At 44.2% G+C, this 141,919-nt stretch overlaps 4 protein-coding genes and 1 long non-coding RNA gene across 11 annotated transcripts; 3 read left to right on the top strand and 2 right to left on the bottom strand.

The window, feature by feature from the left end:
• Positions 1-38,913: 38,913 nt before the first annotated feature.
• LOC142361352 (uncharacterized) lies at positions 38,914-42,446 on the bottom strand. The gene is made up of 3 exons (XR_012763940.1): positions 42,305-42,446; positions 40,616-40,856; positions 38,914-39,137 (listed from the first exon to the last, which is right to left on the bottom strand). It is a non-coding gene; the product is annotated as an uncharacterized LOC142361352 (long non-coding RNA).
• A 202-nt stretch (positions 42,447-42,648) lies between these two features.
• Positions 42,649-81,836, top strand: ACSL1 (acyl-CoA synthetase long chain family member 1). Its single transcript, XM_075421844.1, has 21 exons — positions 42,649-42,754; positions 51,700-51,927; positions 58,396-58,510; positions 58,902-58,966; positions 60,278-60,379; positions 64,187-64,286; positions 64,445-64,623; positions 67,154-67,186; positions 67,366-67,417; positions 68,200-68,273; positions 69,330-69,407; positions 71,752-71,886; positions 73,333-73,467; positions 74,382-74,477; positions 76,038-76,110; positions 76,795-76,883; positions 78,409-78,525; positions 79,066-79,209; positions 79,733-79,834; positions 79,913-79,984; positions 80,183-81,836. The coding sequence occupies exons 2-21, from the start codon at positions 51,733-51,735 to the stop codon at positions 80,321-80,323; spliced, it is 2,097 nt and encodes a 698-aa protein (XP_075277959.1). The 5' UTR covers positions 42,649-42,754; positions 51,700-51,732; the 3' UTR covers positions 80,324-81,836.
• A 2,274-nt stretch (positions 81,837-84,110) lies between these two features.
• Positions 84,111-98,069, top strand: CENPU (centromere protein U). The gene is made up of 11 exons (XM_009933964.2): positions 84,111-84,518; positions 85,462-85,579; positions 87,037-87,139; positions 90,715-90,805; positions 91,907-91,982; positions 93,047-93,164; positions 93,568-93,646; positions 94,104-94,151; positions 95,451-95,512; positions 96,754-96,910; positions 97,614-98,069. Exons 1-11 carry the CDS (start codon positions 84,468-84,470, stop codon positions 97,749-97,751), a joined length of 1,041 nt encoding a protein of 346 aa, XP_009932266.2. The 5' UTR covers positions 84,111-84,467; the 3' UTR covers positions 97,752-98,069.
• An 18-nt stretch (positions 98,070-98,087) lies between these two features.
• Positions 98,088-117,093, bottom strand: PRIMPOL (primase and DNA directed polymerase). Of its 5 annotated transcripts, none has more exons than XM_075421834.1 (13): positions 116,668-117,093; positions 113,563-113,747; positions 112,411-112,502; positions 111,276-111,417; positions 109,666-109,813; positions 104,712-105,002; positions 102,885-103,047; positions 101,794-101,891; positions 101,362-101,448; positions 101,168-101,276; positions 99,930-100,012; positions 99,800-99,846; positions 98,088-98,772 (listed from the first exon to the last, which is right to left on the bottom strand). In XM_075421834.1, exons 2-13 carry the CDS (start codon positions 113,740-113,742, stop codon positions 98,470-98,472), a joined length of 1,743 nt encoding a protein of 580 aa, XP_075277949.1. In that variant the 5' UTR covers positions 113,743-113,747; positions 116,668-117,093; the 3' UTR covers positions 98,088-98,469. The 5 variants fall into 5 exon arrangements, with proteins under 5 accessions (XP_075277949.1, XP_075277950.1, XP_075277952.1 ...); XM_075421835.1 differs by lacking the exon at positions 116,668-117,093 and adding an exon at positions 116,559-116,631; XM_075421837.1 differs by lacking the exons at positions 112,411-112,502; positions 116,668-117,093 and having other exon boundaries at positions 98,115-98,772; positions 113,563-113,639.
• Positions 117,094-117,102: 9 nt separating this feature from the next.
• Positions 117,103-133,382, top strand: CASP3 (caspase 3). 3 transcript variants are annotated; one of them, XM_075421841.1, is made up of 8 exons: positions 117,103-117,220; positions 121,950-122,102; positions 124,002-124,094; positions 127,497-127,621; positions 128,131-128,259; positions 130,201-130,376; positions 130,932-131,049; positions 131,951-133,382. In XM_075421841.1, the coding sequence occupies exons 3-8, from the start codon at positions 124,021-124,023 to the stop codon at positions 132,175-132,177; spliced, it is 849 nt and encodes a 282-aa protein (XP_075277956.1). In that variant the 5' UTR covers positions 117,103-117,220; positions 121,950-122,102; positions 124,002-124,020; the 3' UTR covers positions 132,178-133,382. The 3 variants fall into 3 exon arrangements, with proteins under 3 accessions (XP_075277956.1, XP_075277957.1, XP_075277958.1); XM_075421842.1 differs by having other exon boundaries at positions 117,116-117,192; XM_075421843.1 differs by lacking the exon at positions 117,103-117,220 and adding an exon at positions 117,752-117,810.
• The last annotated feature ends 8,537 nt before the right edge of the window (positions 133,383-141,919 follow it).

Genomic DNA, 141,919 nt, shown 5'->3' with positions numbered 1-141,919 from the left:
CATTCAAAATGTGAAAATTCCGGTCACCTTGGACAAATAGCTGCTCCAGATGCATCAGTCAGCCTGCAGCATGCATGAGAGTTCTGAGAGCAACCAGAAAGTCTGTAGGAGAACTATCCCAAACCCTTGGAAACCTAATAAATGGCAGCTCAATGAACCAACAGGCTCTGCTGCTGCCGGAGCACATCCCACGCTGTCGTTTCTGTGGAGGCACTTGCAGATGTTTGGCATACAAGTCAAAGGTACAGGGCCAGCTTACTGCGCTTCAGCAGAGCTTGCGCTGCCACCTAAAACCACCCAGTGGAAGGAGAGCAGGAGTCCGTCTCAGGGAACGGTGTCTTAGCAGCTGTCTCCAGAGTTATAACCAGCCCCTTCCTCTCTTTGGGGACTGTGGTCTGCAGAGCCCCACGTTTCTTCAGGTTGTCTTCAGATGGTCTTCTCCCTGCTCTGTTGCTGGTTGCCAAAGTGCACCACCTGCGATGAGTGAACCTTATAAAAATGAACAACTGATAAGAATTAGGTGAGTTTAATCACTGCACCCAAATTGTCCCAAGCTACCCCTTCTGCCTAGTTTGACGACTGGCAATCCCACGTGAAGAAACTGGGCGAGGACGGAGCCCTGTCGCAGCAGATCTGCCTTACGGGGCTGGGCTGGGTTGCACAAGCTCCCACTCCAGCGGGGAGCCCCACGGGAGCCGCCGGCAGCTCACCCCACTGCTCCGGCGAGCGGGCTCCTCCGCTCGGCTCGTTGAGTAACAGGGGAGAAGGGTGCCAAGAGAGAAAAATTAAAGCTGGGAGAGTAACTGGTGCTTAAACAGTGCAAGCTTTTCTCTCACCTGCCTGCTGCGCACAGGGCTGTGCCACAGCTGTTTGTGTCTAAATCACGGACTCGGTAGGTGCTAGCTGCTCGCTAGCTTCTCGCAGCACAGAGTCCCAGAAGCTACCAAAACACTGCAGATCAGCAGAGGGGAAACATCGCATTTTGCGAGCATAGCAACAAGGCATCCAGGGAAATTTTAATAACCATTTAATACTGATGGAGTAAATCACATTTAGCACCATTCACAGGTAGATAGGATACCCAGTGGCAGATGTAAAAGGATAAAAGGTAGACTGGGAAGGGAAGATGCTCACGTTTTCCGAGCTGGGAAAATATGGTGGGTCAAATATCTCTTTGTGTGGTGGGTCAAATATCTGTCTGTATCAAGCCACAAGGTTGCCCTAGGATAAATTAAAGGACATTTTAGTTTTGAGGAAAAAGAAAAAAAGACCAATCCTATATCTCCGTCATAAAACACTGGCCTTTAGCGGCTGATCTCTGGGAATTCATCCCCTGGAATGGCACTAACGTAGCACACGTGGGAAGTTACGAGGACCTAACAAAGCCACATTTAAGTAAAGAACAGCCAAGGTAGAGTAGGAAACACTGGGAAAAACTGAACCGAGTCCAGGCGTACTAGGGAAGAGGGCCTGTGCAGGCTTCCCGTGTGTGTGGTGCCCACTGGTACACGCACGGCACCCAGAGCCCGTGGTACGCAGGGCACACACAGCTCCCGAGGAGGAGAATGGAGGTGCGGAAGCCGTAGTCCCCACTCCGCCCTGGCATGGAGAAAGTACGCACACCCTGTCACTGTGTGGCCCTCATCTTCATGGGCTTGGGGAGGAGTGGCTGGAAAGCTGCCCAGCAGAAAAGGACCTTGGGGTGCTGGCTGGCAGCTGGCTGAACATGAGCCAGCAGTGTGCCCAGGTGGCCAAGAAGGCCAACGGCATCCTGGCTTGGATCAGGAATGGTGGGGCCAGCAGCAGCAGGGAGGGGATCGTGCCCCTGGACTCGGCACTGGTGAGGCTGTACCTGGAGTGCTGTGTTCAGTTTTGGGCCCCTCACTACAAGCAGGACATCGAGTTGCTGGAGAGTGTCCAGAGAAGGGCAACGAGGCTGGTGAAGGGTCTGGAGAACAAGTCTTCTGAGGAGCAGCTGAAGGAGCTGGTGCTGTTTAGTCTGGAGAGGAGGCGGCTGAAGGGGGATCTTATTGCTCTCTACAACTACCTGAAAGGAGGTTGTACTGAGGCAGGTGTTGGTCTCTTCTCCCAGGTAACTAGCGATAGGATGAGGCAATGGCCTTGAATTGCATCATGGTAGGTTTAGATTAGACATTAGGAAAAATTTCTTTGCTGAAAGAGTGGTTGGGCATTGGAACAGGCTGCCCAGGTACATGGTTGAGTCCCCATCCCTGGAGGTGTTCAAACAACGTGTAGATGTGGCACTTCAGGATTTGTTTTAGTAGGAATGGTGGTGTTGGATGGTTGGATTCGATGATATTAGAGGTCTTTTCCAACCTCTGATTCTATCATTCTATGAACACTGCTTTCCCAGCATCTTATTGCCATTTTCTGTTCCCTTTCTGTCCTCTCTTTCTTGCTTTGAAATGCCTCCCTCCACTTCGTCATCCTCTTTACCCGTGGTCGGGATGTACACCAGCAGCCTTCTGCATTTTGCTATTTGCTCTCACCAGTTTTCATGGAGGTTGGAGCTGATGTGTTCACCACCTCCCCTATTTGTGTTGGACCCGTGGTCGAAAACCTATAGCAAACACGTATTCGCTTGACGATTAGGGCTGCAGGCTGTTCAAAGACGATATCGTAGAAACAGGTTATTAATTCAGCATGCACCTTTACAGATAGATTTTACTTAAAGTGTGTTAACCTCTTCTGTCTGAGAAGAATTTGGCTTGAGATAACAATGGGAAAACGTGTGGGGCCGTCTGCTGTGATGGTACCCAAGCACAAATGTGCAGCGCAGAGCCCCAGCAAGCGGCACAGGCAGTGCTGAGAGATGCACTTCAGTGCATTCGCTGTGCAAAACAAGAGCACTGCTTCTGGGTTCAGTTCTGATCTTCACCCCCATGCATTAGTATAAAGTCATCTGCAAAATAAACAGAATTTGACATAAAATCAGAAGGGGCACGTGAAGTGATGTTGACATGTTTTTCCTTTGTGAGATATTTCTGCAGCGTGCATTGGCTGATTTTTATTTTAACGCTTCCATCTGACTGAAAGCTAAAAGCATTAATGAAACTACAAGGGAAATTAGGAGAGTGCAAGGCTTTATTTCTTTTTTCCTTTTGGTACCTCCATCTGTAGTAAAAGTATCTTTATTTAAAACGTTATGTTATCCAGGTGACACCGCTCTGCAGGATGGGAAGGAGGCTGTCGGGAAACAGGTTGATGAACCAATAGATGGATGAACATTAAGGGGCTATGAAGGAGGTTTAAATACCTAGGATATTAATCTTGTATTACCATCAAGGAAAAAATCTGTGCTATCCTTTGGACCATTGTGAAAGGGATGGGGGACAGAAGAAGTAAGTCCAGGATGCACACGAGAGGCTGGATGGATACGATTGTGCCTGATGGCACTGGAATGGGGTTATTTTTATTAAGCAGTAATTTTAATCTGCAGTTTTGCAAGCCCTTGCATTGTAGGTTCTGTTACTTGGATCCTCACCCGACCTTGGCCTATGGGTATTTCCCTTTACATACCGTAAACACAAATTCCAGATTTTTCGTTCCACTGGATGTGTAGACTAAAGACACTGACCAAGTCATTCTGCTACTGATGTCGGCGCTGGAGCCTTTAGGTCTATTTTGATCATGGTCTAGAGAAGCCCTTTACTGTGATCAGCCATTTAAAAGATACGTGCTGGGTACCTTTCCAGAAGTACAGACGGACTCAATTCACATTATTTGCTGGTTTTCATTGGCGTTGTCTTTCCAGGCAGGGTTTCTGGTTCTGTGTTTATGGTCTTTATTACTCGTTCTGCGTGAGCTGGCACTGCTGCTGCTCGCGTCTCTTTGGGTGCTGCTCGAACTATTCCCAGCCTGTTGCAGAGGGGGTCTTACAGATCACCCTAGTCATGACATTCGCTTTCATGATGTAAATGTGTGGGGCAGTTATTATTATTATTTTAGACCTTCTCTGTGTGGGGATGTTGCCTGGGTGCCCCTCTCCTCTCTACAGGGGAGGACTCAGGCTTGGTGGCTGAGGTGGCAGGCGCTGGCACAGGGTGTAGGGCAATGAGCAGGAGAGGGAGAGGGGCCGTGGCTACTGTCAGTCTCGGTTCGGGGTGTTCTCTTTCAGAGCAAAACTAATTTTATTTCGCAATCACTATGTCTTTTAACTCAAAACCAGTCTATGTGAACCTATTTGAGTTGTTCCATTAGCACCAGAGGGCATTAAATTACGTCTCTGCTGGCACTGAAAGCCCCAGCTTTCACATGTTGGCAGTTTCAGCCTATTCAACATTTATCTTTACACTTGCACATTCATCTTGATTTTCTAAGCACAGAGCTAAAACACTGAAGTGTCAGTTCAAACTTTCTCTGTTAATGGTGATACTGGTTTTTGCATTGAACACATACTTCTTTCTATGAAAAATGCAACTCTGTTTTCTAAGGCAGCTAACGCCTGAAGAAGGCTGTGCTTTTTCAGAAAGGTGCGGAATCAACAGGTTAAATTCACCCCTGCTGTGTTGCTTCTGAACTTGGTGAATTTACATTCGGGATAAATTTGAACATTTCCGGGCAGCTGTGGATCTGCTCTGGTCTCCAACCACCATGTAACAAAAGCTCTAAAATAGGTCTTGGGGATCTGTTTGGTAACAGAGAAAGAGATTTCTTCTTTGTTCACAGCTGTTGGGTACATAACAGACTCCCTGAGCTGCAAAAATATCTCGTCATGCTGATGTTCAGCGCTAGCAGTTGCCAGAGAGGTGCCGGAAGGAGGAAGATCCGTGAGGGATCCGAAAGCCCGGGAAGGTGTGCCACGCAGCAGGGCATGGTGCGGGGAGCCCAGAGCTCTCTCCAGCTGGGCCGCGTGCTCCGCAGGGCTGTATGGAGGTACCAGCTGGAGTCTGGGAAGCAGCACAGCCTGTTAGCCAGCCCGGGCATCTCGGCACTGAGCGGTACGGCACATCTGGGACACAGCTGGGAACTTTTTGACGTGGTACCGCTAAGGGGACTGCAATGCAGAAGACCAGGTCCTGGTCTTCTGGAAGTGTTATTGCAAATGTTCAACTTCTTTTTTTCACTTTTTGCAAAGCTGTGGGAGTCCAGAAAAGAAAAAGAGGCAGATTTTGCTCATGACTTTTATACAGACATTCTTCACTGGAAGTTGTCTTGTTTACCAAACTACAGTACATACCTGCTCTGTCATTCAAAGCACTTCTTTATTTGCCACTGTTGTGTTATCAGGCAGTTGGAGAGGGAGATAAAGCGCGGCCTCAGGCAAATCAGGTAAAGGGAGAAGGAGGAATATATTAAAAGAAAGTTTAGAAAGAAAACCAGACTGATTTTCTTGCTTAAATCTATTATACTAAGGCATAATCTTTCAAAGAAGCTGAGTTAACAGAGTCATCTTTAAACACCCTGGACAAAAAGCTCAAGGGAGCACTGTAGGGAATTGTCCAACCCTGATAAAAGGGAGAAGTAAATTGCTTAATAAGCAATTCTTCATTTGTAATCCTTATTAGATTTCACACTAATCACTGAGCATTAGCAGCAGCGGCTGTGATAGCAGAAGTCATACTATTTTTCAGGTCAGACAGTTCTCCCTCTTTTTCTGAGAACTTAATTTTCCAGTGCTATTTTGGGAGTTCGTGTGCCTTTATTTAGCAGTGTAAATTTTAGTCTCCAGACACGCAGAAGTGTAATAAGCTTGCTGAAGGCAAATTGCCAGTATTCAGCATCCATGAGCTGTATTGTCAGAAAGTTTAAGATTTTTAGAAATTTAAAGCCAGCTAAGCTCACGCGCTTGTTTAAGTATTTTGCTAAAAAAGACTGCATTTAGGACTGTTTCTTTTCCAGTGGAATTTGTACTTTTAAATCCGTGCGAAAGGTTTCTCAGTGAAGTGCTTATCTCCACAAGCAAATAGCCGAACAGCTAAATAAGCTGTTACTGAGGTTTTTTGTTTTCCTGTGGTTCTTGGAAAAGAACGTGCATGAAAGGTGATACAATCTGACCTCTAAACATGCTGTGAAGATGGGTAAACAATCCAGAGTATCTCCCACAGAATGAGGAGAACTCTTCCAACAGATACAGGCTTGTTGCAGCAATACTAGGTTTAGAGTAAACAGTGGATTTGAGTTTTTCCACTGTATTTGACCTATTTTTTACTGTCTTTTTGGTAGAAAATTGTGTTTTCTCTATCTGATCTTTTTGGTATTTGTGGGCTGCATTTGAAAAGCAGCTTTGGGCCTCACCCCAGGTGTCCCACTGGAGAAGCAGAGCCCTGACCGTTCAGTTAGTCACAGGGATGCCCTGCACAGTCCTTGCGGTAACCCGCATCCCTCAAAACAGGATCCAGAGCTGGGACGCTTTTGTGCCGCAGCCCGCTTGTCACTCACCAGGCACACAGGAGACAGTGGCTACCTTCCTTCTGACACCGCCGCGCCGGTGCCTGCTTTCCTTTGGGCAGTTTTCCTGCCTGTTTCTTTGGTTTTCTTCGTTGGGTACCTCTGCTTCTACAGCTGCATCAGCGTGGCTTTCCAGCTGAGGCATTTCACTGAGGTTTTTCAAGCTCTGCACGGTTGCCATTCATCTTTACTAACGCATCATGCTAGGAATTAGCCTCCTGGTGCCTTCAGATGAAATCTGGTTTAAATCTGAGACTTCTTCTTTAGATCCATAACAAGGCCCCCAGAAATGCCGGCCAGACCGTCCCGTGCTCGGAGATTTGGTGGCTTTCTTCGAGGTTTGGTCCAGAGTAGTTCAGCTGGCAGCTGCAGTTCGCAGTCTGTGAGAGACCGAGCAGCGTGTATTTGACTCAGATTGACATGTCAGCTCGGCTCTGGGCTTTGCCCCTCCCCAGTCTTTCGTTCTGCGTGTTACAGAATTTTGTGGTCTAAATCACAAATCACCTATTTGGTGATTTAAAAAGTCAACGTTTTCCAATGGAGCAGAGGCAGAGGGAGGCCCTTTCAGCAGCGGCTTGGCATGCTCAGAGCACAATGATGCTGACACGTGAAGTACAGAAAAAAACTTGGCATAGGCCATCTTTCCAGAGCGTTCTCTGATTGCTGGTGGACTTTGGCACTGCTGTCCTTCATGTCTCTCTGATTCGGATCTGCTTTCGTCTGCTACTTTGGATTCTCCTCTGTGCTCATGGCATCAGAGTACTGCCGTACGCTGTACAGTTGCTCTGTGTCAGTCTAACGGGGGTACCTTTCCTCGGCTGGCAAATTTTCTTCGTTAAGAAAATTCTGGATCTCCCTGTAGCATCTTCCTAGACGTATTCTTGTCCCAGATCTGAATTGTGTCTCTTGTTAGAGGTTCACTGAACCTCTCAAAGGTAGCTCTTTACCTCCTGCCAGTCCCAGATCCTGTTGCTGTTTCCCCTTTCTTTTTGTGCTCAAAACCATACTGCTTATGGGTCTCAATTTTATGAGCCACATTACTCTTCATTCTTATGTATAATGTTTCACAGTTGGCTCTGTCTGCCTCGCTTAACTGGAAGCTCCTACAAAGTGCTTTTGAGCTGCCTGTTACCAGAAAGTAGTCTGATTTCTGACGGCTTTTTGCTGGGACTCAGGGCTTGTAGGTAAAATATAGGTTGTCTTCTCCAAGATGGTTCTCCTGGTTTCTTTTCCTCGGTTCAGTAAAGGCTAAGAGCCAGGACTCTGACAGAGATCTGCATCTTCCGGTGTCTGAGCTCTACCTGCGCAGCACCAGGACTAGTTATACAGCAGCCTAATAAAGATCTGTTTCCCTACAAGAGTGACTTGCTTTTGCCCTCTCGCTCTGCAGGTGGATGTGATGGGCAGTCCCGTGAGGACCGGAGAAAAGAAAGGAGGTGTGATGGCTCGAGAGGAATTGAGCTGTGGAGAAGGTGTGGCTGGGCTGATGTATTGGGGTTGGTAACACGGTGAGCTTGCCAACCCCTGGAAGACATTGTGAAGATCAGAATAATCCAGCAAGCCTAGATTATTCTGGCATTTCAGCACTGAAAAATAATGTTGATCCACCTACAATCATACCTTCTTACTCTCTCTCGTGCTTCAGGTAGTTCTTTTCCCTTTTGCAGGTGTGAAAGGAAAGAAAATACTGACCCAAAATGTAGTGTAAACGTAATGTCTGGGCAATTATTTGAGGTGGGATGCCTAGAAGTATCGCCATTTCTGAATTTTCTGCCAGGTGATTCTTTTGATCTGTGCCTTGCAACTAGAGACTCTCCTTGTAAGGAAGGTGTGGTGATCTTTAGATCCGTTTGTTTACTTGCTTTGAAAGCAGCTTTTAAGCTGAGTACTTAGCCTTCTGTTGTTGCTCAAGAAACTCTGTCATTAAAATCAGGAGTTTTACCTGAATACGTATTACTATGATTGAATCAGTCTGTACTTTGCATTTTTAGATAAAATAGAAGCATTTTAACCTGAAATTTTCACTGAAAAGTCTCTGAATGTAATAAGATATTTTAAGAACAAGTGGGTATTTTTAAACCTTACATGTATTTAAGGAAAAAATTGTTTAAAAATACCATTGTGATCTGGTGTTAAAACAGCTTCGCCACACCTCTGCCTGCACACGCTCCTGCAAGCGTGTGAATCTGTTTTATCTGGAATCATAGCATCATTTACAGATAATATAATACAAATAAGCTTTACAGGCAGTAGACATGTGTGATGTACTTCGAAAGGATAACTGAGTTAAAATCATATAAACTGGCGTGACGTGCATGGTTTTCCTCAGCGACACGTTGAGAACATCCTGTGGCTTGGGATTAAGGCTGCCAGAAGGATTTCGGTGGGAGCAAAGAGCCGCTGTGGCTGCCAGACAGCTGCGCAGGGGCTCCTCCAGTCTTTGACCGGATTGTGTAAACCCGGTCTGATCTGGTTAGCGTTTAGATATATGGGCCCACCTATAAAATATGATATGTATAATTATATTTATGTGGGCCCCGGGCCAACAGTGAGAAGCGTGGGTGAGTTAGCACATTGAAATGTGCAGATGTCAATATTAATGTGCAAGAACATGGGTGTTTCTGTGTGGTTTTCATTAAAAATGGTGCTTGCCCTAGTCCTGGGACACCTGAGGTTTTTGCTTGGTTTTTTTTGAACGTAGAATCTTGTGCAGGTTGTACCATTATTGTGAAAATGAGAGTTGGCTCTTGTAACCTCCTCCCTTCTTTATTAGGTTATCTCTTGCCTCAGTGATCCTCTCCCGAATAACCTCTAATTATCTGTACCAATGGGAGCAGAGCAATCCTATTTTGTCCCCTCGGGGCACCTCAGCGTTTGTGAATGGTTAACTCTGATCTCAGATAGCTTTCGGGAAGCCCAAGCCAATGAGATGATTTTCACCTTTTACCCACATAACTTTTCCCATAGCAGCTCTGGCTCCCTCTGCGCCGAGCGAAAGCTTGGGGTGTATTCCCAGCAAACACCTCGCACGCGTTACGTGCAAAGACCACGCACTCGGTACCTGCAAAGCACTGCCTTCCCCGACACCTTATTCTGCCGTCTTTGCTGCTGAAGAAACTGCAGGGACGACCACCTTGGCTAGCTTTGCAGTTTGTGGACGGGCACGTGCTCCAAGACGCAGTGTCACAACGGGGCTGGCAAAGGCGACCTGGCGGAGAGCATGCACAGGCCCGAATTGCCACAGCAGTCTGACGAAACGCCGTGGAAAAAGCGGTGTCGCAAGTCAGGCAGAGGCGAGCCGCAGGCACGGTGCCGGGAGTGCGGAGGGGACGAGTCCCGGCCCCGGGGAAACTCGATCTGCTGGAGCCTCCGAAGGCATGAAGGTCACCCCGTCTGCCTCAGCAGCAGGAAGCTGAGCCCTGGCCCTCTTGCCCGTGGTGCTGGTGACCCAGAGCAAGGAGCCCAGCTCAGCCTACCTATGCAGATCTAATGTAGTCTGCAAGGTCAGGATGCTCCTTAGATATCTTTTGCTGGTCGCCGTGTTCAATATACGGCTTGTGTCCATGCCAGGCTTCATGGACATGACCTCCTCAGCTCACAGAAACTGAACAGGGGCTGATGAGAGGCTGTAGGAAGGGCACCTGGGATATCTTGGCTGCTGCACCCACAGGCCATAGGGATGTGGCCGTGGGATTTGCAGGGATGTCTCTCAGGCAGCCTGCCTGCGCAGATTCGTGCAGGGCTGGCTCCTGGGCACGTAGCCCGAGGCTGTGCTTTGGCGGAGGACCGTGTCACCAAGGGGTGCTGGGACAGGTGTACGGCATGAAGAGGTGGAAGGTCACCAGATGGCACTCGGGAATCTGCAGTGGGGTTCCTGTGGCAATGGCACTGGGACTGTTGGTGGAAAACTAATGTTAAAATCTGCCCATTATTTTGCAGCACTGGAAACCAAGAGAAGATGATGTACCACTCAGGCTAAGGCAGTAGCTTGCAGACTTGAGGTGGGTCAGCTATCCCCTTCCATTGGCCCACCTGGTGATCTACATTGTGTTCTTGCTTTTAGTGCAAGAGCAGTGAGCTGGGACGACCTGGCACTTCTCTTCGCACAAGAGCCGTGAGCTGGGCCAATCAGGCACCCCCTGACCACAACGGGGACTCTGGCTGCTGGCATCGTACCTGCCTGGGAAATGTCAGAACTGTACGGTCTGGCAAGTGCCGGAGTTGTATGGTTGCTGCCAAGATACCAGAATTAGCTCACATGCATTGTGGCCAGGACTGGAATTTACTGATGCCTAAAGTCAATCATCTCACGACCCCATGAACCGTGGTACCATGAATTTCGAACAGGTACCTTTATCTCTGCATACCGTCTGCGTGCGCACGTGTGTGTGGATCAATTCAAAACATAATGTCCCATTATATCCTATTATTGTGATTGCAGTGAATTCTTTTTAACCACTTTCTAAAAGTTAAGTTAACAAATGATTAATTACTGCTAAATTCCCATGATTTGCTCTCTCCCTCTAACTGCGAATAAACCTTAAATCGCTGTGATACGTATCCTTGAGACGTAAACCGCTGTGGTCTGAGGCTGGGTCTGGATCCAGCCACACCCAGGCTCCTCTCTGAGAAGGAGTTTAGAAACCGAGGGTTCCGTTCCGAACCTTGTGGCCCAGCGGGAGGGTCTCCCTTACCCCTTATGTCCTTACAAATCCTGCTACCTCAATCCTGCTTTCATTTTGTATTCCGTTCATTTGAGAAGTAATAGAGTGAACCTTGTCAAGGAACTTTGCTAAACCACATTTTATAAATTGTTATTAAAATAATTTCTTGCAAATACCTTTGATGGTGATTCTTTAGGTGAACTAACCACTCATTCACGACAAGTCTGCAGTTGTGCTAGTAATATTTTTTTGGTTTGGTAAGTATAGGGACAAATAGGAGAGATGGGAGTAATCTTGGCTTCGTTTTTTTTGCTGAAACAGAGATCCCACAAATCTGCACTGGCCTGAATAAAACACTCCTTTCTGCTTTCAGTCTATTTTAAAATTAAATTTAGTTTGGAAGTATAGTTTGAAATGATAGACTGAAATCTTGTATTGAAAAAGTCAAAAGAAAAAAAGAAAATGTAGTGGTGAGTAAATGGTGAGGTGGAGGCCTGAAACTGTTGAAACTGATGCAGATTTATGACTAGTTATAGTGAGCTGCAGGAAAAAACACAATGACCCACAGATCACGGGCTGGAAATCTCTGTGTACTGAGGCAGGAATTAAAACAGTAATTATTCAGACGAGATTATTTTCAACATGAAGGCTGTTGCCTTCAAGGAATACTGCCATCCTGCTTATCCATCTTAAGATTTCTGTGCAGTCCTCCTTTCCTCCAACTTAGCCTGAGCACCAGGAAGACGGCTGAGTAAAACAGATACTTAAAAGCAAAATAGTAAGGAAATACCTCCTTACCTAAAGCTGTCAAGTTGTGAAATGTTCTGCCATAGGTGACTGAGTTGTCATTAATCACTGTAGCATCTGGAAGGTTGCTCTTGGACCAGCAGCTAATAGGTTCTGGGCAAACAAATACTCCCCCCTCAAGGACCTCAGCCCGGGTCAAAAGCTAAAGGCATTTTGGGCAGGCAGAAGGAAACCGACAAGCTGTAGTACAGCTTGACAGATGGTGGTCCCAGCAGACCTTTTCTGAAGGTCTTTCTGAAGGCCTTCGTAGTGTAGTAGTGGGTGAAGAAAGTATTAAGATGGAAGGAAGGAGAAAAACCTGGAAGCATCTCAGAAAGGCAGTGACTAAGTATGGATTTCAGTAGTTGGGAGAGCCAAAAAGGTCTGCAATGGGAGGGGACAATGGCAGGTTTAGGATCAGGGTGAGGGGAGCAGCTGTGAGCTACATCCATCACTCAGATGGGATGGTGTCACCAGTGCAAGTGAGGAGTTAAGGAGCAGTGTAACAGGGAGCAAAGGCATTTAAGGACGTAGGGGAGCAGCTGGTCTCATTTAACCAAACGGCATGGAGGTGCCGAGAGAGGGCCCAGGAGCACGATAGCCAGCTGATATACTGGGCCCCAGCACAGAAGGAGCAGGTAGGGTATGATGTTCCTCTCAGGGTTGCCTGCTTGCTCAGGGAAGGACCTGCAGATGAAGTGTCTTCATAGCTGGTGGTTCCCCTCTGGTTTTTTTTGAGGAAAGTGTTGATGCTTGCTCTGAAAGGATGCTGAGAAGTTTTGTTCAGGGTTCTGAATGCTCTTTTTCTTCTCTTGCTTATGGAATAAGCTCTGGCTGACAGAGTTTGTTTGTTTACTTTGGGGGGGTGAGATTGTTGGGATTGTTTTGTTTTGTTGTTGAGAATTGGTGGCATTTGTTGTCCTAGGCTGGATGCAAGGTCAGCCTTTGTGAAGATGATAAATTTCTGATCTCGTGATATGGGAGGATGAAAGGAGAGTTTGGGGATAATTAATATGGTTACATTTTCTTGGCTGACATCAGCAAGATCTTGTGCAAAGAGAACTGGTGGAAAGACATAATGCTAGAGGCAGGGGCCAAACTGGGTGAGATGGTGTCTCTGGAAGAGGAGAGAACACTGTTGTGATGAGGCAGACCATCTTTGCTACAGGATTTCTCTTGGAAATGACCTGTAGTATCAATCCAGGTGACAGGTGTTGATAAACTAGTAGGACTGGGTTAGCTGGAGAGAAGTTGAAATGGGAAGGAAGGGAAAAGGAATCAAAAGTAGAGGAGGATATGAAACAGTGAGGAATAGGACCATGGTAGTGGATAAGAGAAGGTGAAGCAAAAAAGAAAGGGCCAAAGTGCAATCATTGCTTGCAAACTGGATTTCAGACGGTGAAGGAATGTTTCAGGAAAAAGCTCAAGGAGCTGGGGGCCAAAGAGCAGCTATACACTGCGTGAGGAATGGGAGAGGACATCTTAATTCAACACCCTTCTTTTGAAAGGAAGAAAAGAGGGCTGTGAATGAAGTTGTGACGGTGATAAAACATACAGCTGAGGTACAGGGGGGTTCCTCAAGCAGAAAATGTAATTGATGTGGATGATTGTAACAAACTGGCAAGACAGAGGAAGAAAAGTCTTGAATCAGGAGGCTGGTGGGAAAAAGTTGGGTGAAGTTCAGGTAAACAGCACAGCAAAGAAGAGATCGTACAGGACGATATGAGGATGATGGAGATAGTGGGGATTACAAGCAGCAGCAATACCGCAGAGACTACCCCACCTCCTTAAGTCTGTTCTCCTCCCTTTCTTGGGTTTGATCTAGGATGAGAAGTGTGAGAAGAATTAGATACTGTACTGGATTTTCAGGTCAGGATATATTTGTCTTTGTAAGTCTAGCTGCAGTGCTTGAAGGCACAAGACTGGAGTGTGATTAAGCATCCCTTTTTGACTCGTTTTCAGATACAGTGATCCCCTTTCAGCCAGTGTGGGCTGGGTTTTGGCATAGTTTGGGATCACTTTGGACTTCAACTGCAAACAAAACAATGTCTGGTTTCTGTTTTGACCTCATGGTCTGTAGTATAGTTTTACTTGCTCTTAAGGTTTTCCTGCTCACTTGTGGCTCCTCAACAGAACAGATATTCTCTCTTTGTCTCTCTGAAACCATTCTCTTACGACTGTTTAGGGAATAACATAAATGTGTGGATGCTGGGTGTGAGATAAAATATACCTGTGGTGACATGTAAGAGAGCCCTAGTGTTGAGAATACATACACTGACATGTTACACTCAGCCTTCTCTGGAACCAAAGTAAACAAATAGGATTATGCAGTGAATTAGAATTAGTTTTGCAAGAATACCCATATAACCGTTCCATAAAGCAGCTTAGCAACACAAAAAAGATGCAGAGAATGATAACCCAGCACTCCCTTCCCCTTCTCTTTCCCAACCTCTCTTACGATGAAATCTGATTTAATAAAATAGTATCTGCTAATAGATAACAGCTCAGCAACTGAACTCCTTTGTGCGAATACTCTGCTATTGGTGTATGAGGTGATGCCAGCTCAAGTATTCTTCAACACTTTTGATAATATCCACACAGTTCTACAGATCTGTCAGACGAAACCAATTTGAAAGCTATTTTAGTCTAACTAGTTTGATTTCTTTGTGCACATGAACTTTCAGTTTTCATGCAGCGACACGTCTGTTTGCACCATACTACCTCAAAACGCTTTGAGAGTGATAAGTACAAACACCTGTAAGCATAAAACTAATGTCACGCCCAAGCAACTACAAAGCCAATCAATAAATTGGGAAAGGTAATCCCTTTCGAAGACCAGGGTAAGTAATGTGGTGTTTCTGTGGACTTGGACCCCAGTTTATCAGAGTACCTCATCACTGTTAGGTAGTACCAGCACAGTGGTCTGCAAAGGAGAACTTGGTTATTACTTGATTTTTACAGAAGGGGAAAACTGATGCTGAGCAACTTGGTCAGGAGTCCCGAGATAACGCTGGGTCTCAAGGTCATACCCAAATTTCTGCCTCTTTATCATATGCTAAACTACAGTAGTATCTAAATCTGGCATTAGATGCAAGCAAAGTTGGCAGTTGCTCAAGGGTAGACAGACAGGGGTGGAAAAATGATGTCCTGAAGAAGTTGTGGGGGCCACAAGACACGAAGCTGTTTTTCCCTTCTCTCTTCTCCCCAGGTCAGCAGCACCATATATATGTATTTTGCAGGTGATGAGGAGGGGAACAAGAATAGGCCGAATACTGTGGGCACTTAAGCACGCAAAGAGCTGGACTAGGCCATGGTCTCCTGTTCCTGGGATCGGGGAGCTCACTTAGCTTTAGACACTGAGGCAGCAGCGTCTGTCAGAGCCCTTCTGCCACTGCTGTTGAGTGAATTTTGACCTTCCCAAAGGGGAGAGCAAAACGTGCCATTCTGCTTCATCCTCCGAGCAAGCACAATTCAGCTTTGCCCAGACTGCTGAGAAATGCTGAGCACTCAGGACCAGCCATGTGTGATGGGTACAACGGGGCTGCCAGAGCAAAGTCAAGTCTCTGGCTACGCACAGGGAGGGAACGGAAACCCTTGGACTTGCAACACTGGACTTCAGCACTGTACCTAGGGGTAATAGTTAGACTACAGACTTAAGCAGGCGGAAAATCCATGACTCAGGCCATCTGAGTTAGCGGAGCTCAGAGGAAATGAACAACGCTTCGAGGAATTGCGTTTGTAACGGCTTGTCCTGCACGTTTCAAAAGACAGGCAAGGCACTTAAATGGAATATTTTGTTTTCACAGGACAAAAAAGAAGTCATGAAGCAGTAAAATAACTTCATAAACAAATACTCCTAGCAGGTATGCAGCCTGATATAAAAGCACGTCACCCCGTGTAACATAAAAGTCGTCAATAACCGGTCATGTTTAGACATTTAGCATTCTTTTTTCAACAGGAAGAATCCCTTTCAACACAAACAGATTTCAGGGCAACGCAAACAGGTTTCATGACAGCAGTACGTCAGGAATAGAGGCAATTTCCCCTAGTACTCTGAGAACATTACAATAACTCAGCCAAACTGATAAGGTTCACGTCTGTGGAAGCGGTGCATGCCTCATTTTATCTACCATTAATTGATCCATGTCATCCATTGATAAATCTATGCCACCCTAATCTAGAGTGGATTGGGAGAGCCAGGTATCCCATGCTAGCTGAGCTCTGCTAGACTAGAGAGTGGTGTGGCCACCCAATATTTTTCACTCACTGTCCTGGAGCTGGTGGTAGAAGAATTTGAAAAATCTACATGATGGATTCGATGACCTGGATGAACTATATTATATTATAGGATGTATATGTGTAAAATCCATGGATTCTGATGATTCTGTAACAAGAGAGGGTGGCTTGAAAATAGAACATATAGCCAAATGAAAGTATGCTGGAGGGGTTCTATCAAGCCTGTAAGGTGTTCTCCATGAGATCAGGGCTGTCCGTAGGTGAGACAACCTGCCTGGGCAGCAGGTTAAGGAGCGCTGAGGGGGTTCAGATCATGGAGGTGTAACCTGTTCTGGTTTAACTCTGTAAGCCTCTTTCAGAGCCACAGGAGCTGTCTTGTCCTTTCCGCAGACTCTTCCTCCTGCTGGCTGAAGGGACGAGGTGAGATCAAGAGGCTGATGGCTGTAAACAGCTTCTCTGAGCCAAGGTGGGCAGACTTTGCGTCCCACAGCTTGCCAAGGAGATGCTCACTAGCTGTGAATTAACTGTGTTTGGGGTCGTAATGAACTCTCTTCAGTTCTCAAAGCCGTGAGGGGTTACTCAGTACTTCTGCAGTAGCCAACGTGATCCTAGAGACGGCTGGGTAAAAATATGAAATTGCCTATGGGTTGCTAAGTATAGACGTAGGACAGACAAAAGTCTTCAAAGCAATGCCTAAATGTCTCTCAGTCATGCTTAACCCTTGGTGACTAGAATCCCTGCCTCATTCCCTGCCATGCATGTGTATGACAATTTTCATGCTCTCCCAAACTTGGAACAAAAATAACCTGGAGGCAAACAGTCTCTACATGTTAATTTGAAATTATTTCCTTTACACCTGTTGGTCTAAAATCTGTATTTCAATCATGTAAGTTACACCAATAAATCTTTTACTGAAGTTAATTTTCTAGAACAAGTGGCTGTTACAACACTTGTGGGGAGGTGGGGAAAGAGTGGCTTACTTGAAATTCAGAGTGAAGATCCAGTTTAAATTGTTGCTGGTTCTGTGGGAGGAAGAAAGGGGGAGGAAGGCAAGCCTGGGTGTGAGACAGGCTCGATCAAGTTTGGATTCAAATCAGATAGCAGTGTTGGAGCCCTTGTGGCAGTGCCCTGTGTCCGTGACCACGGCTTTCCACCGATATCGGGTAGGCACGCACACCGGTTCAGCGCGGCTCAGGCCGTACCAGTAACAGCAGAGCGCAGAGCAGCCGAGGACATGCAACTGCCTTTCCATCCAGTGCGCCCGAGCAGCTGACATGGAGCTCCTGGCATCCACGTGCTCCGATGGCAGCGTGAAAGAGGAGGGGACAGCACCTGAGCTAGCCCAAAGCCTGCCACTGCAGCGGTCGCTTGCCCCAGCTTCTTACAGAAGTTTGACTTTGCAACCTTAGGCTGCCGCCGTCCGATGAAAGGTAATTTTGATTCAATAGCAGGGTTGTGAAACTAGATTTGTTGTTGTGAAACCACAACAATATCTATATAGCCTAATATCTAGGGTGTGGCAAGCTGGTGTTGTGAAAACCTTTTGAACACTTTGTACAGAAACAAAGATGGGATGAGTGCAGAGCAAGTGTTCTTGCAGCTGCTGGGGCTGCTTCTCCACGGCATCCAGTCGTTGCTGGGTGCAAAGGGCGGATGCCCAGCTGCGTGCAGGCCTGGGTAGGGACGGAGGGCACTCCTTGGGTGTCCCAGGTGAAGCAAAGCTGGCCAGATGCTCTGCTTCAGGGAGTGTTCCACGGGTGTGCAGGCTCTGCTTTTTAATTGCCTGTGATTTCCAGGATTAGACCCTGGACTGTGTTCTTGCTGCCTTCAGTGCGAGCGTGACTGCACGAATCCAGCAGCAACAGCAGCCATGGAGAGCTCACTGTATTATGGCCACAAGAGCAGGACAGTTCTATACGTCATCTGCATTTTAAATACATATCTGTGCTGCACTGCCTGCTCAGAAACCAGAGTGTCAGATAAGAACACGTGATGTCTGAAACGCAACAGCAGATCAAGGCTGCAGTGCAGGCAGGCAGAGGAAAAAGCAGGTAGAGCCTGTCGTGAATGAGTGGTTAGGTCGCCTAAAGAATCACCATCAAAGGTATTTGCAAGAAATTGTTTTAATAAGAATTTATAAAACGTGGTTTAGCAAAGTTCCTTGGCAAGGTTCACTCTATTACTTCTCAAATGAATGGAATACAAAATCAAAGTAGGATTGAGGTAGAAGGATTTGTAAAGACGTAAGGGGTAAGGGAGACCCTCCCGCTGGGTCACAAGGTTCGGAACGGACCCCTCGGTTTCTAAACTCCTTCTCAGAGAGGAGCCTGGGTGTGGCTGGATCCAGACCCAGCCTCAGACCACAGCGGTTTACGTCTCAAGGATACGTATCGCAGCAATTTAAGGTTTATTCACAGTTAGAGGGAGAGTGCAAATCATGGGAATTTAGCAGTAATTAATCATTTGTTAACTTAACTTTTAGAAAGTGGTTAAAAAGAATTCACTGCAATCACAATAATAGGATATAATGGGACATTATGTTTTGAATTGATCCACACACACGTGCGCACGCAGACGGTATGCAGAGATAAAGGTACCTGTTCGAAATTCCCCTGGAGTACAGTGAAATACTCACTTCAAGCGATTTTCCACAACAGGCCAGATTCGAGCCTCGTGGAGTGAGGGACCCCCGTAGCTCAGCCCAGGTAACCTGAGGGCTCTGCGAGGCGTCCCCCTCTGCGGGAGATGCTGGGCACAGCCTGCTGCGGTCCAGGAGAGCTCAAAGGGCATCCTTGGTACCACTGTTTTTAGGATCGCGACATGATTGACTTTAGGCATCAGTAAATTCCTGTCCTCACCACAATGCGTGTGGGGTAATTCTGGTATCTTAGGAGCAACCGTACAACTCCGGCACTTGCCAGACCGAACAGTTCTGACATCTCCCAGGCAGGTACGATGCCGGCAGCCGGAGTCCCCGGTGCGGTCAGGGAGTGCCTGATTGGCCCAGCTCACAGCTCTGGTACCAGGACAAGGAAAGTGCCAGGTTGTCCTACCTCACTGCTCTTGCAGTACAGGCAAAAATGCAATGTTGGGTGGTTCTGAGATCTCCAGCTGGCCCGATGAGGCAGGAGGGAGCTATACCACCACAGAGCCTCTTTGTACCACTGAACTTACTTTGTCTTTAGGAGCCAGGAAGTTTGAAGTAGATATAATATATAATAAATAATATACACAATACTGGCAAAGAAATTACTTTAAAGGACAGTGACCTCTATGACCTGTATTATGTGAATGCAGCATAGCTCACTCTAATGGCAAGTCAGCAATATAATTTTGAATTAAATATTGAGTGGATGATTGAAAACAACTTCCAAAAGTGTGTAAGAGGCGCAGAGCATGTGTGGGGTGTGCTTGTATGCACGGGCATGCCTGTGCCGGGGATGGAGAGGGGAGCAAGGAGCAGGGAGGGGCGGGCTTGATGGGATGTGAATAATGGGCTTGATTTCCAAGCTTTTCATCACGCAGCCTCTTCCAGACTGAAAACTTTCCTGTTCTTCCTGTCTAAAAGCAGATTTCATGGCAAAGCAATTCCAAGACTTTGGCTGTCATCCAAACATATTTGGAGCTGTAGTATTTCAGCTGATCGGCAGGCTCCTTTAATTTTTCTGTCATGCAGCCAAGAGCTTGCTGTATAAAGATAATCCCCAGTTTGGCTTTACCAGCTGAGATGACTTTTCCTTAGGAAGGAGCGCTGTAAGAAAAAAACCACTCAGCCTTAGTGAATCTGGGATTTCTGTAACGCATATCGCAGAAACATCAGTCTGATTTTTATATATGTGTATATATACAACATATAGATAACATGTATATACAGATATATATATCTGTATATATTCAGATATATATCTCAGATGTAGATCTCAGATATATATGTATGTATATATATACATGACTCCTAATATGAGTTTAACAAACTAAGTTCTGCCCCAGAATAGCAGGTGATTGAGATTTGCATAAATTTCTGTAGGCAGCGGATAGGGAGACTATTCCTTCTAGAAGGCCAAATAATTTTTAGATATTCTTGTTTATTAAACCATAGACTATTACACACCTTCGTTATAAGCAATAATAATGTTGGCTTGTGGGAAGAAAAGCCATGTGATGGCAAGATCTGTGAAATGAAGTTGCAAGCTGTGGGGTAACTACTTCACTTTTTGGTCTAGTCTGCATGTCTTGAAACATTTTCTGTTTAAGGGCAGGATCCAGAAACCCTTATTCATAAAAGCAACCTGAGTGCAGGCAATGGGATTGCTCCCCGTAAACTGTATTGTTTGCAAGACCAGGATGCACATACCCTGAAATTACGGCAGATCAGTTGGATGGTGATGCATTAGCAAGTACATTTTGAATTTATTCGGGTCATCTCAAATTGTTTTTGGTTCAGCTCCTTTGTTCTTCACTGTTAAAAGCTGTGGAGGAGAGAGTGTGGTGAGCGCAGCCTTGCAGGGCTGAGTCCTGGGGGCTGCGCCTACACAGAATCACAGAATCACAGAATGTTAGGGGTTGGCAGGGACCTCTGTGGGTCACCCAGTCCAACCCCCTGCCGAAGCAGGGTCACCTACAGCAGGCTGCACAGGACTGCATCCAGGCGGGTCTTGAATATCTCCAGAGAAGGAGACTCCACAACCTCTCTGGGCAGCCTGTGCCAGGGCTCCGTCACCCTCAGAGGGAAGAAGTTCTTCCTCATGTTCAGACGGAACTTCCTCTGCTTCAGTTTGTGCCCGTTGCCCCTTGTCCTGTCACTGGGCACCTCTGAAAAGAGTCTGGCCCCATTCTCCTGACACCCACCCTTCAGATATTTGTAGGCATTTATAAGGTCCCCTCTCAGCCTTCTCTTCTTCAGGCTGAACAAGCCCAGCTCCCTCAGCCTTTCCTCGTAGGAGAGATGCTCCAGTCCCCTCACCATCCTTGTAACCCTCCGCTGGCCTCTCTCCAGTAGCTCCTCATCTTTCTTGAAGTGGAGAGCCCAGGACTGGACACAGTACTCAAGACAGGGCCTCACTAGGGCAGAGTAGAGGGTATGATCTTAGATCAGAAGAGTTGCTTCTGCTGCTACACCCTGATGGTGCTGGGCAGATGTTACATGCTCGCAGTGAAAACAGAAAATTCCCAATATTTTCCTTTTCTTTTTTTGGATGGGTGGTGACAGGAGGGGAGCTTGTGTCGCTAAAACGAACAACAATATAAAAGGATTTGAAATCACTTCGTGCATGACTTTTTCTGGATGTGGGTTTGACCTCCTCCTCTAACTACACTGCTCAGAACCTCAGTCGGCTTTTGTGCCTGTTTTGCTCACTGATTATTTTGTAAGGCCTTGGGCTTTGATTGTCAACGCATGTTGCTTCCAGAAAGCAGTAACAGCTGAACAGTTGCAGTGGGCTGGATGACCGGCACCTACATTAGCTCGTGTTGACAACTAGTTTGTTGTAGGAGTTCCTATACAGCGTCTGTCCTTTTTGACGACTGGCTGTGGGGAGACTGCTTTGCCTTCAACAGGGTGGCATTATTTTCTGCGAACCAGTAAAGCTGAAGTGTGTCCATGTCCAAAATTCCTCTGGGCTATCTTTTTTATAACCCTAGGCTTCTTGTATGCTTGTACTAACGTCTCCTGAAGGATTGTACCAAAAAGAACTTTTCAGTGACATTCAGAAGATACAGCGCTTCTTTTTTTTCCTTTCTCTCTTCTCTTTTTTTTTTTTCCATCTGGCCATAACCTTACCACATTCAAAAGAGGATTGCTGGCTTTCCAGTGACAGCAAGACTCCCACCGTGCGCACTTAACTGGGTGAAATCTCTGCGCTTATTTTTAACCAGTGTTGTGGCTTTGCAGCTTTTTCTAAACAGTGAATGTCAAGTACATGAGGAACTGCTAACTGTTGCTTTGTAGTAACCTGGGGGGAATTTTACCATCTCCCGAAGGATACAGATTTTCAGTTAATGATCTTCTCTTTATCCCTTAGGCAGTTCGTGTTTTTCAAAAAAATAAGATTTCTGTTCAAACTGAACATGACTCCTATTACGCTTGTGAGAAAACCAGCTCAGGAAGCAGACTGTGTGTATAAACCAAGTTTACACTTACTTACTTTTACTTCACATCCTGTGGGGCTGCATTTGGCTTCCTTCCCTGTTTCCTGCCCACCCTTCCCCCATATTTTTCAGGTAAATCTCAAATCTGACATGTTTTTCCCATGATCCTGTTGCTCCTGTGATAATCTTTGCTGTTTTTCCTGTGTGCAGCCTAGTAACATCTCGAGCCTCTTCCAGCAGTGGGACAACTGTCCATGGAAAGCCACGTAAACGTCTAGAGAACCTCTTATCACACAAGTGGTACCCAAGTTTTTACCCAAATCTTGCATCTAAAAGTCCTTTTATTGCTGTTCTCACCTGGGCTTTTCATGTCTTTACTACATCTTCTTGCAGCACTCTATCATTTTTAGTGGATAATTAAAGGAAAGTGATGCTGATAATTTAACTCTCCCTCCTTCTGTAATTTACTCTTCCTGAAAAAGAAGAACATCGTCATGCTGACCAAGAGGTTTCTCCACTACAAGAGCAGTGTAAGATGGAGGCTTTGCCATTGAAAGAGACTAATTTGAACAAGTTTCCAATATCTTTCATGGTGTTCAAATGAGGTTAAATTCACTTTTTTTTTTTTAATATTTTTTTCAGCCCAAGTGACACTCCCCGCTTCCAATTTTACCAGAAAAATTAATTTATGAAAGGACAAAAAATAAATGTCACCACTAGAACTCCATGTTTCTGTTCATTCATTTTGAGGGAGAATAATTCCCGGAGATCAGTGCTGTCATCCTGGGGTTTTTTAGGCGCAAGGGGGTATCTGGGTCTGAACTCCAACATTTGCATCTCATCCCTCAATTATTGTTAACTTGGGAGAGTTCTTCTGGCTTTACGCCAGTGGATCTGACAGGTCCTAACACTAGTTCTCATTTTCCCAACTTGACGGAGGCTCTGATCTTCTCATCCCCAGCAGTGTGCAAACAGAAAGCAGAAAAGAGAGGAGCCCCTCCCCTCCTCAGATAAACTCTGACCTAATTTGGGCTAATCCTGGGAAGGGCAAGTGCCGCCGAAAGCTGCTGGGGAGCTTCGAGGGGAAGAGGACACAGCAGAGCTTTGTGTGACAGTCTGCTGTAAGTCAAAGCTTAGTCACGTATTAGCTCAGCGTTGATGACATGAGCCACTCTGCATTCAGCCTGAGCTTCATGCCTTCAGATGTTTTGTTGTTTCGGAGGGTTTTTTGGTGGAGAAAGATCAAGTAACACATCAGCTTCAACACAGAATTCTGCTTAAAGTCACCAAAAATCCCCAGAGCACAAATTCCTTTCCTACCAGTAGTTTTTGCCTGAGCACAGATATTGTAGGCTTTTTCTTGACAGTTAGAAGAGAGAAACTTTCTTGCTTCCTTTCATTGTGATCACCGTACAGAGGTGAATGAGCACGTTTTGTGCTCTGGGAATCCTGAAAGGTTACACAGGGCACAAAGGTCCGAGTATCATCTGAGAAGCAAGAGGTCTCAATGCTGATGTATCCGTAAGTAGGAAACGCCCCAGGGTTAAGTTCATGACTTTGTCGTGCACTTGAAAGTGGGACCAGTTAGCTTTGATGCTGAGTGGACAGTGTGACTCAAGTTGTGGTGTCCTTGCCTCACTTCTAAGGACATCTACAAGAAAAGAAATCCAGGTGTTTGTTGAGCTCTGAGCAACAACAGAGTAAAAAAAAGTCAGTGGTATGGTTGCCACAGGAAGACTAGTTTTTATTGACTGCTATTGCAATAATCTTAGCTATCAAATACATTTTGCACCATAAAAAAGGCTTTTTCACTAAAGGGAGTTATGGAAATATCAGCTGCAGCAGCCCATCCTGAGCAGAGCAGCACAGCTAAGTCTGGGGAAGGAGCGTCTTGCCAGGCCACTCACCAGTGCGGACAGGGCAGGACTCTGTACTTCTCTGGGTGAAATAAACCACGTCAGCTGTTTTGAGTGGTGGTGTTGACACCGGGGACCCATGCCAAACTGTGTTGATATGGGATTGTAACTTTTGCCACCTTTCCCTGAATTACATCAGGGAAGTTTTGCAATATAGCTCTGATGTCTTTAATTACAAATCAACGTAAAGATCCTTGGTTTTTCGAGCGTATTCTTTAATGAGTAGGCACTGGAGTAACAGAGAACAAATACATACTTTTATCTTGCCACTTTTCATTGAGGTCTTAGCAGTAGGCATAAAGGCAGAAACATTTCAGGGTTCTGCTCAGATTCTTGGTATTCGTTTTGCTGTGTGGACAAATCAGCGCACTTCTCTTTGCCCTTCTTTCTCAATCCGTGAAATGGAGATAACGCCGCTCTGAGATTTGAGATGGCTGGGCAGTGCCGCTGCGGGCTAAATCCCAGAGCAGTTTCAGAAACCTAAAGGAGTCAGCACCACTGTGACTTAGTTGGGAACAGTCCTGATTTGGTCTGGGTATGTGTCAGCAGAAAAACTGACCTCAGGAGGTGAAGTCTGAAACTGTGACTTTTCTACCAGTGGTGATGCTGCCATGAAATATGAGGAAAGATTTGCATTGTCAAAGAAGAAGTGCGTTTGATGTAATCAAATATGTAAGTGTCTTCTGGTTGGTTCTGTGGTAGCTGCAGATCTGAAAAGAAATTAGGAAATGTGGTTGTGAAAGAAAAAAAAATGTTGACCAGAGCACTAGGAGACGATTACCCTCTTTTCTACAGGAAAACAGGAATTGACTGTTCTGTTTAGCGATAGGAAATAAGATATATTCAACTTCAAAGGCAGTTCTTGAAAGGCTGGCTCAGTTACACCAACCTCTCTCCCCTCAGTCACACTCCGGCTTGCCCTCGGGGCAGCCCTGTAAAGTTGTCAGTGATTTGTTTACAACCCCACCACCTCCCTCTAAGACTCGGAGGAGATGCTGGAAAGAGTTGGACCTGCAAGGCAGTACCTGCACTGTGGGAAATTGTCTTTCTGCTGGAGTGGTGGCCTTTAAGCTCCCGTACTATTGCTCCCGCTCCTCTCTGCTTTGAAAGGAACAGTGTATCTGAATGACTCCAGTTCAGGTTATATGCAGATTGTATGGTTTTTTTAAGCTACCTCGGCAGCAAAAACAGATCAGATAAAATCTCTGCAGGAGAGATTTAACATACTGTAGGGTTTTGGTCTAACGTGACATGTTACTTGAAAAGTAAAAACCCAGAGAGCATTTATCGAAGTGAGAGGAGAATGGTGTCCTCACACGTACGTGTTTCTAGTCCTCCATTCCCCACACAAGCCCTGCAAGGACTCTGTGCCAGAGCTTCTGCTGCGTAGCCACTGGCTGGTGTAGGTGGTATACTCTCAGTTTCTCTCCGAATGGTGCTTGGGGTAGGAGAGGTCATCCGAGAACTGACGCATGCAAGGAGTGAAATGATGGCTGGAAATTGTCTCCTTTCAGTTTTACGCCGTTGGGATTTGCAGGCTCACATTGCCCATGGCTGGCTGGCTGCACAGCCCCCAGGAAGTTTCTTAACGTACCAGAAACTCATGCTGACACAGAGCCGGGCGTCAGGACTTCCTCCTCTCTCGTACTGCATCGCATGCGTAAGAGGCTGGTGATCCGTTGCACCACGCAGCGCTGGACGTGGGTGGCTTGTCCGGGCAGCTGCTGCTGCAGATCTGTCTCCAGGAGCTAGTCCCAGAGCTACTCCTGGGTCGTACCTCCGTGCCGATCAGAGCTCGCCGTGAGGCACGGCGGTATGGGCCAGAGCCTGACCTTGCATCTCTCCGAAAAGGGAGGAAGGGGAGGCGTAACCTCACTGAGTGCAGGGCTCCAGTGTTGTAAGCTGTAGCACAGAGGAGAACTGGGTGCAGGTGGGAAGGAGCATCACACTCGTGCTCCCACTGCGGCTTCTCCCCACGATGTCCTCAGGGCTTTGAGCAGGGTGTGCTCGGTCCCTGCAAAGCAGAGGCCAGAGCTGCTGCTGCCACCAAAGAAATGCATCACACTGCTGTCACCCTTGCTCCCAGAAGTTTCTTGTTCAAATTCTGATCTGAAGTAGGAAGGGAATTGGGGATCTTTTCCTTGGGTGTTTATTCTCCCCTCTGTATGTCCGGACTGCTGCTTAGAGCAGGTGAAAAAAGGGTGATGGCTAGTTTGTACGCTGTCTTCTTGAAGCTGGGGTGTGTAAACCATGCTGATGCTGTGCTTGGGAGCAGACCTGGGCATGGGAAGGGACGTCAGGGTGTATGCTGAGGTTAGATGACTGGAGTTTAGAGGGGGAGCAAGCAGGAAAACTACTGCCAGGAGAGAGGAAGGATACTGCTGGGGAATAAATGACAAGGAATGGGGAATACTTGCCAAGAGAGGGAGATTGGAGCAGGGAGTCCTTGGTGTAGAAATGTTATTTGGGATCACCTGGGAGTAAGGGAGTGAAAAACTCTCTGTTGAGATGGAGCCTGCTTGGAAGGACGCGTGAGGCTCAACAGCCGGGTGGTTTGTGCTCGTAGGCACGGCGGGTCTGGGGGAAAGGCAGACTGTTTCTGTGCTGCTGACCACTGGCCAGACTGCATGCTCAAAATCAGGCAAGTTTTATAGCCTAGATTTGTGCCAGGGTCAGGTACTGCCCCATCTCCCAGATTCCTGGTTTCTGCATCGGGTGTTACTTCTGGTCCTGTTTCAGAACTGCGATCAATACTTTAAGATACAGAGTTTGTGCACTTCTTTTTCAGGTTTGTCCAAACTTTCCTGACCTTACTTCAGTGTAAAGGAGTCTTTTGCTTCTTACTCTGTTCATCCTTCTCTGACGGCACTGAAAGCTTTCTCCCTTCCTCCCGCACTCCTGTAAAATAGCTGAGTTTATCTGCGTTTATCTTGAAGCCTAGTCAAGGCAGTTTGGTCTCAGGATTGCTTTAGCGAAACTTAATCCAGCCGGACCTCAGACCCCCGCCTTACTCCACAACCACAAGAGCTCTCTGAAGCAAGAGGAGTTCCTCTTTAAAGCCAGCTGTAGTATTAGTGTATCTTTGTGCCACAGGCTCAGAACTCCTTGTTTCTTTGACAGGTCCTTGAACAAACATGCCAGTGCATGTAAAAACCTGAACAAACACTCTTTTTCTCGTACTTTCACAGAGAGCATGGATGAATGCGTGGCTGAGGCCCTTGCTGTATGAGACTGCTCTGGCATGAAGTGCATACCAGCAGCACAAGTGGCAAAGCTACGAAGCACCACTGCAGAGAGAGGTGGTGAATTCTGGACTCAGCTGCTCTGTCCTTGCTGAAGAGGTGTCAGCTCTATAAACGAACCTTTCAGCGCCAAGTTCCTCTCTCCAGCCAGAAAAGGGAGGGAATAGCCTGCCTCGAAACAGATTAACCCTAAGCACTTTTCTCCTTCCCAACTTTTTAACACACAAAATTCTTGAACTGGCCCCAAAGTAGATTTTTTACCCAGATGAGAGGGCAAGCGCCAAGGGTTCCATGGACTTTTACCACTCTGGTTGAATTTATGCAGAAGATGGTCTGGTTTTGATGAGTGCGATCAGTAGTGCGGAAACATGGGGGTTGCCTTTGGATGTGATGGGTTTAGGGTTGGGGGCTAAATATCTGACAGAGTTTCTACCACTGTGTGCACCTGTGTTCAGGAGAAAGGAAGCAAGAGGTACGTAATTAGCAGACAGTTACAGTTAAAAATGGAAAATAATTTCCAACCCATCATCTTTAAGTCACTTTATAAGCCATGCTGGTTCCTAACTTTGCTGTCTGTAAACACCACGCCTGTGTGGTGCGGATGTGAGTGGGTAACCGTACAAATGAAGCATTAGCAATCCACACTGAATAAGCTGATAAAGCTAATCCGGTAGGAGCTACTTGAATACCTTCTTTCAACAAAATACTGTAGCTAACATTTTGTTTGGGTAGTCAAGGAGTTTTTCCTGCCAGCTGGACTAGTCAGGAGCTGTGAGAGAGACTACTGTGTGCAGAGCAATTTAAAAGGGTAGATCAGAGTTGTGGTTGCTACCTATGGAGACTAAGGGCATGCTTGGAGATGCAGTTCTGACTGTCTTCACTCTCGTGCTCTCCTCTCCAGTTGTGCTCTGGCCGGTTGTGTGTGATGGACTATCTCACATCTCTTGAAACGCTGCTCCCCTGTCTCCTTGTGGGTATTCCATCCCGGTTTTTATGGTTTTGTAGTGCCGTCTCCTCCAAGGGACAGTGACCCAGTGCCACTGCTGAAAAGCCACAGTTGCCTCAAAATCGCATTGCTTTTTCTCTTTCTCTTCTCACCCAAGCCCCGAGTGCTTTTCATCCCTTGTGTTTGAGATTTTTGGCTGGTTTTGTTTACAGTGATAAATTCATAATAAAATCCAGGCTTACATTTTAACCCATTGGGACCTACCATAGAAGGGAGGTCCTAAATAACTGCGAAGATCATTGATGGTTTGCTGAAACAGAACACTGTCAGAAGAGCCCTTCCTATCAGCCAGAAGGCATCTGGGGCCATCTGCCCTTAGGTCTGACCTAGCACTATAGTACCCACTCCTGTCTCACTGAGGGTTTACTGGCAAGAGACTAGGTGTCTGAGGCACAGATATCAATATTATACTCGGAAGTCATCAATCACCTATCTGTGGATGCTTTGCACTAGTTACTTCCTAATGCAAATGGAAGCGTATTTCCTGGAAAACGGTAGCATAACTGGTATGGAAGTAGGGAAGGAGTAACGAAGCTTGGCAGCAAACCTCGTGAGTCCAGGGCTTGCTGAGCCCTGCGTTGTATGATGGAAGATGGTGATGGGTTTGGATGTGCTGATTGAACGTGACCTTCCACAAACAGATGTGAGGAACCTAAGACAGCAAAATATAAATATTCAGATGAGCTAATATTACAGCGTTTCCAGCAAAATAATGCTGAGACACTTGGTCTTTCAAAAGGTGTTGTGTGCAAGCAGCACGGCATGCTTGTGCACGTATGAGGTTTCAGAAATGAAGTTGCTGGGTAGGGAATTGTTACTGCAAAGGGTCGGTGTGATTACATATGTCTTGGGGGGCCGCAGGTGATTGAGCTTCGCTTTGGGCTCAACTCATGATGTAGAAGAGAGGATTGCTGGAAAGAACAATTAGTGATCCTAATATATTCTAGACCTTAGAGTTTAAAAGACAAGTTTAGTCTGTATTCTCATCAGAAAATGTTTGCAGACTTTTTGAGGAGAAAATTGCATGTGTTCTTGAAGGAACTGGGGAGCATTCAACTGCACTGACATACAGTATTTGGCATTTGACTACGCTTGAAGGCACTGCAAGGTGTGGGCTGCTGCAGAGGGTAGACAACATTAGAAGAAATCCCTGGAGCTGGAGACACCTCTGCTTTTCCCTTGCTGCAAGATAGTAGGAATAGCACTAACCAACTTCACATCTTCTGATGGCCACAGATGATAATGAACAGCCCTCTATGCTGGTGCAGTGGTGCTGGAACTCGAAGCAAAAGCAAGTCTGCTCATAGCTCTTCTGCTGCTGCTCCCTTGCAGGTGATCGACGCTCGTTCTGCACAGACTGCTACGTGGCGTCTTGGATCTGCTGTATTGGAGGGCAATAAAGCTAAAGCGCGGTCTGGGGCACAGGGACTGTCTGAAGAGCTGCGCTGTGCCGTGTTCTGCTACGACAACGAGATAAATGGCCACGGAAGGCTGAGCCTCTCCAGCTCCTAGTGACTGCAGAGAGGGAAAGGCGTTCATTGTACTTCTCAGGTCATGCTGGTTCTATGCAATGACACTGGATAAACAGCTATTCAAAGCCATCTGGACTCGTTTGTCTGTTAGAGTAGAATGTCACCTCTGGGATAACCTTGACAACTATCTCATCATCTTGTACCACTGAGACCATTAGTGCAGAAATGTTTCTGTAGCACTTACTCATTTGGGTGGTTTTTACTCAGTTTACACCTATGCTTCCTTTATTTTGCTGCACCATGTGTGGATGCATGTGAGCTGCCTGCAGGGCCTGGGTGAACTGAATGGAAGGGCTCTGGGAGGCTTTGCTGGGTCGGGGTTTTGCACCCAAGGCACAGAACGGAGCCTTTGTCACGAGAATGATGATTTCCCCTAGCTTGTGGAAAGGTCCTTGGTTTTCTTTCCTTATAACCTTGCTTAACCCAGCAGCTGCTCATGAAGGTTTTCATTTCTGATTTATCTCTCCTGGCTCGCAGCCATGTTCCTGAGAGCCAAACTGGGAGTGATTCCCATTCCAGATGTGAGAGTAGCTCTCTGGGGGACCCTGCTGCCCTGCTGCAGAGAGAGAAGAGGAGTATATGGATGGTTTTAAGTATGGTAATGTTGGTCTTAGAAGGCCTTGCTGGCTTGCTGTTTTTATGCAGTCTGGGATTTGGGTTACCCAGCAGTGTCTGTGTCAGCTCAGCCCTGTTACTGGTTACATACTACAGTCGCCTACAGGAGCCTCACTTAAATGTTGTTTTAAACACTGCATCTTTCAGTTTGGCCCAAATTTACCGATGTGATATGCAACCTGTGCAAGACTGATCATTTCTAATGCTATAGGATAAAAGTTGATGCCAAGACTGGCCTGTTGTCCTGGTGTGGGAGATGTAGAGTAACTGTGCTGGGATAGCAGTGTAGCAGAGGAAAAGGCTCTTCCTGGAAAACGCAGTTGTGGTGTGACCACAGCATGCAGACTGTCAATGCACAGACTCTCGCTAGAACAAAAAACAAGTTAGGAAGTAACGATTAATATATTAAAAGAAATTTTCATCGGGTAGTGGGTATACCCTGACAGTATCTTCTTCCTATCCACAATCCAAAGATTTTACTGTTGCTATTGACTTGACCTGGAAAGCACCCTGGATATTATCAGGACAAGTAGGCTGACGAAATTTAGGATGGATATTCCCTTAGATGCCTGGTGCTTGAGTTATGATGTTAAAATACGGATAAGGTGTGTAGAGACTACATCCTGTGCTTCTTTGCAAGCCCGGTCAGTCAGGGTAAGATACCGATTGCTTGCTTCTCCATTGTGCAGAGATCTTTTGATTAAGCATCTCGCCATAATCTTTCTGAATTTCATTCACATTATGTACTTTCAGGTGTTGTACATATAGACGAGAATATTCCCCGCTTTGTCGGTCCCTTGACAAACCTGGATACCGGTTGAACATTTCTTTTCTTCTTTCCACTCAACCCAAGTATTCTTGTCGCTTGTGAAATTTGTAGTAAGTCCAGTATTATTAAATACACATGGTTTTCTGAATAAGTCTACTTGAAATGTATGCACACAAACTGCGTATGAATAAAACAGATAAAGGAAAATGAAAGTCTACAAGATAGCATTATGTTGAAAACAAATGTTTCATAACCATCCTGAAACACAGTGTACAATTTCTAGACTTCTTTCTAATACTTGAAAACAGGAAAGAGAATTACTAATCCTGGCTGATCTGTCCCAAGCAAGTCCTTTTCTCTGGCCTGAAGGACTGAAATAAAATCCAGCTGTTTGCTTGCTTTGGAAAAGAATTAGTTTTTCTATGTGGAAGGAAGTAGGACAGAAATGTGGCTCCTGGGGAAGAAAGGGGAATTTAACAGGGCTGCAAATCCCCCCTGGTTCTCCTCACTGACCACATCTTCTCAGCCTTGGCCCTCTTTCCACTTTGCAAGTAAAAAAGGATCCTAATACAAGATTTTACGGAAAATCCCCACACTTTCCCTAACTGAGAAGCTGGCACACGTTTGTGCCAGGAATTACTGAAAGAAGGAGCAAGTGTACACTTAGCTGAGCAAGGGTGTGTGAAGAAGAAGAATGATTTTTTTTTTTTTAATTAGGGATTTAGCTCTTGATTTGTAGTTGCTGGTTCAAAGAGGAACCATTAAAGTTGGTAAAGAAGTTTAAAAAAAAATCTGCCTGAAATGCTTGGTTTTTTGAAGTTCTGTCAGCAAATCCTCATATAATGGAAAAACCGCCAGTGTAACGGCAGCGGTACCGGCTGCTGCACGGGTGGGATGGGAGCGCGAAGGCAATTTTTGTTCGCCGGCTGCCGAGGTGCCAGGCAGCGGGGAGGCACGGGCTCTGCCATGACCTTGAGGCGAGCATTGCTGCCTGTCGCCCTTCTCACACAAAAGCAGCGTGTGCCAGCCAGCGAGAGTGAGCGCTGGCCTCGCCGGGGAGACGCAAACAGAGCCCAGGAGGGCAGGGAAGCACCCTGGCAGAGCAGCCTGGTTTCCACTACACAAAATGCTTGCGACTGGCACCAGAACGCTGGGCTTCGCATGTTGTCACCGCTGCTACGAGACCCTGCCTGCTGGCCTTGCACATGTCCACACCCCGCGCTGCTCTTACCACAACCAGATACTCCAGGCAGTGCCAGCTGCTGTGGCAGATGAAAATCGCTCTTTCAAATTGATCGGACACATGATTTCTCTTTCAACATCTTTATAATCCTAATTAACTTCAAAATACGAATCGTGGGTGGGGGATCAAATAAGAAAAGAAATTTTGAAACATCTATAAAACTTGAAGTGAAATAATTGCTTTCAGTCTAGCTACTCTAAACTGAAGTTTGGCTTAATCAAGTTTATAAGTAAGTATTTTTTATTTAACATCAAACTTTACATCTGAACTTAAAATTGTTGCTCTTTTAACTCACCATATCGATCTATTAATTTCTTAGCTCCTAACTTTGTTTCTCTCTTTGGCTAGGGAGAATATACATGTGCTGCCCTCCTGCCTTGGCCTTGTGGAAAAAAAAAACCCTTTATCTAATGACCCAGTTACTGGGGTGTTTTGCCTTTATATCAAAATTCAGGCTGGTCACTTGTTTTCAGATGTGCTATCTAGTTTTGTCAAGAACAGGTCCCAGGCACTGAGGAGCAGTGATTGCGCTGGGAGGCAGCTGGGACTCACTAGCCCATTCTAGAGGCCCTAGTTCTGTTTGCTTAACTGACATCCTGAAATCTGAAAGAGGCAAGGACCGTCATCTTACTGATCCTTGCAATAAAAGGACTTAGGTATCATAAAAGCAATGAAAAAAATGGTATCGAGAAAGCCTGGTTAGGATTTCGAGGTGCTCGCATGTTTCCCCAGCCAGAGGCTGGCCAGCGTTGGTCTCCCTGCGCTGTTGGTGGACTGCACAGCACCTACAGCCAGGAGAAAACTGTGCGTGCTGTAACCTGCTGCAACTGCCATCGTCTCCACGTACCTATACATTCCGAATTTATGGTAGTGATGAAGAGACTCTTTTTTCAAGAGTCTCTTAATGAAAGCCTCAGAAATACATAAGAGGTGTAGTCATATAAAACTTGTATTATCACACAGAGGTTAAAAACCTTGAAATAGGATCTGCCACTGTTTCACAGCAGAACATATAAGGAAGGAACTTCATGTACTGGTTTCTGAGATAGGGCAATTTAGGTTTCTTTGTCTCTAGTAAAGTTTGTTGCTGCTAGGTATTTCTAGACAGAGATTTTGGAAAACCAGATTTGTAAAGTACTGATATGTAGATGTCGACAAATGTTACATGAAAATAAAGTTACGCACTTCACATAATACTGTTTAATAACATTAAACAGTTTTTTACATGAAGGAGTACTCAAATACTCCTCCAGGTCCCTATCTACATAAGAAATGGGAATTGCACTACTGGGATGCATAATAAAATATGTTTTTCCAAAGATAAATGCCTGCCTAGTGCTTTAAACAGCGTTGGATGTAGCTGACTCTAGGAGGTTTGCTTCTTAAAATATAAGAAAACAATAGAGAGGACAAACCTAGAGTATTATAATATCCCGAGACATGTTCTTTGGCTGCAGTGCTGTGTGAGGTGCTGGAGGGTGGCACTGATGGCAGGCCATGGATGGAGCCAGGGAAGATCAGGAATATGATAATGAGAGGTCTCCACGGCGGGCACTTGGGGTCATAGGTGTCGTAAGCATGGCAGCGGGACGGGCAGGGGAAGCACCAGGTCAGGAATGGTGGCTTGACCGGCTCGTGCTGTTCAGGAACCGGATAGGGAAACTTCATTTCCGAGAATGACTCCGTGTCCCAACTCCAAAGCTTGCTCGGGTCCACGCAGTGCCAACACCCCGTTGCTCTTTGGTGTGGACAACTGGGTAGATGCTCAATGGGTAATTTGATTAATGGTGGTTCTTGATAACATAGACATGGCCAAACAATGCTTATTTTCCACCGTTTTACCAAGGAAGGCACATTTAGCCAGTTTCGCGTGCCTGTTTCCTACAAACGCAAGATTGCACGGGAGGTTTGTTATTCACAAGCCAGACCTATTTGTTTTCCTGCGCAGCACAACTCGGTGAATCACACCATCCCGGTGCGGAGGGTGGAATTGTTTCCACCCATTTCCAGAGACAATGCAGGTGATTTATGATGAAGGGCCTTGACAAGTTGCTCTTTTAATCCCCAGATTGGCTTTTATCCCAAACGAAGATGTAGCTTACTGACGTACCTTCTTGTGGAATACTTGAACGGGGTGTACGTTGGCCACGCTGATCTTATCCAAGTCCTATAAGCCTTTTATTAAAAATATTCCCAGGGCTCATCTTCCCCACAGCGTTAACCTGTGAGCTGGCTCTAGCTCTCACCCTGTCTAAACACAGCCTTGCACCGAAGCGTGAAGGAGTGTGCAACCTCAGTTTTGTAGCCAAGAAGGAGCATTAATGAAAGCCTGAGCTACTCCAGCTGCCGATCTGAGCTCCCTGCACTTGTAGTATCCCTTTCCCACAGGAGCCAAGCGCTGGAGCAGGGCTTGCCATGCGTGGGAAGCGTAAGATTTTTCCCAAAGCCTGTTCTTCAGCTTGTTTTTATGCTTGGTGGCTTACAGAAGTGGCTCTTGTGGATCTCCTCCCTCTGTTGCAGCTAGGCAGCTGATAAGCTTCAGGGCCTGCTCGCCTGTCATCGTGGACCGGTGTCTGCAGGCTCGCCTTGTTGGGCACTTGATGGGCTCATGCAGATGAGATGTGGGGCCGTGCTTTCAAAAGCAGAGCTCTGTTTACGCACACGGGTGAAGCGTTGTGACACAGGTGTTATATGAAAATGCAAATGACAGAACTCATGCACATGTTCCAGTACGCAGACGTGTTTCGTAAGAAACAAGGTTCGCTGAGTTGAATGCTAGGCACTAATTTAAAACCAGAGCATCAAAATCACTATGCACAAGCTTTTTGGCTTTTGGAAAGGGCTTGGTCCTCGTTAATTATTTCCGTGTTCCCTTTCTGGTCCCTGTAGGCACTGACATTGAGTTGGAGGAGCCCAAACGAATCCTTGCAGTGGTGGAGCACGCTGGTTAGCCAGCAGGACTGGGGAGGTGAGCACGCTCAGCTTAAGATACCCTTTAAAAGCAGATGTTCCTTGCCATGACATCTGGCCTGCTCCCAGGGCTGAACTTGTGCTTATGCACCAAAACTCGTCGAAATAGTTGCAAGGAGGTGTGGGTATGTGAAGAATGTGAAAACATGCTGTGCATTTGGAGGTTGTTGCTGGTGACGGGCATTCAATGTACCGTATTCTGGCACTGCTTGGGGCTCTGCTGTTCGGTTTTGTGTTAAACGTGTGCTGGTGAACTGTAAAATGTAGCAAATAAAACAACTCACTCCTTTTGTCAGCCAGAAAAGACTGGGCTCAGGATATGTTGCAGCTGAAGAGATGGTATTTTCTTTTTTGACATGGACACTTAATTTCTTAGTTGGAGTTTAAACATAATAAATATTTAACTTCTGAGCTTTCTTGCTCTGATTATCTCTGTGTAATATTTTACTTAATATTCGGTTAAGCAAAGGGAACTTTATTGTCAGTTTATATATTTCTGCGATGTAGATTTATATGCTGCAGCTTCTGTTCTCAAGTAGATTTTAGAAATACAGTGTGTAAACTTTATCTTTTCTGTGTGATGCCTTTGAATTTCCTCCAAAGGATAGATATGCAGAGGAACAGTGATTAGGAAAAATACGTTACAGGAGGAAAAGTGAACAAACAGGCACGGCTGGCTTGTTCCTGTGACACAGGCAGGAACAACCAGCAGGACATCCCTCTTGTGTTTGTGGTTTTACTTTAACAGCTCTCAGATTTGAAAAGCTTCGCGTTGAGCGTTTGGATGAAGCAAGTAGTAAGCTTGCTAGTAAATCTGCACGCCTGTATAGCCTGGAGGAGGAAGGGGGGGAAACGCAGCCTGTGAACCAAAGTCCAGCGGGAGAAAAGCACTGTTGGCAAATCAACTGGCTTTGGCACAATTGAATCCGCTGTCGCTTTACGCTGGCTTTTCCAGTCCTGCATCGTTACATAGGTGCCTTGTCATCTGAGGAATCACATTCCTGCTGGCTTGACATAAGCAAGTTGAATTAGTTATGGCCAGGTTATCTTCTTTTTACTGGTCAGAATACCATTTCCATAGGACTCCTCTATCTCCTTCTTACCTTCCGGGGTTCAAACTGACACCCCAGTGCTGTGGGAAGGGCAGTTCCTGTGTGCTGGGTGTGAACTGAGTGGGGACTTTGTCAGTTCATAGAGCTGCTGGCCATCAGAAGATCCCGAACTATAAGCTACATATTTATCTCCAAGGCAGTAGGGGGCAGGGGAAGGAGAAATAGTTGATAAACAGAGATGGTAACAGAAAGTGGAAAGAATAGTAGGCATAGCTGAAAAACCTTTCCTGTATTTAAAAAACCCCCACAAAATCCTCAAAACCTGACAAAGTCATTGCATGTTTAAAAACATGTAGTTGCTATTTAAGTTGGCTTTCTAGTGTTGTTTCTTTTTTTTTCCTGAAAAATCTCTCAATGTGTATTTGTGTATGTATGTATACATCATGTCTCCTTTCAGGTATGCAATAGCAGCTCTGAATTTTTTTCTTCCCTGTGCTTTTACACAGAGGATTTCATGAACATTTTATTTTCCTGGTTAGGTAGCTCAATGCTTAGAAGACCTGTATTTCGTGGAACTCAATACATTCATGATTTCCTTACTTCTGTCTTTCTCAGTTGAAGAACTATTTAAGGTAACGTAACGAGTGTAACCGAGGCATGGTTTAGGCTGGCTTGGTGCAGACCTTTGTCCAGAGCCCTGCCAGTACAGCTCGCTCACGACATCACTAAGTCTGAGTTTGTGGTCATCTGTGTGTAAGGAAGACAGATGACTGTGGTCTTCAGGAATACCTCCAGATATATATTTCTCTCTGACCTAGGACAGATTTTCTTACTTCTGGGAGGCTCCTACCTTTGGGCTATTTGCTATTGTGCCCAATATGATGAGTTGTTTCTTCGACGAAAAGGCACCCATATAATGACATAGACCTGGAAACTTAAAATGGCATAAAAATAACCAGATTCAATTGTACTCAACAAACCAGTTCATCCGTTCTAAGTCTACAATATCTTATTCCAGTCTCTTCTTTACGCAGTAGCTTTCTGCCCCAGCTATAGCTGTCAAATAACCTCAAAGAAACTTAGGTCCCCACATCACCACTATCTTTCAGTATTTGGCAGGAATATGTGTGCTCACAGCCCAGCAGGCCAACCGTACCCTGGGCTGCATCCCCAGCAGCGTGGCCAGCAGGGCGAGGGAGGGGATTCTGCCCCTCTGCTCCGTTCTGATGAGACCCCACCAGGAGTCCTGCGTCCAGCTCTGCAGCCCCCAGCACAGGGCAGACAGGGACCTGTTGAAGCGGGGCCAGAGGAGGCCACAGAAATGATCCGAGGGCTGGAGCACCTCTGCTGTGAGGAAAGGCTGAGAGAGTTGGGGCTGTTCAGCCTGGAGAAGAGAAGGCTCCAGGGAGACCTTACAGCGGCCTTCCAGTACCTGCCTACAAGAAAGCTGGAGAGGGACTTTTTACAAGGGTGTGTAGTGATAGGACTAGGGGTAATGGCTTTAAACTAAAAGAGGGGAGATATAGACTAGATAAAAGGAAGATATTTTTTACAATTACAGCAGTGAAACCCTGGCACAGGTTTCCCAGAGAGGTGGTCGATGCCTCACCCCTGGAAACATTCAAGGCCAGGTTGGACGGGGCTCTGAGCACCCTGACCCAGTTGAAGCTGTTCCTGCTCACTGCAGGGGGGTTGGACTAGATGACCTCTAAAGGTCCCTTCCAACCCAAACCATGCTATGATTCTATGGTTCTATGAATACTCCAGGTGACATGCAACCAGACACGTGCCATATATTTCTGTGAGAGTGGGGCACACTGGTGTCGCTGCCCGGGCCCTGGGGACACCTGTAGACTTTAACGACCCTGAGCAACCTCGCCTGGGACCCCCACCCACACCCCTGTGCTGTGGTCCAGGGGCTCCACTCAAGCTTAAGCCTGGGCTATGCCGTACCCAGCCCTATCCCATCCTGTCCCAGATTCCCGATTTGTTTTTCCTGGATGGAGCCTGGAGGGACACTGCAGGTCACTTGTCTCCGGCCTTGTCTCCTGGATGGGCCCAAGACTTGTGTCCTGGTGCTGGCTCCTGCTGTTCCCCACTGGGTCTCCCCATGGACCCCCAGCCCTCAGCTTGCCCAGGGCTGTTGGCGAAACTACTTGGTGTCATCTGCTCGGGTGCCCTGGCATGGCTACCGGGGGAGAGCATTGCCTCTGCTGCAGCTGCCCCACTCCCCACTCCTGCTCCCTGCCACTTTCTATCAGGACCTACATTCCCTTTCTCAAGTGTATGAAACAGTTACAAATGCAAAATTAACATTATCCCATTTCCCACTAGGAAGAGGGCTGGCAAGACATAAGTAACTCTGCCTGCTCCATGGACCCAGTAGCTCATGTTTTTTAATTGCAAGATATGCTAGACATTTTGAAGTGCTTATTTACATAACATTTCTTTGTTTTTCTTCTCTTGAGATTCCACACAAGTGGTAGCAGATGCAGATACAGTACGGTAGAAGGACAGGCAGTCTGTTTTGTATAAAAATGATACACTTGGGATGGTTCTCAAACGATACACTTGGAATAACCTGATTCAGCAGAGTGATGAGCACGTCCTGAAAATCAAAATAAAAAGAACACAGCTAAGAGATTTTTTTTTTTTTTCTGGCAGATGCTTAATTTACTCTGTCAGTGATAGTCAATACACATATTTAAAAACAGTAATTTGATATCGGTATTATTGGGAAAAGCAAATACAGATGCTGAAAATTCTACAATATCCATACATTGCTGAAATGGAAATCCTCTGTTTTGGGCAATCTATTCACAGGATAATTGCCCTGTTAACGTAGTGGTCCTGGAGAGAAGAGGGGTCCAAGAAAGCTGGTTGATTTTTTAAGGATCACCTTCTCCAAGCTCAACAGTGGTCCATCCCCATGTGCAGACAGTCAAGCAGAGGCAATTCTTCCCCTCTGCTCAGCACTGGTGAGGCCACACCTGGAGAGCTGTGCCCAGTCTGGGCTCCCCAGTACAAGAAGGATATGGGCATACTGGAGGGAGTCCAGTGAAGGTCCATGAATATGGTAAAGGGACCAGAGCTTTTGTCATACGAGGTGAGGCTGAGCAAGCTGAGATCGTTCAGCCTCAAGAACGGAAAGCTTGAGGGTAGGGGTGATTTTGTCGCTGCGTATAAATACCTGTTTTGGGGGGGAAAGAATGTAGAGGCAGGCTTTTCTCAATGGTGCCCAGAAAAAGGATAAGAGGCAACGGGCACAGACTGGAATACGGGGAATTCCCTTGAAGCAAGAAAGCCAGAATCTCATTTTGGATCTCTGTATTTCTTATTTGGTTTATCTGATGTACTTAATGAGAGCTTATTTCTCTAGTGAAATGGGTTTAGAGCCTGTATGCCCCATAGACTTATAAAAAATGTTGGTGACATCTCAAATATAACAAAAAATGCACATATTTTTGTTACAGGGTCCTAGGCTACGGTGATCCACAGGAGCCAGTTTCCTTAGCTCCCTTGTGTACGACAGTCCAGTTTTGTCATTGTAGATTTTGTTTATGTACAGCTCCTACTTCCCTGTTGTATATATATGTTTTTGTACATAATTTGGTTGAGACTGGGTCCCTCTCTTTTCTAATCAGCTGTAAAAAGCCAGTTTCAGAGAGCAATGTAGTCCTTGGATGTATAATTCAGTGAGTGTCAAGCAGGAGTAGAAAAGTGGCATTAGTGAGATACCTGGCATTAGTAAGATACCTATTTAAATATTGCGTAGCTGGGACTTTTGCAATTTCATGTTGATGACAGGATTCATGAAGAGGTATGTACGAGATAGAGAGACTTTTTAGCAACCCTCTTTCCAGAGAAAATCAGCAGAAATACAGAAGAAAAAAAAAACAGAGAAAATCAATTCACTGAAGTTTTCCCGAGAGAGGGACAAAACTTGTGATTTTTGGCCATTAGAAACCCAGCTGTGGAGAAAGATGTGATAACGAGGGATTAATTAGCACAGTAGATAAAATCATTATGAGTTTTGGTGGTTGGCAGATGGAACCTAGCTGCGTTCAGGACAAAACTTGAAGTCACCTGTGCCTGAGATGGTGTATTTCTCCATCGCTTGATTCCTTCACCCAAATCCCTGGACGTAACGTGAAAACCACCCGGCAGATTCTCGCTGTGTCTGCATGAGCACGGAGTGCGGTGCAACGGCGACAAACCAGCAGAGACCAGCGTGGCAGAGCAGCTTCGATGGCCTGTGCTTTGGGGCCTTGCTCGGACCAGCTTTGTGGTGCTACGGCCTCCACACCCATCAGCAGCTGTGGTGGATCTGAGAGAAGGGATCATAAGAAACATGAAACTATAACAAAGTAGCTTAAATTTTTCACAGCATCAGATGCACCCCTGGACGTGCTTCCATTTCTCTTCTGAGAAAGGAATTTATTCTGTATTTCTGAGCCCCTCCACAGTGTGAACCCAAGCGCAGTTAAGTGGGGACTATCAGCAACTTCACAAGCACCCTCCTCCACTGTGCTAAAAAGTAAAGATAAGCTGGTTCCTTTGCTAAAAACGCTGTTTTGCAGGAAGTCCTACGCCTGGTGTACTTCAGTGTCAACTGAAGTGTCAGGGAACAGTGGTTGCTTTCACGTAAAATGTCCCCCCCAAAACAGCAAGTCCAGCTTGGCTAAGTGGCATTATTTAGGAGCCTCTATCTTAGAGCTTTCATCTCAGAACAGCATGGATCTACTTTAGTTTCATTGCAATCACTCTAATAAGGGGGAAATTTACATTTACGGGTATCACCCTGCAATAATTTACAAAATATTATATATATGTATGAGTGTGTATAGTCTTAACTCACATAAACGCTTAGCCCAAAGGAAACACAGGAAAGCTATGGCAATGCAGAGCGTGCAAAACAGCAGGATGTTGAGCTGTGGGTTGACGATTCACGGGTCGCACGGGCTGGTGAAGCTTAACAGCTGGACCAAACCAGGCCGGGGAACTGCCAGAGGCGGCCGACACGGCCCCAAGCGCCTCCACCATGCCGGGATGCGCCCTGAAACCACAGCCCCCTCACAAATCATAGAATCACAGAATGTTCGGGGTTGGCAGGGACCTCTGTGGGTCACCCAGTCCAACCCCCCTGCTGAAGCAGGGTCACCTAGACCAGGCTGCACAGGACCTTGTCCAGGCGGGTCTTGAATATCTCCAGAGAAGGAGACTCCACAACCTCCCTGGGCAGCCTGTGCCAGAGCTCCGTCACCCTCAGAGGGAAGAAGTTCTTCCTCATGTTCAGCTGCAACTTCCTCTGCTTCAGTTTGTGCCCGTTGCCCCTTGTCCTGTCACTGGGCACCACTGGAAAGAGTCTGGCCCCATTCTCCTGACACCCACCCTGCAGATATTTATAGGCATTTATAAGGTCCCCTCTCAGCCTTCTCTTCTCCAGGCTGAACAAGCCCAGCTCCCTCAGCCTTTCCTCATAGGAGAGATGCTCCAGTCCCCTCACCATCCTTGTAGCCCTCCGCTGGCCTCTCTCCAGTAGCTCCTCATCTTTCCTGAACTGGGGAGCCCAGAACTGGACACAGTACTGCAGATGGGGCCTCACCAGGGCAGAGTGGGAGGAGAACCTCCTTCCACCTGCTGGCCACACTCCTCTTGATGCACCCAAATGCACCTCAGCGGCGGCGAACAGGCGACTCCCCGCATCGCAACAAGGTCACGGCCCCCTCCCAACGCTCCCACACCGCCACACGCGTCCTTCGAGCCTATTCATACCGGCTGCGGACGGCTTTCGCGCAGCCCTGAGGAAAGCTTCCCTCCGACCCATGAGGCCGCAAGCGACGCGCCCCGCGGCGCCCACGCTTTGCGCCCGCCCGCACAGTATTTCCACCGCCCGCACCTGGGGGGGGGGGGGGGGGGGGGGGGGGTTGCACGAATTACGGTGGCACCCAAGGCGGAGGAGCGGGACCGCGGGGGGAGGCCGTGAGGCGGGAGGCCGTGAGCCGAGCAGCCGCGCCGGGGCGGGGCGTGGAGGGGAGGGGAGGGAGGCGCGGCGGCGGCTGGGGCAGTGCGGGGCCCGGGTCCTAGCGCCCGCCGGGCGGGAGGGCGGTCGGAGGAGGCGGGCTCGGCAGACGCACACGCCGCTCCCGCCGTGCTCGGCTTAAATAGGGCGGCGCCGGGGGAGCCGCGCACAGCCGCGGTCGTTGTTGTCGCCGGCGGTGCGAGGTGAGCGGGCTTCGGGGGTGCCGCCGCGCGGGGACGGGGGACGAGGCCGCGGGCATTGCCGCGCTGAGGGGCGGGCGGCTGTCGGGGACGCGCCGGCCGCAGCCTGCCCGGCAGCCGCTGAGGCGCGCTGGCTTCGGCGGGGCCTGCTGGGGCCGCCGCCTCCGCCCGGCTCTTGGCCGTGGGGCTGGGGCGGCCTGCGCGGCCGCTGTCACCTGCGGGGCCGGGCGGGTGGCAGTCCCGCCGCCGATCCCCTCAGGCTGCCTCTGCGGGGCTGTCGCGGGGCCGGGAGCCTTCGGGGAAGCGCGGGCGGCTGCGTCCGCCCTCCCTCCCTCCCCCCGGCGCCGCGGCAGCTCGGCGGGCAGGGCATTGCTGGGGCTCCGGCGCTGCCCTTGCCCCGGCCTGGCCCCCGCTCCCCGTGGAGCAGCCCCAGCGCGGCCCGGCCCCTCAGCCAGGTAGCGGGCTGGGGTTGACCTGGTGGCTGCAGCGTTTGGTTGCTGGACCTTGTCTTCACGTCGGTTGTCCTTAGGGGCATGAATGCAGCGTGTACTGAAAGCAGCTTTTTTCTTTCTTTTTGAGCAGTGGAGAGCGTGTATTGAAATGCAGCGTGTGGCAAACTGGCCTAAAATGGAAGGTTGAGTGGCTTTGTCTTTGCAGGCCTCCCCTCGGCTGTTAGGTAGGGCTCGCAGTGCTCCAGCGCGGGTGTTCAGCCTGGTTACCCGGTGCTTTTGTTCCGGGGCGCATACATTTCTCCTGTTCCTGCTGAACAGGAATTGCAACACTTGAAGACTTCTGAATTTCTAAAGGGCACATCTGTGAGCTGCCTGGGGTGTTAGGGACACCCTTTTGGACCTGGTAATCCATATGAACGTATGCCTCCCTTGGGTTAGGGTCCGAGGTACAACAGTCGTGTCCCGTGATAGGACAGAGTGACATCGAAAGAAACTGCTATTGCAGCTTCGTGGTTCTATATCTGTACCTGGATCACAGTGCTATTCCCCGTGGTGATAGGCTTTTTTTCATCCATGTTGCTATATGGGGAACCAAGCAGTTGCCTGAGCCTGCTCAGGAGTGTTTGTATTTGCCTCTCTACTGTGGAAAGTGCTCTCAAACTCCTGAGCTGAGAATTCTCAGCTCAAGAGGTTTGGATCAAATTTCTTGGATCAAGAAATTCTGAGTATAAGGAGGCATTGAGTTTTCTGAGAAACACCTTTCTTCTTCTCTTGCAACAATAGCCGTATTGATAATGCAGAAACTGAAATACAAACTTCCTCATGGAACTGTTACTGCCTGATTCTTTAAAGTCCGAGGATATCTAGCTTGCTTTTATTGGAATATGAAATCATATGAGGATGGCTGATGGGGAAAATCTAAAGCTTGTAATTACAAGTAGCTGTTGTGTGTAGTGTACTCAATTCAAGGTCTTGAGCAAACGGCCTTAGCCTATTCTGAGGACTGTATGTTTATAATGAATTTAAAAGGCAGCTTCTAATTTTGATAGATGCTGTTTTACATCTACAAATCAGCCAACATGATGTTGGAAGTAAGTCTGCAGTTCTTGAGAAGCAAGCCCTCAAGTAGCCTTTTGCTTGAAGGGCAAGCACAAAGTTTGTATTGGTGGAAAAACAAAACCAGTAATTCAAAATGGAAGGAAAGACAACTTTGAAATAGTTATCTGGGCAAGTGACTCTCCTGGTTCTTGAGTAGAGTCTCTGTAGCTGATTCTCTTACCTCATCCCTCTGCTAGAAATGAATGCTGCATGGGGTTTTTTTGAGGAGATGGAAGTGGGTTATACCTTTGCTGTCCTGGGTATGTTGATGTGCAGCAGGGAAGAGTAAACTGTCTCTTCTCTCCCTTTCCCCTCCAAGAAAACAACACTTTGACTGATGTGAGCAATAGAAGTTATTAGTAGCTTTTTGTGGTTTGTTTTGTTTTTTGAAATCTGGGTATTACAGTTGATCGAAATAGGTAGACTCAAAAAGGCTAACGGTACAAAACTTTTCAAATGCGCAGCAGAGGAGAGAGAGAGAGATTGTGGCCCGAGGGGATAAATTGCTTGATAAATTTGGCTTCTGGTAGTCTGATGAATAGACTGCCTGCAATATCCTACTTCCCTGCTGTGCTAAATTACAAGTTCAGATGTGTTGAATATTTTAATATGTTAAATATAACCGGTGGTAACTCCCCAGAAATCCTCACAAAGAAGAGGGGAGATGGCTTGTTCAGTGGTAAATGGTTTTGCGTGGGAGCTGACAAGGCCGTGGGGCCGGAGGAAGCACGGCTGTACAGCATTGACCTTTACAGGCGGCAGGCTGAATCCTGGCTGCGGCTGAGGGGCTTGCATTTCTGCAGATCCTGCCTGACTCCTGAAACAAGGACATTTGATAACACAAGGCTCCTGCTCTCTCTTGCTGCCTTTCGTGCCTGGAGATACTCATCCACAGAGAGTAAGATCTGATAGTAAAATACTCCTTTTTGGTTAGGATTTGAATCTTAGTAGTATTGGTAGTTTGTCCAAAACTGACTGGAAACAGCTTGCATGGTTTTATAGATATTTAGAGGAAAAACGTTGTCTGCTTCTGTAGTTGGACCATTTAAGGCTTATAGCAGAAGTGCATGATGTCCTGCTTGCAGAAGAGGGCTTCTGGCTTTTTTTGTATGAATTATTGTTCTTAAACCCAAAACTCTTAAGCTTTTTAGTTTGACACTCTATGTGCCTTGTTTTGAAAACTTGGTCTCTGTAGTTGGGCTGCATTAGTAGCTTGGTAAGGATGGATTAGTTTCCTAGGAAAGCTAGAAGACAATGCTTACTATGACTGACTTGGAGGAAATATAGGAATACCTTAATACATGAGGTCAAGAGGCTCCTTGGTTTGTCATACTCCCTCTTGTGATGCTGATGTCAGGAGGTCACTTGGTGAACCAGGTGCTTCTCGTAAGTACTTACTGATCTGTCTAGTCTCATGGTGTCAGGGGTTATGGTTTTTTAAAACATCCTTCCAAATGTAAACACTATCTAGAGTGATGCAATGTAGCTTAGTATGCCTGACCCACATTGCCTTCTGCTAGACTTCAGGTGACAGAAGTATGAGTAAGAAACTCCTTGCAGAGTCTGAGGTGAGCACTTGAAGCATCTGTTAACTTGATGTTGTGTACTGAGGTTTCTGAATAGTAGCTTTTTCCTGGGAGGAGTGGAATGAATAAGATGGTATGATCTACTCAGGCTGTTAATGCCAGGGGAAAGCTGCTGGTTTGTAGCAGTTTGCGTCTGTAGGGTGATTTTCATCTGCACAGTATTTGGATCGAGGTTAATTTAACAGAGTAGTGCCATAAGGTGCTTGCAAATCAGAGTTGTAGGGATGCAACTCTGTAGTAATTTAGGCTGTGAAACAGATATTTGTACGCATCCTCTGTGGTCTTTGAAGATGAGAAACCAATAAGACTTTTGTGATATGTTGTGTGTGTGTATAGGCATGGGTCAAAGGGACCTTAAGTCAATTGCGCTCTCAAAGGTTTTAGTGGGAAGTATCGTTTTTCCTTAATACACCGGGTTACCAAGTGCTGCTGGAGGACTGTAACTGCACAAAAGGCATTGAGCAGGTTCTTGTCATGTGGTTCAGCTCCTGAACTTGAATAAACTCCAGTGACCTCATTGGTGTGCACTCAGATTACTTGTTGGACATCTTTAAGAGGCAAGAATCCAGGTGTTGTTCCATTGGATTGCGAGAGGATTGCAGCCAAAGGTCTGAGGACAGGGCTGTGACTTTCCTTGTAGGTGGGAACAGAGCCTTGACGCATCGGTATCAGGTGTAGTGCTCCTTAAAGGTTGCAGAAAGAGTCTTAACTTCAGTTGCAGCTGATGAAGTGAATCACCATCGCCCAACTGATGGGGTTGAATCCAGCTTTCAGGCTGCTTGCCTCTGGTCCTGCCTTGTCCCCAGTGCAGGAACAGAAGCTGAATCAGCAGAGGGAACCTGAACCACTGCATGATGCCATGTGGCTGCTCAGAGCCAGACTGGGGGGGCGGGGGGGGCTGGAGTGGGGAGGAGTGGATGGATATTAAGGACCTGCTGGTTACTCTGGGTTCATGGGGTGGGTTCCTCGCTCACAGCTTTTTAGTTCCTTCCTCTACTGTTGCAGGACAGTGAATCCATCAGTTACTGCTTTAAAAGGAGGGTTTATAGCTCTGAAGCCTGGCTGAGTGATCTAGGAGGTTTTTGGGTAAGATGAGATGTTTAGCTTTTAATTTGGGGAGGGTGGAGGGCAGAGTAGTGGATTAGGCAGTTTGACAGTACTTGGTTTGTCTGGGAAAGTCCTTTGTGGCTAAGGAGAGACTGTCACATCATACATGGCATGACAGGCTGCACCACAGGAGACATCTTCCTATTGTATTTACGTTCTATGAGGCTTAAACTGAGGATTCTCTTTCATAGGTAGATTGGGATTCTGCATGTGTCCCTTTGCTGTATCTTGAGGGTGGTTGTGGTTTTGCTGCTGTTGCACTTTGGCTCTGTCCCAGGTGGTTGCAAGACCTCAGTCAAGTTACTGCCTTGGCTGCAGGGCAGGGGGAGGACTTGAGTGCAGTGTTTGGAGTGGGTGCTGGAGGTGTAGTATTACAACAGTCCATCCCTTTTCCCCAGTTGTGCTGTTGCCTTTCCTTCTGGGAGCTAATGGCTATCTGGTCATCCAGGCAAGAGTTGATCTGGCTGAGAACTAGTGTCAGAACGAACCCAGGAGAATGGCGTTTGCCACATCGCCTCTCTAGTGTGACTGTGCAACCTGGCCAGCACGAAGAGGGTTGTCGGAGCGTGTGACTGGGATGAGTGGAACTGACTCAAATTTCAGCTGAATGCACTCTGAGATGAGGATTATGTATTTTATTCGGGCAAAAGGATTTTGCTTGTTAATAGCCAAAGATATCTGTTGCACCCTCTTTTATACTCGATAAAGGATCTAGAACGTGATTCTGCGCTTGCTCCTTCAAGGATCAGTGGAGAAAGACTTGAGATCTGTGGGAGCTGTGCAGCATACCCTGTAAGAAAACAGCAAACTGCAATGGCAGGTAGTTGTCAGGATAACTCCAAGGTATATGGATGGCTGATTCCCTGTTCCAGCATGTCATAGTGAAAACATTTTAGTGTCATATTGCTTATAAGAAGAGATAGGGGACTTGTCTTCTGGCTTTCTCCTGCCTGCAAGAGGCTGTAGAAGTAACACAGCCACTTCTTTTATGCCATGTGGTGGACCTGCCTTTAGGGCAGGCCACCACAGTGCTAGCGTGCTGTTCATCTAAATATTAGGATAGAGAGGGAGAGGGGCCATTGGTTCTTGGGGTTGTTTTCTTTGCAATACAGAAGCTGACGGCTGCTCCCCTGTTCTCTTCCGTTACACTCGGACGATGTCTGGCTATGGATAGACAATGGGCAGGCTGCTGCCCGCTGTAAATAGCCCATTGTGCGCCGAGAGTAGGAGCAGCAAAGAACGGCACGGCCCTGCCAACTTGGGCCGTTGCCTTGAGATACTGGCCCTGCTGTAAAGAATGAGCCTTGGGTGCTGCGGGGTGCGTGCGTGTGTGCGAGCAGAGAGCTGGCTTTGTCCGAGCCATACAGAGCTCCCTAGCTGAATTGATGCGATGAGTTCAGAGGGATGCTTTCATGGGCTGGGTTTGGGGAACTGCTGTTTCTGTGGAGGCGGCCAGGACAGGTAGTTATCTCTGAAGCAGTTTTGCCTTGTCATCAAAACCACTTTCCCATAGCTGTCTGGTATTGTTTCTAAAGTTACAAACAAACCAAAGTTTACTGGTTGCATTGAGGAAAAAGTGCTTTTGAACTCAAACGTTGTCCATTCTGTTCCAAGTGTCTTGCTATATGTAGCAACCTGAGTATCACAGACTGGTACTTCTCCTGTCGGGGATCTTCTTCCTTTGGGCCTCCAGCTGTGGCTCCAGTCATTTGCTAGGTACTGTCTCGCACTGGGGCTGAGCTTCTGCATCTGTGCCTTGTGGTCCAGATCCTGCAGGACCTGAGTTTGTGGAGAGAGCATGGCTTTTTTGCTTGTGTTGAGTGAGCAGACTTAGCTGGGTCCTTCCTGGAGGAAAAGGGCAGAAGGCCAGGTCCTAGCTCCGCTGGAAAGATCTTTGCATCTTAGTCTAAAGGCTTTAAACTGCTCTCCTTGGTCATGGTAAAGACCCTGGATATCTGACAGGATGATGAGCTGAGTAAATACTGAGATGGATCAAAGGGGGCTAGGAGGCATTGAAGCCCCCTCTCTTGAGGGGGCATGTTTGGATGCATAGCTTAGAAATGTGAACTTACTCTCCCTGTTGCCTCTGGCTTTTATGAAGTACAGAAAACAAGAGTTGATACCATGTAACAGATAGTGGTAAAGCTAGGAATTGCTTAGTCTTGCAGAAAACTGTCCTAATCTTTTTTTTTGTGTGTGCTGATGAGGCAGAAGGTGTAATAAAAAATGTCATCCCTCAATATAAATCTAAGCAGTAAAATAATATCACTACGTAACTGATAACTTGTGGTATAACTGCTCGAGAAAGGTTTTATGTTACAGGCTGCTCTACAAACAGCTGGTCAAGGAAATGAAAAGTAGTGGTGTGCATTTCTTTTCACCTAGCCTGAAATCATAGCAGGTCCTTAACTACAATGGGACTCGCGTGAATGAAATGATCATGTTTACTTCAGTTCTTGTTAGCTGTAATGGTACCGCAGCCTCTTGAAAGAGTAATGCTCAAATTACACTGCATTCCTAAATCATACAGTGTGTGTGCAGGACACATCATGACTAATGCAGAGAGGAAAGCAAGGATCTGTTGTTTTAAAAGTCAAAGGTGCTTATTGTGGGGCTTGAGGAGGAATGAGCTAAGCTTGCTCTTAGCCCTTACATACATTATAGCCCCCTTTTCCTAGTTTCATAACATGGTGTCTGTGATATAGCCAAAATTAACTTGTAAACCAAGACTTCCTTGTTGGAATGACTTTTTATTCTTACTGTTCATCTGTGTATATTAAAACTTAAGAGGTAGTTTTCATGCCTGCAATGCTAATGAGCATGATTTGATGCATAAGAAGCAAGAGCGTAGTAATCCTAACTGTTAAGTCAGTAACTGATTTTTTTTTTAATGCCAAGGGAAGATTAAGAGGTTCCTTGTTACTGTATTCAGTTCTTTGCTACCTTCCATTACTATGGCCTGACGTGTTGTAGATTTTGAGCTTAGTCTGCTGTGTATCACAGTGCAAACAACCCGAAGGCGTTTCTGTAGTGGCCCTGCGCTATGCACACAGGTGATGCAGCCCTGTGCCCCGAGGCTATGCCATGAAAGCAGAGAAGAGCGGCAGGGAGAGAGGGCAGTGCCCGTAGGCTGGGGAGCTCTCTGTGGGGCCGGGACCCTTCCAGAGATGGAACTTGATTCCATCCTGACGCTGCACCCATCCGTGACCTGACTTCAGCCTGTCCTTCTGCTAACATTGTGAAACCGTGGGCCCTTTGAACTATTCTTATGGCTCTTTTGCTATCTGTAGCAAATCCTTGTCGAAATACTGGTTAGACTTTTTGTGAACTAGGCAGCTCTTCTGCTGCCTGGTTGAAGAACTGATTGCAGCAGCAGGGATTTCAAGGGCAGGCTGCGAACTAGAGATTTTCCTGTAGAAATATGGAATCTTAGCCTGGTACGGTTGGCTTTAAAAACTAAGAAGCATAGAGTTCTGCCTGTTTGGATTTCAGCATCTCCCACGCTGCCATCCTGCAGCGGTGTGTTGTTACACAGCGTGTTCTAGCTACTTAAAGAACATCAAAATGCATGTTTAGGTCCTTTGTTTCATTTCCTCGTCCCTGGGAAGGTAGCCGGACCTAAATTATCCGAGTGAATACGTCCCTGCTCTTGGACCAAGCAGAGCTTAGTGCAGGGGAGCGTCGCTTCCCTGCCAGCGGCTGTTGTCAGCCATGCCCGGGTGGCGGGGGGCAGCGGGCACGGGCAGCGGGCGGTGGGGTGACACCCACGCTGCCATTGGCGGCGGGCAGGCAGGCTGCCTGCTGCTCACCTCTGGCCTAGTGGGCAGGAGCTGGGGCGTTTGGCATGCGAGGAGCGTCCCGGAGACCTTGGAGCAGAGCAGAGCGCCTGCTGAGCTGACTGCAGGCCCAGCTTGTTGTCTGGCTGCGGAATATCCGTGTCGGGGAGCAGTTGCTTTCGGCTCTGCCTTCTGCGTGAACGTGACGTATCCAGTGTGCTTCCTGCGCCCGGTCACGCTGCTGTGCACTGCTGCCCTGGGCCTCCGCAGGGGCTGCTTTGCTCCGCATCATGACCGGAGATAGATCACTGGTGTGGTGCTGGGGGGAATGGGAAGCTTGCCTGCTAGAGCAGCCATGGAAGGGTATCGGCTGCGAAGGCACCTTGTGGTAGTGAGCTTTCCGTGCACGGCTGAAGGGAGAGTAGAAAAGAGTTTCTTTAATGGACTAATGAGTTGAAAAATCCTGCTCTGCTACTATGGGATTAGGATGCTCTCTGTTAGGTTAATGCAGGCAAGTTAACATCTTAGACCACTGCCCTCCCTCTCCCTGACTTCCCTGTTTGGCACTTGCTGTTTAAACATTTGTAGTGTACAACTACTTTACAAGTCAATATTTAGCGCTCGTGAAATGCTGTCCTTCAAAACAAAAGGGAAAAGGCTTTGTTAAAATGCACTGTTATGAGCAGTATTAAAACTCTGCAGAAGCTGCCTCCTGTCAGCCCCACCTGTTTTTCTAAAGTATGAGCCAGTAATTGCTTGCTTACTTAATTGTAGCACAGAAGTCTAAAGGTATTGCCTGCCTAGTGGCAGATCAAATTATTTTGATAGTGGGAAGCTAGCAGGACAAAGCATACACTGCTCGCCTACAACAACAGTGGATTGAAAGGGGATTTTGAATCTTTGTGTGTAACTTTATTTCATATCAACAGATTCCAGGATTGGGACAGCTGCACTGAACTGCAATGCAAGCACATGAGTTGTTCAGACACCTACGAATGCCAGAACTTGGGGATGTCAGACAGTATGTGCGCACCCTTCCGACAAATACGCTGATGGGCTTCGGTGCTTTTGCAGCTCTCACGACCTACTGGTACGCAACAAGGCCGAAAGCGCTAAAACCACCATGCGATTTAGCAATGCAATCTGTGGAAGTAGAGGTAAGTGTCACTCGAGGATTGCTGTTGTTCACTGAATTTTGAAGCCTAAAGGCAACATTGAGAGAGACCAAACACTGATTTACATAAGGATTTCTAAACTTATGGTGTGGGTGAATACACTTCAGGGCATGTTTGTTTTTAGTTTTTTTGAAATGTGGCTTGGAGTCAGTGTTTTGGCTTTCTGAATTTGAAAACCAATGTAAGGGTTGAGGTCACCGTGGTGGTAACTAGCACAGGAGAAAGACTGTGCTGAGAAGACTGAGCTCCTGATCTGACTGGTGGGAGGAAACTTGTGAATGTTAGAACTGGCACAGTGTAACTTTCGGTTCCTGGCCACATGTTTAGGTGATGACCTATTAAATTAGGTCTTGGGGTGAGAGTATGTGTGCTGGTGTATACCTATTAGGCTAATACTTTTCTGTTGTAATATTTAGTTGATAATAGCTGACAGATGAGACTATATTGGGTTACAAGCATGAGGAGGGTACTTACTGTCCTCAGATGATCTGTGGAAAGATGTATTAGTCCTGCCAAGAGATCCCAGCCATAAAGTCAGTTGAAATTAAAGCAACCACCTGCTAAACTCTGGATATGCTAGCTCAGCTTTTGTTTTATGCTTTTTAGGGGCAAGCAGAGTTGCTGTTAGGTGGTGGTGTTTTTTCAATAGTGAAGTCAAATATAGAAACAGTCTGACTGGGAGGAACTGTTGCGTAGAAGCAAATATAGACAACGGATTAGATGGCTAGGGTTTCCTGAGCAGCAGTTGTATCCGTTTCACTGCTCACTACAGAATCAAGATTTTTACCACTTCATTCTTCCAAGAGTGCTTCTGTATTACTTCAGGGTAGACAAGGTGTTTCCTTTTTTGAAGGAAGGAGACTGCTTTGAAAGGTTGTGATCTCCAAGGGAGATAACTTACAAAAAGTAGGATTGTAAGGCTGCCAGTTTCTTGCGTTACTCTTGATAGTCAGAAACTACCACTGTAGATATTTTTTTTGTACATATACTTGTAGATGAAGTCTCCTTTTACAGCACATTCTTCTGTGTGGATGGACAGCATCCAGTTGTCCTGTGTCAAGTGCAATTAATATGGCTTCTTGTTGTGCCTAAGAGTAGGTGTGACTACAAACTGATGTAAACAAATGCAGCAGAGCAGTTTGAAATTTACAGTAGGTAAACTTTCATGTACTTTATCAAAGTCCTGTCATAGCCTCAAATCGGGCACTATCTTTGTGATGTTTTGTGATAGTGAAGAACGAAGCGTTAGCTGGCCCCTCCATTCAAAAGTGTAGTACCACTTATTTCCTAATCTTCGTCCCAGTATGGTATACAGTAAGCTTACTGACATGTCATGTTACTACAGCAAGTAATGGACTGCTAGTAGAATTACACAAAGGGAAACAAAAATATGCTCTGGCAATGTGATAATTGCCAAAAAGATCTCTTTTCAAGCAACATGTGTAGAGTAAGGATCCAGAGATTGGGTCTTCCCTTGGTGAGCTTTCCCAGTCCTGACAGCAGCCACTTAGTGGGTAGAATAGTCTTGTAGAGCAGTATGTTTTGGTGGCTGGAATAAACTAGCTGTGAAAGCTTTCCAGCTGTGGAGAGCCTCACTAGTCAGTATAGACTGCAGAAGATTTTGGGGTGGCTGGAGGGCTTTGCACTGGAAGGTGGTAAAACAGTAGCACTTAACTGGCCATTAAACCAGTGGCAAATGCTTATTTGCTTGAGACTCTCTTGACAGTGGTCTCAGTTCACTGCCTTTACCTCTTCAAGCTAAATTGCTTGGCACTGCTGGGTTCTGTGACTGAAGTCATTGTTTGGTAGTATGAGACTTCACTAAACTACTTAATGCATTGCTGATCCATATTGTACTAATTTCATCAGCTCTCTGAGCAGATCGAGGTAGGTATAACAGCATTGTTTTTCATTGCCGCTTCAGAAAAACCATTTTAATAGGACCACTGAACAGCAGTGAAACTCAAGTGAAAAACAGCTGGGTGTGTTAACATGTCTTGGTGATAAGAGCTCAGACTTTGAGACAGTGTTGAAATGACCAAGATCCAGTCAGTTTTGTTTATTGACAGTTCAGATACAGCCCTTAATGTAATGCTGTAAACTGTACCAAACTGTAATCAAGTGAGAATGTATGTTTTGAAGCAAGTTTCAAATGTCTGTTAGAATTGTTACTTTTATAACAGTAACAAGAGTGTACTACAGTGCTTGGGATTCAGTTTCTCACTACATTTTGCTTAGAATCTCACTTCACTTGTTCCATTCTTTTATACATGTGTTAAGATGGATTGTCACTTCCACAGAAGAAAAATAGCAAATACTGCTCTCAAACTATCTTGTAACACTTTTTTCTGACTAAGCCATGCAATATTAAAAGGTCTAGGGAATAAGCAATGTGCTCCAAAAAAAGATACGACAAAGGCAATTCCTCTTCTCTGCTGTTTTAATATCTAATCTACCTGTTCATTAATGATGATAATTTTGAACTATAAATAAGCTTCTGCTTAATTCTTGCTTGTGATTTATTTCCTTGACCTCTGACAAAGTTAAATAAAGTCAGTTACTGGAGTAGAGTTTCTACATGTTAGAATCTGTGTGACTTCATATGGGAGGAAAAAGATCCTGTTTACTGCTGTTCCAGGTCACTTCCCACCCCTGGAAAGCTTTGATTTGGTAGGCCAACACCCCAGTGACCCGTTTTTAACCATCACTGAGTGCGCAGAAAGATTGCATGCTTAACTGAGTATTGGTACAGAGAGTTACTGAAAGTATCAACTCTTCCAGAGCAGATTCATAATTAAGAGATGAAGTACCATCTTTAAAGTATGCAGCTAGTTACATTTCACTGAAAAAAAGCCCCCTTGTGTGTTCAAGGCTTACAGCCTGATCTCTCTTTCGGGGAAACTGCTTAGAGGTATAGGTGAACATCTTTCTTTCAGGATCCACTTGAATCTGTTGCCTGTACGAGGGAAGACAAGATTAGTGAAGACTAATTCCAAATAAAGTCTGACCAGTGTGACACTGCATTGCTGAGACTTAGGCAGTACTCAATCATGCACTATATTGTTAAGAATTTCAGTGCTACAGTAGTGGTAGAAATAGGGCATTAGTCCTGTGTTTTGCAAAGCTTGTGCACCCTTAACATCTGCAATTCTAGGCACATCAGGATCTGTCTGCCTGTAGATTGCTCTTTCCATGGGTGATTGATAGCTGAACAACTTTGGTTGTGGATTTGAGTGCAAGTGTATGGCTGTCAAATATATTAAATCTTCCCTTAAAAATGCAAATACTTCCATTTGGCTTAAGTTCTGCTAAAGCATGTAGAAGGACAGCATATAAAGAAACAGTAGGCTGTCAGTATTTTCTAGTAGTAGGAGTTTGGACTTGTGACTCTGGCTTGTTTTGTCCCTTGAGAAAAGACATTTGAATATGGAGAGAGGTATGTAACTTGTGAAAACTTTTAAACCTCTTTGCATTCTCCTGATACGTTACCAGAACTCTAGCTTGCTGTGTCTTGCAAGAATTGCTTGATTAGACTTGTGCTTGTCTCGCTATTACATGATCAGTTTTAGCTGTTCTGTGCTTACCCAGGTATTAGCATGCTTAAAATTATATGGCTGGTTTGAAAACTCTAGTTTATACTGCTTGCTGCTCAGAATGTGCGTGTCGGTGACCTAAGCACCACTTGTCAGTATACCTTCCCTCTCAGGAAAATGGAAATTGGGTCTCTTGCCTCTGAGGCATAGTGGAGCCAACACTGTGTTCTGACATTACTGCTAATCCTGAGCAGCCTGTGTCAACAAGAAGCAAACCCATGGCTTGAAGAAAAGCAGCTATCTTGATACGTGACCCAAATAGGCACTGATAGAGCAATGTACACCTCTGTAGTAGAATAAATCTGTTTCCTTCAGCTGCTGGTATTCTGAACCAATGCCAGGGTTTTACTTAATACCCAGCACTTGCTGTGTGATGGGTTGATTTCCTGCAACTCCCTGAGCCGCTGCAAGGGCTGCCTTACATGAGTAACCAGAGACTGCTCTTGCATTAGTAAGATTTTACTGCCTGGCTCCTTAAGAATGCTGTGGTAAAACGGACAACCCTTTTGAGTGCTTACCTTTGTACTGGACAGATCTGTTAGACCTCATTCAAATAACTGTTGTGAAATCAGCCAGACGTTCCAATCCTGAGATTTGTGTTTGGTGGTTGTAATGACCAGTGATTTTTTTCAAAAAAATTTGCTTTGAATAGGACTTTGCTGTATATTGTGCAAATATTCTGGGTAAGGTCCCTTTGGACAGGGTCTTAGAGTAGCAAGAACTACTATTTACAAACAAATGTAGACTAATACCATCATATTGCCTAGCAGAGAAGTTCAAACTGGGAGCTTAAGATAAGGTGTGATGGCCCTCACACAAGGAGCTGGGTATTTTTCATCAAAACTCTTTAGGTCTGTTGAAAATTCAGTTAATTTCACTTTATTGGGGAAAAAGTATAAAGTAAGCAGAGCCCTAAGTTGGTTGTTCCCTTTTACTGAAAACTTAAGAGAACTGGTGGGGTCTTTTCAGTGGTAGTCTGTTACAGAGTTTCTGTTTTTCCAGAAGGACGGTGCAGTCAGTCTTGTATCTAAGCAGTGTGCTGTCTGTCTGAAGTCTCGTGCTCAAATTTGGTTAGTGCCTCAGGCCCTGCAAAAACTACTTTCGTGGTAATATGGCATGTGAACAAAACAGCAGCAGCTCAAAGAAGGAGAAAACAAATTTCTTGACTGTTGCCAAGGAGCTGCTTAGAATATGATCTTTCACCTGATGCAGGAATTGTAGCACATCAAACGTGATACCAACACATTGCACTTGTTGACGTTCCCTGTGACTGTGGTTACACACTACATTGTGTGATCTTCCTCAAGTTAGATCCAGAGGTGGTGAAACTGGGAAAATCTAGAAGCTGACCTTGGTTATCCAAGAGCTGTGAAACCAACACGATGAAGCAAGGAGTCTTGCTTTTCTTTGCAGGCAGACACATGTACTAGTGATCCATTCACTTCCTATAGAGTATATGTTGGTCTGAGTGCAAGCATGCTTTTGAATTTCTAATACTATGGATTTTTAGATGTAAGCCAGTCATTAACTTGGTCTGGGTCATGTTCACAGTGTGTGCTTCTGCTTGCTGTCAAAGGAGTGGCAAGCACTGCATTACTCACTGTGTTTTGCTAAAACAAGTCAAACTTGTTTTAGTGTTAATTTTTTTTTTTTCCTCTGATGTATCTTTTAATGTGCTAGCTCCTTTCTGTGGACATGGGCAAGATCATGTCTTCTGCAGATAACCTGTGTTTATCTAGCTTTACATGAACAGATGCTCTCTAGTCTTCCAAGGTACTTTGAAAGCAGGAAGATAAACCATCATCCAGCATGTGAATAGGTTTTTGACATTATGGATGATGGCTCAATTCAGACACAGATTTAGTTAGTCCAGGATTTGACTTTGTGAATGAGCCAGGAGTCGACTACAACCACTGACAGAGACAGAATCTTATGCAATGTTTACCCAAGACTTTGTTTAACCAGCTAGGCTTTTCCTGCTTAGAACTTGTTTGTAGACATCTGTCATCATAGCAGGACTAATAAATGCGGCCCAGTAGTATTTACAGAACTACAATTTGAGAGACTTGATTGATATAAAATGAGGTTATTTAATCAGTCATTCTAAAAAAGGCCATGTTAAAACTATGGACTATGGAATTCTTGTATTGACTTCCAGTTGTAGCCTATGTGAATGCTCACTTGCTGAAAAATGGTGATTTTAATCCTCAAGGTAAGTATTGTCTCGATTGCCTCTAGATCAGGAGGAAACCTGTTTTTGTAAGATGGAACTCTAAATGGGATTAAGGGACTCAAATTTTGTCTGGTACAGAATATTTTACTTGAATACACTTGGTTTAGGGTGGTGGTGTTGACCACCCCTAAAATCATTTAGTCTTTGAAACCACAGTTGGAAGTGTGATTATGTTTTGTAATCTTAAGTAGGTTAGGATCTCAGCATTAATAGAGTATCTAGAGAGCTCTGAGGGTGGAGAGATTTAAAAGCTTGATGGAATTAATTATCCTATATACTACAATAATAGGGTAGTACATTTCTTAAGAAAAACCCTGTGTCTAATAAGGAGTGTCAAAGGGCATTTTGTGGTTCTCATTTGTTCTGTGCTGTCATAAGTAGCTGAGGAATAAGATTTTGGCCTGACAGGTTTTTGTAATGCAGGGAGCAGTCAGACTCTTTAAACAATGTCCTGAGAAACCTTGCAGATCTCTCCGCTGATGGTGAAAATAACTGAAGTTCTCAAGCAGAATTTGTCAAAGCTTATAACAAAACTTAACAAATGAGGTGTTCTTATTCCTTCAGGTAATTCCTGTTCATTTATAACCAACAAGTGTGTCTAACCTTTCTAATTGGTTTTCTGAGGGTGAAGAGCATGCTCGAAGGTCCTCTCTTCTTAACAGCGATGAACTGTTGTGTTTCTACTATGATGACGTAACAACAGCTTATGAGATCTTCCAAAGGGGTGTGCAAGTATCAAGTAAGTATAAAATTATCTTGAATTTTTTCAACAAGATGTCAAGAACTAAAGGTCTGGGCTCTCTTGAGATGCAGTTGAGGATGGGTGGTGTCTACCTAGGAGTATGATAAAGGTATTGGACATGAGCTTTTTTGAAGGCAGATTTAACTGTGACCTCTTGCGAAGCAGATTTGTGCAAGTAAAGTCAGTGCTCTGTTCCTTAGCCTAAACCAACCTTGTTGCCTCTGTGTCCTTCCTCAGCTTCCCTCCCTGCCCTACCTCTAAAAAAAGATTATCTTAAGATTTCTGCAAAAAAATCTAGAGGCTTAACACAGAGAGTGTGGTTAGTGTAGTGTCAGGATGGAGGAGTTAGGGGTTAAATTTTGAGTAACTTTTGATTTATCATTTTTAGATAATGGTCCATGTCTTGGTGTTAGAAAACCAAACCAGCCGTATGAGTGGATCTCGTATAAAGAGGTAAGTAGTCTCTCTAACTTAGTGCTAGACCTGCTTTTGCTTGCTGAGACCATTGATACAGCATCCAGTAATGTGATATAACAAATCTTAATTATTTATAGATGCTTTAAAGTAGTAGCAGAATATTGCAGAAAAGGTTCTAATTCCTATTGAGTATCTTAAAGAAACAGCCTCAAATATGTGCAAGGGGGAGAAGAGTATCTCCTGCACTTGGTTTGTTAAGGGTTTTATTTCAGAATTTTTTTGGGCTTATCTTGGCAGCTTTTAGCATCTCATTGCTGAATTGTTTAGAACTTGGACACTGCTTCTGAAGGGCTGCAGCTCTGAAGTAGTACTCGGGGACTCAGATTGCTGCTACTTTAGCTGCTCGCTTCAGAGAGGCTCATTTTACACTAGGAAAAGTCCTGTCTCCAGATGTTACTTGTGCTTCTTGACAACTTGTCTCCATAGTGCTGAAAGGTGGTTGTATAGGGTGTTAACAGAGATGCTTCTAACTAGTAGGATTCTCCTTCATGATTGCTAAAACTTATCTTTATGCAAATCTTTAGCAGCTGTGCACTTTTAGCTCATTCCTAATTTAATCAGTTATTGGCTTCAAATTTGCATAAGCCTTGCCTATTGTATACTGTTGAGGTCATTAAACACCTTTTGTATGTAGCAGACCTCGGTTTCTCCAAGGTGATTTTGCTGGGCTCTTGTTAGGTGCAACCTCTCTTTAATAAAGCTTTTCTGTTTGAGTCATGTGACTAACATGGATTCAGGTCATGTGCTATATGGAAAGAATTTGGAAAATTGCCTTCCCAAGCTGTTTCTAGGACTAGCTAGGTTTTGCCTCCTTATTCTCCCACTTTTTGGAGGCAGAAATGCTATTTGCATAGACACTGAATGGAGCAGAAGGATGGCATATGTAGTGCTTGTGACTGAGCAACAATATAATGCTGAATCATTCCAGAGTCACTTATGGGATTTCATACAGATAAAACAAAACAGCCTTTTCTGTGTATGTGAACTTACCATTTAAACTTACACTTAACATTTTTGAGTCCAACTGGATTAAACATCTCTTCTGCTGCATGTGAGTGCAAGTGTAGTATGTACAATCAATGCAGTGTAATGGCACTGCAATGTTTAGGTTATCAAAGTTGCAGAGGACATCCAAAACAACCTAGAAAACCTCTGCCTCTTCCATACCAGTTAATGGCCACTTTTTTGTAAGACTTAAGGTAAAATAATGTCAAAGGGTACACACTGATGAGCTTGCTCTCAATTTTTGTTTTCTCTCCCTTCCCCCCCCCCCCCCTCCCCCTCCAGGCTTCAGACAGAGCAGAGTGTGTGGGCTCTGCATTACTCCACCGGGGCTTCAAACCATCTCACGTTCAAAATATAGGAATCTTTTCACAAAACAGACCTGAGGTAATTTAACTATCAGTGTGTATATTGGTGGTCTAGCTGTTACTGAAGCATCCCACTCTTACATCTGTTGCTTTTTGGCAGTGTACTGAGCTACCCTGCTAAGAGTCCATTTGGTGTTGGGAAAAGGCCACCCACAAGCCATAGGCATGTCATCTTTAGCTAAGAACCAAAACTGAGAATTGACACAACTGTTAGTGTCTTCTATTGTTTTTTTTGCTCCCAGAGCTGAACGCAGAACGCTGGAGAGCAGGAAGAGAACTGGGTAATCCAGAAGAACGTAACTCATTCTCTTATCTTTTCAGTTTATAGAGGAGGGCTGTTTAATGGTAAGCTGATGGGGTACTTAGTGAATGCAATCATCATTTGCTTTGTCTCAAAGTGACATTGGAGTACAAGGTAATTGAAAGTGGTTGGAGGTCATAAGGAGGTGTTTACACCCTTCAAAGAAACACTTAAGGATTAAATATTTGGACAAATAGAAGATGGCTAAAGGTGATAGTTCTGTCTCTGCCAGAGGCCCTGGGGACAAAGATCCTAGGAGGCAGAATTGCTGAAGAAGGCAAAAATTGAAAATTAATTGTAGTTTAATAAAGGGGCAGAAAGACTAAAGAAAGTGACATAATTAAAGAAGATCACCTGACAAAGCAAAATGATGTTACAAACCTGAGACAGCTATAGGGGTGTTTAGACTGATTAGCTAGTGTCTATCCATTTTAACCCAGAAGTGGTTCTAGATCGCTGTTTCTAAAAATATGAAATATTCAGTAAATATTTATTCTCTAGACTTGTTTACTGAATCTGTTTAATAGGACTGAATTTCTGTCTAACCTGTGTTTATGTGCTTAGTAGCTTAAGATGGTACTTGCTGCATTAAGCTAGTGCAGTCCAAACCTGTATTAAGACAGGAGACTAGTTCTTGAGTTTTGTCAAAAATATGCTATCCCTTTTGATTAAACACTCCCAGCTGGAGGCCATTATCTAGAGCTATCCACAGTGTTGACAGGGTTAGAACTTGTATCGGTATCTCGGTCGTGCTGGACAACAGCTTGGTGTTGGATCTCTTCTGATTTCAGTTTGTCACTGAGCCCCTGCTGTCATTAAAATGAGCTGTGTGACAAGTGACCTTGACCCCCTTCCTCCTCTCCAGCCCACACCACAAAGAAAATCCCTCTAACTCTAGCCTTGTACAGATGAAGAAGAAAACCTAACGTTTTTTCCAGGCTCTTAAATCTGCAGTAGTGAGCTGTTTGGATTTTCCTGCTGGAATTCTGGTTCTGACAGCTACAGTTCTATTTCCATAATAAAAAAGGCTGGGATAGCTCCAACTAGGAAGCTGTTAAATGACATGGTGTTACAGACTCTTTAGTTCAGTCTCCTGTGCTTATAACACTGTGAACTGGAAGTCAAAAAGAGACCCAGATGTTATTGTTGTGCCAGTTTGAGCTGTTTCTCTATAGACCTTTGGGTGCAAAGTCTTTGACTGCTGGGTCAGTGAGTTTTCTGAAGGAGGGCACGATAGCGTGGTCTGCTCTTGGATCACGGAGACAAAATGTGCTTGAGTTGCATTTCTCCAGCAGGCTTTGAGTTGGGCCAGGAAAGTGCTGGAAAGGCTTGTTTAAACCAGCAATTTTCAGTCTGGGTTTTTCCCTGCTGAAAACTGTTGCATGGATGTTGGGACATCCCCAACATAATCGCTGATCCAGACAGGAGAATATGTGAAGTTTTTTGTGTGAAATGATTCACATTTGTCAGTTCAGGGAACAACTGCTGGGGAAATCCCCTAACGGGGAAAACCCTAGCATGTTACTTGCTTAAATGTTCACTAAAAGAAATAAACTTGGATTTGCAAATAAAAGTTTTACTTTCTCTTTTGAGTTACCGGAAAACAGATGATCTCTTCTGCAAGCGAGGAAGTTGTGTTTTGGATTGAGAAAACAGGACAGTGTAATATACAGTGTCCCTTAACAGAAGATCAGAGCCATGTCAGAAGACAAATTGAAACTTTCAGACTGCTCTCTGTATTCAGCACTAGTTGCTTGGGCTTTGAGATAGAACTCAAGTGTTAAGGTTTGATATCTGCATTTAAATACTCTTAACTTTAGAAGCTAAAATGGAAGAAAAATGTCTGTGTAGTCCAGAAAATAGAGGCTGGTGGTGGTACTGAGAATGATGGTGTGCAGGAGTTTGTTGGAGGCTTCAACAGGGAGCTTTGGTCGCTGTGCAGCTTCGGAAGCCTACTGTAGTAGACGACCACTCTATTGAAATACCTCCTAAACTTCAGGCTGCTGAACAGCAATGCAGCTACCTTCTTGTTACACATACAGGTGGATGCTATCCAGGAAGAAATATTCAGTGGACCCTTTCATGGCTGGTATAGGTGTGCCTGCTCAGAGTTGTCAGTATGTCTAATGTGTGCATGGAAGTCTAGTTATCTGTTAGCTGGCCTCGTACTAGTTTTATAAGAAGCCTTTTTGGATGAGAGGTGTACAACTTGCCTGCTGTGTAAATGCTTTCAGAAAAATTCCATGTTTAAGGCTGTCTCAACTATTAGAGAACTTGCTGTAGGAAACTTGCTCATAATAAACAGTTTGTAAAATGAAGATTCAGCAACCTTGTGACACAGCCTCTATGTTAGATATTATACGGAATAACCAGCAGAATGATGTTTAAACCTGTCATCATAGAGGGGTGAGGTAACTGGCTAGTGTCCTGCAAAAACACTGGCAAGTGTGAAAAAGTTTGGGGGTGGAGAAGGGAAACAAGCACCCTTGGTAATGCAATCCTGGTTGAATTGTAAGTTCTGGTAACTTTTAAGATGCATGTTGTTTTTTGTTACTGGAACTGACTAAAGGTACCATGTCTGAGAATTTTTGTCACTCTTCTTTAACTGGAAAAACTGAAATATTCCCGTTACACCGGCCTCCCCATGTGTCTGGAGGCTCCCATTTCAGGAGTTGCACACTACCCTGTGTTTTGGTGTAGCTAGTTGTTTACAAACTATACCCAATAGCTACTATCCAGAAAGAGTTGCATGACTATTTTACCTCAGTGGTACTTTGGATGAAATCAGGCTTGCTGTAAAGCACTGTCAGCTTGCATCACACACAAGGCTGCAGTATCCATTATGGTTTTTGAGTACTGCGCTTGTTAGCAGGCAAATCATTATTGCAGCTTGGAGGGATGTAATTGCATTTTATAGATGTGTTCAGATTAAATTCCTTTAAAGGGAAAATGCTGAAAAGCTTTCTGGGGCTGGCTTTCCACAGGACTTCTAGTTTAACTGCATATAGAGCATGTCTGGCCATCAAATGAGATGCAGATAATGTAGAGGTAAGAATATTTAGTGTGTGCCAAGGCATGAGCAAGTCCTTTGCTGATTCCTATACTGTGGTAATTTAGAATAGTGAAGGCTTTGACTACCTTGATAACCTAAAAGTAAGGAAAAAATAACTGTACTCTTACTCAAAGTCTCTTTCTGTTAATAGATAAACTAGGGAGACAGTTACTGTTAACTGTTTTTCAAAAGTACTTAAAATTATTCTTAGGGGTGAAGTTGAACCTTGTTCGATTGGGTTATTTCCCATAGCTCCTTATTGTTTCTTTTTTCTTTCCTCCTTCCACAGATAAATTTGTAGTAGGTCTTCAAAGTAAACAAGTGATACGAATTGCCACTTATATTTTAGAACGACTTGTCCAAATGAGCTCTGTCCTATTAATTTCCTTGTTAGAATCCAAAAGTGAGTCTTTCTTGGAGGTCTGTTATGATCAGCAAACACATGGTGACTTGCATCTCTTCTTTTTGTGCAGTGGGTTATCATCGAACAGGCATGCTACGCGTTCTCCATGGTGGTGGTGCCGCTCTATGACACGCTGGGAGCTGAAGCAATTACCTACATCTTGAACAAAGGTAGGACACTTTCAGTAGTTCAGCAACTGAAGCAGAGCTGACTGAGGGCAGAATGGTAGCCTTCTTCAGAAGAACCTTCCATTACCACATGCTGAAGTATGTATGGATCCAGTCTAAACTCAACTTGTCATTTTGATAATGCCCTTTTCTTTCACCAGCTGACTTGTCATTGGTTTTCTGTGACAAACCTGACAAGGCCAGACTTCTGCTAACCACCGTGGAAAAGGGGGAGGCTCCAATACTCAACACCATTGTTATCATGGAGCCTTTTAGCATGGATCTTGTGGAATGTGGCAAAAAATGTGGCGTGGAAGTCTTCAGCATGAGAGAAATAGAGGTAAGCACACTTAACCTACTTTACTGCTTTCATACCATTTACTTGTGGAGGAAGAATACAGCATCTGTTGAACAGATTTGAGGACTGTGAACAAAATGTTGTGGATTAGTTTCAAAATACTTAACTATCTCTTGGATTGAAGTTTACACAAAAAATAAATAGAAGAAAAACAACTTGCTGATAGTATTGCACAGTGCTCAAAATGTAAAGTGTGTATATGCTAAGATGATGGAACAAGAACTTGTTAACACAGTCCAGACCCAACAGCAGATCTGAGTGTGAAGGCTTGTCCATGTGAAGCAGCAATAGGATAATTATATACTATGACTAATACTTCAGAAACACCTGTTTAAAAAAGAGCCTGGGTGGGTTGTGGTCTTGAGGGGTAAAATGGCATCTTCCCCTGCACACTGACTCCACAAAGTGTTTCTGGGGAGGAGGAAAATGGCAGTGAACTGTTCCAGGGTAAGCTTATGGCTTAGGGGAATGAGACTTCCAGGATATTGAAACAGAAACCGTTTTGCTTAGCTACCAAATGTTCAAGTTTTGGTTTTGCTTGTAGCTGTTTTGTCTGCATAGACATCTTACGCAAGTTTATTTCATAACCTTACTCATTATTTGGAGAACTCTGTCCCAGGATCAAATTGCATGAAGTACATCTTTACTGTGAGATTATGAAACCGGGTTTAGCCTGGTTCCAAGTAGAGTTCTGGAAGGCTTGGCTCACTAGGACCGGAGTATCTCCAAATAAGTCTGCTTGTCTTGTGCAGGTGTTGGTAACTGCTGTGAAATGCTTCTTTCCACTGAACTTGTGTTCACAACAGTCTTAACTGCTGTGTTAACGGGGCCACCTTCTGGTAAAGATATAAAAATGCCAGCATGTCTTTGAAAAGATTAACAGTAGCATTGCTAACAAGCCTTCACAGCGCTGCCAGATTGAAATGAGGCTAAAAGTATTGTGCAGAGTAAGCGATTTACACAGAGCTATAGCTCACTGGCAAAAGGGTTGGGTTAAGCTTGGAAAAAGATTGGCCAAGCTGCAAGTTGATATGCTAAAATGAGCTTCTTTCCTTGACTTGAACTCCAGTTTTTGGCAGAAGATGGTGCTTTCCACTGGATCTTCTAGCTATGGAAAAACAAAACCGGGGGTGAATGTTACCTTTAAGTTAGAAGTTAAGATGCATAAGAAGTGACTTCAGTAGTACTTTGTAGCTCTTACTTAACAACACCACATCATGTTTGGATTAATGCAGCGATAGGTGCTCCGAGAGCCTCTTGTTTAAATCTTAGAAGTTAGGCGAATGTAAATATTTCTAATAGCGTTTCAGTGATCAGGAGTAAGTTTTGTCACCTTTTTAGAGGTAGAGGCCTTTAGTGTCTCCCAAAAGGCAACTATGAACTACTCGGGAGCATAGGTTAGAACAGAACGACTGTTTCTGGCATGAAGTACTAGTTTTCTGGATTTCTGTCTTGAGCCTAGTGCTCAGCTCTGCCTTACGGGTTATGTGACCAGCTCCTCTGTGTATCTCCTGGATGCCATAAGCTTGGTTTCTGATGCCTGGTGATCTGTATGTTTGCTGTGGTTACTTAGAGCTGAGTAGCTGTGAATAAGTGTTCTTCAGCAGGAAGAGATGTTGCAGTTCTGTTCTAGGAGATCAAAAGAAGTGAATGGAGCTGTATATTCAGTAAATACCAGACTTTAAACAGGCTGGAGCGAAGTATTGAGCTTCTGGTGGTATTAGAAATGCAGATGCTATTTTGAGCAGACAGCTACGTTGTCACAGTGGCAAATTTTTGTGTAATGGCACTGTTTCAAAACTTACAGGTGTGGGAATGTTAACTGTGTTTCCTGGCATTCCTTTTTTTCTTAAACCTCTTTGGGGACTCCAGGAGGTACATTATGCGAAAGGAAGTCTAGGGCTAGTAAAGGAATGCGTAGTTCTGTTGTTGTGTACTTGGAATGTAAAGGCAACGTTGAAGTTTTGATGTGTCTGCCCTCAAAGGGTGCTTCCAAAGCTATGCTTAACAAAAGGTCCATTTTAATTTGCATAAATTCTTAAGCTAGTATTATTTCTAGTCTTAAATAGGAATGATGGTAATAAGTCTTGATTTGAAACTTTAAAGCTCATAGATATTGAACATCAGCTTACTGAGGTGAATCTTGTCTCATCTATTCAGTGGTTGTCAGTGACACGTCTTCTGCGTGAGGTATAGGATTGATTTCCTGCTGTCACTTGGCATAACACTGCTTAACCTTGAGCCTCTCTAGTGAGTGACTTCTGGTTTACTAGCTGGAAAAAGAACTTATGAGTTTTAGATCAGTTATCACTTTTGTATTTGTAGAACATGGTAGTTATTCTATGTATCTTTAAAACATCCTTTGTTACCATTTCGTAAGTTAAAATGCCCTGACAGACAGTCTAACTAATGGAATATGGTGTTTGGTAATGTTTGTCTGGTAAATTTAAAGCAATGAAGGTTACGTGCTCATGTCTAAACTGTCTCTTTCCACTTTCTCTCCTTTCTGTAGGAGCTGGGAAGAACGCACAGGCAAAAACCTATAGTAAGTATGAAATTAGCTCGAGTTACTTAATCTGAAACTGGATAGCATTCTGTAGATCAAACTAGCAAATCTCCCTATCTCCTGTAGCTCAAAAGTAACCCTAGTATTTCAATGTTTTGCCCAAGAAAATCTTTTTCCTTGCTATCTTAACCATACTAATACTTTCTTAACTCTCATAGCCTCCAAAGCCAGAAGACCTAGCAGTCATCTGTTTCACCAGTGGAACGACAGGTACACCTCGTTACATTATGCAGAACTTATTATCCTGTATGTGCAAAATTAGTTCAGAAGCGCTCCTACTTTTTTCAAGACTCTTCCCCGCTGCTGCATCTTTTTGGCAAGTGGTAGCTGGGGAAGTTCTATGTTGAGGCTCCCTTTGACTGCCTGCCCCCTTTGATCAATACAGAGTTGCAGTCTTGGAGGGTGGAAGTGTTACGTTTTTGGGCTTGGAAATAAGTACTGAACCTGTATTTCCATTATAATAAGGAATCTGCACCAGACTTCAGACTTTTTTTTTATACTGTATTAGCAAAACTTATTCCTTAGCTCTGCAACCTTGCAGTAAGACGAAAAAAGACTAGTATCTAGATGTCATGTGCTTGACACTGGGGAGTTAATATCCAGCACTGGCAGGGAGCAAAAGGGAAGAGTACAAAGACAAGCTACATTTTTAAAGCAGATGTGAGAACAGAAATTAGGCTGGGTTTGATAGCTGCGTCATCACAGAAGTGTTGAGTTTTGAATGAGAAGCTTATCCAAGAAACAATGACAGTTTCTTAAGGATTTGCTCTCCTTATGAGATTTGAGGACTTCAACACAAACTTACTACTTAACTGTTACCAGTTATTCTTGAAGGTGTGTTAGCAAGTTCTCTGCCTTTCTTTGCTTGATATACAAAGGCATTAATACGGAAGAAGGGACTGATTGAAATGCTATTAGATTAGTTTTACCACTGCTTGGTAACTTAAGATCTAAAAATTTCACTGTCGTATCCTGATGTGCTTTTTCCGTAGGAAACCCCAAAGGAGCTATGATCACACATCGAAACTTAGTCAGCAACACTTCAGCTTTTGTGAAAACTACAGAGGTAAACCGCAAAGGTTAACGTTGTGGATTTGCGTGAAGGGGAGAATTTAATGAGTATAGCCAGATTTGAAATCTCCCTAACTTTGGGCTTAAGTTTTAGTAAGATCCAAGTGAAAATGTAACTTGACAGCACTCTGCCCGTGCTAGGCCAGAAGACAATGTTTATTGGTTTCTTCTGTCAGTGTCAAGAACCTGACAGACTTACAGTTTGGTCTGATCCAAGCAAAATCTTAAAGCTCCTGACATGGATCTACATTACGTTCTGCCATGGGTTTATAGTGGTTGTCATTAGTGCAAGCTCTGTATCGGAGGGTTTGTGTGGAGGCTAACCTTTTCCACTAAGGATGGGAGAAGCTATAGTGTATTTCAACCCTCCAGAAATTTAAAGCCCTTGCATAAATGAGCAAGAGGCATAATTCTGTATTTTTATTTGATACAGTGTTAACTTTGAGTCTACAGTAGACAAGTAAAGTTTGTCTGCAGGGTAGGTAAGAAGACAGTTCTAAGTTCTAACACATACTGATGTGATTAAAAATACAGTTGTACTTACTTCACCAAGTACTCTGCATATAGAATTGTTTTCTAAATTAAGCAACTGGCCTCACAGTTAGATCATGTAAGGTACTTTTGATAATCAACCTGATGGTAAATTGGATAAGCAAACTTTCTGATCTAAGATGAGAGTGTATTTTAAACTCTAATGTCATACTACTGTTACCTTTTTTGTTCCCCCTCTCTCTGAGTGTGTATAATGTAACTTTCTGTGGTTTCTCTCAGAACTTGTTTCTGTTCATAATCATGAATGATTAGTTGTAATAATCTGGTCACTGTACTCTACTTTCAGATTCTCATTTCTGCAATGTGTGTTTACTCATGCTAGAAGTCACTGCTGTAATTTGCTTAATGAAGCTGTATTGTCTTTCTTTAATTACAAACAAAACTGAAGCAAGGGCTACGCTCTAGAGTCTAGACGCTATATTTCATTGTTGTGTTTAATGTAGGCAAAGTAGAGAATCAGTGAGAATTAAATTTAATTTTACATTTTGTACACTTTCAGAAAACATATATGCCTTCTTCTGATGATGTTCTGATATCATTCCTGCCCTTGGCTCATATGTTTGAGAGAATCGTTGAGGTAACTGTCTGTCTGTTCTGCTGAACCACTGGGAAGCTGGCTTTTCATACAGAATGCATGTCTCGTGAATCCCAGTGATACACGCTGTTCCTTTTTGATTTTTGCACATGTGTATGAAAGCTTGGTGTAAGGTTCAGGAAAACAATATCCCATAAACAATATCTCGTGAGTGCTAAATTAGTTTTCATGCCAAAGTACAAACATTAACCTTAGAGCTAGAGTTAATAAGCAACTGACTTACTAGAATGAGGCAATCCCTTACACATGTACACTGCCTAGAAATTCCCTCTAATGTAATCAGGGCACTATGAAAAATCCATGCCATTCTTTAGTCTGCAGACTTTAAAAATTTATTTTATGATGTGGCATCCTGCTTGCTTACACAAAACTAAGTTTGTTAAGCTTACCATTTCTTCCAAGAAACTTCATTAAATAGAGAGGGATTTTGTTTCTTCTTCCAGGAGGTGAAAATGGCTTTTGATGCCATTTAATGGCAAACTTTGAAGTTCTCTTGGATAGCTTGCTTTACCATATAGCAAAACCTGAGGCTGCATTTTTGAGGATGAGGGGGGCTCAGGCTGTCTGAACGCTGTCAGTCTTAATGAGGACTTCTGAGCCCATAGTTAGGCGGTATGCATTATTGAAAGGATGCAATTTCCTCAAACTTCTCATATACAGTAAAGGCAAAGGTATTTAATTACTGTACTTATTGAAGTTGAATTAACACCTCTCCCTTAGGCAAGATTGCAAATACGTATGTTGAAGGTAGTCACATCTCAGTTCATGAAGGGAAATAAACAGCCTTGTGAAAAGACACATAGAGCCAAAAATTGTCCTGTGATTTCAGTTAGGAATCTGGAGCTTCCTACCAAAAGAGTGTCTCTATAAACACATAAAAATGTATATATGTATCTGTATATATGTATGTTATGAAGATTGAGAGTAGAGCTTAAGAGAGGTGTACAGGTGCTGTTAGGCTTTCAACACACTTTTTTTTTTTTCTTCTGCTAACCTGGATACTGGCTATGCTTCAGTGTATTGTACTGATGCCTGCCTTGTACCAGAAGGTACAAGCTCTGTAGGTAACAGCTCTGCTCTTGATCATGCAGTAGGAACTGGATGGGATCTTGTGTTCTGAAAGATAAAATGAGAAGGAAGGGTTTGGATCTCAGTATTCCTCCGCTGTTTGAGGTCTTTACAAAATAGGTGTTTACCTGTATATTTACATAAACGGACTAAGCAAGGACAGCTTTGGTAGAAAGGAGAAAATATTTGTTACTGTTTGGGGTAGATATGAACAGAGGCTTTGTAAGAAGCAGTCTTTAGAGTTTGCCCCTGCTGTAAAGTTCATGTTTGCTGATTTTTGGCTTCGTAAGGAAGTGAGAGGGTCAGTGAACTTGACAGGACAAATGTGTTCCCACATAGCAAAGTCAGTTGCTGTTCACTCCATCTAGACTCATGCTTTTGTAGCTTTTTAGCAGATGATGGCAAAGCACAGGTGAAGGGGGAAAAGTGACACTTTAGCATATATCATGCAGAAAAGATGAGAATGGGTGGCAGGGAATGAAGGAAGAGGTGTTACAGAGGAAGCAAATGAAATAAAAACTAGTAGGTATGGAGAAACAAGAAGAGTAGGGATGTTAGTAAAAAGAATAAATAAAACTCAAAATAGGAAGAAAAAGGGTGTATAGGTGCGTGGGGGGTGGAGCTTCTAGAGTCTGTAAATAGAGAATATGGAACACAACAGGATTAAGTTTGGCTTCCTTGGTGTAGGTCTGAAGTGATGCAAAAATGATCGGTGGCTGTGCTAGAATCTTCTAAAGAGCATCTTGATCACCTAACAAGAAATCTGCTTGCATCAGTCTTGTAAAACAGGAAGGAAAACCAGAGTGCAAGAGAATGAAAAGCAAGTTGTGTAAGGCAGAAATCCCTGCTGGACCAGTACATAGCATGTGCTGACTTAGTATATAGCAGGGAACAAAAAAAGCTCTAGTATTTTTAAATAAGTCTGATAAATACTTAAAATAAGATTGTGCTTTTCAGTCTCTTGCTACCTCTGAGCTGTTGGCATTGCCTTATTCGGCCAGCTGCCCCTTTTCACATAGGGGCGTTTGTGCTAGATCTCATTCTGTCAAAGTCCTTGGCCTGTGTACACCAGGTATGTCTTGCTGCTTGGTCTTTCCAGTCCATCTTATATTCTGAGAATGCTGCAGAACTTGTCCGGAAGCTGAGAGGATTTAAGGTGGATACTGCACTGTCAGCTCTGCTTGGGACTGTCATGTACATATAGCTGGAACACACTATACATGCTGTGTTTTCAGACTTTGTAATTCTTTTCTAATAGTGTGTGATTCTGTGCCACGGAGCTCGGATAGGATTCTTTCAAGGGGATATCCGACTACTTATGGATGACCTAAAAACACTGCAGCCAACTGTGTTTCCTGTAGTACCAAGACTGTTGAACAGAATGTTTGACAAGGTAAGTCTGCAGGTGTGAATCTAGACCCGTGCAGGGTTTGAAGAGACTTCATGAAGTCTGTGCTGACATGGCAGGAGAAAGTGTTGTGCTCTGGGATGTTAAATTGGCACACTAACAAATTGGTGTATCTCTTTTTAAAGAGCTGAAAGTGCAGGGAGTAGTAGTACTGGTTGTATTAAAACATTTCAGGCAGCAAATACTAATAGTCAAAAGCCTGACTAGGAGACTTAGTTCTCTCTAGCTTGATTAATGGCTTACTGTTTTGCTCTGAGCAAGTTATTTAAGTCCAGTCTACAACACGGACATGAGGCTTAGCATCTGCATGCCATGCTTTTAGCATCTGACTCATGGAGTGGAATTTGCAAACCAAGGTCAGGTGTTTGCATGGACACATACGCTGGCTGCTGTATAGGAAACTTGTGTTCTAGCAGGGAGAGCTGTAAGCCAGCCAGTCCGGAGCGCTGGGGAGAGGGTGTGTCAGCAGCCCCAGTCTCTCCTGTGCTTGCTGCTTGCCTGCTCAGGGCCATCGGAGATGGGAATGCAGAAGTAGATTCCTTCTTGAACTTAAGATCTTAAATCATCCTTTTGCATGTAGATGACCTGATTCTTCTTAGGGTACAGCCAGAGGAGTTGAAGGGTACAACAAGAAGTCCTGTAACTGCTAAAGAAATGACAGACCTGTCTATGATGTCTTAGCTAGGATGCTGCTATAATCATGAGACTAGAGGAACAGCAAGTGATGCTAGGTTCTTTTTGGTCTCGGGAACAAATACTACAACTCTGGTGCATTGGGTGGGAAGGAAATTCTAAGCCCTGCCTGTAGTGCTTGAAACTTAGCCCCTCATTCTGCTTACACATTCTGTACTGGAATTTGAAAAACAGAGCCAAAGCTTGGGACTCTCTCAGGATGTCATGTTGCTTGTTGGCTCTGGTGCCCTGAGGCTTTCACACTTCTGTGATACTGTTTCGAACTCACCTAGCCTTGCAGTAACCTAGCATGTGAGGTTAAGTGGGAAATTGGAGGGTGGCTAATTGTGGCTGATGCTGAAGAGCTGCGGGGTCTGTCTCTTCCCAAGCAAATACACTGATCTGTGGTCTGCTGGTGAGTCTGCTCTCACTTGCCGAGAGCAACCAGAAGGAGCCTTTGGAAAGTGATCTAAAAAGCAAGCTTGTATATGCAAGACACATATCTGGTATTTCTGAAGGGACCTGCATCACACAGTTGGAAGGGAGACAAGAATTAAGTGCTAATTTTGATGGACTTCTCTTCAATTGAGGTTAAGGCCAAAATCAAAATCCATAAGTATTTCTTAGCAAAATTAAGATGCTTACCAATAAAGGTTTAATTTATTTGTCTGTCACGGTTAAGAATCTCTATGCATGCTTCTGTAAGAAAGGGAATTGTGGACTGTGAGGCTTCTAACCACGGGTCATTTTTCTTAATAGATTTTTGGACAGGCAGATACTTCATTAAAGAGGTGGATGCTGGATTTTGCTTCCAAGAGGAAAGAAGCAGAACTCAGAAGTGGTATAGTTAGAAATAACAGTTTCTGGGATAAAGTCATCTTCCGCAAAATACAGGTATGCTTGAAAGCCTGAGTCTAAGAGTCTTTGTATGGTGGATATTGGAACTCTTATGTTTTGTGCTCATTATCTTGAACAGAGCACCAAATGTGTTTACTGTGTCACAGAACAGCAGCTTGACATGTGTTTTCAATATTGGAAGTGTGAAGCATCACTGTATCCTATCTACTTACTCGTTTATAGGCATCAGTTTGCAGTTACTGAATTTCATATGAGTAGTTACAAGTTGGTATGGTATTCGTCACTGATTAAAGACTGCCTGGCTACTCAGGATAAAAAACAAAACTGTCTTATTTCCCACTTGATTTTTCAGTTCCCTTTGTTCTCATAATATCAGCTAACTGCATTAGGGAGGTTTCTCTAAAACAGTCTGGTGCTTCTCTCTTACCACTTTGAAAGCAAACACTGTCCTTCTGAAGGAGGAATGCTAAATGTGACTCAGTGCCACCTCTAGCCTCTACTGTCTCCTTGCTGTTGGTCACTAGTAAGTCATGCCTGATGTTATATCTGGCACTCACTTGCTATGGCCCTAACCTTGGTTGTACAACGTGCCCCTATGGCTGCTTTATATAGCATTCAGGATGTATGAGAAGCTGATAGAAGGCAGTTAAAAATAGTCATTGCTGTAAGGCTGTGACTTAAGCTCTTTCAGACTTTTGGCCGAGTGTGCATTGCAGCGACACTACAGCATAGTTTGTGTAGATACTGTATGTTTGAGATGCTGTTTCTTCCAGCCATTAATGAGATTAAAAACACTGCAAGATAGCCAGCTTGCAATAGGAGACTAAACTTTAATCTCTGACATTTGAGTGGCACTGCAGGTGAACAGTGGCTGAGGGTGGGATGGAAAAGGACTCTGGAAACTTCTCTAAAATGCTTTTGGTGTCCACAGTATCTTGTGTCTGTTGTAGGCAAGTTTGGGAGGAAAAGTAAGGCTCATGATCACAGGAGCAGCACCTGTGTCTGCAAGCGTACTGACCTTCCTGAGAACAGCTCTTGGCTGTCAGGTGAGTTTCCTGGCCTAATCTGAAAACACACAGCTTTCAGTACCTCATTCCAGCTCGGATGTTAGAACACTTCTAGTAGTCTGATTACATGGTTAACTCTTCCTCGCATTCTTTTTGGGGTCTGCGCAAGTGTGTACTTCTTTCCAGGAAGTTTCTCTCTGTCCCCTGAGATTTCTATGTTCATCCAAAGCCTTTATTATAACTGAAGTAACCAGATGAGCTGTTTTAAAGGAAAGATTATGGGGGGCTGCTGTAAGCAGTAATTAATGTTCTTGGATTAAGTTTCTGGGACTTGCCTTGCTTACAGAAGTATTCATAACTACTGTAAAGAATCTAATCAACATGATGATATTGTAGTGTAGTTGCTTTGAAGATGAGACTAGGGAGAATGAGATTGCACATGCTGCATTTATCTTCAGAGCCTCTTCAAAGCATGTGCTTTTTGAGGTAAAATCTGAATAACAGCACAGGATGGAACTATATGCTGAAATAAATTTCAAGAATAGAAAACGTAAAGCCACTTTAAAATGTGAGGCTTCTGTGGGTTCTTGGCATTCTTCAGTAGTGTGCTGGTGTAGCAATGCGTTTGGCACAGAAAAGGGAAGCCTGTCTTCTATATGATAATAGAGCTGTGGTGGGTATTGTGGTTTAACCCCAGCCAGCAGCTAAGCACCACACAGCAGCTTGCTTGCTACTCCAAACCCCCGGTGGGATGGGGGAGAGAATCAGGAAAAAAAGGTAAAACTCATGGGTTGAGATAAAAACAATTAAATAGGACAGAAAAAAATGAAGGGAAAATTAATAATAATAATAAAAGAATATACAAACCCAGTGATGCACAATGCACTTGCTCACCACCCACTGACTGATACCTGGCCAGCTTTCCCCCTAGCTTATATGCTGAGCAAGATGTCATACGGTATGAAATATCCCTTTGGCCAGCTGGATCAGCTGGTCCTGGCTGTGTCCCCTCACAGCTTCTCTTCAAGAAGAAGCTGGGAGGGCAGGGGCAGCATGAGAAGCTGGTAAGTCCTGAGCTTAATACAAGCACTGCTTAGCAATGACTAAAATATCAGTGTTATCAACATTATTCTCATCCTAAATCCAAAACACAGCACGATACCAGCTTGTAGGAAGAAAAATTTAACTCTATCCCAGCCAAAACAAGGACAATGGGGTGTAGGGATTCCCTTCTGAGCATCTTGGACAAACCTGTGCTTAAGTGATGTGAATGAAGTCATTGCTAGTGCCACTGTTCTGTATTTCTTCCTCTTGCTCCCTCTGCTTTCTGTTTTGATCTAGACAGGTGTTGCATAATGTGAAATTGCGTGAAACTTTGAGTAAATATTGGAACTGAAGGTGGAATATTAGCACTTAAAATTGTGTATTGTCGTAACACTCTAATATAGCAATACTCCGTTTAGAAAATGCTGGGGATTTTGCTAAGCTCAATTTAAAAAAAAAAATAGCAAAAGAATCAAAATATTAACTTCATTTTAATGAAGAAACTGTATGTTGAAAAGTAAGAATTTTAAACAATGTTTTGGTTTCATGTCCTAGTTCTATGAAGGTTATGGACAGACTGAATGCACAGCTGGATGCTCACTGTCACTGCCTGGCGACTGGACAGCAGGTATGGTGGTTAATGGTCTGCCTGTTAAATTTCAGGATGCTATAGAGGTCCCTGATCACGTTATTTAGTCTTCAGTAGACATGTCGTGAAGGAAAAGTTTCTGGTTTTTGTCAAGTGAAGTAAAATTTTTGAAGAGATCCCTTGAAGTTTCTACCCCTAAATAGCTAGGCATGTTCAGTAATCCAAACTTTTAACTTGTAAGTTGAAGTGGTTTTGGGAGAGGGGTGGTCATAGCATCAACCCTTGTAATTTTTACAGAACAGGAGTCTGCTGTGTATAAACACAGTGCTGGAAACCTAAATGGCATTTTTTGGTGTTGGAACAAATAGTCTGCATTTCTGTCAGCTGTTGCATCTCAACCTCCTTAACTGAAATAATACTGATAACTGAAACTATAGTGGGACTTTTGCTGCTTAAATATGTCCATAGAGCGAGGATCCTGATTGTAAGAAAAAGCAAGCCTGAGTACCTGGTTCAGCTTGTAACATTGTAGGGATATCTGACAATTTAATGTTTCGGTCCCAGCCAACTGAAGCTAGTACTCTGCTGGTATTGGTGTAGTGCATTACCATTTTTCTTTTTTTATTATTTTTTTTATTTTATTTTAGCATGTAACCAGCTTATTGTTTTAAGAACCTGACTAAAAAGCAGCTAAGGCTATTGAAGTGTTGCTCTATTTAATAGGTCATGTTGGATCACCCATGCCATGCAATATGATCAAGCTTGTTGATGTACAAGACATGAATTACTTTGCTGCCAAAGGAGAGGGTGAGGTAAGTAATTTCAAAAGGTCAATATGAGCCCGTTATGAAACCTTGCAAAATGTTTTTTGTTCCTGAAAGAACAGGTAACTGTCTGAGTTTAGTAAAAGTGCTCAACGTGGTCTGCTACCTAAAATCAGACGCCTGCTTTGCCTGCATGCAGTGTCGGCTAACAGTTCACAGAAGCAAAACAGAAAATAGCATATTTGAGGGAAGAAAAAGCAGCTTACTGCGGGATAACAGATTACTATGTATTTATGGTTGTATGACCAACGTGCCATCTTTTAGGTGTGGAATAGCTGAGAAACTGGCAACCTCATACTGCATTTGTCCTCCAGTAAAATGCTAGCAGAGGGCATGCCCCCCGCTGCTAAGTGCTGGAGAAGAGCTGATGCGTGGAGCTTGTTACCCAGCTTGTGATGTGTGAAGTAATTTAAAGTGGCTGGAACACCATTAAGAGAAATGGAGATAAAATGCCATCAAGGCTGCTAATGATTTGTGACAACTGCCTGCATGTTCTGAACTTTTTTCCACAGCCTGCACAAATTGAACATGTATGTTTTACAAATTGCACTTTGAGTACTCAGCTTTATATGTAATGCTATCTGCTGTCTTTTTCAGTATTTTTTTCCAAGTAAAATATCTACAGCTTGAATTTTGTGTATAGGCTTTCAGCAGATGTTCATGTAGTGATTTATGTTATTCCCCAAACCTTGAAAGCAAATTAACTGTGGTATTTTTCATGTGCTTTTGAGAGACCTTGGGGGCGGTGAGAAACAGATAAATAAAAAGTAGCTTAAGCAAGTAACTAATTTGTGACTGCAAACAATATATAATCTTTATTTGGCTTGGTTGTAATTTGTGTGAGACTAGAAAGAAATTATTGGGCTTTAATTCCCAGAAATACTTAAGGATTTAGTTGGTCTTGGTGTTGGGGAAACTGCTTGCAAATGGAAAGCAGTGTCGAGATTCTTTCCTGTCTTGCATATGACCCCATGTTTAGTCTTCATCAGCAGTTTTTGCTTCGCTTCATATATGCTTTTAAAGCTTGGTGTGCTAGAGGAACTGAGTATAAATTGTCATAATGAGAAACAGTGAAGTAGTCCTTAAACTTCTAAAAATGTTTTGCTTGCATTTACTGTGAAAGTTTTTTCTGCATTAGGAATTAATTTGGACTTGAAAAAATATGGTAGCCCCTTAATATATCAGGTACTATCTTAGTCTTTCAGTCCTAACTTCCTCAGCGTCAACTATTTGGAGTTTAGCAGTAAGTGTTGCAACTTGTTTCACAGAACTGAAGCCCATAGCTAAGAAAATTTGCTCTCACTATCCTTTGTCTAAAACAGATCTTCCTTTATGCCAGTGGAAAATGTTAAGCCTCCAAAAACCACAAGCAGAGATTTCTCTACAAAGGCATAAACTTTGTCTTGTCTTTTTAGAGGGGGTTATTGAGAACCATTGGAGAAAGCATTTATTGCAAATAGTGTTTGTTAACTTCTCTTCGTAGTAGCAGACAGTAACAAATGACTCTTTTCAGGTGTGTGTGAAAGGGCCAAATGTATTTTGTGGCTATTTGAAAGATCCAGAAAAAACAGCAGAAGCTCTGGACAAAGATGGCTGGCTTCATACAGGAGATATTGGGAAATGGCTACCAGTAAGTTAACTTACATAGCTGAAATGTGCATCTGTAGTTATTGGCAGTAATTTAACAAATAAAGTAGAAAATATTTGGTATTAAACACAATGAATTAGGTGAAAGACAAGTAATTTTAGGAGGATAATTACTGTTGTAGATAAATCTGTGTGCCTGGAGCTAAAAAAAAAGGCACTAGTAGTGCCAATGCTGAGGCTTTCCCTAGTTTAGGTTAGATGGGTGCCGAGCCTGTCATCTTCTAACATGAGTTTGAGAGTATTCTGGCTCTAGCACTATTTTAGTGTACTACCTAATTAATGCTATCAATGACCCGACAGTTTATTCATTGAAGTTAGTTTGATGGCACTTTTTTTTTCTGTTATTGGAACCCTAACAAAGGTTGCACAGGAAGATCTGAAGTTTCAATGTGTAGAAACAAACTCTTGTTTGTATATTTAATTCTGTGGATCATTCTGCGATCTAGTGTGGCATGTTTAAGCTGTGTAGATTGTTTTTTCACTTGAAGTGCCTCTTCTGAGTGGAAGTTATTTCTGTCAACAGAATGGTACATTAAAGATCATTGACCGGAAAAAACACATATTTAAACTAGCCCAGGGAGAGTACATAGCACCAGAGAAAATAGAAAACGTCTATCTGAGATGTGAAGCCCTTGCTCAAGTGTTTGTCCATGGAGAGAGCTTGCAGGTAAGCATTCCTCAGGTGACTTTAAGAATGAGTGCAAGAGGAGACTGCAGAAAAGAGTGTTCCTTTCCTCCCTCTTCCCACCCCAAACTTTGGGACTGAAATCTTACAATTTCTTAGCACTATGCATTTTGGTTCTGAATGTGCTTCCAACTCAAGTGGTTATAGAACACATTTCTGCGTTTAGTTTCAGACCAGGTAGCAGAACTAACTGATTTAACTAAGTATTAATGACTGTACACAAGTTGCTAACAATATGCAGGGAAAATTAAAAAAATTTTTTAAAAAGCTTCCAAGATGTCCAGGCTTTTGCAAGTGTAAATAGAAATGTGGGTCTTAACAGGAGTAATTCTCTTAAGTGCAAGCTTCTGAACTGCACTCCTGTGTTCAAGCAGTAGAAAGCTGCTGACTTCACAGCAGGAGCAGAACTCCTGTCCCAAATCTAACACTGCCGGGTAAGAAACATGGAGGAACTAAAGTGTTGACTTTGTCAAGCTTTTTTTTCTTTTCAAAAATTCCTTTTTAGGCCTTCTTAGTAGCTATTGTGGTACCTGATCCTGAGACTTTGCGCAGCTGGGCCAAGAAGAAGGGATTTGAAGGCTCGTATGAAGAGCTATGCAGAAATAAGGTGAGTCATATCTAACTAAACCCTTAGCTGTTCCGCATCAGCTGTTTCAAGCTATACAATGTATCCCTGTTTCCACAGGACCTCAAACAACACATTCTGGAAGACATGGTGAGGATTGGGAAAGAATCTGGTCTGAAGTCATTTGAACAGGTAAGATGCTAATGAGAACTGAACACCTAATTCTTTAAATTTCTCAATACCAACATAGTATGACTCTGCAGAGACTGGTTTTAATTTGTCTGGAAAATCTTTAAAGTGGTGGGCTTTGTTATGACATCTGGGCAATCTTTTTCATAGCCTTGTCTGTTCCAAGGAATGCAGCTTGGCTAGTAACTGTTTATTTTCCAGGTCAAAGACATTGTCATGCACACTGAAATGTTTTCTATTGAAAACGGCCTGCTGACACCAACACTGAAGGCGAAGAGGCCAGAACTGAGAAAATATTTCCAGTCACAGATAAATGAACTGTATGCTAATGCCAAAATGTAACTGAGAATGGAATGAGGAAGGTGGCACGTGTCTGATGTCTGCTGTTGGCCTTCATATCTGTAATTTGACTACAGCAAACATAGGGAAGGAAACTGTGCAATCATTAACTTGTACAAAAATGGGTACTTGCCATAGGAACGTAGAAGAAATGGAACACTGCCTTACCGTCAAGTTGTGTTGCATACTGTTTTTATGGTGACCTACAATTTCCAAAAAGAGCCTTAACTATAAATGGTAACTCTATGTAAGTTATTTAAGACTTCCTTGGCCAAAAATGGGACTCTCCCTCACAGAGGAGCTGAGGTTTTCTTATTGCCAGCATGTTTGCTGTCTGCAGTGTATATTACAGTTGTCAGTTCCACAAAGGATTTGGCAGGTTTGAAAATGCCTCTAAGTATTGTGCATCCTCTGAAGGATTACTTAACCTGTTCAAAAAAAGAAAAAAAAAAACCAACCAACCACCAAAAAACCCCTCTGCGGTTGTGTAGCTGGTATCACATCTTAGATTAGCCCTAATATTAACTGGGGCAAAGCAGCTGAGTGTTTGTATTCCCTTCTTTATCTGCAGCCAGTTCAGAGATGTACTTCTGTAAGGCAGAAGTCAGAACCCCACACGAGGGAGTCTGGTTAATACAAGTTCCTCGGAGTAAATCTGCGTATGGCGGTTCTGCACTAGAAGTGTGGATGCAGTTAATTCAGCAAGTGTGGCCTTTGCTACGTTAACACAAATCCAGAGGGATGCCAGCCCTGTAAATGAGCAGATCCTAACTCTGGCAAGAACACTAGAGACCTAAAACCAAAACCATTCGGGAGGCTGGGCTATGCTAACAGTCAGGTAAACATTGCACCTGTACTAGCCACTTGTTTCCTTGTAATGAACCTGTGTTTAAAAAGCATTTTTAAAATGTGCCAGGTCCTCTCTAAGGGGAAGAGCTTCTGACATAACCTTTTAGTTTTCTGTGCTTTATGTATGAGCCACGGAGTATTCTTCACTGAATAGCAAAATAGGTCAGGTAGAATGTTTTTGCCTGATGCTTTGCAGCAGTTGGAAGTATTTAAATATGCCAACAGAACTGTGTGTGTCGGTGCAGGATAGGTGTTTGTTCAGGGATAAAAACCTAATTCCCAGATAAATTACAAAGTAACTATTACCTTTTGTTTGAGAAATCAGCAGAAATAAGCCTTATTACAGCGTAAGTCTTTTGCTATCCTTAACAGAGTTGGTTTTGCATTAGCATTTATTGCTGTTCTTTGAAAACATGGATATATGTAAAATACAAGCACAACGAGGTTTGCACTAAGATTTGTGTGTGATTGTAATGCACTACTCTGTAGCAAAATTTCCTACATGTGTGCAATTAAGGTACACAAATCCAAGTCAACTGTTAGAGCAGTAGTTTGTTACATTGGAATTCAAATGTTTGCTTAGTGTTGGCTATTTCTATGTTTTATAAAACCAAAACAATTTTCAAAACCAATTAAGGAAACCAAAATAAATATTTCTGCATTTCAATTCAGTGAAGTGTTTGTTTGTGTCAAGGAAAGATGCTGCTGACGAACAAGCCGAGGTGTAACTTGGTAATAACTCTGACAAGCTGTAAAACTCCACTGCTACAAACATACTAAATAGAGGATAAATGCTTGTGGTTGACGCTTTCCTTGGGAAGGTAACTTTCTGCTGTGGTCTGATACTTATGTGTACTTTTTTGGCCGGTATCTGTAAGAAAGGGATGTTGTATGTAACTTGCTCCATCAGTATTCTTAAACAACAAAAAAAATCTTTATTTTTGTCTTCAGTATGGTTTCTGACAGGTACTGTCCTTACTGCCATCAACTTTTCACTGAAATCTGGAGTTTTCTTAAGCTCTTACACTGCTTTTGGGTGGTAGTGGTTGTCCCTCCTGTGTTGTCAGCATTCCTCCACTTACACCATGCATCTGGTTTTAATGCATTGGGCTGGTATGAAAGATTTCGTGGGTAGATTTATCAGGTCATGGTAGATGAAGCATCACCACCAAGATAATGCTTAGAACTGTCTCGATGTTACTGTGAGATAAGGAACACTTCTGTTCCTAATCATGGTAGACTTTTTTCATTTTGGAGTAATTTTGTATGTTCCTTTATCCATTCCTTCCCTGCTGAAGGAACTCTATCCAAAGTTCTGTCACTTATTCAACACTGTATTCACCTGGTGTGTATGGTGCCTGGAAAGACAGAGTGAAGGATCACAACACCTCTCCTACTGCAGATGCTAAGAGAGGGCTGAGAGCTGGATCTAACATGACCCCGCAGAGAAAGCTTTCTGCTGGAAACAAGGCTCTGCTCTGTACTACTGATTGCTACCTTCGGCTCAGGCTGCTAAAGGGGGCTGGGTGCTGCAGCCAGCAAACTACGAGTGCAGAGACACCACCACCCCACCCCACCCACCCCCCGGAGTGGGGGGGACACAGCAGCAGATCACTGGAGGAAGTAAGACTTCTGACAAATCATAAACCTCCCATTAACAACATTGAGTAACTAAATGTCAGAGCCCTGGACTGCAAGTTCTCAATCTCAATCCTACTTTTTCTGGCACATTAGTTGAGCAGGTACTATTTTTGTACATTTTGAATCAATTTCTTAACTGCTGCAACTCTCTGACCTTAGATATCAGGTTATTGTTATAGAAATGATCCTGGTCACTTGGTTTTCTAGAGAGGTGGGAGATCACACAGAACCACAGAATGTTCGGGGTTGGAAGGCACCTCTGTGGGTCATCTGGTCCAACCCCCCTGCTGAAGCAGGGTCACCTACAGCAGGCTCCACAGGACCTTGTCCAGGCAGGTCTTGAATATCTCCAGAGAAGGAGACTCCACAACCTCCCTGGGCAGCCTGTTCCAGGGCCCTTACCCTCAGAGGGAAGAAGTTCTTCCTTGTGTTCAGCTGGAACTTCCTGTGCTTCAGTTTGTGCCTGTTGCCCCTTGTCCTGTCACTGGGCACCACTGAAAAGAGCTTGGCCCCATCCTCCTGACACTCAATCTTCAGATATTTGTAAGCATTTATAAGGTCGCCTCTCCGCCTTCTCTACTCCAGGCTGAACAAGCCCAGCTCCCTCAGCTTTTCTGCATAGGAGAGATGCTCCAGTGCCCTCATCATCCTTGTTCTGCTGGACTTTCTCCAGTAGCTCCTCATCTTTCTTGAACTGGGGAGCCCAGAACTGGACACAGTACTCCAGATGGGGCCTCACTAGGGCAGAGTAGAGGGGGAGGAGACCCTCCCTGGACCTGCTGGCCACACTCCTCCTAATGCACCCCAGGATGCCATTGGCCTTCTTGGCAGCCAGGGCACACTGCTGGCTCACGGTCAACCTGTCGTCCACCAGGACACCCAGGTCCCTCTCTGCAGAGCTGCTCTCCAGCAGGTCCGCCCTAAGCCTCTACTGGTGCATGGGGTTGTTCCTCCCCAAGTGCAGGACCCTGCACTTGCCCTTGTTGAACCTCATCAGGTTCATCTCTGCCCAGCTCTCCAGCCTGTCCCGGTCTCGCTGGATGCCAGCACAGCCTGCCGGTGTGCCCGCCACCCCTCCCCAGCCGGGCCGCGGGAGGCGGAGCCGCTCTGCCGGGGCGCGACCGGCGCTTCCCCTTCCGGCGCTGCGCCTGCCCCTCCCGGTTCGAACCGCGACGGGCGGGAAGGCGACGGGCGGGCGGGTGGGCGGCTGAGGGGCCGGGCCCAGGGGCAGCGGTGGCCGCGGGGACCCCGCGCCGGGCGCGGCGAGCGGTGGGGCCGCCGCCCGCCATTTCTGCTCCTGAGGCGGCGGGCCGGGGCCTGCCCGTGAGGGGCGCGGGGGCCGGGGGTCTCCCTCAGGAGGGAAGCGGCCGCTGTGAGGCGAGAGTAGAGGCGCAACAGCGCTCTGCGCGGCCTTGCCGTATATTTTGTATTTATATTTATATTGCTAACTTCTGCGGGCTACGCCAGGCGCTGGGCTGGGCTGGCCTAAGAGAGGGAGTTTTAACGCTTTTAAAGCGGGTTATGCACAGCACGTTGCGTTAACAAAGATTTCCCGCTCTCTCCCAGCTAGTGAGACAGAGGAGGACTGGCGTCAGGGACAGTTTTTCACTGACTTTATCCCCAGTTGTGTATTTAGCAGCCTGTACTGAACAGCGAAATGTCCTCAAAGAAGAAAACGAAGAGAGATCGTTCCGGGAATAAATCAGAGGTGAGTTCTGCCGCCCGAGCGGGGTGAGGCCAGCGGGCGTTGGGCGGCTTCGCTGCGGCGCTGAAGGCGAGCGCGGGGCTCTGCCGGGGCCGCTTTGGGGCCTGTCCGGTTCGTTTTCTGCTTGTAGGAGCAGTGCGTCGTCAGGCAAAACGGGCCGCTGGCTGGCGGACAGGCGGGGGTTTGGAAGCGGTCTGGTGAAATCAGAGAGCGGCTCGCAGCGGAAATGGTTGATGTGCCTGCGTTGGGTACCGCGGAAAGAGCTGCGAGGCGCTGGGAAGCGCTGGTGGAATTGAAAGCTCGGGAAGCTGGTGTTTGCTGCATGTAATTCCCTTTCCCTGCGCACACACACGCAGGAGCGAGGAAATTCACTCCCAGGCTTTGGGTGTGAATGGCACGTTTACAAACATTTGATAAACCAGTGCCATTCTCCCCTACTCTTTTGCTTTACTGCTTGTGGGTAATACTTGACTTACAAATTCTGCCTTTTATAAGAAGTTATGCATAGCTTTTCAGGCTTTTTTAAAAAGTGAGACTCATTAAATTGGACAGGGATGGACATTCACGTCATACAGAGATGACAGAAGAAATATTTTGATGCCTGAAAAGAAAAAGGCTACGGATCGTAGATACCAGCTATTAGATTGTTGTAAGATTTCTAAGCTTGTACACTTAGTTTTATAAAATAAGACAAAGCTGACGCTGCAGTATAATATTAAATAGCAGAATATGTCACTTCTATACCATTACTTCTCTTAGGGGAAAAAAACATAGCCTGAGGAAAAACCACATGCTTCAAATACTTTATCTCGTAGCTTGCCAGTAAATATGGTCCAGGTTAAATGCATTTCTAGTAGTCAAATGCTCTTGAAATTCGTCATCATATTTAATCTGTTTTACACTCAAAAAGCTGGATGGACTCACTATTAACTTCATACCCATGCAGGAACACAAAGCCAGCTCCCATCTTCACTGGAAGTTGCTTCCACCCGGGGAACCAGATGTCTCAAGGATATTGAAAATAGCGGAAGCAAATCAGCTTGAGGAGCTTGAGGATTCTTTTGGTTAGTATTAACTTCAGTGTCGTTTAATGTATGATTTTTCATGAGCAAACCATACAGGCAAAATATTTTGATGCTTGCTTAGGAAAGGATATTGTTTCTTTGGCATAGAAAATTATGGGCAGGAGAGACAGGGCTATTTTTGAGAGAGGTGTTACTTTCTGTCACTTAAGAAGTAACAAGTGTAACACCGTAATACGTGCAAGTAAAAGTTGATAGAAAAATACTGGCTATTGAAGTTTTACAGTCTGGGTGGTAGAATTTCATGCAATATAATATTGCAGTTGTGTAGAAGTTTATGTTTTAAAAGGAAAGTTCAATATCTTAAGTTACTCTATTAAATTACACAAATTATGATGTGAAAGTTTTTGCTGTTGTGGGAGTATTCATGGCAGCAAACTTCAATGTTCACAGGGATGTTATTCTACTTAAAAAGCAACATCGTAAAACCATACTGTTTTTGGTGAAGCATTAAAACCACTTTCATGCTCCGTATGGGACTTGCACAGTGAGGCATCGGTGTACTGGAAGAGAATCCATTTAGGTGGAATACATGCCCCTGGGTGAAGTTCTCTGTTAATAAACATTTATAGCTCTCACATGTCAGTGTTGGTGAAAAAAATCGTTGAAAAACTGTGTAACTAGAAGTTGTGGAGAAAATGACAAGAGCTGTTTCTCAGCTGTAATATTTATTACTGTAAGAAAATCATGGAAATACACATGTAACTACTAGAAGCAGCATTGAAAATGAGCTAATATAGCAAAATGTTGCAATATAGCAAAAGGGTTGTCGTAAGGGAAAGTCTGCAGAATTAAAAGCTCTTCTCTTCCTCACTTCCGTGGTACGTGTTAAAAACTATAAAAAGGATGTCCACTAACACTAACGTAAACTAACACTAAATTTTTGTGGCAGTGTGCTTGAAAAAAATATACTATGGAAGGCAGGCTACAACCTTAAGGTTCTTGGCATTTTAATCTGTTCTGGTAGCTACCTTCAAGAATTCCACATTTACAAACTTGCTGTAGCAGCTTTAACTGTCATCTTATAACATCCAATAAAGCAGCTAAAAATCTGTATTAAAGAAGAGGTAAAAGTTAGAAAGTAGTTGTTTAAATGTGTAGAAGATTGGTGTATGCCATAGCAAAGAGAGACTTTAAATAAACCGTACAAACTGTTTTGCTTGCTGTGTGCCATACGTACGTGCTGAGCTTTCATGCACCTTTGGTTTCAGTTTGTAAAGAAATAGCAGGTGGGTGAGTATAGAAACTATGAAGCTTTTCACTACGTATATTTTTCCTTATCCTCAAACAATACTTTTCATAAGAATTCATTTGTATTAGTGAGCAAATCACAGAAATTCTAACTAAAAGCTGAGTGGCAGGCAGTGCTAGCACGTCCATGCTCTTTGCCTGAACGATTGGGAACCATTTTCCTACAGCTTGTGTCCTGTTCTTTATAGATCACCCTTTGCACAGTACCGCTGTGGATGCTTACGGAGAGGAACATTCGCACGAGTCACTTGGTCGTGTTTCAGCTCCACCAAGGAAAAATACAGAAAGAAGGTCTGGTGAAAAAAAAAAATTGCCAGCATTTCATTTAATCTTTAGTTTTTTATATTAAATGGGTTTCCCTAGTTGCTTATTAAACAGATGCTTTAACTTTAATTTTCCCAAATGAGAAACCAAAGGAATAAATAAGATTGGGGAATGTAGAGAAGAAATGGGAGAATAAATTAGTGTTTGCCTTTTGGAAGCAGTACATTGATTTAAGTACTTACTGTATTTGTTTTTCACACTAAAGGACTTTAAAATACAGACTCATAGAAGCACAGAATGCTTTAGGTTTGAAGAGACCTTAGAGGTCATCTAGTCCCACCCCCCTGCACTGAGCAGGGACATCTTCAATTGGACCAGGGTGCTCAGAGCCCCGTCCAACCTGGCCTGGAATGTTTCCAGGGATGGGGCATTGACCACCTCTCTGGGCAACCTGGGCCAGGGTTTCACCACTCTCACTATAAACAATTTCTTCCTTATATCCAGTCTAAATCTGCTCTCTTTTAGTTTAAAACTGTTACTCCTTGCCTTCTCACAACAAGCCCTGCTAAAAAGATTTTGGCCATCTTTCCTGTAGGCCCCTTCAGGTACTGGAAGGCCACAGTAAGGTCTCCCTGCAGCCTTCTCCAGGCTGAACAGCCCCAACTCTCTCAGTCTTTCCTCACAGCAGAGGTGCTCCAGCTCTCGGACCATCTTTGTGGCCTCCTATGGCCCGGCTCCAACAGGTCCATGTCTGCCCTGTGCTGAGGGCTCCAGAGCTGGATGCAGGACTCCTGGTGGGGTCTCACCAGAGTGGAGCAGAGGGGCAGAATCCCCTCCCCCTCCCTGCTGGCCACGCTGCTGGGGATGCAGCCCAGGGTACGGTTGGCCTGCTGGGCTGCGAGCGCACATTGCAGGGTCATGTCCAGCATTCCATTCACCAATACCCCCACATCCTTCTCAGCACAGCTGCTCTCAATCCCTTCATCCCCCAGCCTGTGTTGATAGCGGGGGCTGCCCCAGTCCAGATGCAGTACCTTTCACTTGGGCTTGTTGAACCTCATGAGGTTCACACAGGCCCACCTCTCCAGCTTGTCCCAGTCCCTCTGGATGGCATCCTGTCCTTCTGGTGTGTCAACTGCACCACTCAGCTTGGTGTCATCTGCAGACTTGCTGAGGGTGCACTCAATCTCACTGTCCATGTCATTGATGAAAATGTTAAACAGCATCCGTCCCAGTATGGAGCCCTGAGGGACCCCACTTGTCACCGATCTCCATCTGGACATTGAGCCATTGACCACTACCCTCTGGCTGCAACCTTCCAATTAATTCCTTGTCCACCAAACAGTCCATCCATCAAATCCCTATCTCTCCAATTTAGAGAGAAGGATGTTGTGGGGGTCCATGTCAAAGGCCTTACAGAAGTCCTGGTAGATCACATCTGTAGCTCTTTCCTTGTCCACTGATCTAGTCACACCATCATAGAAAGCCACTAGTTTGGTCAGGCAGGACTTGCCCTTGGTGAAGCCATGCTGGCTGTCTCGAATCACCTCCCTGTCCTCCATGTGCCTTAGCACAGCTTCTAGGAGGCTCTGTTCCATGATCTTACCAGGCACAGAGGTGAGGCTGACAGGTCAGTAGTTCCCAAGGTCCTCCTCCCTACCCTTTTTTAAAATGGGTGCAATGTTTCCCTTCTTCCAGTCACCAGGGCCTTTGCCTGACTGCCATGACCTTGCAACTGTCACGGAGAGTGGCTTGGCAATGACATCAGCCAATTCCCTCAGGACTCTGGGATGCATCTCGTCAGGTCCCACAGATTTGTGTATGTTCAGGTTCTTCAGGTGGTCCTGAACCTGGTCTTCCCTTACATGGGGAGGGGCTTTACCCCCCTGGTTCCCATCTTGTCATCCATCAACTTGGGAGGGGCAAGGAGAGAGGCTGCCGGTGAAGACTGAGGGAAAAAAGTTGTTGAGTACCTCAGCCTTCTCCTTGTCTGTTGATACGAGGTCGCCATTCTTGTTCATGGGGTGAGTATGCTTTCTTTAACCTTCCTTTTCTGGCTGACATATCTGTAGAAGCCCTTCTTGTTATTCTTTGCATCCCTTGCCAAGTTCAGCTCCAGCTGCGCCTTGGCCTTCCTGACCCCATCCCTGCACAGCCTGGCAGCGTCCCTGTGCTCTTCCCAGTATACCTGTCCCTGCTTCCACTGTCTGTGCAGTTCCCACTTGCCCTTTAGTTTGACCAGCAGGTCTCAGCTCAGCCATGCTGTTCTCTTGCTTTCTTCTCCTGATTTCTTACACCTGGGGACTGAGAGCTCTTGCACTCTATGGAAAGCATCCTGAAAGATCTGCCAGCTCTGTTCTGCCCCCCCCTGTCTCTGAGGACCGTTTCCCAGGGGGTCCCATTGACCAGCTCCTTGAAGAGCTGTAATTTTGCTTTCCTAAAATTCAGGGTCCTGACTTTACTCTTCACCTGGTCCTTATCCCTCTGGACTGTGAACTCCACCAATGCATGATCACTGCAGCCCAGGCTGCCTCCAGTCTTGATGTCACCAATGAACTCCCTTGCATTGGTGACCATCAGGTCCAGTATCACATCCCCTCTGGTAGGGCTGTCTGTGACCTGGCTTGAGGAGTTATCCTCAGTATGCTCCAGGAGTCTCCTGGATTGTCTGCTGCTCGCCCTGCTACTTTTCCAGCAGGTACTGGGGTGGTTGGAGTCCCTTGGCAAGACGAGAGGCTGCGAGCGCGAAGCCTCCTGGAGCTGGAGGAAGAAGGCTTCGTCTGTAGGCTCACCTTGATCGGGCAGCCTGGAGTAGGCACCAACCACAAGGTTCCCTGTGTTGCCTCAGTCTCTGATTCTTACCCATAGGCTTTCGACCTGCTCGTGGCTGTGATTCAGAGACAGCTCTGCACACCCTGTCTGTTTCTTGATGTAGAAGGCAGCGCCTCCACCCCTCCTTCCTCACCTCCTGTCCCTCTGAACAGGCTGTAGCCATGTCATATCTCTGTGAGATATTAGTTAGTCTTCTAAATGCTGGTGTCTTTGAAGTTAAAAAGGTAAAATACAATTTTTTACAATAGGTAAAAGCCAGTTAAACTATATGTAACAAAGAAAATTAATTTTAAAAAAATCTTCAGTGCAGGTTTTAGTATGTTTCTTATTTGTTAAATCAAATTTGGTTTAAATCTGAAACAGTTCTTGAATGAAATAGCAAGACAATAATAGAACTTGCATGAGAGTGTGTTTTTTTGATTTCTAACCTCGCCCCGCCACTGAGAAAGCCTTATCCTTTCCTGCTAAAATATCCTCAATAATAATTCTGTTTCCCTTTCAAAGTTTCTCCTCAAAACCACAGGGCTATCCCAGTGGTCAGTTAGTAATGGATTTCCAGTTGTCGCAAGGGTTGCTGGTAGGGGGTAAAGGTTCTGTTCCCTTTATACGCCATTTGCAACTTTGTATGGAGCTGATTTAGGGGGCACAAACTGAATGACATAGCAATACAAAATGTTGCCCAAAATGTCAGGTTTTGTTGTTTATATGGTTGAAGATCATTCTTTCTCAGCGTGTATCGCGTTTACATGTGGATATTTTTTTTTTCCTAGTAAAAAACCGCGTCACTCGAAAACATCTGGTGGTGATGCGCCGAAATTCAGCACAGCTGGTCCTGAAGATGAACCCCTTAAGGAGAACGTGGTACAGAGAAAGTTGCATCAGTATATCAGTTAATTTAATTTTAACTTGCTTCATGCCTTGCCTGCATCAGAGAGGAGGGGAGAGCAAGACCTTTCATTTGTGTCTTAGTCCTTCCTTAGTACTTAATTGTGTCCTCAGAGTATTCTTGTGAGATGGCCAAGTGAAATACTTAAAGCTACAGTCATCGTGTCCACAGGGAATATAGTAGCCAGGTGTTCCTGTGCCGTGTAGCCCGTTCTCTTGCTCAGCTGGGAATATGTTCTTTTCTTCTTTATGTCTGGAATATATGTTCTTAAAGAATAGCATACTAAATGGAATATAAATCCCTCGTACTTGTTCAGTATTGAGGTAAGAACATATTTATGAGAGAATTGAATTTTCCATTGATAAAATTCATTTTTATTATATATTGGAATTAGACAAAAACCACTTGGTTTTGAATGAGTGTTTTTCCACACTTAGACTGCAATTAGTGTAAAATGCTTTGGGCCCTCTTAGCTTCCAGGTCTACAGAAGAAGAGTTAACTGCAGACTTGAGAAAGTAGGCCTGTGGTAAAAGAAGCTATGCAGTCGTTTGCATAGAAGTTTTTAATGTAGTGACATTAATTGGAATTGTTGAAAATCCTTTTGTAAAATTCAGTGCAGAGCAGTAGTCTTTCATCAGTAAACTGCACGTATGCAGCAGTGTTGTAGAATTACTGCTTTGTGCTGGTGTCACAAAGTAGTCTAAGTAGAGACAGAACTGGGGCGGAACGTGGCTGAAACAGAAGGCAGGCAGGCACTGTTGATCAGAGAACTGTTAATACCGAGCGGCGATGGTGCTGATCCAATGGGCCCTACGCCCCTCACAACGTTCCTCCGGCTGTGTGGCAGAGGCTGACGTGTCAGTCGGTCAGCGCGGTCAGGCAGCTGCGGTCCCGCAGCAGCGCGATCGCTGTGCTGTGGTTCTGGCGAAGTAGCCCTGAGTAAATGTTACTGACGTTTCAGTCGTGAAAAGCTGAGATACTTCCATGTGCTCTGCCTAATTGCCATCTCTCTGAACTTTAAATGAGTAAACCTAGGGTTGTCTTTTATTAAGTTAATCTGCTTTTTGTATCACAGAAGGCTCTGAATGCTACTCAGTTCCAGGCAAAAAAGAAGCAGCCGCCTTCGGAGAAGAACACGTCAGATCCTTCTGGTAACGCAGACTTTTCAAAACTCCCGTATGGCTTTTCCTCATTCAGGATGAGTGCTTTTCCATAACTCCGCAGTTTTCATTCCTGATAGGCAGCAACATACTGCTTCTGCAGATGGGAGGTTTTACTTTCAGTTCTGGTCTAGACGCTCATTAGCAATGGTTAAACAGAGGAGCTGGTGTGCCACGCAGCTCTGATCCCCACGGTTTGCATCCCTGCACTTGCCTGTTCCTCCCCGGAAGGGGTGAAGCGTAGGTGTGTGTTGTCCCTGGCACGCAGTCCGCAGAGGGAAGGCTGGCTCCGTGGCTGTGGAGCTGTAGGAGGCTTCAGGGTGTCACTTGGTCTGGAAGCCTGGAGCACCAGGTGGTGGGGCAGAGCTCGGAGTGCCCCTGACTGGCAGCGTAGGCCCAGCTGCTGGTATGAAGGCCTTGGAGATAGGGAGCTTCCAGACAGCGGCATTTTTTGGTATAGGCAAACTGTTTCTCAGGTGTCGGCTTGCTTCCTGTGAACTGTACCCCGTCACGTTCAAGGACTAGATTTACACTGGGGAGTGTGTGAAGAAACATGGTTTAAGGTTTTGTGGAATTAGCTAATAATGCTGTTGCAAAGTTTCAAGAAAAATATTCATATATAGCTTTTTTTTGAAGCATATATGGTATCAATACAAAATGCTTACAAGTATGCTGTAATGACTCGTGATTCTTGGAGTGATGCAGGCTGCCCAAACTCAAGCTGAGAGTTTTCACAGCACAAACAGCTGTGTGTACAATACACTGTATGGCTTGTCAGTTAGTGTAAGAATGTGCTCCTGGGCTTGTTTGAAATGATGAAGAATAAGAAATAAATTGTATATAATTGATCATCCAAATTCTAAAGTGCTCCCAGATGAGTCTGTCATAGTTGCTCAGCCAAAGACAGACGAAATAATTCATATTTCCCTCAAGTTTCATATGAAAATATTCATAACTTTTACATGGTTATTTTTATGGTGGGTGTACTAACTTTTCTGTTATTTTAGAACATGTATCTGAATTGTACAACGCTTAACGTTATTTTGTTGTTTCAGTGGACAGCCCGTGTTCTGTACAGGTTTGGTGTCCCAAAGAGCTGAAAAGAGCTCCCAGAGATGTTACAGAACTGGATGTTGTTCTGGGTGAATTTGAGAACATAGTAGCAAATTACGGGTAAATATTCTGCTTTCCTATGGCTCGATACTCAAAAAGTTTTAAAAACAAATTACCCGCCTTTTGCTGAAGGGCCGTCCTTTAGGGAATGCCGTATTGCATGGTTGCATTCTGATGTTATTTTAATGATTATTAGGTTTCTGCAATACAAATATTTTTCGTATGTGATCTTGAGGAGATCTCCAGGAATTTGATATTTTTCCAAACATAACAACACCACATCTCAGTTCATGTATTTCAATGTAGAAATTAAGCTGTTGCTAGTACATGAAAGATCCGCAGGGGCCTGTGCTACTAGCTGCTTAACACTGGGTTTTATTCATTACTCAAAGGAATGTTTTGGGATGAGATTTCTCCTTTACTAAACCAAATGGGCTGTGTTTTGTCCCTCTGACTCCTCCAGACAAAGCATAGAATCAAACATTTGCAGAAAAGCTGTCAATGACTTCTGTTCTGCTTTCAAGGACCAAATCACTGATCTGGTAAGTACACCATGAATAAAGCAAATATTTGTGGGAGTGATTATAGAGCTGTGCATTGCACATTACTTAAATTGTTAAATACAATGGATAAGTACTAAAACTGTAGTTGTAAGGAAATCATTAGAAGGAGTGAGTTTTAAAATGACTAGTTTTATACATTTTATGTAAAGTTATAGCAAAAATAAGCTAGGTAGTTATGGCACTGATTGGTACAAGGAGTATTACTTGCACTAACTGGTGCAAGATGATGAATTTTGTGAAAGTCTTCCTCTGGCATGAGGGGAGAGGAAAGCATCGATACACAAGTGATACACTTGTCATCTTCCTTTGAACCGGTGCTGGTTTTATAAACAGCTTTCTATGCTATTCCAAAGTAATTCTTGCACCCGGGGTTTTAGGAGGATAGAGATGAAATCAAGATCCATAGTCAATCCGTAATCCTTCTTTTCCTCTGTAGATAGCGGAAGTCCAGGAATTCAAGAATATGAAGAAAAAAAATGCTAAGGTAAATACATATTTCAAAGATGTACTGTCGCTAGACTGTACAGCGCACACAGGTGGGCACTGAAATTTCAAAAAGTTGACTGAAAGAAATGAAATAATTGACTAAAAAGTGTACCGTACTACATAGTCAACTGCACAAATAGAGGATGGAGTGTTTTTGGGAAAGGTCTGAGGAAATACGATGGATCTCAAGCTCCATACATACAGCGCTACACTGGTGTAAGGAGGAGCGCACATTAGGGTGCGTAGGTATCTATGCATGTGGATTACTCTTTTCTGTAACGATCACCAGTGAAGCCTCTGGAGAGCTAATTAAATATTGAGAGCTAACCTTCAAGAAATATAAATGAACATAAAATCTAGAAGAGAGCAGCAAAGCTGTGAGGATAGAATTGGATTGATTGGTTTAAAGGAGAGAAGGCTAAGGGAGCGGCGTTCCCTAAATATATGCAAGATTTTTGTTCAGAGGAAGGCAGTTCCTCGGTTTGTTCAGAGCAAGTCGGAATTCACTGAAAATGCGACAGGGGAATGTCTACAGGAGGGGGAACTGGGGTACGGGCAGGAAAACATCGCCGTGGTTTCATGCCCTACAGCGGAGATACTTGAGAGAAGGCCAGGCACTGTCTGCCAGGGGCTTTCTGCGCAGATTAACCTCTTCCACAAACTTTTTGATGACAAAATAGCTCTTAACAAGTCGGCACAAAGCTTATTCTGCGAGGTAGCAATTAATGTGCTAAAGTCTTGTTAATTTGAGGTGATACAGTAAGGTACTCTGCATGTAAAATGCAAATTTTAATACACATCTAGCATTCATGGACACTCAGTTGTCTGTATTTTGCCTTTTATACATTTGTTTAAAATAAAACTTGTAGTTGCTAAATTTATATTTTTTTTTTAATTGGATGTTGTACTAAAAAAAGCTTATTTATGCTTAGTTCCTGAGTTTTGGCAATCATACTGAACATACATTCATACCACTCTGCATTTTTCAAACAGAAATAAACAAAAACCTGCCAGAGATGATCACATTTGAGTTCAAAATGTCACAAACTCCTTTTGTATGCTTGTAATTCCCATGTCCCTTAAGAGAAGGAGAGGAGGGTTTGACACATTAAAGTTCTTTGAAATGTCTAGAATATGGATTTCAGATATGGCAGTTTGTAAGGTGTGGTATCTTGGAATCTTCCACACGCAGAATCTGGAGCGTAAAACCTCAAAGAAAAAAGCCGATGGCATTTGAGTTGCTTGCCTTTGTAGTGACAGAAACTGTTCCAAATACTTTCCTCGCTGTTTGTTTCAGGTAATAACAGACATCAAAAAGAAAAGGCAGCGACTGTTGCAACTCAGGGAAGAGCTAATTGGGTATGTTTCTAACGATGCCCAGTAACAGCCTGAAGAACTAAGGAGTCTGTTGTGTTTTGTAACTGAGAAGTGGAAGTCACTTTTTTTGTTCTTTCATTTTATTTTGATGAAACTCTGCTTCTGTTCTGTATTGCTTTCTGTTTTTACAAGAGCTCATCAGGGTAACCTCCCCTTTCCATGTTTCAGTTGCCTAGGCAGTCATTCCTGCAAGTTCTCTTAGCTAACGGGTAACGGGGGTGGTATTTCAGACCGCCTGTTGTAAGAAAAACCCTGACGCTACAATTGGAATTGCAGAGGTGGTGAATCATAAATTCACAAGGGTAATGCAGAGGGCTTTTGGGGTGGGAGAGTGTATTTCACCTCGGCAGTATGGCAACAACTCTGAATACATGGTTTGCTTCCATCTCCTCTAACTTGGCATTAATCTCAAGTATCATTTAGATACACAACACAGAAATTACATTATTTGGAAGAACCGTTAGACTTCCCCAAAGCCAGCTGGTTGCTAGTGACGAGTTTTACACTCAAGCTGCGTGCAGCATACATGCCAGCTCTGTCAGCGACCACGGGCCTGCATCCACGGAGGCAGATGACAAGGCCTCTCTCGTGGCCATGAGAGTCTGGTTTTCTTTGCAGTACTACGGACAAACTTCACGCAAAGAAATAACTGAAGACGTCCCTCAGTATGGGTTTGAACTCCTGCACAGATTGAAAGCTGTCTTCGCGTATTTTTTTGTTGTGTTTTAATCATTTGATCATTTTAAGCAAGCTTTTCTGCTGCAATGCTGTTAAATGAAAATGGCTGTTGGTGTTCAGGTTCTGGAGTGCTGATTTAGCGGCTTGAGCCCTTCAGCTTCCGTAGGCAGAGGTGTATCTAGTTTGTAGATCCCGAGTGTGCTTCAGCGCAAGCACGGAACACCTCAGCCTGCAAGCAGGTGTGTGCAGGAGCAGAACACCAGGCGCTGCTTCTGTTGAAAGCCGTAAGCGCTTAGGAGAGAGCGGCTGTATCGTCAGACTCAAAAGCGAGGTGTGGAAAAAAGTCTGGGTTTTTTGGGGGCGATTCGGACCTGTGCTCCCATGTAAATAATGCGCTGGTTGTTCAGTGAAGCAGTATGTTCTGCTAACGTCTGCTTTGTACTTCCCACCGACCTCTCCCTTACCTCTTCTTAGAGGAACTATGTTCATAGCTACTCATGAAATAAGTATTCAAATACAGTCATAAAAGCCTTGATCTATTTCAGAGCTGAACCACAACTGATAAAACTTCAAAGAGAATATGCTGAGGTACAGGAAAGGAAATCTTCCCTGAGGCAGGCGACTGAACTACTTACTGATTTAAAGGAGCTACAGCAAGACTGTCTGGATTACAGAGAAGAAAACCCAAAAGAAAAAGTGGTAGTAAGTACATATTTCACCTGTGTTTCTGAACTGATCTGCATCGGCCCCCTTTTTGTTTTTTCCTGGACCGATGGGCATTTCTATTATTGTTTAACTTACGTTAAATAGCAATAGTTTGTTAATTGTCTTTATGGAACCAACTTGCAAATCATTGCTGTAACTGTACTGCAGCATCTTTTTTTTTTTTTTTTTTTTTGCTTTTGTACTAAAAACCAAAGTATTTGAGAGAGGATTCTGTTACCTTTTGGCGTAGGACAGAAGTCTAACAGTTTTCCTCAGGTCTAATCTTTTTGGTTTTTCATAGAAATTGAAGATAGATTAAGTGGGAAACAAGTAATTAATTTCTTTTGTTGTTATTGTTCAAATAACAACAACAGAAAAGGGGAAAGCTCAGGTAGTTCTGTGTCTGTTCTATAAGGTATTGAATGCTAAGAACAGCGCTTGTACCTCATGACCGGATCACCTTCTGGCGTGGTCGCAGAGCTCCTTCCCCTTTCACCGCGGCTCACAGAATCACAGAATGGTAGGGGTTTCGTGGACAGCGAAATCCTGCCATTCCAGAGGACTCCCTAATGTTGGCTGTTCTTCACTTTTAAAAATTACATTGCACCATTTCAGATAGAGGACAAATAAATACAGATATGCAAGTGATTTTTCCAAGAGTTAAAGATGTTGCCTTGCCATTTTATTTCCTTAACAACAGTACGGAACTTCCAGCCTACCTGCTCTTCTGGTGGAGTCGCGGAGAGTTCTAGGAGCAGAAAGACACTTTCAGAATATTAATACGAAACTGGAAGAGGCTCTGGCGGTACAAAGAGGGAAGTTATCACAGAAACATTAAGTGCTTTTTCATAGACTTTTTGACATTTGTTAGGAACAATTACTAGAATGGACAGCGCTTAAAGTTTGTTGAATCATCGTTGCTCTGTTTTGCTTCAGTGTTTAAAAGAAGTCAGGTGATGTAATCAGAGATTGTATCTTCTATTGTCATATAGTCTGTGTAGGAACTTACTCGGAATGTCAGTGAAATTAGTGAAATAGCAATTCCAGTTAAAACTACTAAAACTTCTCTGTGCTCTGTTAGCAATGTTGGGTTTTAATCTTGGGCTATTAATGCGATCTGAAAGCATTCTATACTTTTAAAAGAGAACACAGACTTTGGTTGAACTAGTTATAGATCTTTTTATTAAATTTGTATTTGAAATAAATAATTTCCTCCCATTTCTGGAAGTAAAGAAATCTGTGTTATTTGGCTTATCAGTAAAGCCTGGACAGGTAACTAATGAAACAGAAACGTCACAGCAGAGAGTGATAAAACTGCTAAGCTTGGAGCAGCATTCATGACGAGTTTTCGGTCCGGGACTCATCAGCCCCCGTGTAGTCTTCGTGCCTGCTGAAGCCCACCCATCTCTGATCATCCGCTTCTCTGTTAGCAGCTTCTCAGTCCTTTGTCTCACAGCGCTGGAAGAGCGCTTCTGAACGCCATCGCAGCGTCTCACAGACGGCGTGCGATGCGCAAGCTTCACTGCTCGCAGCCTGTTCACTAGCCAGGTCTGTGCTTAGCTCCCGCCTTTACAGCAAGTGTCCTGCGTCCCAAAGGCTTCCAGAAGAACTTCATCGGGAACTTCTTCCAGGGCAGAATTCAGACTATCGTTTGCAGCTTCAGCTAGTTCCACGTCTTCAGTAGCTTCCAGAAACCAGGCATCGCTGCTTGCGCTGTCCCACTCGCTGTCTGACCACAGGCAGGCTTGAGACAAGCTTTTTTCTAGAGGTGCTGAGCTTTGTGACAAGTCTGCCGCATTAGAATGGGGTTTTACTTCTGCTGTGTTCCCTCTTTCATCCATTAGTGTGCCCTCTGCTTCCTTTAGAAACAAGAGTGCTATTATTCCATATGAAAATGGTCTTTGTACCTTTGACTGCTCTCATCTGCAAGTTTGAAACTCGTACTGTCGCATGTAGTGGATACTATAGAAAGCTGGCCAACAAGACACATTTTCCAGCAGGGTAATTTACAGCCACCTTACCCTGTGGAAGTCTATTTTGACAGGAACAGAAATTTGCTAGTTTTCTAGCAAACTACAAGTAGTCTGTTATACATGGCTTATTAAAATAATATAAGGTTAAAACTAATTTTAGTGTCTGAAGATACCGTCAGGATCTGAAAATGCATTTAAATTACACTTCCTATGAAATAACACTAATAGCTGTTGATGATCTGCTTAAGTAGAGCTTAATGTGCCATTCTGCAGTATGGAATTTAAAAGTACAAAATATAAATTTAAAAGTTGCAGAGAAGCCAACTCATTGCCTACTCAGTGGAAAATACTATGTTCAGGGCTCAGAATCTAGGTGCAGTATCAGGGTGGTTTAAATACTCTGCCCTTGGGGGTAAACATAACTGCTTTCATACACTACAGTGGAGTTAAGCAAACTTCAAATTTGAGGGTCACTGACTTAAATTTGACTCTTGACTGACTCAAGTGTTCCAAGAGCCACTTCTATTTTAGCGGGCCAAGCGTGAAGTCAAACATGCAGAGCTTAGCTTGGGCAGTTTCTCCATTCTGCACTTGTCGTGGTCTTGTGGTTTATGCAGTGGGAGCTGCTGTTCAGACCCAACCAGATGAACAGCTTTAGTCCTAGGTGAAGTTAGGCTATTCCAGTAACTTAGTTTTATCTGGGCTGATGGTTTTTGTGCTAGATCTGCTGCTGGAGAAGTTAAAAATGACTACACGGAGCTACCACAGCAGCACAGCTGCTCTGGGGAGCTGTTCTGTCCCAGTGTAACTACTGTATGGAGCTCAGCAGACTCTGTGAGCGGGGATTTTCCCTGCCCTCCAGAGACAGCTTTCCTCACAAGAACTTTAGCGTATCGATAGGACAGAAACGTACCTCTCTGAAAAGAAAAGGGAGACATATCCGAGGCGGCAGTGGAAAACCTAAACCAAACACATGGCATTAAGTCAAGTTAACATTCCAAAAACTATTAAGTGTAATTGCTTTGAAAGCACTGAATACATACTTTGTGATTTGAAGTTTTTTTCTCTGCAGACTGGATCGTGACACTTTTGATACCAGACTTCCTTCTTTAGATCTACCAGAATCCTGAGGATGAAATGTTTAGTTTTTAGTGACAGTAGGTAAATGAAGTGCACGCATTCAGTACGAAACCGACACTAAATTGCACAGGTTTTGTTTGTCCCCCTCTAAGAATATTGCTTTCATACTCTGACATGCTTATTACATACTTTTTTGTACAGTCTGTTATGTTTTTCATAAACTTCAGGCTTCCTAAGTTAAAAATATGTTTAAGACTAACATTCAAAAGTGAAATTTAGTTAACTTCATTACATAAAGCTTGGAGGAAAAAGTCGTTAAAGTAACATTAGTATATGGGACCTAACTGCAAGATAAGATTTTGTGCTGCTGCCGTTACAGACAGTGTCATTATAACAGGCAGATGCAATCACTATTTCCTGGCAACTGGTTAGCCAACCCGGCTCCTTAAGCTGTGCTTTGGAAACACCAAGCTTCCAGCAACCTGCTTGAGAAACATCAGGTTCAGCATAGTGGCCGTGGAGGGTTTTTTTATACCTAGATTTCTCGTAAAAAAACACATTCCTTACCTTTCAGTTATTTTAAATGTTACGAACAATTATTTATAAGTTAAAATATTTCTACTAATGATACACCGCAATTCTAACGTCATCTAGAAACCCTGACTTTTCAACACTTCTTTTGCTAAAACTGTGAGAAGTCCGAGTCCTTGTAGAGTCACTGGCAGAACTCCTCTTGACTGAAGCGGTGGCAGGAGTTACCTTTGTCATTCTAACACCACAAGAATGCAGTTTAAGATGCATTTTAAAGGAATTTAAAAGTGGTCTGTTTTCGTCACCTGACTTCTGATTGTTCAGCTTCCTAGCTAAGAAGCACCAAAGCACAGTACCACTTGATAGCTCTAACGCATTCCGACTTGTGTGTCAGCATCTTTAGGCGCATATTTTAAATAGTGTGAAGATTACTTCATAGAAATATTAGAAATACAAGTTCAGTTATCACAGAGTAAATTTAGGGGGGAAACGGTTTGCCTTTTTTTTTTAAAAAAAAAAAAAAAGAGTGTTGTATCCCCAAAGAGCAACAGAGCAAAAATTGTAAGAGGTGCTGATTCGATCCCGAAGAGCGTTTCAGCATTTTTACAGAGTAACAGTTGAGCAGGAAAATAAACAAAGCTGTTTTAAAGCAAATAGTTATAGAACATACATTATGTTGTTACTTTTGTGAGCTCTTCCAATATTTTCACACCAACGGTAACCAGAAATATCATATACAAGTATTTCTTCCAGAGAGAAATAATTCCATTGCCGTATTCCTGGGGGAGAAAAAAAAAAAAATCGTTAGCTATTTAAAAATATCACTGTGGAATACTCATTTGTAAACAGTAAAGTGGTCTTTACCTCCTTGCACCCCGTCTTTATTAACCAAAGAACGAACAAAATCATCGATTTCTGGATATGGTGAATCCCGATAACCTTCCACGGCATCTGTTAAAACAAAGACCACCGGCAGAAACCATTACGGGTTTTGTCACTGCGATACGTAAGCGTTACACATTATACAGTCCGCAGCCAGAAAGCGCACGTGAGTCACACCAGACCCTTACATAAATCCAGTGACAATTTCCTGCAGCTCTTTAGAGGCCCCCCCCAAGCTCCAGGTACAGAGGGAGCGGGGACCAAGTGTGACGCTGTGGGAGCGTGCAGCGCGTCCTGCTGCGCAAAGCCGGCTGGAGGAGAGCTCGCCAAGGGGTTCTCCTCAGGTGTGCCCGTCGCAGTACATCGCGCCTAGGAGTACTCGCTTTTCTGTACGGTAGGAAAGGCTTGAGGTACCTCCGCTGCTTCGGGCAGCTTCACTGTTTAAAAAAGCAGACGTTTTTCTCTCCTCCTCCGAAGAGCCAGATGACAGAACCTTTGTGTCATCCCTCATTCTGAAGAAAAGAGAGAATACAGGGGAGAACGCGTGATCCTCGCAGCACAACGCAGTGTGCTATAACCTACTGTAAGGGACCGTGCACGGTCCTGGGCCACCTCCGATTCTGCGCGCTACCTTTCACTAGCCCTGTGGCACCACTTCTTCTCGTTTGGATGGTTCCCTCTGACTTAGGCCAGCAGAGGGCAAGGTTTCCTCCTCCAAAACGGCAATATTTGGTTCCGGCCAAAAATCCCAGGCCTTGGCTGGTGCCTGTGATCTGAATACACTACACGATTTATGCCGTGGGGCCACTGGCACCAGTCAGAATAATGAACATGTCAGGGTATAAAAACTGCAGTCACAACAAATACACACTTTTAATAAAAATATTATACATAATGCCATACAGGTGGATGTACCGTTTTAACCTTCTTTCTGCTGCAGTAATGATTAGGACCATGTTAACACAGAGCGGTGCAGGGCAAGATATATCAGAGGTTTGGGTTAGATACAGAAAGCCTGATTATTATAGGTACCAGTGTCAAGCCTAAGGAGGTAATGGTACCACATGGGAAATGTGGTATGCAAGTAAACTCGTACAAAAATCCTTTCTATTTTTTCATCATCATACTTCAGAAAATATTTAGATTCTTCACATTTAATTGACTGGAAATCTGTAATTTTTCCTCTCAGAACTATACAGAACCCGACCGAAAAAATGGTTAAGTTTTAGCATTCTGAGTGTGTATAGAGAAATGAGGCACAACTCGGAACCCGTACCACGTTCTATGTTCTTTAAACATTTGAAGGTATGTTAAAAAAAAAAGAATACCCAAGAAGTTTTTTCTTCAGAAACAAAGAATTCTCCTGGAAACTCCTAAATTATACTGTAACAACGTTTGTGAAATAACAGCCCATTGATAGTAGTTATTTGTAACTGCTGCAGGACAAAAATCACTAAAATATGTATGTAAAAATATTTTCAATTCCACCACAATTAAACAGTTACCTAATGTTGCAGATCAAAGAGGAAAGAAAATACGATTCTTCCAAGGAAACATCCTCTTCACAGTTAGGGACAAATTTATTATCCTCTGCTATCTTCAGAATCACATTTTTTCCTGCTTTTGATGATTTATACATCCGGAAATTTCTGTTCTTTGTATAAACTCCTACAGGAAAACAAATACTTCTTAACATAACAATGCTGGCTAGGATTTAAGATACTTGTGAATTAAACAAAAACTTTTCAGCTCACCTCCCACAGAGGAAATACGACAAAGCAGGATCATGCACACACGTACATTTTTAAGTTATCAAAGAATTAACAAGCACTCAACACCTCTACATAGGCATTTTAATCATTTGCACATCATTGCTAAAAGTTTCTTGCAGTTTTTATTAAAAAAAAACTGGTGCTTTCACATTAACTTTGTGAAACGCAGCTGGGCATAAAAAGCAACCCGATGCTTTTAACCAGCAAGTACTCCATAGCCATCAAACCGCCCGGGTCTGGCGTGCCAGACTCCGCTTGTGTGCGGTACACGGTGAAGTACGTATCAGGAAAATGTAATCCCAATCTCAAAACCAAACAACAAAACAATGAACAGGTATTGTAAACACCGCCTAATCTGTCTAAGAAAGTACTGAGGAGGGGAGTGCATTATCTGTGGGTTTCAGGGAGACAAAGGAATTAGAAGATCTCGCAGAACAAGAACGTCACATCCCTTTCCATCCCTGCAGCCTGGTGATGTCACTCAATATTCCAGTTATTTTGATTTCAGCCTTCCAGTTTTGAGGTAATGTGTGTAACGTAAATACTGAGGAGGACTAATTTTTGGGGACTACCATCAAATTCTTAAAAGGTGAAGTGACACAGTAAACAGTTTAGTTTTCTTTCATTTCCATTCACAAATAAGCCTGAAGGAATTTTGAAGAGTAGGTGCAGAGTAATCCTTCTGAATCCGTAACGGAGAAGCCTCACAGAGAGCCAACTTTGGGATTACGTTTCAATGTATCAGCCATTCTGCAGAGGCCAGCAATACGAGCAATCCTGACTTCCATGAGAAGAATTGGAGGGAGTGGGGTTTCTTCAGAGAAGTCTTAAGAAAAAGCCTGATAAACAGTCCTCAAGTGCATAAACCACTGCTGTACAAAGGCATGCAAAGCTATTTTCATCTCACTGAGATGCGGCAAAAAAGCAAAGAAACCAGTCAGGGGATGGAGAAGGGCGGAACTGTCAAACTTTATTTGACTAGGGGTGTTGTGCTCCTGGAGATTTCAAACATCTTAATCCCATCAGCAGGCTAAGCACAACTGGGGCATGAAGTTCCCAACCCAAAATTTCTATTATTCTGTCATTAAAACCTAACAACTGCCATGCCAAACAGGGGAAGAAGGCGGCTCCATTGATGCATGCAGAACAGTACAGAAGGCCACACCTGTAAGACTTGTTCCATCAGTAAGCAACTTCTAACTGAATCGAAATGACAAAAATGCAATACATACTATCCTCTTTTAATCCAAACAGGAGCACCAAGTCCTTAGGAACAAATAATTAGAGTCTCATGTGGCAAGAGTTTCTTCAAACTTCAGAACAAAATCATTAAATGCAGTAATATCAGAAGTTCCACGGACCAAGAATCTCAGGCTACTTTAAAGTACAGCATTTATGGTGACAGTTTCAGCATGTATTGTACTTGGTTTAAATTCCAACCGTAGGGACAAGAGTAAGAACGCTGTTGTGCTTATTGCCTGTAATCAAAGATCAAGGAACATCTCATTTTTTAACCTTTGTTGCATCCCAAAGAGGTCTAAAAGCACTCGCTATATTTACCTAGATCCACAAAAAGTTGCTTGTCTCCCTCTTTATCATTTACTATTAGAAAGGAAAATTCCGAGTTTTCTCCCTGGTGCGACGTTTCCGTACCCTCTGTTTTGTGAGCAATGGCTGGCCAGCCTTGGGAAGCATCTCCGACGGCTGCGAGGTTTGTAAGAGAGCCGTCTAACCCAGCTGCTTCTGCAGAACACTGGAAAACACGTCCTGCTCCTTCTCCCGGAGTCACAACAGCAGCTTTACTCTCCATGAACCTCATGGCAGGCTGCAAAATGGTTCTCACAAAGTTACCTTAAAAATAAACAAGCAAAAAACCCCAAAAGCAGATAACATCATTTATGAGTTAAGAAAGAACTTAATAGTTCCCGTGCAAACATTTTGCAAAACAGCCACGGTGGAAGGGGTTGAAGTGTAGGGGGGAGGAGGTTCCCCTCCTGAATAAATGTCTTTTTGCATCTTTCAAAAGCGTTTCACCTACCCATCACATCTGTACCACTGCAGTTATTCCAGCCTCTGCCAGGCAAGGTCTCCAGCTGCGCCCACGCTTGGAGCACAAACGCTCTCAACTTCACGATTAACAGGAGGACGACTTTTGCACTGAAATTTCTGTGAACCTGAATTTTCCACTAGAATGTCAGAGACTTACTGAGCAAGTTCAGTTTGGGTCTTCGTGCTAGCTTAGCCCGAACATTTCTGCGTATGAACTAGTCTGTTAGCAGTAAGACTTATTCAAACGTTTAATGTTAGGACCACTTTGTTAATGACAGTGATATGAAAAAATAAAGTAGTCAATGTCCTTTACAAAATGTAGTTTGATTTATTCTTTCAAGCAGCACTTAGCGCTTTAGCTCTTTACTACACAAACAAAGCATTCATCTAGCTTTGCTACTACACGCCTTGGGTTTTATTAATGCAACCACAGGTAGATTTTAATCATTTAGCTGACTATTGTTGTAGTACTTAATGACAACATGCAATGACATTAACAAGCTCAGATTTAGGATTCTGAAGAGCTTGTAATTGTCTCTCTCACTACTGCTTTCCTGAATTTCACTTTCAGAATGATTAAAAAGGTTCGCTTGCAGCTTCACGGTATATTAACTGATGTAAGAGTTTGACCAGGTCCTACTCAAACAACAGATTACTTTTACAAAAGTATTTGGTAATGCCTTTTCAAACTCCCAGTACTGCAATCCAACAACTCCCACTCTACTCCAGGCTCTGCTAGATGGTAACCAAAGACAGGCAGACAAACGAAAGACACAGCCAGATTACTTACAGAGAGAAATAAGAGAATAAATACAGATGTCAAAGAAAAACTACGGAGTGGAAGCAATACTGGCAAGCAGGATTCTGCAGTTGCTGGTTGAAGCTTCAATGTGGAAGCTGAAAGAATATTAAATACAGGTCCTCCTACGCTGCCTATCAGCAGAATGACTCAGTCTCTTCAGCACTAGTGTCACATCCTCATCATTTGTTGTAAGACTACTGAGGCACGCGGGTGATTCGCAGTCACAGGCAGCGTTTTAACCCTGGGTGTTCAAATATGCACACAGAATTACTTAGGTTTGTAACAACTCAGATCTTCAGCTCGGGGAGAAAAAGTACCTATTTCAGAACTGAAGTTTATTTCAATTACCGTAAAAGTTAAAGTGACTTTAAAAGTCCCAGCTGACCACTTCCTTTTTTTGGCGTGTGTAATTAAGTACCAGTCACTCTGGTGTCAGAATAGCAAGGTTTTTGTCAGTGAAAGATTATTTTGGGAGTTAGTTCTTTATCACTCACACACACTTTTCTTTTCTCTCTTCCCATTTCTCCTGACTGGTCAGTTGTGGGAACCAAACCCTGCATTTCACACCTCTGATCCTTGATGGTATTTCCTATTATTACATTTGGGATTTGTAAATTGTGTAGACCAATGTAATTTCATTGATCTCCACAGCTTTCCTGTGGACCTACACGATCTCCTGTGCTTTCTTACCTGAACTATGAACTCAGTCCCTGTATTGTAACTAGTAACTAATTCCAAATATTGTATACTAAATGTTTTTAATCATATTTAATTTTAATCCCATGCACTTTGTGCATGACTCCTGGCATAAAATGCTTGTGAAACAGTATCATCTGAGATGTGACAGTTCATATTCTAGTTTATCCCACATAAATACCACTAACTTACCTGACAGGAATTTTTATTAGACAGAACACCACAATGATGTACTTTTAAAAAAAGATGACACTTGAATGTGTCTGAAAAATATATTAACCCCCTGAAGTTTACTATTAGACAAAATCTTTCCATCGCCTCAAAGAACAGATATGTTATCATATAGATTCTGTGAAATTGCTTTATGAAGTGATCTGCATTTTTAGTTCTTTACTACAGCAGAGTATTTTGCAGAAAGTACAAAGCTAATACGCTTTAAGGCAGGTTTGTCAAGCAGGTTACTAAAATGCATTAATGAAAAGTCAAGAGCGTAATATTATTGGTAACATGCACGAATTTAACACTGACATTTACTAAATTACTGACATTTACTCAATTACTAAAAAAATCAATTTTTACTGCAACTTCAACATCTTGTTGAAAAGGCAAATGCAGCACATAAATACACAATCTCTAAATATATTTCAAGTATGACAGTAAACGTATCAAATTCATGTCATGGTGGAGACGCAGAACACTTAACTAATGGACTAGAATAAACAGTTCAAGCTTCTGCTGGAGGAACTGACTAATGTAATTTAGTCATCAAGATCACAGGCTAAAGTTGCTGTCATTCCAAATTATTTATCATCCATGTACTAAAGAGTTCTTTAGTGGCAGAGGCGTTAAAGACCGTACTTTTGAACTAGAAATTGCAGTAACCCCATTGAAGTCTTTGGGGTTTGTAGCTGGTACCATGGTGTCACGTCAGAAATAACTGCTCTGTGTCACACTTGGGGTTGGCAGCCAATATTATAAGCATTTGTTTATAACTGACAGTCTGCTTAGCTTGCCATGTAGCTACTCCTCAAAAGGTTTAGGGACACAGATTCCCCTCAGTTTTCCTAATGTTAAAAAAAGCTGAAAAAAAAATTGGTTCTGAGAAATCCTACGGCCTCTTTGTATTGGAGTAAGGATCTGAATTTTGGCCTGAAGTGACGCTTAGGCCACGGACCATGTATAAATATTAAAAATATAGTGGGAAAAAAAATTTTTGTACATGCACACAGGCCAGCCTCTCCTTAGAGTTTGCTCTGCTCCTCCAGCTGTTCATGCTGACAAGGCCTTTCACAGACAAATCCTCAGAGCAACACAAACCACGTGTGAACCCTACACAACTTTGATCCAACAGTACCCATGTTCTCTCCATGAAATAACTGGACAGCTCAAAAGGAGAATAAGATTTTCTCTAATGCTGTACTGGGCTAGAAAGAAGCCCAGCGCTGTGTTGTTAATGATGGCACCACTGTGCTGTCGTTAAGCACCAAAAGCAAAGAGCCCATCTTCCCTGCGCTCTCTACCATCCCCTGCTAGGACACACAGAGTGCACAGAAAGAAGCTACTTAAAAACCAGGAGGTATAAAAAAAAGAAGAAATACAGTATAAGCTTTACTCAAGACTGGAATGAGGGAAGGTGCAGAGCTAGAGAAAGAGGCAAGGGTGAGAAAGGACAAGTAAGATTGGGCATGAAGACAGTCAGACAGATTGTGACCAAGCAGACAGCAGAATAAAAGCGGGAACCTGAGTGGGACCAAAATTATGAACTCAACATCCTCAACTCTTCCAGTTCCACTGCCACTGGAAACCCAGTAACAAAGCGCGTAATTTCTTTCTCTCTGACACATGTGGTCCTCCTGCTGTTGAACACCAACGGTTGAGCCAAATGTCACAAATCTAAATTTCATCCCTTCTAACAGCCCATGAGGTTATTAATATGGTACTATATAACAGCACCTCTCCTTCCTCTCCCTCATCCGATTTGTCTCAAACAAACACAGTAAAGAACAAAAGTTACAAAATCAAGCACTCAAATACTGAGAAATAACAAAACCAAGGCTGCAGGTGCAATGTCAGATAACCCAAACTTCTGCATTTGTAGGTTGATACAGACTTTAATTCTGGTTGATACAGACTTTAATTCTACCACTGGGCAAGCTGCTTTCCATCAGTTCCTGCTTCACTCCGACAAAACTCAGCCGACATTCTATTGCACCCTCATTGTTCAACGCACGTCTGTAAGCCTGCTCGACTGCACACCATACTGATTATACATACAAGAAGAAGAAATTATGAATTTCAACATCAATTTTTCTTCATGCTCACTGCCAGCACCTCAGTACTTCACAAGCAGTATTTTAAAACTATGTTCAAAACACTCCTGTGAAGTGAGGAGGCGTTACTATACTTATGTTCTAAATGGAGTAAAGACAACCCTGAACTGGCAATTCTTTGCGTTGGAGTTGCTATATGCCATGAAATCCCAGCTTACATCAACCATTAAAATTGCTTTTGGCTTTCTCTTCACCATGTTTACACACAGGTGGCTTGAAACCATCTTTGTCCTGCCTTTCTGACCCTCTGCTGAGCAAAACCCAACTGTATTTACAGCCAATGATTGTAGCTTTAATTGTTAAGACTGACATTAACCTGAAAATTAATAAGTCATAGTCATACTGTAGAACAATTTTCAAGCCAAAAAACGAGTCTAGCCAGTAGTTTCATAAACAAAACATACAGACACACAAAAAGTTACATTTTTGCAAACACAAATGCTAATTATCGAAAAAGGAAGTAGAAGATGAGTTGAGCAATAATGAGGCTTAATAAAATAGAAATAGGTAGTCATTTCTGCTGGGAATACATATTTGTTTCCACATATAATTCCATTAAAATAAATATTCAAATGTGAGATGGCACTGTACAAACCCACCTTTTATTTCTAGGTGTAAGAGGAAAGAACACACTTACCAATATGAATATTATCCTTAAATACAGTCTTCTGGGGTAGAAATATTAAGTGTCGACTAAATTTTTCATCAGTACTGGAATCTAAATTCAAGACGTCTTTGGCTGAACAAGTTACATCATAAAGTTCTTTTAGTTTTTGGCTGACAAGCTGAAATGATAAGCATTAATTAGGCTATTTTCTCTAGCATTTTAAATAGTGGTATCTATAAAACCTAACACAAATGCAGATTCTACATCTTTTTTTTTTCAAGTTTTTTTTCTCATTTTGAGCATACAATTAACTTTAACTAACTCATAACATAGCAAATTTTAACCAAATTTGACACAGACTGTATTTCCTGAAATAAGCAAGTCACTGAATGCATTAACAGTGACAAGCTGAGCAGATTTTCAGTTTTTCAGGTCAAAGTCTAATTTAGTGGCTATATCTTCTGGTTTTTTTCCACAACAAAGCAGTTCACACCCACAGCGACACTGTTTGTAACGCAGGCTTACCTAGAATGGAAGACAGAGGCTATCGTACCATATACAGGGCTGGTACACTAATTCACTGTTATGATTCAGCTAATTCGTTGGTGTGACCCAAGGAACACTAACCAAGCAGAAAACATAAGATGTCTGGCTCTAAAACAGCTCTAAAATCCTTCTATAGGCTAAGCTTGTGCTTACTTGTGTTTAGGACTGGGACTCAAAACCTAAGCGTCTGGAAGCTTAGGATTTTAGCACCTCAGCTCCCTCACCCAGCAAATCCAAAGTTCTCTTCTTAACCTGAGCAATCTCTAGATTTGAGAACTGATCCGCAGTGGAGCAAACCCCTCCGGATTCTGTATCAATGAAGGGTTCTTTACGAATGAATGACCTCAATCATCTTCTCCTTTCTTTCCTTTCTAGCTAGGGACAGATGTCTCACAAATAAATGGCCACTCACAAAGAGATTTTATTGGAACAGAAGATATTCTTCTAAAATCCTGCTTAATTTCCCACCTCTGTCATGCTGAATGCGCAATGGAGCTCACTTTCCAACCAAATTTGCAATAAAATGGAAATTTACACTATTTAATAAACTTGCTAACTAGCAAAGACCTTTAACTTTAGGTACTAAATTCATAAGGGCAGCCACCTGATGTTCTCTACATCATCATTTAACTCAACTATAACGAACTGCCATCTGAAGACACCTAAAATCGGGAGGGATTTATCTAAGCCTTGATATATGACTGCACCAGCTGGCAAAGGAAAGGAATGGAGGAATATCTAAATGGAACTTTTATTGAAGCTACTCTGAAGAATACCTACACGTTCCTTCAATTTTACAGTTCTGAAGTGGCAGAGCACAGAAAACAACCTGCAAAACCACGCTTATCATACATCAGTAAACCTACAATGAATACAAGCATTCCAACAACCGTTCTCTATTTTTTCTTTCACTTAAGAGAACCTTTGCTGTAATTAAAACAGTACTTTTTACTTCATTAAAAATAACCACTAGGTCTACAATACTTTTTCATTTTACTACAGAATAATCAAGATAAAGTGGTAAATACTTTGGTTTCATATTAAATCAACAACAAATTTGTATTAATCTGCAATGTGACTTTGCTCCAGTTTACCTCAATTAACTTTGCAACCATACTCTTGCCATCTGCACCAGGATTTGTTGGCTTGTAGAACTCCAAATCAAAATAAAGTTTGCAAGCAGCTTTTTCAGGAATTACTTCATAGCAATGCATAAGACTTGTTTTATAACCTTTGCTAAGGAAAAACAAAAATAAATCACAACCTCTCATGATAAACATTACAGAAACTTATCAGTTGCAAACAAGGATCCCACAAATCCTAAATCTCCTTTTATTTTGCAATCAATCACCCATGTTAAAAAAAGTAACAGCCCTATAATGCTTTGAAAAATTTGGAACAAACTTCACCATCAAGTATCAGCAAATATATTTGTCTGGCCTAGAATTCACGTTTCTAAGGCATTCTCCCTCCCCATGCCCCCCAGTCTTACAATACGTACTGTCAACAGAAATGCTGTTAAGAATTTAAGGAATGATGGAAACTACAGTAAAAAACTTAGTAAGTTATCACTCCTACTTCTTAAGCACCAAAAATGGGATTACACAGACTTTTTTCCAGCTAAATTAAAAATATTCATCTTCAAATTGAGAAAAAAAAAATCAAGCTTACTTTTCTTATAAAAATTGACTCTTGGGTTTCTTTAACTTCATAACCGAAATTTTTATTGTAAAACAAGAAATTGGGGAAAAAACAGCAGCACATGATGAAATTGTCAATATCTGAAACTACATCATGCAAATACAAACCCATAAATCGGTAACCAGACATTTATATTAATGCCCATTTAAACTGACACATGACAAATTATAGAAATATGTTTGTGCCATGTGTTGGTATGATCTCCTGAGGAAAGCTGACAGCAAAAATAAATCCATTGCTATTAGATTTCAGTTCAATAGACAGGGTTCTTAATTCACAGGAAATAACGGCAGTCTGCAACTCAAAAGAAAGTCGAAACGCACTACAGAATAGATTGGCTTGTCCTTATGAAAATTTTCCCCATGGCCATGATCAGACCTCATTTGCAACTCATTACAGCTCTGGGCTAGTCAGAGCAGCAGACGGCTACTGGGGCTAGCTATCCAGTAACAGCTATTACTAGACAATAGTATATCCAGTACAGTACTACCTCATGGTAACATATAGGGTACCTTTTCAAATACTCACGTGTAATAAAACCAAAGCTCTTTATATGTTGTCACAAGGTAAAACCTCTTTCCACTTTGTGTATTCTTTTCCAAGGCAAACACATGAACATCCTTTCAAATAAAAATATTGAAGTTTTTTTGATTCAAAGAACCAGTTAAAGTCCTCAGAAGTTCTTATCTGACATTAATTTCTTCGGTCAAATGTTAGTAAATACGAGAAAACTACACGTAGATCCCTTATCCTTTTTCAAGCTAAGTAGTATCTGTTTTTAATTAAGAACATCATTCTGATTTCAGCCACATGAGCACCAATTTGAAGCTTTTCTTTGCTGTGCGTTAATGTAAATTCTGTTTTCCCTGTAAAGTCTTCTTTTTTCAGATCAGTGGCAAGTGCATCTAATGGGAGGAGGAACAATGTCCTGAAACGAACCACCTCATGGACATGATGGCAGCTTATGGCTTTACAGCAAATATTCTTTATATTCTGCATTATTTAAATCCAAAAATGGAAATCTGAAAACACAGAAAACCCTACTGCCAAGCCATAGAGTGCATTTTGGGAAACAGACTGCCAGGATTACTTACACACCTAAAATAGCATGGAGAAAAAAAACAGTCCTGTTTTTAAAAGCAGCATTCAATTTGAAAAGTATTACACTGAAAACAAAGGATACATTTTGCATAACATTTATTTGGCTCATCACTTCTTATCATCTGAACTTGCTGCTCTGATGCCATTGGAGAGCTCCACTGTTTTTATTTTGTCTCTGCCTCCTCTTTATCTCTTTTTCTTCCTCATTTTTTTCCTCCTCTTTCTTCCTACTCAACTTCTACCTTCCCACTCTCCTGCCAACCCTGACAGCTTGCTCATGTTCAGAAAGAACACATCTATCACTACAATGTTACCAAAAAGCATTTTTACTGTTGGAGGTTAACATCACGTATCAATTTGTATGTTAGAACTACTTCTTAGAGCTACCTCCACTGTAGCATGATCGCCTACAAAGTCAAAAAAACAATACTTGCTGCTTCAGGATTGGGCAGAAGGAAACAAAAAAAAGGAGGGGGGGAAATCTGGCAATCTCATAAAGACTTCACTGTCAACAGAGCTTTCAAGTGAAATTAACCCTTGAAAGTACCTATAGAGACATTCACCTAACTAATAATTTACCTCTTTGCAGGTTTTTAGATAACTGAAAGCTTCAGCCTGACGACAAAATATTTTCCAAACAGAGGATGGCAGAAAGGGTTTGGACAGTTTTGGTCTATAAACTGGAGGAAGAGGGTTTCTTTCATAGTGAGATGCTAGTTCTTCCACTTTCTTCACTCTTTCTTCCCATTTTCTCTTCATTTGACCTGAAGTAATTAGAAATGGTGAAATCAGTATCAATTGCTGTTTCTGATTCAGTTTTAATATATTCTGTACTCATCAGTGCTTTTGGTTCTGGTTTTGCTGAGCGTACTTTATTTATTAAGTGAGAGTAGCCAATATTCCAAATCAACACCCAACCTCGCTATGATACTCATTCTAACTCTAAATCTTTCCACACAGTTTTGGAAGTAAAAGATCTTCATATTAATACTATCAAAGACAAACACAATAGAATAGACACAATAAAGGCAGGCTTAGGAAGTTTCATTTTTGTTTACAGAATGGTATTACATTCCTCCTCAAAAAGCATACAAACTGTGTTAACTAGCCACACAACATTAGGAAGAAGTGAAAAAATACTCTCTCTGCTTTATGGCTGGAGGGAGAAGTGAGATAATTAATTTGTATGGGTAGTAGAGCACTTGTTTTCCTGAGTAAAATTCAGACTCCAGCGACTCTAGCTCTCAGCTCTGTATCTCAAAGGACTGAAATCCAAACCGAGGGCTCCATTCTCCACTGCCGACCTTCGCTATTGATCACCAATACTTTCACCTGCTTTAAAATCTCATGTACTTTCTTGCAAACTTATGACAGCAATCTTATCTCTTTTCAAGCAATAGCACGTGATGCAGTAACACTTCCTATCTTGCAACCTTTAAACTTCTACATAAAGTAATCCAAATGCTACAAAGTAACATAGTAAAGCACAAACACACATTAACATACGCATAATTATTTGTAAGTTTAATTAGCTTTTTTTTCTGGGAAAATTCATTGCCCCTCTGAACATCTGCAAATCAGTAAAGAGCATTCTTAAGAAACTCTGAAACAGAGGAAAAGGGGCAAGAAGTAACCAAGATGAAGGTGCACCTTTTTGTTCTGCCAGGAGTAACCACTTGGTTCTCATAGCAACCTCCCAGTTGCAATGAAAGAGAAAAATGAAACTCACTAAACTCAAAACTATTCAAACCTTTAAAAAGCTAGATCCACAAGGTAAGTTTAAGTAAAATATTCCTGTGGGCCCAAAGCCCAAATGTTAGATCCTCTGAATCCCCCTCCAAGTTTTTCACAGCAAAGGTTCCTGGACACCTACATTTCTGCTCATGGTATGTCTAAGCCTGCCTGTGTTTTGACAGTTTGGTGCCTATGTCAAGTCCAAACAACAGAATGTGTTTTCTCTTACAGGGGTCAAACACATTACCTCCATAGACCTTGTCAGTCTCCTGACCTGTGAATTTCCTCCACTCCCTTCCTTTTCATGCAATTAGTTTCTTCCTCAGGAATGAAAAATTAAATTATAGATAGCAATCAGCATTTCTCAGAAGTGCTAGAAGAACCCTCAGTTTCATTTTGATGCTGTTGGCTCTGTTGTAAATTAATTGGGTGCAAAAGACATGCCCTACGTCAGCACTTTCCCACGAGGTAACTATTAAAAAGAGAGGAAGCAAAGGAGAATTCCTGTAATTCTCTACTCATTTTAAACTTCCTAGTTAGATCCAGACATTTTTGCTGAAACACAGCTGGGAGGGTATTCGAACTTGGGAGAAGGTTGACGACCCTTACTTTAAACGGAGATCTGTCTCCGTTTGTGCAGTCCAAACACTCTGGGATTCTCAGCAGTCCAACATGTCAGGTCTTTTCAAGGTAACTTCAGTACCTGTATCAACTACACCTAACACATCCATGTACAGCACGTACAACTTCACGCTTGCAGACAAGGTGTAACTGCAGACTAGCCTTCTCAGTCTACTGGGAAATTCCCACTTCATTGTCCTCTCTTCTGTCCCACCCAAAGTAATGGCAGTACTTGTTTTCAGTTTACTTGCCAGGAAGACATTTTGTCACCAACATGTTAGGACTTCAGTGGTTTTGACTCAGCAGGATGATTGCATGAAGACCCTGGGAAAATGTATCTCCTGGGAGATGACTTACAGCAGTTGCTATTTCATTTTCCCTTTTTGATGGAAGACAACTACTTTTTTTAGTGATGATGGCAGCGGACACCTTGTATTTTTATGCCTTAGATGGCTGGGGGGTTGTTTTGGCTGGTTTTCTTTGTTTTTGTGTTTTTTTTAAAAAACAAATGGACTCGCTTCAGAAATGGCAATTTTCTCCTTCATGCTACGGGAGAAAGACAGGCACAAATGCGTGACTTCATCATATGTGATGTACCATATTACATTTTAGTTATAAAAACACCAACAAAAAACAATGCTCAGAAATCTGTAACGATCGTGACACAACACACTATCCACACCTGCTGAGAAACGAAGCTCAGACATGCAAATCAACCGCTACCCAAAATAACGGGATTACGTTGGTTTCCTGGCCGGTGTGCATCACGCGACATAGCTCGATGGCAAAACTCATTCTCCTGAACACTGATCAACCCACGACATTTTCTCCCAGCTACTGATTCAGCCTTAGAAGCACACACTAAGTAACTTTCTCCCTATAGTGAAAACTAGCTTCGTTATCCTTCCGCTGAGCTGAACTGCGGCACGCTGACAAACACTGCCTATCTTCCCCCAGCAATAACAAGCGGCATCAAATTTTCAGCTTATGCTCCTGACAGGAGAAGCAGCTGCAGGGAACAGGCTGCTTGGGGAAGCGGAGGAGTCCCCATCCCTGGAGGTGTTTAAAAGACGTGTAGACATGGTGCTTCAAGACATGGTTTAGCAGCCATGGTGGGTTGGGTTGACGGTTGGACTGGATGATCTTAGAGGTCTTTTCCAACCTTAATGATTCTACGACTAAGATCTGAGGAATTTTGTGGAAAATGCAGGTTATCGGACCTGGTGGTAAGACCTCCAGAAGCGCCTGTTGTGAGAAGCTGGAAGACTTCAGTTTCCAACGTTAGACTCGCACCATCTCCTGCTACCGCAAGCATGGAACCGAACCGACCTGAGGGCTGAGGTGGACGCCGGGCCCAGCGAGCCGCTGCGGCGGCCGGACAGCGGGACGGTGCATTCAGACGACGTCTCCCGGCCGGCCGCAGGACCTCCACGCTCCCATCCCGCGCGAACCCCGCCGCGCGCAGCAGGCCCCACTCCGCTCACCGCGCCTGCGGGACCCGAAGCCTCTCACGCAGCAGCCGCCCCGCAAACGGCGGCAGATGGCGACAGCCTTCCCGAGGCAGCGCTCTCCCCAGAAAGGGCGCGCTGAGGGGCTAAAAAGACACAAACCGCCCGGGAAGGAACGGCCCCTCCTCAGTCCGCCCTCACGCCGGCCGCCCGGCGGGAAGCTGCGTGAGGGACGGGGCGGGGTAGGGTAGCCTCACCGCCACAACGCGCGGGCGCCCGCCATTTCCCTTAGCGCTACGTTGCCGTCGGGGCGGGCTCTCCCGCCCCTCGCGGGGCGGAGCCGGAGGGGGCCGTGAGGAGACCGCGCAGGCCGCCGGAGGTATCGGTGCCTTCGCCGAGCCCCGGGGTAGGCGGGTCAGAGCGCGGCGCAGCCGGTGGGTGCGGGGCCGAACAAAGCGGTGCGGGGTGGGATAGGGCAGGGCCGGCCGGCGACCGGTCGGGCCGCGGCTCTTCGGCTGCGAGGGGCATCGGTCCGGCGCGGGCGGGCGGCTGAGGGGAGCGCGAGCGGCGCGGCTGAGGCGAGCGGGGCGCCCCCCCCCGCCCCCCCCCGAGCCCCGCAGCCCGAGCCCCGCAGCCCGGCTCCAAGCGCCGCCCGCCCGCCCGCTCCCCCGGCTGCGGCGGGGCTGGGGACCGGCGTGCCCCCTCCGGCCCGGGCGCGGCGGGGGGAGAGCGGCCGCGGTTCGGTTCCCGGCGCCGGCCGCTTCCACCTCCCCGCAGGGCGGGCGCGGGGCTCGGTTGCGGGTTTCCCGGAAGCTTGAGGCGGACGGTTTGCGCGCTGGAGGGTGTTTCTGTGGAGAAGCTGCCTAACAAAGGGGGGGGGGTGGAAGAGCTCTTTAATGTTAAACTGCTGTGTGGTGTCGCTCCGAGGGGCTCTTAACTAGCTGGGAACACGCAGGGTCAAGATCTGCCAGAACCAAGCTTTGGAGGCGGCGGGTTAAACCTCAGCTGCGGCTAATGGGTACAGGTAAATTAATAATTAAGAGTCCTGTCTGCTCTCGGGATATTCAGGTCTGGCTGATTTTGCAGATCAGTGCTGAGTAACAAACGAACAAGTCCGCTTTTAGAAGATCAGAGTGCTGGCCTGGTGTCGGTGTCCTCCAGCAACCCCATCCAGACCATCATTACTGGTTAGGGGATAATGCCACGCAGAAAATGTATTTTAGATGTTCTCGGTTTTTTCATACAGCCAGCTGCTGTATTTTCCTTCCATTATTAATTAGATAATTACTGGTTATCATTATACATTGCAGAATGGAAAATTCCCAATTTGCACAACTGCATTAGTATCACAAATGTCCTGTGTATATATTTATATACATAAAATACCTTCTTTGAATGCTTGACATTTTCTCTTGCAGTCACGTGAGGTGGAAAACTGCCCTTTTCTAATCTTTAAAGGCATGTTTTCTGATACTGGTTTCTGTTTTGGACATGTATTTTAATACTGCTGCAATCATTGCTTTGTAGCAGCTGACATGTACTGAGCATGTGTTGTCTTCTCTCCTGTGGTTTGCGTATTTCAAGATACAGCTGGTAACTAGAGACAGTTCAGTTATTTGCTTCCTTCCCTGTCTGAGCAGCTTTGGTATTGTTTTTATCACTGTATCATTAATTTCTCTTGTTGGTTCACAATTCAAATAAATATTGCTTTAAAAAGAGAAGAAACCTGATGGTTCTTATGGTAGTGGTGATAAATGATGATGTGGATTTATTTTCATTAGGTCTGGGTAGAATAAGTAAATCCAGGCTGGAATGGAGTAAAAACATTGTTTTATTTATCATTTTCCTATCAAAAGAAAAGCATTGGAACAGCTGCATTTGTATAAGGCAAAATTTATTTTTGCTTTTATTGCTATACAGAGAGACTTTGGTCATTTTTGGTAGCATGCTGAGTGCAGTTTTGGACCTTTTTGAACCACTTTATTTTTTACTACTTAGTACCCGTAAAGATTATTTTGGCGTCATCTTTATATTCACTGTCTCTGTTTCATAGGGTTTTTAAAAAACTTTATATATTTTTTCAGGTAGAATATTGTAAAATAAGCTTCCTAAACCTACAGAACGTGTTCTGCTAGATTACAGAATCACAGAATCACAGAATAGTAGGGGTTGGAAGGGCCCTCTGTGGGTCATCTAGTCCAACCCCCCTGCCGAAGCAGGGTCACCTACAGCAGGCTGCACAGGATCTTGTCCAGGCAGTTCTTGAATATCTCCAGAGAAGGAGACTCCACAACCTCCCTGGGCAGCCTGTTCCAGTGCTCCGTCACCCTCAGAGGGAAGAAGTTCTTCCTCATGTTCAGACGGAACTTCCTGTGCCTCAGTTTGTGCCCATTGCCCCTTGTCCTGTCACTGGGCACCACTGAAAAGAGCTTGGCCCCATCCTCCTGACACCCACCCTTCAGATATTTGTAGGCATTTATAAGGTCCCCTCGCAGCCTTCTCTTCTTCAGGCTGAACAAGCCCAGTTCCCTCAACCTCTCCTCGTAGGGGAGATGCTCCAGTCCCCTCACCATCCTCGTAGCCCTCCGCTGGACTCTCTCCAGTAGCTCTTCATCTTTCTTGAACTGGGGAGCCCAGAACTGGACACAGTACTCCAGATGAGGCCTCACCAGGGCAGTGTAGAGGGGAAGGAGAACCTCCCTCGTCCTGCTGGCCACACTCTTCTTGATGCACCCCAGGATCCCACTGGCTTTCTTGACAGCCAGGGCACACTGCTGGCTCATGGTCAACCTGTCATCCACCAGGACACCCAGGTCCCTCTCCGCAGAGCTGCTCTCCAGCAGGTCCACCCCAAGCCTGTACTGGTGCATGAGGTTGTTCCTCCCCAGGTGCAGGACCCTGCACTTGCCCTTGTTGAACCTCATCAGGTTCCTCTCAGCCCAGCTTTCCAGCCTATCCAGGTCACGCTGAATGGCAGCACAGCGTGTGAATGTTAGAATGATTCTGTTGCTCCTTTCAGCTATTTGTTTTTTGACAGTTGAAAGCTCATCTTACCTAAGCTTTCAGAGGGAAGAGTGTCAAGGAGCAGAATAACAAGTTTAAAATAAATACTTAATGTATTGCCCTGATTTTTTTCCCCTATCCCTAACATCGTGAGATCATCCTCTACAGGGAAATGTGTATTCTACTTGACAGAACATGACATCATTGCATTACCTAAACCAAGATGAGGCAATTCTTAGTAGCCTGTTAGAATCGGCACCGTCCTCCAGAGAGCGTTGCTGTTACCCTGACTAGTGCTTCAGAGCAGAAAACATACTGCTGATCAGAACGTGCATTTGAGAGCCTAGCAACAGAGCAGGTATCTCTTGGTGGAAGTCTTTTGTTCTTTAAGGAAGCGCGGGTGACTTGGTACGTTAAGGTGCTCAGAAATTGATGAATATTAAAGGTGAGTTACAGATTGTATTCTGAAGCTAAAGCATGTGTGTTTTAAATACCTAACGTATTCTACCCAGTTTTTCTTCCCTGTCTCTCTAGCTTCTCTAAAGACTCTTAGACAAGCTCCAGTCGTGATGCAGTAGAATGCAGTAAGCTCTAACACTTCATTAAACAGTTGAGACTCTAGGCTGCGAGCTAGGCTTGCAAAGGCTTTAGTGAGAAATATTTTTATGATATGGTATTACAAGATGTGTTTTACATTTTTCAAAAACAAAGTACTGTAGTTCACTGTATTTGTAGGTTTTGCTACCTGATTCTTCGAACGTCATTGTTTCTTTGGCATTGGATCAAGGACAGCAGTTTTAGAATTTTAAGGTTGCAAAAGGGTCGAGGAGATAAGTCTTAAGGTCACTTAAATGTTGAAGATCTTTCTTACTGTTTGCAGCATGCTTAAACATTTGTGTTACAGAAGCATTCAGTGGTCCTAGTCTATTAGGTCTCCTGTTTAGGTACATTGGTCTGCTGTCATTCGCCAGTGTTGTTCCCATCAGTTTACTAAAACCAGTCACTAATGGGATGCAACAGTTTGGTTGGAGCACACCTGGTGTGACCCCAAGGCAGCCTAACGATCCAGTTACCCTCCCTGATAATTCCAAGGTCTTACCTGTTGGCCAAAGAGTTGTTGGCTTTCCGTATGCTTCAGCTGACTTTCTCTAAGTAGTTACTGGTAGCCCACGCTGGCTTATATGATAGATGGGAGGTGACCACAGCTTATGTAGGCACATACTTACTAGTTTACGTTGCAGCGTTGGCACTGCGGATCTTCACAGTGCCAGACAGCTGGGATGAACACCTGGGCTTTTAGCCGAAGTTGAATGCCCTGCTGACATGGCAGCACTGCTCTCGGTGTGCCTGCTGGCTAGTTTCAATAGTGGAGCTGGTGCATGATACTGTGCTTTTTTATATGGTGTGGTTCTTCATTACTGTTGGAAGACAAAGAACAAACAAGGAAGAAAGCTAACCTTTTCCCTGTCTCTCCTGTCAATCCCAGCCACAACGAAGGGTTTGGGTGGTGCTCCTGCACATAGTGCTTCTCCAGAAGAAGGAACAGCATGAGCTACATCAGAATAGTGGGTCAGTCTGGTTGGATGTGTTCCTGCAAAACCAAGTTTTGTTCAAAAGAGTTGGGCTGAGAGCTCGGGAATGCGGGGAACCAAAGCCAGGGTAGGAACGGGGTTGAAAGAGGCATAGAACCTCCTGGAAGCTGGGATCTGCTGGAGCAGGGGAACTTTGAGCATTCTTGTCAATGAAAGCCATTCTTTTCACTTCCCAGGGATCAGAAACTCTGCTTGTCAGTTATGGCTGGGTGGACACACCCGTCGTCACTCTAGGCTGGACTTTGTTGTTGATGCTAATGCTCCCTGCCCAATGATAAGGCGTAGGGTTGGATTGCTGTCATGACACGGGTCTTAGGTACTTGAATTACCCTTTGGAAGTGCTTGGCTTTTCTCGTGCAGGTAACTTTTAAGGAATTAGACTTTGAAGTTAGGATGAGTGAATCCAGATCATGGTGCTAGGCAGGCAAGTTCATCATCGTAGATGTAATTTCTGCACCATGGTACTGTCTTAAAAGTGGATTTATAAAATATAAAGCAATAATGTATTTTAGAAATGTTATTTCTAAAATATCAAGCTTATTTGATAATTTTGTAATTTGGTTTTCAGGAAATTTCCTGTGTGCTGCTGATATACATGATACAGTTCTGAAGTGTGGAATAATTTTGTGAGTGAGAAGATTTCTTATTTATATCAGTGCTTCAAGATACAAAGAAATAGTGTTTGGAGTAACCTTGAAGATCTTTTGGAGTCACTGAAAATGTAAGTAAATGTCTGTCGTGGTGTAATGCAGACGGCAACTAAGCACCAGACGATTGCTCACTCCCTCACAGTGGGATAGGGGAGGGGATCAGAAGAGTAAAAGTGAGAAAACTCACAGGTTGAGATAAAGACTGCTTAATAAGTAAAGCAAAAGCCACACACAAAGCAAAATAAGGAATTCATTCACTATTTTCCATGACAGGCAGGTGTTCAGCCATCTCCAGGAAAGCAGGGCTCCATCATGCATAGTAGTTACTTGGGAAGACAAACACCATCGCTCCGAGTGTCCCCCTGTTTCCTTCTTCTTCCCCCCACTTTATAGATGCTGAGCATGGCGTCATACGGTATGGAAGATCCCTTTGGTCAGTTGGGGTCAGCTGTCCCGGTTGTGTCCCCTCCCAGCTCCTTGTGCACCCCCAGCCCACTCGCTGGTGGGGTGGGGTGAGAGGCAGAAGAGGCCTCGACGCTGTGTAAGCGCTGCTTGGCAGTGACTGAAGCGTCCCTGTGTTACCAGCACCGTGTTCAGCACAAATCCAAACCACAGCCCCACACTAGCTGTGATGAAGGAAATTAACTCTACCCCTGCCAAAAGCAGCACAATGTCTTTTAAGAAACAAGGAGAGAATGAGGGTTATGCTTACCCAGATTAGTGGTTCTGATGCATCAGTAAATGTTGCCACAGAAAATGGATATTCATGGTGTACTAGTTAGAGTACAGATAGTAAGTTAAGAGACTTAATAATATGATGATGATGTAAGATGGCAAATATAGTTTGCCACTAAAGAACCTAAGCCTTAAATAAGAATCTTCATCATATCTGACCAGAAAATCTTACTGCTTAGTCTGGTTATTCATACATCCCTATTTACCATAAATATATCTGCTAAGTAAGTTTCTTTAAAATTCTTTCCTTGTAGTGCCTTGTTTGTTTCTTGAGGTCTAAGCACTTACTTCATATCTGAGTATTCACTACTTTGTCCTATCTGGCGATTATCTTTATGATGCTTAATCCTTTCCTGAACCCTGAGTTAAAGGTAACTTGTGGTAATGTGTTCCATGAGTACACGTGGAGCAGTTGGGAGGGAGGTTTATTGCTTTTAAATTGATTTCTGGCTTGGCATCAATCATCATTTCTTGTCCTGTGTTCTGTTCAAAGTAAATAGCAGCCACAGCATAGAGTTCATTTCAGCAGCTATTTAAACTTATGTTGTGTGGTTTTATGTTACTTATATTGCAATTGCCTTTACATATACCACTTAGGATTGGATGCAGTGATGTTTCATTTGAAACAGAATGCAGAGAAATTATTTCTCAAAATACTGTGACCCAAAATCTAATCTTCTGTGTTAGTCTTTGCACACATCCGATAACACGTGTTGCTTGGTTTTGGTTCTCAATCTCTGTCTCGCTGAGATGAAAGGATCAATATATGACACAATATTCATAATACTTAAGTTATATTCATAATACTAAAATTCTACTAATGCATGTAGGGACATTACAATATTATAAAAGAATGTTTTCAATTTGTTTGTCTCTTATCCTGCTTTTTGTAGGCATTTTCCATTATTTGGTCACAGGCACCTGCAGACTATTTTTCCTAGAGTTGTTTTAGAATGCAGTAATTTAAAAAAATACTTTATGTTCTTCTTTCAAATATAAGATATGTAGAGATTACTCAGAAATGCTATTTTTTGCCTACCAATACTAATACTACTATGCTAAAGTTATTTTGTGTGACTATCCTCTTTTAACATTCCTGTTTTCTCTATAATTCTAAACAATTGCTCTCCGATTGCATAAGGCTTTAAGGAAACTCCGCAAAATTAAGCAATCTGCATGTGTTATTTCTTATGAAAATTAACTGTCATGTATTTCTGTTTTCTTATGTTTTCAAGCTGATAATTGCGAGCCATAATGGCAGACAGAGGAGATGGGCCACTTTGGAGGGAAGATCTGACAGATGCAAAATCTATTCCTGGTTCCAAAGGGTGAGTGAGTGAGATGCTTTTGGTTTAAGTCTTCAGTTTAAGTCTTGAGGAATCTTGTGCTGTAACAGGAGGTGAGAGCCATAGAAGAAATAATGCTAAAAGGAGAAAATTCTATTCTAGTAAATTGTAAGAATCATAAATAACTATTAGAGTTGTTATACTAACTTTGAAAATATACAGTCTCTGACAGAGCAGGCCCTGCGCATGTACAAGGAACTAAAAGGCAAAGCACTTGAGGTGCAGTTAAGCCAAGTCTAACAGTATTATTAAGTGGTTAGCTGTTCTTGGAAAGGGACTCTTCTGTCTCACGCTGGGCTAAATGTTCACTCCTTCCACTGAACTGCTTCTAGAGCTCACCTGAACCTGCGGCAGGCAGTTCAGCTGCTTGAGCTGACGTGCTGTAGGGTTCTATGTGCGGAAGGACAAACGCAAGGGGAACCTAGAGGGGTGGAAGGGAAGAAATGCAGGCCTATTCTGCCTGGTGACAACTAGTTGTTACGCTGGTGTACTGCTGTCATCAGATTACACTGTCTCTGGGAACTTAATTTGTTTCTGAAGTAATTATTTTTCGTATTTCAATGAAAATTAGATCTAAGAGCATTACAGACTTTTTATTTGTAGAATACAATATGACAGCAGGCTCCAATCTTGTAACCACTTACATATGTGCTTAACTGAGAAAATTCGTACTGACTTCAGCATATACAGACTGAGTAAAATTGACAGCTGTTTCAGTCATGAGTGGTGGTGTAGTTGCTGTGCTCACTAAGGCAGAATTACAGCTGCATATAGAGTCTTGGTCATTCTAGGTTTTGAATGTTTATTGTGAAAAGTCAATGGTAGTATGAATTTTGGTTAGAATTCAGAATAAATTTACAATCTTAGAGCTGATCTTGCCTCCAGGTACATAGCTTTCAAAAGACGATAGTAAAAAATCCCAACTGATTTTTTTGTTGATATAGTAATTGGTTTCCTTAAGCTGATTTTTCATATTCTACTGTGCAGAGGCATTATTGTAGCCACAGTTCTTACTTGATCCTTTAAATTTTAAGCTTGGTACAAGTTGCACAGAAGATTACTACAAATACAAATGACTCTTCACTTTTTTAATTATTTGTGTATGTGCAGATTTTACCAAACTTAACAAAAGTTTTATTTGGGAGCATAACTATACAAAGCAGTTTTATTTGTTTTAACCTCTGGGCAAGTACAGTCCTCACTAGTCTTAAATCAGATCTACCAACTGATTTCACAGACATAACTTTGAATCATAGAATGGTTTGGGTTGGAAGGGACCTCTAAGGGTCATCTGGTTGCAACCCTCCTGCCATGGGCAGGGACACCTTCCACCAGACCAGGTTGCTCAAAGTGCCATCCAGCCTGGCCTTGAACACTGCCAGGGAGGGGGCAGGCGCAGCTTCTCTGGGCAACCTGTGCCAGGGCCTCAACACCCTCATGGTGAAGAATTTCTTCCTAATATCTAATTCAAATCTAACCTCTTTCTGTTCAAAACCAACACTCCTTGTCCTATCACTACATTCCCTGATAGTGAGTCCCTCTCCATCTTTCCTGTAGGCCCCCTGTAAGTGCAGAAGGGCTGCAGTCAGGTCTCCCCGCAGCCTTCTCTTCTCCAGGCCGATCAGCCCCAACTCTCCCAGCCTTTCCTCACAGCAGAGGTGTTCCAGCCCTCGGATCATTTTTGTGGCTTGTCCATGTCTGCCCTGTGCTGAGGGCTCCAGAGCTGGACGCAGGACTCCCAGGGGGGTCTCACCAGAGCGGAGCAGAGGGGCAGAATCCCCTCCCTCGCCCTGCTGGCCACGCTGCTGGGGATGCAGCCCAGGGCACGGTTGGCCTGCTGGGCTGCGAGCGCACATTGCTGGGTCATACTCAGTTTTTCATCCACCAGTACCTCCAAGTCCTCCTCCACAGGTCTGTTCTCAGCCCACTCATCACCCAGCCTATATTGGTGTTTGGAATTGCCCCGACCCATGTGCAGGACCTTGTTGAACTTCATGAGGTTCACGTGGGCCCACCTCCCTAGCCTGTCTAGGTCCCTCGAGATGGCATCCCTTACCTCTGGAATATCAGCCACACCACTCAGCTTGGTGTCAGTGGCAGACTCGCTGAGGGAACTTCTAGGGAACAAACCTTGCCAGTTTCATTGGTGTCATGCTTTAGCCTGGCTGGATGCCAGGTGCCCACCAAAGCTGCTCTATCATTCCCCTTCCTCAGCTGGACAGAGGAGAAAAAAATTCAGTGAAAGGCTTGAGGGTCGAGCTGAGGACAGGGACAGGGAGAGCTCACTCAGAAGTTACTGTCAAGGGGAAATCAGATTGAACTTGGGGAAATTAGTTTAATTTTTCACCAATCAAAACAGAGTACGATAATGAGAAATAAAACCAAATCTTAAAAAAAAAAAAACCACAACACTTTCCCCCCACCCCTCTCTTCGTCCCAGGCTCAACTTTACTCCTGAATTGTCTCCCTCCTCCCCCCCTAGCGGCGCAGAGGGACAGGGAATGGGGGTTGCGATCAGTTCATCACACGTTGTCGCTGCCGCTCCTTCCTCCCCACTCTTTTCCCCTGCTCCAGCATGGGGTCCCTCACATGGCAGACAGTCCTCCACAGATTTCTCCAGCGTGAGTCCTTCCCATGGACTGCAGTTCTTCATGAACTGACCCAGGATGGGTCCCACCCACGGGGTGCAGTCCTTCAGACACAGGCTGCTCCAGCGTGGATCTCTTCCACAGGGTCACAAGCCCTGCCAGCAAACCTGCTCCGGCGTGGGCTTCTCTCTCCACAGGTCTGCAGGTCCTGGCAGGAGCCTGCTCCAGCACCGGGCTCCCCATGGGGTCACAGCCTCCTTCAGGCATCCCCCTGCTCCAGTGTGGGGTCCCTTCCACGGGCTGCAGGTGGAGATCTGCTCCACCGTGGACCTCCATGGGCTGCAGGGGCACAGCCTGCCTCACCATGGTCTGCTCCACAGGCTGCAGGGGAACCTCTGCTCTGGCGCCTGGAGCACCTCCTCCCCTCCTTCTGCATTGGCCTTGGTGGCTGCAGAGTTGTTTCTCTCGCATCTTCTCACTCCTCCCTCCTGCTGCAAAATGCCGTTATGCAGGATTTTTTTCTTTCTTAAATACATTGTCCCAGAGGCGCTGCAACCATCACTGATGGCCTTGGCCAGCGGCAGGTCCGTCTTGGAGCCGGGTGGCACTGGCTCTAATGGACATGGGGGAAGCTTCCAGCAGCTTCTCACAGAAGCCACACCTGCAACCCTCCTGCTACGAAAACCTTGCCATGCAAACCTAAGTTTATTTTGCCAAAATAACCTTATTTCGTTATTATTTTGAAACTAGAGAGATCAGAAATTAACACCTTAAAGTTTGTCTGATTTCTATACAGAAAGAACCTACCTGCTAGCAAGTCTATGGACTCTGGAATTCTGCCAGACTACAGTTACAGAATGGATTATCCAGAGATGGGGGAATGTGTCATAATAAACAATAAGAACTTCCACAGGCACACTGGTACCGCTTTCAAACTTCTGTTTTTTCCTTAATTTAGATAAATTAGTGACATGTAGTATTCTTCAAAATTATATATGCAGATAAAGTTTGACTGCAGTGTAAAATTAAGTGGTTTGAATAGATGTGATTAATTTCAGTGCATTCTTCCAAATATGTATAGAGGGAATGCATTAGCTTATAGCAGTAAAGGAGAGAAAAATTGATAGGCAGTACAAGTCCATGTTACCTTTTAGTCATGATTTCTGTTTTGCAAATGAAATCCTTTTTTTGTGTCTTTCTATAGATAGCTAGATATAAAAATAAGGAGTAGATAAATCTACAGTGTAGATACAGAGAGAGGGAGATGGTGTGCGTGTGTAACAGTGCAATGTTTTTTCTGTTAGAGTGGATCTGGAATAATGGAATATTCCAGACTGATACAGGTATAAGTAAGAAAAGAATTTGACTCAATTGGACCATGCCATCTACATCATATAAAAAAAAAATTAATACTTTCCTCTTATGTATAGGGATGTTACCCCGTTCGGGTACAGATGCGGATGCTGCACGTGTCAGAGAAGTTTTTATGGAGTTGGGATATAAAATAAAGATCAACAATGATCTTTCATGCGGGGACATTTTTAAACTATTGAAAAAAGGTAAGTAATATGTTCAGTGTGTGTACTACATCAACCACTGTTTCCAAATACATCTCTAGCCCTCACATCTCTTCTTCCATGGCTCTTTTAGATGGTATGTCACACCTACCAGTGGCTTATTGCTAAGGATGACATGTACGTTATAGTTTCTGTGTTTATTCATCTTTGCTGTTTCTCCATATTTTGTGCCATGGCTGTTGTCTCCGTATCCTTTCTCGTCTTCTAAAGAAGGCTGGAAAAAAGGCTGAAACTTTAAATGCAGACTGATTTATATTCTGGCCCTGGGATCACTGAAGCTCTGTGAGTTGGAAAGAAACCTGCTTAACTGGGTGGAGGGGTTCTGTGCTGTACACTGAGTGGTGTGGCCCAAGAGGTGTTCTGAGCAGGGGGGTTCTGATCGAGGGACCACAGCCACAAGCGTGCGGACTGAATTACACTTCTAGAGAAACAACTCGTGTTCTGTTTGACTGGTGAAACAAAACACCCTTCTGTCAAGTGAGAGCTTTATACTACTGTTTGTGTTAGTCCTGCTTTGTTTCCACTTGGCTACATGTAGAGCAGTAAATTACGCGGTGCCTGGAGGTATCTGCAGCCCTGGAACACAGTCTATTCTAGTTAACTGTTGGAAGGTTCTCTGGCATGACTGTGGCTCGTGCCTGCTGGCACTCTCCCAGGCTCTTCAAGGTTACAGTTCAACAGTAAAGGTGTTCCAGTGATAATTCCCAACAGCTAGTTAACCTGCAGCAATCCTGGTTGGTTAGGGTTTTTTTAAAATGTGTTTGCTAACATAGGTGTAGGTACTTTGGTGCCGGTTAATGTTTATGCCAGAAAATACTTCCAGGCGTGGTTAATTTATTAGTATTATTGCAGCCTGTCTCTTGACAGTAGCTGTAAGTGGAAAGGCCTCTGTCTTGCCTCTGGTATAAGGCCTCCAAATAGGCTGCAGTCTGTAGTCTACTGTCTAACTGGAGATTCCCAAAAAGCAGCCTTTCTTGACTCTTCTAGGTGCAGTGCTTGTCCATAGATTGTAGAGATGCCCCAGTGTGCATCACTTGAGAAAAATCTCAATAATTTAGTTTTTCCAGGATAGAAATTCAGTGTTTTGGCAAGCTCTAAACAGAAGACTGCAGCTTTTGGGACTGTTACACTTTTAGTCTACCAACTTTTGTATCTTCTCGAGTTTCCCCACTCAGAATTCCTTCTGGATTCTTTTTGTATCTTTTCATGTATTTAAAAGAATCATCTTGGTCCTTGAGTACAATCCGCACAACGTCAGGCAACAAAAGACAGCAGAGAATATCTGTTCTGCACTCTTTGCATACCACAAGATAGAAAAAATAAAATATATATCTAGACACATAATATCAAGCTTAAATGTCCTTACTACAAAATTCAGAGGCTTGAAAAATTTTCTAGACCTTGCTACAGGGCAAGAGTGAGGGAGAGAGGTGTGATGCTAGTACCTAGGTCCCTGCAGCAGCAACAACTTTCATGCTGCATTCAGTGCCCATGTAATCGAAGTATCTGAAGCATCTGTGATGGGAAAGAGATGAGACTTCCCCACCCTTTCCCAAAACTCAGAGCTTCCCATCAGTCTGATCCCAGACTGCGAGGCCGTTGACCACTGCTGCATGAGCAAGGTGTGCTGTTCAGACTTTGAGATACTGTTCGAGCACCCTCTTTGTCTCCTCACTGTGTTCCTGGCCGAGTTCTGTGGCCATGTATTAGAATAGGTAGGGTTGGCCTTTAATTTGGGGTTTTTTGTGTCCAGCCTCCTGAAGTAAAGTGGGCTGGCTCCTTTTCTTCAGATGTGAAAACCAGTCGTAGCTTTCTGAACATGGGAATTAGTTCTTAAGGACTTCTGTCACTTAGGAAGCATCAAATGCTCAAAGCTTTTAGGGAATGCAAGAAGTTAAGATAATTCTCTCTTTTTCTTTCGAGTTTCTGAAGAAGATCACAGCAAGCGAAGCAGTTTTGTTTGCGTGTTGCTAAGCCACGGCGATGAAGGATTAATCTATGGTACAGATGGCCCTCTTGAACTGAAAGCACTAACAAGCCTTTTCAGAGGTGACAGGTGCAGAAGTTTAGCAGGAAAACCCAAGCTCTTTTTCATTCAGGTGATGTACAGCTGAACAATGATCATCGAATCAGCTGGATACTTAAAAAAGAAATATTGTTTCCCATTCATTATTAGTGCAAAAAAGTTAATTATTTCTAAAATTATTTCTAAAAATAGTTTTAAAAATTATTTCTAAAATTAATTAATTATTCTAAAATTTTGATGGAATTCCTCTCAGAAGAAGGTTCTCTTCAGGTCTGAAAGTAGCACAGTCTGCCCAATTAGGTAGGCAGTATTAGTAATAGCTGAGATTGAATTAACTTAATTCTATGGATTAAGTAAAATCTTTCTGAACACTAGACAATATTTTAGTAAGTTTCTGAATGCACTTTTGTGTGAATATCTACCTTAGCCAAACTATGTAGTTGATTTAAATAAATGCTAGTTACTTTTCTTCTGAGTCTGTCTAATGGAAATGTGACACAAATTCTTGTTATTTTTGAAGTTTTTAAATTGGGATATTATAATCTTTAAAACAGGAAAAAAAAAAATCAGTATTCTGATCATGATCGCTGCCTTTATTTCCTCCCCCCCGGTTCTTTCCACCAAACAGGCTTGTAGAGGCACAGAATTAGATTCCGGTATTGAGGCAGACAGTGGATCAGAAGAAACAATGTGTCAAAAAATACCTGTAGAAGCAGACTTCCTGTATGCATATTCTACAGCGCCAGGTGAGAGACTTGCAAAGAAGTTTTTGTTCCTGAAACTGTATCTACTTAGCAGCTTGTATTGATGCTGTAAATGACAGTTTGCAGTTGTATTCAGTCAATGGGTGACTGCTTCATTTGTTCTCTTTCATGGAAATGTGAATTTTCTTCCTTCAGTCTTTTTTTTTTTTTCACCCCTGACTTGATTTCTTTTTGAGGTAGCTGGTATTCTCAGTTCCTACAAAAAAAAAAAAACCCAAACCCTGATTATACGTCTTTCTCACTAGTAAACCCTCGGCTGTTCATCTGCTGTAAATTCAGTTACTCTGAGTTATGCAAATAATTTACAGCAGGAGGTAAAATGTATTAGTAGTTCTGAGAGAACAAACCGGTCGCATATCTGCAGATGCATATACAGAAGGGGGTGATAAACACCAGCACTACTTGCGTCCTTAAGCAAAACTGATAGTGGCAGAGCCCTTGGTATGCCCTTTACGTTATCAGTTAGCAGAATTAGGTTCCAGTCTTTAATTCATGCACGTAGTCCTGAAGATAGTGACACTGAAATCCATTTTGCGTCTGGCTCCGTCTGTACTGTCGCCTCTCTTCGCGTGTATCTCCCGTATAAAGACGTAGTGCGTGATTGATGGCGAAGACTCTTGCAGGAGAAGATAGTTTTCCTGCCTTTAGATTTTCTACCTACTTGAAGTTTTCTTGGATTAGAAAAAATGAGAGGATTAGAAAAATCTTCTGAGTTGGAATTTGGGGAGATTATCAAATCTAAATTGTGTTGGTTAGTGGGTTTGAGTTTTTATTTTAAAACATGGATTGCTACTGGAAATAATGCATTGTTCCCCTAATTGCTATCGTGTCCTGTATCGGAGGCTGCTGCATCTGATGAGTTTGACGTCTCTGTCTTGCACAGGCTACTACTCCTGGAGGAATTCAGCTGAAGGCTCCTGGTTCATTCAGTCACTGTGTAAGATGCTGAAGGAACATGCAAGGAAACTTGAACTCATGCAGATTTTAACTCGTGTAAATCGCAGAGTGGCAGAGTACGAGTCCTGCTCAACTCGGCAGGATTTCAATGCAAAGAAACAGATTCCGTGCATCGTCTCTATGCTCACCAAAGAATTTTACTTCCCTTGCTGAAAGAATTTCACCCTGTAATTTTTCAGGTCGTGTTTTTATCTGTAATTTATATGCAGTGTTAGTATGGAACACCACTTTTAAATCTGAATTACTGTTCACTACTGTGTGTGGCGTAATGAACTGTCTGGAAGTTAGATATGTCCATTATTAGAAGTAAAACATAGTATGGCTATGTTAGAAAGGCAAACTTGAGTAGTTGAAGCACAGGCGACTTTGAAAGTGGTGCTCTCAGTATCTTGAAAGATTAGGAAGAGGAGACCGAAGAAAAATCAGATCACAGATCTATTTGGTGCTACATTTCACTTTGCTGAAGGGGCAGAGGAAAGAAACAGTTCTTGTGAACAGTTTGGTTTCATATCTTTGCCAATAGGAAGAAGATTCAGAATATGATATGTTTACTAATGATGTGGTCATATGTTTCTTCTCAACTCAAGTTCTTAAAGTTGAGGTTATAAACTAACCTAAACTGTTTTTATAACTTAGGGCATATACTGTGGAAAACAGCCATTTTGTTTTTTACATACAATTAGGAAGCGTATTTAGAATACAGTCAATTTTTTCCTGACCATTTTATAACTTTTTGTATGGGGTGTTAGTTCAAGCAGTTATATCAACACGGTAGCTGTTTCAAAATAAATTGTGTATTCTGACCTTGAAGCTGAGTGACCAAGGGACCAGCCTTCCAAAATCTCTTTTTCTGCGGCCCCCTAAGGGGGGAGCTGTTGTGGCGTGTTTTGGGCTGTAGGAATCGGTGTGAAGGGAAGCCTGGAGCCTGAGGAGTCTGCTGTCCTCTTTCTGGCCATGAATTAGAGTGGACTTGCTCTGTGCTGTGTGCGTGCCACGCTTAGTCTGTGTGGAAACTGGGATTTGTGGTACTGGCGAAACTTCACTTCTTAACTCTAATATCAATTTGAGTTAATTGCAAGACTTTAGCTAAAATATGTTAACAAATAGTGAGTTTATATCTCTTGACTCTAAATTTTGTGGAACAGGCTTCTACAAAACTTGAAAACATTTTTGTTGATGTTTCAGCTTGTGGCAGTCCTTTTAATATCAGAGGAAGACAGAATGGTAAATGACTGTAGGGTGCTTGCAAAATAAGACTTAAAACTCTCTAAATTGTGTAACATAAAAAACCCCAAACACAAATGCCTCTGGAAGTGAACATCAATTTGCTAACAGTAACTTAAATTAAATAGTTTCCAAAACCGTATCACGCTTTTCTGTGTGTATTATTTGTTTAGGATCTGATAGCTTTTGCAAATTAATTTTAACTTTAATTATGTTTTTTTCTCAAAATGCTACTTTCCCTTTTCTTCCCCATCTGGCTTACCACCTGAAGTTGAGAAGAAACTGCTTTAAAGCATTGTATACCGTATAGACAGGTAATGAGAGTAGTGACGGAGACGTGGGAAATGCAGGTTCAGAAGTTATGCAGAGGAGAGACAATTTGAATTGTTGTAGAGGAGCTCTCGGACTGCCAGCTGAATGGGAGGAATCTGCCGTGCTCTCATAGAAATGTTTTGTGAGAGAGAGTTGGTCTGTTTTAACTGATTGAAACTTCAGTTCCAGGCAGATCTATTACCCACGATTCTGTTGAAAAACTAAATAGGCCGCTGTTAAACATACCTAAAAATAACATTTACAAAAACCCATATGAGGGTTTCTCCATCTAGGTTGTGAATTACAACAAGCAGCTGCACAGTTACGTGTTGTAAATGACTGACAGGACTTCTGTTGATCTGCTTCAAAGGAATTGGGAGTAGCAATGTTCCTTGAATTCTTAGCTATTTTGCTGTGAAAAAGTCCTGTCGCAGAGTTTGCCCTTCCCTTAGATTTAGTAGGTTCTGGTCTTGATCCTTCTTGATCCTTTAAAGGAAAAATGATTCTACAGCTTTCCCAGTAGTCTTTAAAATAGAGCAAAACAAAGCTGAGCTGCGACGAGTGACCAGTCCTTTAGGAAGATGTGGAGATGGGGCTTAGGGAGAGAGGCGATGTTCCTTTCCTCTCAGGGCAAGAGCTGCCTTTTACTCAAAGTCAGTGAATTCCTGCACAGGGCCAGGAAGGCTTCTGGCTGTTCCTACCGAGGGCTGGTGTTCCAGCTGGTGGGACTCTGGGCGGAGATGGAGCCTGTTGGAGGAGTGAGAGCGGGAGGTGAGAACGTCCTTGGACGGTCACTCATCTTGGCGAGGAGGTCTGACTAGAGCTGGTGAGCTGAGCTCGTGGTGACTGGGGAAACGTGATCTGGTCACAAGGCTGAACTCGGGGAAGAGGCAGTGGGGTGGAAGATTGTAACAGGGTAAGCGTTTAGGAAAGACGTGAGGAAAATAGGACAACTCAGAATGGTGGTTTGTAGGGGGATGTTCAGTGCGAGACCACAGGGAAATGCAGGCAGTAGTGCAGAGGCACGATTGCCAGTCTGTCGTTGCTGTAGGTTTTGGGCAGCTAAATCACAGAAAATTGGAAGATGCAGGTAGAGGAGTGGAAGCAAAGTGGAAGGAGGGATTGCAGAATGCGATGAGAAGGAGGAAGCTGCCTTAGTTTGAGTGAAGCTAAAGGAGAAAGGAACAGGTGATTTCTGCTAAAAACCTGGCAGAGAGCACGTCACCTTTACCACAGGCTCTGCTGGTGAAGGGGAAGTTGAACTATATTTTTGTTGTTGGATTATGTGATCAAAACTGGTCTGAACACCCACAAAGGAGCACAGAAAGGCAAGGAAAGCCCAAATAGTCGCCTGCCCTGCAGGGCTATTCCCAGGCCCATCCCAGGAGCCATCAGCCCATCAATGGCTCATCCCTACACAAGGGCACAAGTGCAGGCAAGGGCACAGGTGCAGGCAAGGGCACAAATTAAGGACTTGGAGGCAGGGACAACCTTGTGGGCTTCTGACAGGGCTGTCCTAGGAGAGCCTCAGCCCCAGGAGCCAGGTGTGGGACTCACTGAGGTGAGCCAAGGCAGGAGCACCGTTCAGGTGATGGTGGGACACGTCATGGGATGCAGGGGGCGAGCACTTGGGGATTGCATGGGATTTATTGCGGGATGTTTAGGGGAGAGCAGGGAACGGGAAGGATTTAGGTGACTTGAGGAAGAACAACTGTGGGGAAAACAGAGGTGTAAGAGGATGAAAAGGGCTGGTCACACACAAGTAATTTGCTGGTCAGTACGCTCGTCTGGCCATGCCCTGGGCCCGACCAGCGCAGTCTGTCCTGACTTCCTACCAAATTCCGGTGTAACTGTTCCCCAGTGAGGGGCTCTGTTCTGCATGTGTGCTGCCTATGTTTTTCTCCTAGCGCCTATCTTCTGAAAAAAACAATTTAGGCAGACCTGCTGTCCAACAAACTTCTGAGATGAGACAACCTTTTTTTTCCAGAAGGGGAAGGAAATAAGGATGTTAAATATGGAGACCTTCAAAGACCAGGGGTGAAAGGCTGGGTGAAAACACTTGCAGAAAGATGTTACACGTTTTGGAATATGCTAACTGTGGGAGCAGTGTAGCGCTTCCCTGGGGAAGGCCTTCATGCCAAGCGTGGCTGCAGTTTCCAAGCTGAGCCGCAAAGCACACGCCTGTGTTTTCACCTGAAGGTGCGTGCATTCACACAGCTAACTGGATTGTCAGTTAAACCATGTCCAAAAGGCTTTTAAAAAGCCTGACCTTAGTCTTTTGCCGGTTTGAAAAGCCACCGGAAGCACAAACCTTTTGTAATCATTGAGGAAATTAACAAAGATGGCGTATGAGACAACGATTTTTACTGTTTACTTTCCTAGCAAAACTAAAGAAAAATCAAGGTTTTTTTTTTAAAATGCCTTTGATGCCAAGCAATGGAAGGATGAAGGAAATAAAGACTCAGGCTGAAACTGGGGGGGCAATTCACGCTGCCTGGTGTGTACCAGGTCAAGTGTACTCCCTTCTGGCTAAGCAAACCCGAACGCTGAATGCAGTCAGTCTGCCCTCTGCCCACAGCAACCTCTGAGGGTGCATGTTTCAAACCTGGTTTGGTTAGAAGAAAAAAGGCAAGTCAAACACTGATGCTGCCAAGTCCCATGGAAGCAGTCTGTCCTTGAGAACAGAATCCACACCTTTAGTACTCTGCTCCATAACCGAAGAAAACCCACGCGACTTAGTCAAAATACAAATTTGTGGCTGTTCAGCCTGGAGAAGAGAAGGCTCCGGGGAGACCTTACTGCGGTCTTCCAATACCTGAAGGGGGCTTAGAAGAAAGGTGGGGACAGACTTTTTAGCAAGGCCTGTTGAGATAGGTCAAGGGGTAATGGGTTTAACCCAAAAGAGGGCAGATTTAGCCTGGATATAAGGAAATTTTTTACAGTGAGGGTGGTGAAACCCTGGCCCAGGTTTCCCAGAGAGGTGGTCGATGCCCCATCCCTGGAAACATTCCAGGCCAGGTTGGACGGGGCTCTGAGCACCCTGGTCCAGTTGAAGATGTCCCTGCTCAGTGCAAGGGCGTTGGGCTAGATGACCTCTAAAGGTCCCTTCCAACCCAAAGCATTCTATTCTGTGATGATACAGTTGTTATCAATGAACAAAGGACCTACTAACTTGTTAATGTATTCCTCTTGGAAGTGTTTATGATTTCTCCTTACATTTTAAACTAAATTACTGTACATTCATACACAATTTATATTTTTAACTATAATCTCACATTTATTTATTTCCTGCTAAAGCCACACAGTACGCATATGAAATCACTTTTAGGAATATTAAGTGTATGAATAATAATAGCTAAATTGCAATAGTAACAGCAAAAGACTTGTCCCATGTCCTGTAAGGAATGCTGCTCGTTACTAGGGAAAACTCCCTTTCAGCTGTCTGTTCGCTCTGCTAATGACTGCAGGCAGCAGGGCAGTCACAGCAGAACAACTCTGGTTTTTGGAAGCCACAGGGTCAGAGATAAATTACTGCTCCATCACCACCGGGTGTCACTGCAGGTAGCACAGTAACCTCCAAACCTCACATGAAGGAGTCATTTAAACCCCAAACCAGAAGCTTTCTGAACGAAGCAACCCTCTCACACCTCTCGGGGGTTGGTTCCTGTCTGTCAGCTTGAGTGTTCGTTACACCCCGGGACTCCCATCCCGAAGTACGTGAGAGCATCGCGTTGCTGCTTCCCAAGAAAACCTCCCCGTCTTTCTCATCGCCTACCCGAGTAAACGAGAATCGGCTCGTTGTGAGGCAAAAGGGGTTGTCTCTGCTGTCCTAGACCTACCCAGAGAACCCTTCCAGCTCTGGAGCACCTCCCCCTGCAGATCCCTGCCATGCCACTGATAGTCCTGTAATGTTTAATAAAAAAAAATCCACAGCACCCCCCCAAAAAAATCTGTCGTGCCTGTGGTGATGGTCTTTGAGCAGAAGGATGGTGCAATAGCTTGCTTTGCCTGCATCATGAAAGGCCATTACTGGAAACGCAGAGAGGAACTTGCCTTGTGAGCTCTTAAATTTTATTTTTGTGTCTTAAAAATCAAATTCTGAAGTTGGGATTTTCCTGGATAATCACAAAAGAAAAAAATAAGACTTGACTTTTCAAACCAAATGAAACATAATGTTTTTTCTTGCTAGAGACCAAGATGTTCTGTCATGAAGACAGTGGCATAATTCAAGTGCCTCAAAAGAAAACAAGGTGCACAGCGGTTGTTTTCCAAAAGTTTTTTTGTTCAGTGCTTGCAGGCAAGATTTGGCATCGGATTCAGCAACTCGCCACCGCCGCCCCGACGTCGGAGGGCCAGCGATCGTGCTCTGCCTGCTGCCCACAAGACCAAAATGTTTCTGCCTAGCTGAACACGGTGAGCTCCACAGGGACTCACCTGGTGAAATCCAGTAGCGTGGGGTGTGCAGAAGACCAACTTAGATGATCTAATAGGTCCTCCTGGCTTCAAATTGTACACAGAAGGGGGCCATGCAAAGCCATCTTGCTGCCTCTACTGGAGGACCAGATAGCAGGTTTTCCTGCGTATGCATAAAGCTGTAGTAATATTATCTGAGTGGTTTGAGAGTATCTGATGTGAAGATGTACCTATGGATGAAGAGAACTATCACACTACTCCATGACCATTAAGAAAATACTGGTTCTGTTTATTTACCCACAAGGCCTTTAAAGAGAGCGGTGGACACACCCAGCACTGCGCACTCTCCACTATTCTGTACAAAGCCATGATTAATACTGAACATGAACTTAGAGGGGGATTTAAATTTGTAGGATCCTTCTTAACAAACACAAGCATTTCCTCTTTCTCTCCCTGTCTACTTCTGGTACTAAAACCAGAACATTTTGTGTTCCCTTTTATCCCATTCAGCTAAAGGCAGCTTCCTCAAACGCGCAGCCCCCACCTCTCCTGCATGATGCAACGCAAAAACACCAGTTAAAGGCAGATGTGACCACCTCTGGACAGAGCGGTTCTCCTGCAGAGCCCCTTCACCCTGCTCTGCCTCCTCATCTTCAGCTGGATCCCTGTACTCCACTCTGCCACCTCAGCTGAGGCTATGAGCTTTCTGGGTGAGGGCTGGCCTTCAGGTGATGGGGATGCTGCAGCTGCCTGAGGTCCTGAGCCCCGCCGTGCCCTCGGGACATCGTGGCTTCCTCATCTGACATCTGGTCCCGTTGGCCAGACTGCTGGTGAGACTGATGACCCCACATGTGTGGCCTTCTCCATTCAGCCTTGGGAAAGCAATAAATGACCCCAAGTGAGCTGTGGTCTCTCTGCCTTTCGGGCTTGACATTTAATGCATAGGTTCACCCAGGAGTCCATAATCATAGAATCAGAGGTTGGAAAAGACCTCTCAGATCATCAAGTCCAACCATCCACCCAACACCACCATTCCTACTAAACCATATCCTGAAGTGCCACATCTACATGTTTTTGAATGCCTGCAGGGATGGTGACTCCCCCACCTCCCTGGGCAGCCTGTTCCAATGCCTGACCACTCTTTCAGTAAAGAAATTTTTCCTAATATCCAATCTAAACCTCCCCTGATGCAACTTCAGGCCATTTCCTCTCGTCCTATCGCTAGTTACCTGGGAGAAGAGACCAACACCTGCCTCACTACACCCTCCTTTCAGGCAGTTGTAGAGACCAATAAGGTCTCCCCTCAGCCTCCTCTTCTCCAGACTAAACAGCCCCAACTCCCTCAGCGGCTCCTCGTAAGACTTGTTCTTGCCCAGGATAGGGTCTATATAAGATTACGTGACACTGTTATGATAAAAATGTCACCTGAGATCTATGGAAGATGGGAGAACCGTCGGAAGAAGGACCCAGCTTTACCAAGTCTCCAGCAGCACGCCGGCAGCTGGAACTGCCTCTGCCTTGCGCTTAGTAGTTGCTGCTTGCTGAAATTCAACTGGATGAAAGCATCTAGAGGCAAAACGAACCCCAGACTCTTTTCCCCCTTTCCCTAGCCCCCGTATTTCATGCCTGCAATCCTCCCGGGGCTGTATGGAATGTGTAAGTCCCCCTGGCCAGCACCACGCCGTGGTGGGGCTTCCTGCTCCCGCTGTAGACCAGCTCTAAGGGCCAGCCCTGCACAGGGCTCGGTGGCCCGCGGGACTCCGGGTTTCCGTAGGCAAGCCCGGAGGGTGGCACTGGCTTACGTTTGTAAGTCACGGAAAAAGTGCGGGGTTTTGGGACGTGCTGAAATCAATGAAGAAACAAGAGGTGGCTTAGCTGCCCAAAGTGACCCGGGGCCGTGATGATGGCGGGACAACAGCCGCTTACTGCTGACACCCCGAGCAGCAGGGAGGGACAGGAGCCTGGTGAGCATCGTCCCCAGCCGGGTGCTGCGGGGGCTGTATCCCCTCGGGGCCGGATGCCGGCCGGGTGGCACCTCCGGCTGCAGCCTTCAGATACAGCCCGGCAGCTCTGGAAACCTCGGGGGGAGAGGAGGCTCTGCAGCAGCGCGTCGGCTACTCCGAGTCTTTTCCCTTGGACGTTGACCTTAGGAATGGAATCAGAGAGCCGATTATAAATAGTTTGTGCAGCTGTTGACGAGATTAAAATGTGCTGCGGCAGGCGGTCGGACGCGGAGGGTTACTCCAGTGTGTGCCCGGGATGCTGTACCCTCAGCCACCTACAGCTGCACGGCGAGCCCGAAAAAGGGAAGTGGCTACGAAAAAATGCTCAGAAAATGGTCCCAGGGAGGGGGGGAAGGAGGAAGCAGCCTGGCTTACAAAACAGGGGGTGAGGGACGAGGGGGAACGGGCCAGGGAGCAGAGAAAATGAAGGAGGAGGGAGGACAGTTGCTGCGAGGGATCGTGGTCCAGGTGTGGGACAGACTTACCTGGCCAACGGGACCGACTTACCTGGCCAACGGGACCAGATGTCAGGCATTGGAGCAGGCTGCCCAGGGCGGTGGTGGAGTCACCATCCCTGGAGTTGTTCAAAAAACGTCTAGATGTGGCACTTCGGGACGTGGTTTAGCAGGCATGGTGAGTTGGGGTGACGGTTGGCCTTGATGATCTTACAGGTCTTTTCCAACCTATGATTCTATGATTCGATATAGCTAAACCACAAAAGTATCCTGCAGGGAAAAAGACGAAACCAGCAAAACCCTGAAATCAGGGGAATGCCCTAAATAGCAGAAGTAAAAACCTCCAGGTAAACCATCGGTGCTAATTTGTGTTCAGACAGCTGCGTGTGATGGAGCTTGGGAGAAAGAGAGGGAAAAGGAGGTGGGGAAGGAGAAGTGCAAGAGGTGGGTGACCCAGCAGGCTGGGACACGCACTGTCACCACGAGCACCGGCAGCACCGTGAGATGGGCACAAAATGTCTCCGTGAACGGCCAGTTGTATCAGCCACAGGTTTGGGCAGGAGTTGCCGCCAGACCTGTGCTGCCTCGGTGAGCAGAAGAAAGTTATCATCTGATGGAAAGTCCCAAACTTCACAACCTCAAAGACTTCACAAGCGAAGGACAGGGAAGGAAAGAGCAGGTAGGTCCAGTGGGGCAGGAAAAGGAGGCAAGGATACAGTGCTGGGCAGTGTAAAAAGCAACGGTACCAACCTCCTGTGGGGTTTTCTGCCGTTACAATGAAGAGTTTTGAGGAGAAACTGGAGCGGTGCCAGGAGCTGTGCAGGGCACTGCTCTAGAGCATCATCCGAATGGTGTGGCACTGGGAGGAAAGCGGAGGGAGCACTTGTTGGGCAGCGGGGCAAGGGTGGCCTTGATGGGCGATGAGGACCAGGAAAGGCCTTGAAAGCAAAGACAAGCAGGCCATGCCAAAAAACCGTATTTGGAAGAGAAACGGTGAAGCAGCAGAGAGGTGCAAGAGGAACGGGGCAATGACCAACGATGGGGCTGGGCAAGCCACCAGTACAGCCACCCCCGAGAAGGTGTCCGTGTGGAAAGCCACCTCCAGGAGGCCCCACAGAGTGTTGGCGGTGGCCAAGATGCGGAGGTCTTGAGCAAGAGTTGTGGCTGTATGGATGCCTTGGAAAGGCTGGATCATGGGATGCTTCGCAGGGAGTGTGTCGTTAAGGCGAGCTCTGCCAACGTCCCTCATGGGCTAATCCCATGCTTGGAGAAGTGCTGAGGTGCCCCCACGCTGGTTCCCTGCCAGCTCACAGTGCAGGTAGATCGACAGACAGGTATTAGTCGGGACGGACGGGTGGACAGACCTGGAAGCTTCAGGTTTCTCTCTGTCCTGCCTCTGAGGACCGCCCGGTTTTCGGTTTGACAGGAGGGTGGTGCTGGAGCAGGGAGTGGGTCCGTCGGTCAGCAGCACAGGGGATGGAGTGGGGT

The sequence above is a fragment of the Opisthocomus hoazin genome, chromosome 5 (genome assembly GCF_030867145.1).
Source record: "Opisthocomus hoazin isolate bOpiHoa1 chromosome 5, bOpiHoa1.hap1, whole genome shotgun sequence".
NCBI lineage: Eukaryota > Metazoa > Chordata > Aves > Opisthocomiformes > Opisthocomidae > Opisthocomus > Opisthocomus hoazin.
This window is presented reverse-complemented; position numbering and strand designations above follow the sequence as displayed.

Bases quoted from the DNA above. Each gene is read 5' to 3' on its own strand.
- ACSL1 (XM_075421844.1), top strand. From the start codon at position 51,733: ATGCAAGCACATGAGTTGTTCAGACACCTACGAATGCCAGAACTTGGG. The intron at 60,380-64,186 runs GTAATTTAACTA...CTTTTTGTGCAG, and splicing joins TTTCACAAAACAGACCTGAG to TGGGTTATCATCGAACAGGC. The intron at 79,835-79,912 runs GTGAGTCATATC...CTGTTTCCACAG, and splicing joins AAGAGCTATGCAGAAATAAG to GACCTCAAACAACACATTCT.
- CENPU (XM_009933964.2), top strand. From the start codon at position 84,468: ATGTCCTCAAAGAAGAAAACGAAGAGAGATCGTTCCGGGAATAAATCA. The intron at 84,519-85,461 runs GTGAGTTCTGCC...ATACCCATGCAG, and splicing joins GTTCCGGGAATAAATCAGAG to GAACACAAAGCCAGCTCCCA. The intron at 93,647-94,103 runs GTAAGTACACCA...TTTCCTCTGTAG, and splicing joins AGGACCAAATCACTGATCTG to ATAGCGGAAGTCCAGGAATT.
- PRIMPOL (XM_075421834.1), bottom strand. From the start codon at position 113,742: ATGAAGAGAAAATGGGAAGAAAGAGTGAAGAAAGTGGAAGAACTAGCA. The intron at 103,048-104,711 runs GTAAATATAGCG...GTTTTCCTGTAG, and splicing joins GCAACTTTTTGTGGATCTAG to GAGTTTATACAAAGAACAGA. The intron at 101,277-101,361 runs GTAAAGACCACT...TTTCTCCCCCAG, and splicing joins TAAAGACGGGGTGCAAGGAG to GAATACGGCAATGGAATTAT.
- CASP3 (XM_075421841.1), top strand. From the start codon at position 124,021: ATGGCAGACAGAGGAGATGGGCCACTTTGGAGGGAAGATCTGACAGAT. The intron at 124,095-127,496 runs GTGAGTGAGTGA...ATTTCTATACAG, and splicing joins TCTATTCCTGGTTCCAAAGG to AAAGAACCTACCTGCTAGCA. The intron at 127,622-128,130 runs GTACCGCTTTCA...TCTTATGTATAG, and splicing joins GAACTTCCACAGGCACACTG to GGATGTTACCCCGTTCGGGT.